Here is a 144,179-nt window from a genome sequence, read left to right on the forward strand (position 1 = left end):
AGACCCAGAATCTCCTACCAGACGGCAGCAACACCCATAGTCTCGCGGCCTCAGGCAGACCCAGAATCTCCTACCAGACGGCAGCCTTAGCACGAGCTCATCCTATTGTTACCGTAGTACATGACAGGGGAATCGGGATTACCATATATCAGATCACACAAAGACTATTAGTTGAGCACAACCTGTTCTCTAGTTCGAGGGGCTCGTTTTCCCCCTCATCCAGTTACCACTTACCTGACCAGGATTAACCTCTGTTCATGTTGAGTTAACTCTGACTAAAAGAATAGGCTATCCTCCTATACAAAAATACACAACACATGCTAACTCACGACAAGCTAAATACTTTATTTAAATGCCACATGCACATTCGCGGAATACATCATATATATATATATAACCTGCAAGGAAAGTGAAGGGTTAAGTTATACACTTCAAAGAAAAAGGGGTCGACATCACCTGGATTGTATGTAGTCTGTGCTCAATGGTCATCTAGGTTCCCTTCTCCCTCTGTGCCTCGGCTTCGCCTGGAAGTCACACCTCCGCAGTCGCGGATCTACTCCCTTCTCCCTCTCCGAGTCACTGGAACCTCTTCCTCATCGGCTACTTTCTCCTCTTTAGATTCAAGTTCGTCATCTGTCTTCCCTGGAATAAGTAGTAGCTTTTTCCTGCTAACGGCCAGATGCCGCCTATGGTCTAGAAGCAAGCGCCCATATCTAACTCAGACTTTCACTAATATAGAGGTGCATTCTCTCATGGAAATTTCCAGCTCGAAACCTGCCGCCCACCAAATTCCTGTACCTCCCCGTGCCAAGGACACGTTCCCAGCCGGCCGGCCTGATGTAGTGTCTTCGGCAGGGGAAAAAATACATTCCTTCGATAAGGGCCGGCCTGAACCGGTTCTCTCCGAGCGAATAACACCTCATAACTAAAACATCACCCTCCCTCTAGAAGTGTCCCAAGCTGCTGGAGCAGAAGGAAAGATGGAGTCTCTCCTGTCTGAGGCCTACCAGGCCTGAATTCAGCACGACTCCATGAAATACCCTCACTATAGGGCAAGTTATCCTCGATGCTAACGAATCTATCCCCTAGGCTATGTATGTAGGCCCTGATCTATGGGTAGGAGCACAGGATTATGTCAAAGTGTCTAATAGATAGGCCCTATTCACTACTCTAGTCCTTAGACTTGGATGGAAAGAGACTGAAGTCATATTGATCGCTCTATAACACCAGAAGGCCAGGAAAATCAAGCAGTACATTTCACCCTTGACTTCAGTCTATTATACATACATTTAAACAGAAGTCACATCGGTGGAAGAATAATATGAAACAAAACTAACCGATCTATGTCTAGTACCAGATGTGCAGAATTGAAGCAGTGAAGGGATACATTGAATAAAACAACAGATAGAAATCAAAACAGCAATAGCAATCAAAATGCCACCTAATATGTAGCGTAGCATATGCATGTCCGGTAACCAATTAAAGAGCCAGTCAAACCAGCCCTGATCAATGTGTTTTCTAACTTCATTGGTTAAGTCATGCAATTTATCTATGTGTGCACGAATGGATTGTGTATGATCAGATAAGTTAAAACAGCAGAGGCCTTCGAAATCTGAGCAACCATGTCCATGTTTAAGCAAAAGATAATCAATGGCTGCTCTATTTTGCAAAATGGCCCTACGTTCACCCTGGGCATCTAATAGCAAGTCAGACAAGACTGTAGAAGTATGATTAATAGATTTAACCATCCAGCAAGCCATTTTCCCAATGGATTTGGCATTGTAAACCGCCAAAGCAGGAACACCAATAATTGAAACAGCTAGGCTAAGGTATTCAGACTTGGAATATAAATGCAAAGATGAGTCACAATCCTCCTGTAACATCACTGTATCTCGAAGCACACGAGAGTTGGCATTTGGATGGGAGGAGAACATGAGTAAACTCAATCTAGTGATGGCACACGGGCCTCCGGAAATGTTTGCAGGGACATATGGCCAGGAAGTATTACCACATGAGAAAAGCCATCCGGCAGGTAGCAACATCGCACGATAGTGACTGGGAGTAACTACCAAACTATTGCAAGTCATATTGTTCTGGACTGAGACACATCTCGTCGGTGTCCTCTGGAAACACAGAGTTCGTTCATGAGGTGTAAAGGAAGTGGCGCCCCTTAACTTGAGGCGTAGGCATTCAGAAATTGCATTAGGATTACATGTAAGAAAGAAGCATAAGTCACCTTGTGTAATATTGTACGTAATTATTTGGGACTGGATGGGGAGTTGCTCGTTCGGCAGTTCAGTACACAAAGGACAATATACATGGGTAGCAAAATCACCCAGGATAATATTCGGACGAGCCTTCGAAATGTTAAAGATACTGATTAAAGTCTCCAGCGAGGCGGGGACAGCAACTAGGCAGGTCGCAAGAATATCGTGCACAGATCTCATCGGTGTCAAACAGAAGTGAGGGGCATCAGTTACTCTCTTGGCCAGTAGGGTCCAAAAGTTCGATGATGAATCCCACGCATTGAAGGAACGCAACATTCGGGTTCCCAGTTCATCCCGGGTTGATGGGATCCCTTCCCTCTCGCCGAAGTAGTCCGAAGGGGGTCCAATACCGGCACATCCTGCAGCAACAATCCAAAGAATGATCTGAAAAAGAACCAAATACAGGCATTAATCATTCTCGTAAATAACATTTATCAGCTGGGACAGCTTCCCAGCTATCTTTCCCTGGCCTCATGACCAAGATGGTATTATCCTGACCGGTGGCAATAACCTCTGCTTGTTCAGGGGGATTCTTAGGCGATTGCACCCAAACCTTGGCCCCAGGGTTATCCGTAGAGCCAAAGCCTTTCTGGCCACGTACAGTTAGCAAAGTTGGGGCAGTGCCTTTCATTATTTCACCACTGAAAACAGGCATAATGAGTAATTGAGCCACTCGGTCAGTACGATGTATCAGCAAGTCAATCTCACTGCTATTTAGCAGAAGTACCTTAATCTCTCCCTGATAGTCGCTGTCAATAACTCCTCCAAGCACCTGGATGCCTTTTACAGCCAGCCCCGATCTAGGGGCGATCAATCCAAAATTCCCCGGTGGTATATGAATACCAACACCGGTAGCAATGATGACCCGATTTTTACTTTCCAGAACGGTGTCATCCATAGCATGCAAGTCTAAACCTGCCGACCCTGGGGTCGCTCTGCATGGAGCCAGAGCTCCGGGAGTAATTTCCCAGTACATCACAGTTTCATTGATTACATTAGGCATAGTCTCAACATTTGGGGGAAACAAACGCATGAGCGGAGATTCAGCATTTAAAAAAGGACGATTATTCAGGATCAATAGTGCTTGGGGTAGAAAGTCTCGCCAATTTTTATACTTGTCATCTGTTAACTTTCGTAACTGATCCTTTAGCAGGCCATTCAATCTCTCCACCAGGCCTGAGGCCTGCGGGTAATAGGGTATGTGAAATATCCATTCAATGTTATTTTCCACACAGAATTCCTGTACCAATCTTCCACGAAAATGGGATGCATTATCAGATTGAATTTGGAATGGCACACCATAATACATCATAATCAATTCTAATGTTTTTATGGTATTCAATTGGGTGGCTTGCTTACATGGAAGAGCTACCAGCAAGCCACTATATGTATCGACAATTGTGCAAACATATTGACAATTTCTACTCATGGGAAGGGGCCCGATGTAATCAATCTGCCAAATTTGAGCGGGCAGTTTCCCGCGATGTAAATGGCCTCTAACAATTTGGGGTACCTTACGCTGTCTGATATGTTGACAGACGGGACAATGTAAGATAACATTTTTGATTAGATCCAGAGGAATATAAATTCCTCTATCAGCAGCCCACCTGCTAGTGGCCTTCTCCCCAAAGTGTCCTGCCTTCTGGTGTGCCCATTTCGCCAATCCCGCAATGTCAGGATCTTGTCTGTCCACCACTGCCTCAGCAATTTTAGATTTTTCATCTGCAATGTTATGAAAAAATTTGTCAAGGGAGTCTATTGGGGTGTGAGCATCCACATGGAAGATGGTAACAGTACTCTGTGGGAGCATCTCCCAAATCTCTTGCCATAACTCTTTTCCCCACAATTCTTTGGAGTGTAACCTCCAATTATGGGAATGCCAGGTCGGCAACCAAACAGCCAGTCCATTGGCAGTGGACCAGGAATCGGTGAAAATGTGGCATGTGCCGGGTAACTCTTGTTTCAAAACTTGGTAAACAGCGTAAAGCTCGGCAAATTGGCTACTCTTCCCTTCACCAGTTGTGCTCAATAGTCTCTGTGTGATCGGATTATAAGACACCGCCTTCCAGTGTCGTGTCATTCCAATAAACTTCGCCGACCCATCTGTAAACCAAACATGGTTTCTGTCCTCAGCGGACAAATCATCAAAAGGTCTACCCCACTTGACAGGGGACTCCTGTTCTAAAGGTACGGAACACTCACTCTCAGTCTCAGCCGATGGTGCTTGCGCCACTTGCTCATGTAAAAACGCAACTCCTTTCGGACCCACACGTGCCCTGTCTTGTATGTACCATTTCCATTTAATCACACTCGCCTCCTGAGCATGCCCAATTCGATGAGTTTTTGGTGAACTCAAAACCCACTGCATAATAGGAATTTCAGGACGCAAAAATATATCATGTCCCAAAGTCAATTGCTCGGTATCCACCAAAGCCCAATAACAAGCAAGTAGCTGTTTCTCAAAGGGTGTATAACGCTCACCAGCATCAGGTAGCTTTTTGGTCCAAAACCCTAATGGTACCTTACTCCTGCCTTGTTTCTGCCATAGACTCCAATTTGCATAAGGGCCTTGCACAGACACATTCAAATCCACATCACCATCACGTACAGGCCATAGATCCATAGCATGTTGAATTGCCTCTTTCGCCAGACTAAATGCATCTTGCTGTTGCTTACCCCATTCAAATGCATTCTTTTTACGTGTAATTCGGTACAAAGGGGCCAATGTTTGACTCAAATGAGGAATATGCTGGCGCCAAAAACCAAATAAGCCAATGAAGCTCTGGGCTTCCTTCCTATTCCTCGGAACCGAAAAATCAAGAATCTTCTGTTTAACTTGAGGGATCACCTCGCGGTGTCCCTCGTGCCAATTAATACCTAAAAATTTTACAGCTTGAGACGGACCTTGTAATTTATCCGGATTGATCTCCCAACCTTTCCCACGCAGACACTCAATGACTCTATCTAATTGTGTCTGAACATCCTCTTGTGTTTCGCCTTGGATCAAAACATCATCAATATAATGACATATCTGAATTTTGGGATGAACTGGTACTTCAGCCAAATGTTCTGCCACCAGCCGGTGACAAATCGTAGGACTATGCACATAGCCCTGAGGAAGACTTCTGAACGTCATCTGGCGCCCGTTCCACGTAAAACTGAACTGTTCCTGACACTCAGGGGCAATTGGAATAGAAAAGAAGGCATTAGCAATATCAATGGACGCATACCATGTACCCGGATGTTTTTGGATTCTTTCAATTAAAGTAATGACATCCGGTACTGCAACAGTCAAAGAGGGTGTGTGTTTGTTCAATTCTCGATAATCAACAGTCATGCGCCAAGAATTATCACTCTTACGCACCGGCCAAACAGGATTATTCCAAGCAGAAGTAACTGGAGTTATAACGCCTGCATCAACCAACTCCTGAATGGTGGTACTAATCTCTTCATGACCACCCGGAATGCGATACTGCTTCTGACAAACCACTTTGGTCGCCTGGGGAACTTGTATAGGGGGCATCCTTAAACGACCAACCCGTATAGGTCTGGACGAGATATAATGCGTCGTTCCAAATTGGTAACACCCATCATCAAGATGCAACGTCATTCCCTTCAAAATATCAATTCCAATTATGAATTCTAAGAGTGGCACCACTAATACAGAATATTCCTTTCTAGGGATTCTACCTATTCTCATTTCAAGCAAAGTTTGAACTGCAGGGGTTTCTTTTCCTCCTAATCCGGTAATAGTAAAAGGCTGCCCTGTAAATTTCTTTGATTTTCCATGAATAAGAGTGGCCTCCGCTCCTGTATCAACTAATGCTCGGGCCCTTTGGATATTACGATGTCTCCAATAAATATCAATATCTACATAGGGTCTACTATCTCTGTGAGCCCATCTGTGTACCGGAGCTTGACCTATTTCCTAGTCATTCTTACTGCATTCTGTGTACCAGGACAAATCAGGATAAAGGCTCTCACGTTTCTTAGGTATCGATACCTCCTGTTCATATCCATCTCTATTACGAAATGGATTCCTGTCCTCTGCATTGTACTGCGGGTTTCGATCGGCCAAACCGTGTCGATCCTCTCTCCTTCTCAACTCAGGGGATTGATCCCTATCATCTCTACGTCTGCTGTAAGCATGATCATTTCTCCCCCTTTCCTTTTCCCCCTCTCTCTCCCTGTCCCGCTCTCGACGGGGAGACAGATCACGTGCAGGACGCCGATCATCACGACGATCAGAGCGCCCACGGCGATCATCATCACTGCTACCATCAGAACAACCACGATCACACGCAGTCGTTCGAACACGCCGGGCACCCTCCTTCCGATCCAAGCCCCGTTTGCGAAACATCTCCCACAAACGAGCAGTAGTCTCACCATCAATGTCCTCCCGACGCACACCATCAGCCAAAAGACCAGTAAAGATATCACGTCTAGTAAATTTATATTCACCAGGAGTACGAGTGTCAGGCCGGGACTGACGTTCAGGTTTAAACCACTCACCCAACTCACCGAGTTGGCGTACCGATTCCAACACTGTAGACAGTACATTACCAGTCTGGTTAATCAACAAAGTCATCATGACCTGCTTGTAGGCAACAGGAGAAGAGCGAATGATACGATTTCGCACAGAAGAAGTCAACATCCCATCAAGCAACCTGTCAGCCGTGCCCAGAAAAATAGCCGTTTTCATCACTTCTTCCTTAAGACGTTGCGCAGCATCACGCAAGGTATACCATGGCTTGTCATTGACAGGCCAGTCAGATTCAGTAGGATACTTCAAATTACAACCCTCAGTCGCCAATTGGAGCAAAGAAATTTGACCACCACCATTATAGTTACGAAAATGATCTTGCACAGTAGAATCCAAACTCAAAGAACAAAATTTCAAACAATCGCCAGTATCCAACATAATACCAGCAGCGCCTAGTTCATAAAGGCGCACCATCCATGTGAGCAAAGCCTCACCAGCCCGCTGCCGAAAGCGCAGCAAAATGTCACTAATTTCTTGTTGGGTAAAATCTTCTAAACAGTCTAAAGAAATACCCTGCGGAGCATTGGGAGACTGCTGCAACTTCCGACGAAAAACCGGATGCGCAGAGACTACGGGACGAGCATCACAAGGAGCTCGAGCAGTACTAGTAGAGGGACAATCAGTGTAAGAAGCATCGATGCCGCCCGAAGAGCGAGCGTAATCACGGGGTGCACCATCAGAGGTGCGAGAAGCAGACTTACATTCATGACGGGAACGAGAAGACTCGTGCTTGACAGACTCCTCACCCGAGGAACAAGACGTAGTCGAGTCCCAGATATTACCATCCCATTCATCAGGGTTCCAATCTAGTCCAGCTTTCGCCACGACCAGACGCACCTTACGCGTCGAAACTCGACCACGCCTGTTCTTGTACTTATAACGAGCAATCTGCACAGCCGCCCTTTCGGCAACCGTTTGATAAGTGTCAAGTTTGTCAGAAAGCAACTTATTTTGACACCGCAATAAAGTATTAGAATTCTGAATCTCAACAAAGTGTGCCTCCACATCCTTAAGAGAGATCTGCAATTTCAACAATCTCTCATGCAGAATCCGATACGCAGACAGAATAACCCAACCTCTGCGCCCCAAAGCGGGAACCTCCTCACCCTTCAATACAGGTGCCGTCTGCAAACAAGTAATCACGTCAGCCGGTTCCGCTGACTCCAAAGAAGAGTTCCAATTTTCACTCAGACCAGTAGAGTCAGCCCACTCACGGGCTAAGGCTCCATAAGGCGTTGAATCCCATCCGGGAATATCAACGGACAATTTAAGAGTAGATTTAGATTTCTTAGAAAACATCGCGAAAAAGAAAGAAAAAGAAACGCAGAGAAAGAGAAGAAAGAGAAAAAAAAAAAAAAGGAAGAGAGAAAGAAAGAGAGAAAAAAAAACTATACACGCAAATATATAAAAAAAGAAAACCACGCACACGCTGAAAGCAAACACAAGACAAAGACAACGCACACAGGTTTCGTAAACAGTTCGTGACGCCAAATGTTCTGCTTGGGTTTTCGGATCGGGTGGAACCCGCTCTACAGAGCCCTCCTGACCCAAACCAGAACGTTACCCCCTCCCTAGGGCCTTTTTACACCTAAATAACCACATATATATGTACCACCTAAGGACAGGGAATTCCTATTATATATATATATATATATCAAGACCTCACAGCCTCGCAATCTCAGCAATCACAGTCTCGCGGCCTCAGGCAGACCCAGAATCTCCTACCAGACGGCAGCAACACCCATAGTCTCGCGGCCTCAGGCAGACCCAGAATCTCCTACCAGACGGCAGCAACACACATAGTCTCGCGGCCTCAGGCAGACCCAGAATCTCCTACCAGACGGCAGCAACACACATAGTCTCGCGGCCTCAGGCAGACCCAGAATCTCCTACCAGACGGCAGCAACACCCATAGTCTCGCGGCCTTAGGCAGACCCAGAATCTCCTACCAGACGGCAGCAACACCCATAGTCTCGCGGCCTTAGGCAGACCCAGAATCTCCTACCAGACGGCAGCAACACACATAGTCTCGCGGCCTCAGGCAGACCCAGAATCTCCTACCAGACGGCAGCAACACACATAGTCTCGCGGCCTCAGGCAGACCCAGAATCTCCTACCAGACGGCAGCAACACCCATAGTCTCGCGGCCTCAGGCAGACCCAGAGTCTCCTACCAGACGGCAGCAACACACATAGTCTCGCGGCCTCAGGCAGACCCAGAATCTCCTACCAGACGGCAGCAACACCCATAGTCTCGCGGCCTCAGGCAGACCCAGAATCTCCTACCAGACGGCAGCAACACCCATAGTCTCGCGGCCTCAGGCAGACCCAGAATCTCCTACCAGACGGCAGCAACACACATAGTCTCGCGGCCTCAGGCAGACCCAGAATCTCCTACCAGACGGCAGCAACACCCATAGTCTCGCGGCCTCAGGCAGACCCAGAATCTCCTACCAGACGGCAGCCTTAGCACGAGCTCATCCTATTGTTACCGTAGTACATGACAGGGGAATCGGGATTACCATATATCAGATCACACAAAGACTATTAGTTGAGCACAACCTGTTCTCTAGTTCGAGGGGCTCGTTTTCCCCCTCATCCAGTTACCACTTACCTGACCAGGATTAACCTCTGTTCATGTTGAGTTAACTCTGACTAAAAGAATAGGCTATCCTCCTATACAAAAATACACAACACATGCTAACTCACGACAAGCTAAATACTTTATTTAAATGCCACATGCACATTCGCGGAATACATCATATATATATATATAACCTGCAAGGAAAGTGAAGGGTTAAGTTATACACTTCAAAGAAAAAGGGGTCGACATCACCTGGATTGTATGTAGTCTGTGCTCAATGGTCATCTAGGTTCCCTTCTCCCTCTGTGCCTCGGCTTCGCCTGGAAGTCACACCTCCGCAGTCGCGGATCTACTCCCTTCTCCCTCTCCGAGTCACTGGAACCTCTTCCTCATCGGCTACTTTCTCCTCTTTAGATTCAAGTTCGTCATCTGTCTTCCCTGGAATAAGTAGTAGCTTTTTCCTGCTAACGGCCAGATGCCGCCTATGGTCTAGAAGCAAGCGCCCATATCTAACTCAGACTTTCACTAATATAGAGGTGCATTCTCTCATGGAAATTTCCAGCTCGAAACCTGCCGCCCACCAAATTCCTGTACCTCCCCGTGCCAAGGACACGTTCCCAGCCGGCCGGCCTGATGTAGTGTCTTCGGCAGGGGAAAAAATACATTCCTTCGATAAGGGCCGGCCTGAACCGGTTCTCTCCGAGCGAATAACACCTCATAACTAAAACATCACCCTCCCTCTAGAAGTGTCCCAAGCTGCTGGAGCAGAAGGAAAGATGGAGTCTCTCCTGTCTGAGGCCTACCAGGCCTGAATTCAGCACGACTCCATGAAATACCCTCACTATAGGGCAAGTTATCCTCGATGCTAACGAATCTATCCCCTAGGCTATGTATGTAGGCCCTGATCTATGGGTAGGAGCACAGGATTATGTCAAAGTGTCTAATAGATAGGCCCTATTCACTACTCTAGTCCTTAGACTTGGATGGAAAGAGACTGAAGTCATATTGATCGCTCTATAACACCAGAAGGCCAGGAAAATCAAGCAGTACAGCAGCGAACACTGGCTCAATGTAAATAGTGATGTCCAAAATGATGGTGACCGAACATTTAACCATAATTAGCAGAATTAATATACAGATCCTCTAATTAGAAAACAGTATAATATTCCAGCTCTGAGAGCACTGAGTTTACAGTTTCATCATCCCAATCATCAGAATGTAACCCAGGTACAATAACATCACTCATACAAACCCTAAATACATAAAATATTTGCAGTATTTCCATAGGACCAAATACATAATAGGGGACTTTAGTCCAAACAATTCTATCAATTACTGAAACAGCTGAAATGTTCATGAGGGACAAGTCTCTTCTCAGTTTATGTGAAGATGAATGAGGCGTCAACCAGTTCTCTGGAAGCATGTTCTGGAATGTAAAGGCCATTTATCAGCAAGAAGAAGAAAGTCACAAATCCAATCGAAAGAAATAGGAAAACTAAGAAAAGTGTTATCCAAACATATATCCAAGGAGGGACCAGATAAGTGTGTTTCAGCCGTGAAAAGAAAACACAGAAGTTAGTTGGTTGAGCATCTAAAACAGAGGAACTGTCAAAAGAATTGGATGAAATATCATCTGCTCCCACGTAATAAACAGAAGCAGTTCATTGAAAAACTTTAGCCACTGGTAAAGCTAAAGAACTGGTAGGGTCAAGGGGTGTATCAATGTAAACGACATTGGCTGCAGAAGATGCAGAAGAGAGGACAGTACTTAATTCACTTGTGCGGTTGGTGTTTGTAGCGGTATGAGAAATTAACTGAAGTTTATTCCCCACACAACTGGGGGAAAGAACTTCAGTGGTGCTAACAAGCAGCAGAGGAATTTCCTTTTTGGCAGCGAGAGGAGTTAGGGAACTACCAAGGACTCCTCGTGGCCTACTATTTAGAATCAGCCACATGATGTGACTTGATGTGATCAATGGAGACAAAACGATTGTCTTTGGAACCTGGAAGCGGTGGCAAGATTACAGTTCTTGTACCTTGAATGCCAAGGACTGGCACCAGAGCACGGTATGATGGGCCAAAGTCCTTCTACACCGCTATCCATTCAAGATCCCCAACTTGTAGAATACAGCTGGGATGTTCTGTCTTCTCCTTGATTCCTGCAGAGACAGAGATCTTCAACTGCTCGTTAGATTGACTTCTCTCACTGAAGTTTTATAGATCCTGTAAGACAGCATAGAGATCATTTGCATCAAAGGGTGAGGCTGCCACCCCAATGTCTGGACCATCAATGTGTGGAACATAAATTTTGATGCCAAAAAAGGACCTTATATGGGTTCCTGCCACACAGATATTTTTAGGGAAATTATTTAGTGCTCGTTGAACCCCATATAGGTAGAGGATCCAACTATGCCTTTTACCTTATAGCCTAGCTGTAAGGGACTGTTTTACATCACGGTTCATCCTCTCCACAACAGTATTGCCCTCAGGCCAACGTGGAGAAGATAATGCACTGCTACACCCAGAGAGGCTGTAGTATCGCTATATTCTTTTGAGGCAAAAGCAGGGCCCTGGTATGAATGGAATATAGTCCATGCATGTGTCCAAACACAGACATGCAATTCTGAAATAACAGTCTGAGCATCAGTCGAACATTGTGGCCACACCCAGAGGAACTTGGAATAAGAACCAACCGCAGTCAGTATACATTTGAACGCACCATCCTAATTAAGAGGACCGCAGTGATCCAAATAAATGCAGTTGAAAGGTTTGTTGGAAATCAACAGGTATGTCTGCGGTGGACAAGCCATGGGGTAAGCTTCAATTTTTTGACAAATGTCACAACAAAGGACATATTTTTTGGCCTGTACGAATAAGCCACACCACCAATAATGCTGCTGTAGCAACGAAATTGTGCCCGCCACACCTGCGTGTGCAGAACTAACACCTTTTTGAGCAGTAATCAGTGCGGTCTTGGCTGGGAATCAGACGATCTCCAACACCTAGATTTGTAGCAAAGGGAATGTTTTGTTCACTTAAATGATATGTTTATTTAGCTGGAATCCTTTTAGGTAAAAGGTTGCCCTTGCTTGTAGCATTCACGGCAGCCAGTATGCCATCATCTATCCTTGTTTTATAATAAGTAATCACACCAGCAGTTGCAGTAACCACCACAGATTTGGCCCCATTATCTGCCAAAGAATTCCCTACAATGTGTGTTCCCACACGTTGATGACTCAAGGTATGTATAAAATGTGTCATTGGCAACCTTTCTTTGAGGTCTGCCACTTTAACACAAAGTGTTTTATGCTTTATCATGCTGCCTTTAGAATCGTTGGATCTATTTTGGCACCAGTAGTGTAAGTTGTCACTGAAAGACTGAATACAGTAATACGAATCACATACAATCAGTATGGGTAAATCAGGATATATATGACTGTTGCCTTTAGAATCATTGGCTCTATTTTGGCACCCGTAGTGTAAGTTGTAACTAAAAGACTGGATACAGTAATACGAATCGCACACAATCAGTATGGGAAAATCAGGATATATATGTTCCAGTGCAAGAAGCAAAGCTTCGAGTTCAACCAACTGTGCAGTGCAGTCCCACAAGGACTGTGTGCAAGTTTGTTGTGGTTAGAATTTTCCATCCACCTTTACTCTAGCAACAGTGGCGCACGCTGCTGAATATTGGTGCCTGGTGCCTTTAGCAGGCTGGGATGAACCATCAGTATTAACAACATATTTATACTGTTCAAGAGGTAAAACAATGGTGGACATGGGATAAACATGCTTCTAATGAATAAATATGTGTGACTGTAAAGACGGGTCAAAGACGAAGTCTATATCCGTAGCTGTTAAGGATAGTACCCATTGGATCCATCTAGAATGGAGGGCTTTGGCATTTGGAATGCTGGCTTTTGTAACAGCCATTAAGGCTGGAATAGGAGAAAGAATAATAATGCTTTTCCCTTGTGCACGTGGCTGCTTCCTAAGTATAGCCATTTGCACTGCAGTCAGTATTTTCTCAATGGATGCAAAACGCATTTCCTCATCGAAATATAAATGCGATTTATATGCAATTGGCACTGTCTCACCTTAATTGAAGGCGATATAGTTAAACATAATGGCACCCGCAATTATGCGTATGACGAGGTTAGTCGTGTTCACACATTATTTATGTAAAGATCTGTGTGTGTCTGTATATGCTGATGTCCAAAGTAAACTGTAAAAATCAGGACAAATTAATTCATGCAGTGATTTTATGCATTGTGCATAATCAGGTATGTAAGTTCTGCCAAAATTCTGGAATCCTAACAAGGAGTCCAATTTTTAAGAGTGTTGGAAGGTTGCTGCTGAGTACACTTCTCCAAGAAATGTGGTGCAAGGCTTTTTCCCTCATGAGTAAGTTCATATCCCAAAAACAGGACACGTAAAAAAACTATATTAGATTTCTTAAAGTTGAACTTATAGCCAGACGCAGTGAAACGCAGAATTATGCGATCCACCCTGGCCAGGTGAATGTTTATTGTCCGTGAGGTAAATATCATCTACTTAGGACAGTCTGTCTGGATGAATATCATATAGAATTGACACTATACTGGCTGCAAACAGTCCTGGATTGTTCTTATAGCACATGGGCAAATGGGAGAAACAACGCTGAAAACAAAGCGCTGAGAAGGCAGTCCAATCCCTGCTTTCAGGTGCTATATTTTGGCAGAAAAAAACATTGGAAGTATCCAAGGTTTTGTATTTTTTATGGACTATATTATTTAAAAGTGACGTACTGTGCGTGTTTTGTATTGCAAAAGTGCATGTATGACTGTTTAAATGTCTGTAGCCTAAGACTATGCAATATGAATGATACGGTTTCCAGACAGGAAAAAGAGGATTATTCATTTGAGAGAAACAGGGTGCAACTACTCCCTGGTACTCCAATTGGGAGGGTATTTCTCTAACAGGTGCTTTAGCACCCTATTTTATGGGTTTTTGTGGTTGTACCTGTGGGCTGGATCTTATGGTTATTACATGATAAGGAGAGTCCTTATCCCAGCCAACATGATTGCGATATAAAGCGGAGGCTTGTGCAAGAGCCCATTCTGCAGCATGAGCTTGTTTAACTTCATCAGGGAGAAGCGCAGAAAATGAAGGAAGGATGACATCCTCACCTTGTGGGGATGTCTGGACAAACTATGGAGAGCCAATTGACCTCCGCTAAAAGGATGTCATATGATAAAATTTAATTTTCCCAGAAAATTACCCTAATGGTTTTCTGTATGTTACCCTCAATTTCTATATTTAGATTGTATAATCTATCTGGAGGGGCTACGTGCCTGTCTAGGGTGTCAACTGAATGTTATCCATAGCTGTCGCTGCCAAAAACTCTTGGAGATTCCAGCGCAATATAGTGACTTGTGCAGCACTGTTGAGGAGAGTCACCAACCACCTCCTGCTCAGGAGAGTTCACATTGTTTGTAGCATATTTTGCGGTTATAGCTGCAACTTTTTTTTTTTAAATTGGTGCTTAAATGGAGGCTGTTCTTTTCTCCTTAATCTTCACATCAGACGAGCATGGTGATTCCCTCTTTGGTTTCACATACTCTTTATCTGCGGTCCGATCGCCCTCCTCTGCCATAGTGCTTGTCAGATGAGTCCTGAAAGGAATGAGGGGAATGGGTATCAGCAAGCTGATACGGACCAGGCGCTTTTATTTGTGTGCCTCTCAGAGGGCTCCAATGGTGGGGAACCTCCTCGAGATTTAACTTTTTGTTTTGAATTAGGTTTGTCCTATTGTTTTTTAACAAACTACGAGTATTGCTTGGCAGTATCCTTGTCAGAACTAGGCTTGCCAAGTTGTGGTTTAGTAGGTCTGTTTCTCAAATTATTGTGTCCTAAAGAAGTGTTGGATAGTGTAGTTGTAAAAATACTATCCCCATGTACCCCAAAACCCATACCCACCCAAAAACTAAAAAATCCCCATTACTTACCTTATAATGCGTTGTAATGGCATGCGTTGTAATGGTATTCGGTGTAATGGCATGCGTTGTGGTAACATGCATTGTAATGGCATGCGTTGCAATGGCATACGATGTAAAGGCAGCTGCGTTGTAACAACTGCATTGTAAAGATAGTGTGTTGTAATGACTGCGTTGTAATGGTTGTTTCTCTATCTGCTGCTTGCTTCTGTTTCCTTCCACTGTGGATACTTTTTATCTCGCCTCCCTGTTGTGTGTATATTTTTTTTAAATTAATGAATTACTTTTTTTAATTTAATTTTTTTATGAGGGCCCAGCAGCTGCAAAGTACAACCCGGCCGCTTGTAAAATGTTTTTACTTTCACACTCCCTTTCTTTGCCTTCTTTTTTTCCTTTGCTTACTGTTCTATCCTGGCTGTCCTCCATTTTAGAGTTGGAAATTAAATATGGGCACCATGCATCACTCCACACAAGTATACAGCACTACTCACGCTTCATCAGGCAAGAGCACACAAAAGTGGCCATTTTAGATTTTTTTTAAATAGAGGACCCATTATAAAATCGCCGGGCAGGCATGTGCCTGCATCATGACGCATGAGAGTGGCACTAAAAAAGTATTAGCAAATGCTTCTGGTTTATAGACCCAAGACCTATTGGCTTTGGCAATGTATGTTAGTTTTGTACCTGGGCCGAAAATGTATGTTGCTTATCCATGGTATTGCTGTGATTACCACATCTGTAGATGTTTGTGAACCTCAACAGTCATAGTTTTCTTTTAAAAATTTCTAACAAATTATAGTTTCCTATAACCGCCATGGGTATTTGTGATCAATGTCATGAGTTGTGTGAAAGTTGCCATCATATTGAAATTCCTAAACACCGTGGAGCTCTTTCTATGTGCAACAATCCAATATTTTTGAGCATTTACAGTATCGTTAATAATAGTAGGGGGTCGCCTTGGGTTTGATCTGAATTTCAATTTGTTCATCAACAGTAAATCTGGAGAAATTTAAGTATATTTCTGATATACAGTCCAAGTTTAACACTACTGTTAGTGAATGTTTCCGTTATTTGCACGACCAAGTCTAGATTATTTCAGCAAACCTGTGTTTGCTACCTGGTCTGTAGACCGTCATGAAATAGTTCTCTGTTTTTTTAGGCAATGTATCCGTTGAGCACCTCTTTTCTTTACAACTACACAAGTTGTGGTGTATAGGATGGGTTATACACCACTGTGCTTTTCAAAAATCTGAAACGATGCAGAGGCAAGTTGAACGTGAACTCTTTTGATGAGTCCCTCTCAAAGCTAAAATCGGTATCAATCATATCAATATATAAGCTGCACCCACCATTCCTAGATATCTCAATCCCAGCCGGCCTAAAAATCGATCGCCCTGATGAAAAGACATCATGCAGCCGACAGAGTCCTCATCTGTTCCCCTGACCCATGCTTTGCTCCTGTTATAATATTTTTTAGTAAAACCTCAGCTTTGTGTGGGTTTAAGATCACTTATAAGGCTAATGTTAGGTATAACCACAACTATGAACGATGACTTCACTTTTTCGAGGATATTGGTTGCTCTCCATTGAAAAGACAGCCGCCATCTCTCTGCAGCAGCTTTGGTTGTGCCCTAGGGATTCTTACTGGTTTTGATTTTGAGAAGGGAATGGCTCATTCTCATAGGTCTTCCTATGGGGAATTTCAGGGTTGATATATTTATGAATAATGAAATCTTAGAGACTGACTTAGACTGATTCGTGACATACTGTAAAAGGAAGCAAGACAAAGGGGTTTGAGCCTTTACTGAATGGAAATCGAGTCTTGGCCACTTGAACCAAATATACTCACCACATCGTAGCACAGCTTGTTTCAGCTGCACATTGTTTGGATACGTTTGCTTTGTGTCAAATCTTGCTAATAGCTTGCAATCTAATGTTATCTACTTTTTCTGATGAACTGATAAAATTACTTATATTGATTAAGTCGACAAAGTGATTCTTAAATTTGTTTGCAAGATACTGTTTATGTAGATGTACTATCTCATTAAATTGTATTACCACTATCAGTAGGGGGGGCACTGCTCTTTTATATCCGTTAAGAGGAGGTGGATGTACAGTTCACCCTGTTTACAGTTTACATATGTCAATGCACATTATATAGGGATGAAGGGACACCCACCGCTTTTTGGATGATGTCATGTTTTTACCAAACTCTGAATCCGGCCAGGAGTTTGGTCGGTTTGGCCAGAATAGGGAAGTACACTAGCAATTTATCTGTTTATCCTATTCATACTAATTCTGTTACTCTTTTTTCTCAGATCTCTCTTATCTCCTAAATTGATAAGACAAAGGACGAGATGTTGCTAGATTTTGCTATCTGTTTTGTGAATGTATACTATTTGTTCTCCTTTATACCTAATTGTATGATGCATTCTCAAAATACACCCATGTGAATTTTGAGGGTGTTCTTTCGACAATGCAGATTTGTAGGTGTACATCAACTCTTGCTGGTAAACTCAGATAGGGCCACCCATTCCTCAACCTAAGTCACAAGTTGGCTCACACATAAAATCCAGTAAACTGGTGGAATTGCATTGTGAGTAAATTTACTTTACTGCACATTTTCATCATTCCTGGTTCTGTGACTCAGGAATGTTATTTTATCCTTGCAAATACACAGATTTGCAAATCTAAATTTTACTAACCTTTGAGAATTATGCCCATAATGCCATATTCTTAGCCCATTGCAAGCCTGCATGATCAAATATGAGAAAGGAAACATGGTTAATTTCTAGTTTTCTATGGTTGACCCAAATTTAACCAAGAATAACAAAAGTATATGGTTGACGCTTAAAAGAAGTAAATCTCCTTAAATCAGTGGTCACTCTGAAACTCAGCCTTCTTTCCATGAGATCCATTCAAGAATGTTGAAATCCAGTAGCGGCTCGTGGAGGCAGTTCGGTGGGGCAGTGAGGCGGGGCAGTGAGGCGGGGCGGGGGAGGGGCAGGGTGGGGAAATGTAAACACCGGAATATGGATGAACGGAGGTAAGTACACATGTAAATTAATAAAACGAATTCCTTTGTGGGGGCTGCATCGCATTTTGCGATGTAGGGCGCGCAACGAAATTTGTTTTATTAATCTGAGACCTCCTCGACAGTTCTTCACCGAAACATGGACCAACATCACCTCGGGACCGGACATTGCCATCACCATTCCCCAAGGATACAAGATCTTCAGAAAGTACCACCCCACCCACCCGGGAGGAGGAATCACCATTGTCCACAAATCCAACCTCCACCTGAGCACACTCCCTGACAAGCCAACAGACCTGATGGAAAACCCTTACTTCAAGATACTGGCCAGCCCTACCACCACCCTCCGAGGAACCCTCATCTACCGACCCCCTGGACCCCACTGACTTTTCACCAACTCCATCTCCATCAAGGACATCATCTCCCCGCATGCCATTGCGTCCACCAACTACACCCTACTGGGAGACCTCAACTTCCACCTCGACAACCAACTGGATCCCAGCATCACATCCCTCCTGGACAACCTCCACAACATTGGACTCCGCCAGTTTGTGACCGAACCCACGCACTCAGCAGGACACACCCTCGTCCCCCTCTTCACAACAGATAACTCCATCACCTTCAGCCACACCACCGAACTCCCATGGACTGACCATCGATGCGTCCACTTCACCCTCAGAACGCCCACCATCCATAGACACCTGATCCCACGAAAGAAACTGGACCAGAATCACCGACGACCAGCTAACCTCATCACTCAGCAACTCCTTCCCAACCATTGCGGAAAACGACAACCCCAACCCCGAGCCCGGACCCTGCACAGATGGATCTCCAACAACGCCAACATCATAGCCCCCCTCAAGAAAAACAACAACACCCACGCCAAGAAAGCCAGATGGTTTAACACTGAACTTCGAGAGTCCAGACACACTTGCCGCCACCTCGAAAAGGCCTGGAGGAACATCAAATCCACAGAAGCCTACAACCACTTCAGAGCCGCCACAAACATCCACCACCAACTCATCAGAAATACGAGGAATAAAGCGATTGACGACAGAATCTCCACTCACGCACACAACAGCAAAGAACTCAACATCATAAAGGAGTTTGCCCAACCCACCAGCGAGTCCACTGACATCCCTCCCTCACTAGCCCTTTGCGACAAACTCAGCACCTTTTTCCACCACAAAATTAAGAGCATCTATGACAACTTCAACGAAGACAACCAATACACTGAACCCTCACTAACCACCCCCGACACCCTGAAGCCAGCGATCGACAACTGGACAGCCCTGACCATCGAAGACACACTGAAGACGATGAAGTCAATCCAATCCAGGGACCCACGGACCCTTGCCCCCACCACATTTTTGACAGAGCCGCCGACACCATCGCACCGATGCTCTGCCACACCATCAACCGCTCCCTGGCAACAGCCACGTTCCCCGATGACTGGAAACATGCCGAGGTCAACCCCCTACGGAAGAAACCCTTGGCGGACCCCACTGACCTAAAAAACTACAGACCCATCTCCTTGCGCCTGTTTCCCAGCAAAAGTCATTGAGAAAGCCATCAACAGCCAACTCGCCACATTCATTGAAGAGCACTACATCCTCGACTCCTCCCAATCCGGCTTCAGAAAAAACCACAGTACGGAAACCGCCCTCCTCGCTGCAACTGACAACATACGCACCCTACTGGACAAAGGAGACACAGCAGCCCTCATCCTCCTAGACCTCTCAGCGGCGTTCGACACAGTCTCTCACCGCACCCTAATACGCAGACTCCACGACGCAGGGATCCAAGACAAGGCCCTCAACTGGATCTTCTCCTTCCTCTCTGGCAGAACGCAGCGGGTCAGACTCCCCTTTCCCTTTCTGACCCTACACCTACCACCTGCAGAGTCCACCAGGGGTCCTCCCTTAGTCATACACTCTTCAACGTCTACATGGCTCCGCTCACCCCCATCGTCAGAACCTACGGACTCAACATTGTGTCATACGCAGACGACACCCAACTCATCCTCTCCCTATCCAAAGAACCCAATACATCCAAACACAATTTTCGAGAAGGCATGGAAGCCGTCGCCAAATGGATGAAAAACAGCTGCGTACAAGTAAACACCAACAAAACAGAAGTGCTCATCATGGGCCCAAACCCTGATGCATGGAACGACACCTGGTGGCCCCCCGCCCTTGGAAGCCCGCCCACCCCCACGGACCATGCACGCAACCTGGGAATCATCCTGGACTCCGAGCTCAAAATGGACCGCCAGATCAACTCCGTCTCGTCCTCCTGCTTCCACACCCTCCGCCTCCTGCGTAAGATCTTCAAATGGATCCCCTCGAACACAGAAAGACCATCACTCATGCCCTCGTCACCAGCAGACTTGACTACGGCAACGCACTCTACGCTGGAAAAAACAAAAACCTCACCCGCAAGCTACAGAACATCCAGAACGCCGCCGCAAGACTGGTCCTCGACCTGTCAAGACACTGCCACATCTCCCAGCACCTGTGCACATTCCGCTGGCTCCCCATCGAAGCGAGCGTCACCTTCAAGATGCTCACTCACGCCCACAAGGCCCTCCACGACACCGGACCAGCATACCTGAACAGCCGACTCAAATTCCACGCACCCCAGAGGACCCTACTATCTGCCCAGCTCTCCTACGCTGTGGTCCCCTGCACCAGAAAGACCAGATCGGGAGGCCGCTCCTTCTCCTTCCTCGCGGCCCGAGCCTGGAATGCCCTGCCGCTCCACCTCAGACAGACAACATCGCTCCCCATCTTCGCAATAAACCTCAAAGCCTGGCTCTTCAACAAACCCCCCCCCCCCCTTGATGAACTGGAGCCTGCTAACCCCCCCCCCCCCCTCCCCCACCCCAGCCTTGAGACCCTTACGGGTGAGTAGTTGCGCTTAATAAACGCCTGATTGATTGTATGATTGATAATCGTGTTGTCTGCAGGGAAGAGCAGAGCAACAAATGTAACCCCAAATTAAGGCAACAGGTGTTGGAACAGGAATATCTCCTGCGTGGCATATGGGCAGGTTCATCTACATCGAGTGCTCAACTGCATGTACATCTGGTACCCTGACTTTTTATTTGATCTCTGACATCACAGTGATATAAGCATGTGTGCTGAGGTCACCTCTGACTATGTGAAGCCTTGGGCTAGTCCTGTGACCTGGATGTGCACACCAAGCATGCACTCATAGCAGCTAGAGAACTACTGTCCCTGTCCTGGGTATGTCACATAAAGCAGTGGTTGCAGCATATTGTGTTTTTAGAAACTGATAGGGTGACTAGACATTTTTACCAGTGTAACACAAAGTGTGGCTTACTGGCCTACATGGGTAAACTTCCACTGTTATGTGTATGGCCAGAACCTTACATTGGTATCTTGTGTGTATGTCGAGTGAGTGTGTGTTGTATATGTGTAGTGGTATTGCTCTGTGTGCGATTGAGCCTGAGGCCAGTAGGATCTAATTTGGATGCCCCTGGCTTGGGATAACAGAACATGGATAATGAGGACTGTTTCCCCAGAGAGTGGAATTGCATTGTTTGCATTCCTGTAGCTGGAGGGTAGAGATCCAGACATTGAAGTGAGAAGGATGGAGACAGAACAACCCTTAGAATTAGCAAGGATCTGTTTATTAGGTCTTCTTGAGCACTGTCATTTGGTTGATGTTTCTTATGTGCTACGTGTGAATGTTTCTAGGTCATGCTTATCTCTGAGAACGGTTTCAGGAAGGCTGATCACAACCAGGTGAAGAAACCTCACATTTCATTGTGCCTATGTGTTGGTGCTCCAGTCTGGAGGTCGTCCCTCTGCTACCTTTATGAGGAGCTTCAATCTACACAGCTGTGGCGGGAGAGAGGTCTGAAAATGACAGTTGAAAGAGAACCACGGCAAACTGGTTCTTTAGTTTTGGACAGTGAAACCACATCTCCTGTCTTGCATTTGTTTTTAAAAGTGGGACCCAAACCACCCTACTTTGTTCCAGTTCCAAGTACTTCAAGGTCTAGTAATGGAGTGCTCAGCACAGTTTGCAATAGATTGCTGTGAGACCGAGGCTAATGCCTAACTTAAAGCCAGTCTCCCAGAGGTGAAGGGACATCTCAGGAAATCTGCTGTTGTAGGGGGCTGAGGGTCTGCCTGAGGACACAGAAGCGTCCATGCTGCTCTGAGAGGAAAGAAGCCTGCCTGGCCCTGCCGGACAAGATTTTCTAGAAGGAGAAGCCTACCGTGTCAACAGGGCTGTCGGAGATCTCAAGGAAGGTGATTACTAGAGAGTGAGCTAGGAACAACAAGTGTGGCAAATAGTCCTTTTGTCCTCTTGAACATGGTTCCTGGCAGTACAGCTTGAAGAAATTGTCTGTTTCAGGTCGGGTGGAGCTGCAACAGCCATACTGACAACATTGGCCAGATTGGGGCTGCAACTGAGTGAATCGATCTGGCTGTAGCCGTACCTTCCATGTTGACCATGTTGCCCAATTTGGGCTATAACCACCTTTACCTGCTCAGCCATGGATCTACCGGAAGCGTGGATGACATTGCCCTAACTGTGTCTGCATCTGCTGGGGTGACTGGCATGGCCTCAGACTTGTCTGCTGGTAGAAGAGAGCTGCATCTACGCTCTACGTCCCAGGGCCGCTCCAAGCAGAGTTAAAGCCAGGCAGCTGCAAGCCTAGATACATGGCTGCACCTGGCCTATGCAGCATCCCCTGAGTCTAATTTCACTTGCCATGGACCCTCCTGCAAGAAGGAATAAGGGTAGTTCAATGACAACTGCATTACCCATTACAATATCAGCCAGCTTTAAGAGACTTTACACAAGGTGAAATTAGTGCACATTTGGCTTGTGGGGGACTTTCGAGACTGCATCTCTGCCTGGTTCATAATTTGCCCATAACTACTGTAGCTGCCAAGTCAGACTAGTTCCACCCAGTGTGGTTGCAGCACATGTGTAGGCCACAAGGTAGAAGTGTCAACAGAGACACTGGCTTGTGTCTTAATTTGAATTGTGTAGTAATTAGTACTGCTGTGTGATTAAAACGTGCTTTCTTTTCTTGCAAGAAAGGTAATGGGATGGACATTGAATTTATTACGTCTGTTAGTTGATTGTTGAATTTTGTGCTTATGCACCCCACATTACCCCCATGAGAAGCCTCTGACTTCTTACCTCAGCTACCCTGAGATTCATGTATGCATAGGGTCGTACTTGACCTAGTTTGCAGAGCTGTAGCAGAATGGGCCCCAGGACACTAGATGAAAACCCCCTCAAGTATGGCTGTGGCACAGAAGCCACTGCCTACCCCGCTCCATACACCCTCTTGCCCCGCCTCCCCTGCCAGAACGGGGTCTCAAAAACATGAGGGCGGGGTGGTGGGGGGTGGCGGTACTGTCAACCAAATAGGTACAGAATAGTCCTGCTTAGAAAAATAAATCCGAAGATAAAAAAGCGCAAATGTGGTCTGTGATTAAAATCATAAAATCAGCAAATACCTCAATTACAAAGCCAGCAATAAAATAATATCAAATACACACAGTCTTATTATATTTAATTCATAAGTATCAAAACAATGTTTTCTTTATAAACAAAATATTGTAGTAAAAGTACTTTTCATTCAAATATATTTATAAGACATTACTATATAAAATCACAAACAATAATAATCATATCCCCTTGAACGTACTGAGTCACACACTGCAATACAGACACTTGAAAATGGGACCCTGTTATAGGAGTAATCCTATACACTGAGTTATCCACTGCTGCAATGTTTAAATACACTATGGTCATGGCCAGGGCACCAATTAAAAGATGCCGAATAACATTTCAGTGGTTCAACAATAATTTAAACCACCTTCATCAGGACAACAATGGACAATGTTTCACATTTTCAAGAAGTTGGGATTTGGCTGTTAAGAAAAAATAAAAGTAATTCAGTACATTAACCAACCACCCCTTTCTTATATCATTTATGTGGTATGGCATATTGTTACGTTAAATATAAAAGGTTATATATTACGTTCACATAAGATATCATGTATTATTCATAGATTGATTCTTCATTGTTCAATAGAGTCACAGTGTCCTTGGGAATGAAAGATACAGCATTTGCATCAGTCTTGCTGCAGACTTGAGTAATGGTGCTATCGCCTCCCAGTTAAAATGCACAACTATTCTTCTTCACTGTGAAAAAATTAACTTAGGAAAATAGGTTGTGGGCATCGTCAAGATTTATCACGACACTTCCAATTTACAAAGAGCAGGGACGAAGAGGAAAGAAACGGAGAAAAACAGCAGATTCAAAATGCTTAAATATCTTTGCTGAGCTCTTTACAATAATGCAGGCAATATTAATTTCAACTATTCTGGGCTTTTAACGGGTGACCCCAGTACATCTTAGCAGAACATTATCACATTTTGCATCCTCCTACTGATGGGGTCTGTTCAAACTACATGGACCCGTCTCAGGTAAATTCGTAGATTGCAGAAATTATTCAGATATGTTCTCCAACTTGTCGATGTGGCAAACAATTGTATTCCCTTTAAGGGGGATATTCACAAGGAGCTATCGCCGATTTATCCCCACATTAATGCACCAAAAGTGGAGATAGAATTAACACCCCATTCACAATCCGGTGAAAACTGCAGACATCACCAGTATTCACGCGATAATTGCTCCAAAATTTAACACCATGGTGGACACCACCAACTAACACTGATGAGATGCAGAGTAGGCGTTCCCGTGCAAAAACACACAGAAAAACCACAACACCACTTTCACAACGAACTGCCAGATCCGCGATGCGAGTCAAAACCACGCGATAAGCTGCGTTAGCCGCAGGTATTTAACACCTGCCTCAAGCAGGTGTAAAGTCGGACGACTCCCTGCAGTAGGCAACGGAGCCCTGCACACAGCCACACCCGAAGAACAAACGACGCCACGGAGCTACTCATCTTGCAGCTCGGAGCCCCAACAGGGCCACAACACCCACCGCAACCACCCCCAGGACCTCCACCACCCCCTGGATCCGGACCCACCCTCCCTCCCCGGAATACCACAGAGGCAGCGCAGAGTAAGACAGCGGACCTACCGAAAACGCACCACTCTCATAGACCTAACGCCAGCAGAAGTCATTGCCCACTACAGGCTCAAAAGGGCAACCATCCTCTGCATCCTGACCCACATTGCCCACATGCTGACGGTACCAACACAGCGGACAACCAACATCCCTCCGCAGACAAAGCTGCTGGCTGTGCTACATCTTTTGGCCTCTGGTAACTTCCAACCAACAACTGCCAGAGTGGGAGGGGTCTCAAAGCCAACCCTATCAAAGTTTACCACACCTGTCCTGGATGCCATCCTCAGCTTCATACCCCAGTACCTTCACTTCCCCAACACTGCGCAGGAACTGCTGGAGACAAAGCAAGGCTTCTACGCCATAGCCGGATTCCCGGTCGTGTTGGAGGCAATCGACTGCACACATGTCCCATTTGTGCCCCCTGCGGATACTGCACACCACTAATGCAACAGAAAGCATCAGCATTCCATCAATGTGCAGGCAATAGTGGACCACCGGGGACTCTTCACCAATGTCGTCACCAACTACCTCGACAGTGTGCATGATTCCTTCATCTTCCGACAGTCCATCATCAACCAGCGCTTCCAGGATGGCACATATGGAATGGGACTGCTCGTTGGTAAGTGCCAAATCAACAAATCACACACCCCAAAGCCACCAACACACAACGCACAACTGTGGGAATGCACACGTGACCAAACCACATACAACACGTCAAACTACACGACCACCTACCAGACACGACAACACCACTCCTTGGTCATCCTGGGCTACCCCTGCACCCAATACAGACATTACATGGCACCACAGCCACACAACAGCTGAACATGTGGAAATGCAGAACGAAGCCATGTGCGAGGATGCATGTGACCCGTGAATGGGAAAGTACACAACGAGAAGTGAGGCGTGGATGTGCAGGACAGACATGGCTATTCAAACCACAGGCATGTCCATGCAGACCACTACTGCTGGTGACTGGAGAGTAGTGAACAGTGGCAGCAACAATGTCACCCCGGCCGTGGAACACTTAGCGGAAGTGTCGTACGCTGCGTCCCCCCGGTGTGCGTGAGCGTAGTAGGTTGGCCCTGAGTACGCCAGGGCTGCACTGGGGTGTGGTGACAAACCCCACTGCACAGGGTGTGGTCCACTCCCGGGAAGGCCAACATTACTGACAGTGCGGCGCCGCGCGGCCTGCAACGAGGCTGACGCCGTGAGCAGCGGTGCCTGCGACCCTGTGCGCCTGCTGCACCCCAGGACGCTGATGCACAGACCAGGCCTGCCCGCCCCAGCGCACCACGGTCGCACTGCTCAGCTGCCGACACCGTCGTGTGTCGAAGAGGGCCCAACACGTGCTAGTGCAAGCTCCAGGCCACAGTCACGCGAGCTCAGCAGCCTCCGCAGTCCATCGCTGGCCCCCCCCGATGCTGGCCCACATCACTCCTTACTTATTGACATGCTCCACCGGCGTCCTCTTTGGACCAGTAGGTCCCACATGTGGAACAGTGTCCTGAGTCCTGAATGGCAGTGGCCCCAAGTCCGTGGCAGCGGCCACAGCACAAGACTCCCTTCGATCAGTGAGGCATAATCCCATATCGCAGGCCTGCGACACGTTGTGCCACTAACCCTGTGTGCCATGAGTGACCGTCATCCGCCGGCAGAACATCGTTGGTGTCTGAGCCTGTGGCATGCAGGTTTTCATCAGCAACGGGCAGGTACGGAGTTGGTGTCGGGCCTGGGTCTGTGGCATTCGTCTGCGCCATGTTGCCGGACACAGCTGGCATGTGCCCTCTGCATCATGCCCTGGGGTAGGCCCCCCATTCTCCCCCGTGACACTCCGCGGAAGGCACATATGACATATACGAGACCCTGCTATGCCCTTATGCCCCTACCCCAGTCTCCTGCAGGTCAGCGTCCCGTGTCGGTGGGCCCGTGTCGGCTGCTGTGCATCTGGGGCCACTAGCTCTGTGCAACTCGAGTCATTTCCCCTTGTTGTACTGACATTGCATTACTGAGTGCCTGATGACTGTTGGAGTTGTTGCCAACACCAGCAACTCCCTGAGGGCTGACTTACACTCACCCCACATGCAGCCAGCACAGGCGTCACTGTATTGGTGGGCCTGCCATCACATCCTGCCGAACTAAGTATTGACTCTTTTCTCCCTGCACTGTCACAGGTGAGCAAGGATATGCACTCTGCCCTTTGATGATGACACCCCTACCGAGAACCGAACACACCCGCCCAGAGGCAGTACAATGTGGCCCACATACACACCAGGGGCGTCGTTGAACGCACATTTGGCGTATGGAAGTCACATTTCAGGTGCCTGGACGTCATAGGTGGAAAGCTCCTGTACAGCCCGGACATCGTGTGCAAGATGATCGTTGCATGTTGTGTGTTGCACAACGTCTGTGTTCGCACCAATGCCCCATGGATCCCAGTTCCAGAGGTACCGGACAATGATGGTGACGATGGGACAGGTGGCCCACATCCCACTGCAGCTGCGGCAGGAATGGCCCATAGGAACACCATCATTGGCACTTACTTCTCATGAGCATGTCACATTGTGGCCGTCCATGGAAATCATGGAACAATAGAAGATGTCCAATTGCACTGCATGTGTGATTAAAACATATTTGCAGGTTTCAGGTTGTACTTGTACATTGTCATGTTACATTTTCCGGCGGTTTCAGATGTGATTTGCCTGGTTGTGCACATTTACAGAACCAGTTGTGTCCTGTGTTCAGTTGTGGAGGGGTTGCTGTTTGTACCGGGATGTTGTCAATGTTGAGGTGCACTTCTGCTTAAGTTCGTATGCTGCACGGTGGGCGAGTTGCTCCTGCGGCTCTGATTTGTCTGCCACTGGTCTCTTTCATGCGGTGTGCCTGTTGGTTCTGTTCTTCCACGGTGCTTGGATGTTGTGGGGTACATGTTGTCCTCTGCAGTCGGTCAGGGTGCATCCGTGGTACTCCGCTGTTGATGTTTTTTTAGTGGCATTTTCCGTATGCTGTTCTTGTGCTTTTTCCCGCATTACGTGTGTGTATTTCTGCCCTCGCGCTGGTTGTCACTGTTTTCTTTTCACGCTTTGGCCCATCGCAGGTTTTTTGGTGTTGTGGTTTGTGTTTTTATCTCCATCGAGGTGGTTGTATCACAGACATTGTCCGCGGTTCTGGCAGACTATTGCATGGTACCGCCTTGTTGTGAATTCCACGTTGACACAGGGTTAGTTTCCCGCGATAGGCTGCGATGTGTAAAGTTGCGTTAACATTTTTGGGCGATGTTTAGCACACGTTCTTGTGAATATACCCCTAAGTTTTTTAAAGTTTTTTTTAAACAGAGGATTATGCACTACCTTTTGTTTGTGCCTTATGGGTGAGCAAAGGAGCACATATCCATGAGAGGGTAGAAAGCAGATGAGACTGATGGAAAGCAGAACGTGATCCTGAAATCTGTAAACCTGTGACTAAGCACAGTCACCAAATTATCAAAATTGCACCTCCAAAAAGCAGAAGAGAGGGTATGTAGACTGTAGAGAGAGGGCGCTCCTTCCATGGCTCCCACTCAGGAGTGGCACAGTACTGATAACAGTACACCTCCCTGGTAGCACACCTGTGACGATTTTGTAGAGAAAACCATACTGCCTTTGCACCAGAGGACTTTTCTAGAGAACATTGGAAGAGTGTGAGACTGAAGACCTCCTAAAAACAAGGCTTATTATCAGTGGTCAAGCAATGTGCCTGTGGGAACCTTCTCTATGTGGTACCGATGCTTCACAGTGGTTTGGCAATATTTGGGGAGACCTCTCTCAGCATTGCTGGTTCCCATTAGTGTAGCAAGATGGGGGTATCCTTTTGGGACCTCTGGATCTCCAGCTTTAGAGCCATAAAAATTCAAATGCTTTGATTTTCTGAAAGATATCAACGCAAGATAAGTGTGGCTATAGGAAAGTAACTTTTTTTACTATTAGTTTTTAGACAGCGTAGGAGATAACACTCTTTGCTACTAGAGAATCACCCTAGTTTGTAGATTGAGGGAGAAGTAGCTCTCTGCACTGCTGGTTCCCATTGGTTGTGCAGTGTGTGGAGAGGTGACATTGTCTTTGGGCATCACAGTGTCCCACTTGCTTAACAATATGGGGAAGAGTGGTCTCAGTTATGGCTGAGTCAAACTGATAGACCACTGTGTGGGAAGGACTCTTCCATTAGTTATGGCTTTTCACTTTCTCCAAGGTGTAGTTATGACTAGTTGAGAAGGTGCTAGAGTTATGAAAGAAATTTTCCGCTTGTGGCATGCCCCACGTGGGCACATTAGATCTTCTTACCACTAGAGAAGGGAGCACTCATGGTTCTTTTCTGACCTTTTATGCTGTGGTCTTCAGGCAGCCCTAGCAGCTTCTTCAAAGATGACCTGTAGATTCTGCTGTGTCTCGTCAGAGCATTCCACATGCTTTACAGCTCCTGTGGAGAGAGGTGATGTAATGATTTGACATTCCTGTTTTATTTCATTTGTTATCATCTGAAAAAGTGATGCTGGCTATCAGAAGCCTTTATGTGCTACTAGTGATACCCTGTCATACAAGCAAGAGTTGCATACATTTCAGAGCCCCAGAGGTTGGTGGTAGCTACCAATAGTTACCAAAGTAGAGAGGGAGGCAGAGGTAGAGGCTAGGTTTATCCTCCTGACAGTTACGTAGTTAGACAAAAATCAAGTATAGCGAAGAAAACCTGCCCCTAGGGAATTAAATAGGATACAGCAAGAATCCGTTGTAATCCCTTGTCTAGAGACGCCTCACCCACAAGGGTTGTCCCTATGTAACATGCTTCATCATTGGGGTTCTTCTCAATACTCTATGGATTGAGGCGTGCTGCGACTTGCGAATTAGGCAGTAGCACTTTTTATTGTAGACTATGTGTAGTGCAGTGATGTGGAGTGTAAAGGGAGAATCTAAAAATACCTAACTAGTTACCCACTCTTTTATTCCCGCCTCTAGTTGGTTTGGTTAAAAATCAGGGGTCGTTTACTGAGAAGAAACCTGACCTTAATGGGTCTGGTTGTCTCAGTAATGTATTTTTGTCAACATGTTTTGAGCTGTTACCCTAATAGCTCTTCATCAGGACTCCAAGGGGTCCAGCCCCGTGTGTACCAATCCTAGTGAATCCTATAATATGGTTACAAACCATGCACACCCAATGCGAACTATATACATATGGTTCTAGTGATTAATCTGTGTTTCTGTAGATGCTATATTATTGCATCATGGTCAAAGCCAGGGGTAGAGGGGCTTGTAGTCACACTTTCGTAAAAGCCATCTCTGGTACAGTAACCAACTTTTCTCCATGGGGACCACATACCCCAGGTGGAAACAGTACTTTTGTGCAATAAATCACTATGGAATGACCATCACTAGATAAGTAAACCCCAATTCCATTCCACAGCAACCTGGATCATTCAGCATCAAATTGCTCCCATTCAAGAGCAGCCTGAACACAGGATGAATCACAGCAGCTGGAAAACCCTTCAGATAACAAGACAAGTTTGCCACTGAAGCACTGCATGCCCAGTGGAGGGAAATGTCCTTGCAGAGTAAGGAACCGCTATGATTGTTCGGGAAAATCATTTGATGTGGTATGAGGCATGCTATAAATAAGGCCTCTTTTTCCTGAACCTGCCAATCTTTTGTCCCTCAGACAGATTTAGTGTCTATGGTGTCTTTCCATAAGTCAAAGCCCTGTATAGACAGTTGGGAAATAAATGAAGCCAAGTATATCAACTTGGTGTTTGTAAACATATTTTTATTTGCAGGTGTAGATGCAAGCCTATAATAATATGAGTCTGGGTCTGATGTTTCAAAACCTGAAAAATAAGCAAACTTTTGTGCAAATGTCTTTGAACTACCTTTTCCGGCGGTGTTGGGCAGTGCTCCCATTGTGTGTAATTATAAACAGCGCACAGGACACTAGCTATGTGTAAAAAATGGTGACCATAATGCTGAAAACAGAACATATCTCCATAATTACTGATACCATCATACAATTCATCATTAGAAAATACAGCTGATTGCTCTACATCTGCAAGCAAATTATGTACAGTCTCAATGTCCCAATCATCAGAGAAAATACTTGAGGTGATGATGTCATTTAAAGAAATTCTGAACAAATAAAGAATTTGCAAAAGTTCAGTAGTACCATACACATCATACGATACCCTGTCCATACAATCCCTCAGGAACTAGAACGGCTGTAATGTTCACCAGGGACTGGTCCCTCAGTTCACAGTGTGATGATGCATGTGGTTTAATAACCAAGTTCACAAGTTGTACTGCGGAGCTTTCCGGGTGAAAGTGTCCATTCAGTTGTAGGACAAATACATTTGCCAAACCATTCCAAAGTACCAGGAAAAGTAATCCAATTGTAATCCAGAGATGTATCTAAGCATCAAAGCAAGCCTTTTTCAGCCAATGAAAGAGAGCATACATTTGTAGCTTGAAAGTGAGAGGCGTTGTCAGTTTAGTTTCACTTGGATCTGATGAGAAATCGTCATAATGCACGAAGTAGCCAGACACCATCCAGTCTATTCATGGCAGCTCAGCAGTTTTTTTAGAACTGGTAGATGACTCGGTCTGTGGCATGTTTACATAGAAGTCATCAAGTTTTCGAATTGAAATTTCTTTTCTCGTTGATTTTACAGTTGTAGTTGTTGCAGCAGGGAGAAGTATCATTTCTGTTTATAGCTTCTCATTGGAGAGTGGAGTCTTCAGTCATTATTAAAACTTCTATCTGAACTTCCTGTACAGTAGTGAAAGGAGTGCGCTGGCAGCCCAGGATTCCACGTGGCCTACTTTTGAGAATCGGCCACATAGTGTGGTTTGATCAGATGAATTGGGACAAACCTTTTGTCTCTGTGACCGGCAAGGGGCGGAAGAAGTACAGTTCTGGTACCTTCAACAGCCAGCACAGGTACAGGAGCTCTGTAAGATGGCCCAAATTATTTCTTCTCTACTATATTTTCTCTGACCAGGTCCCCAATCTTCGGGACCCAGACAGGTCTTGCTGGAACTACCTTCACTTCTCCAGTGGTGATGTGTTTTACTTGGACATTGCTTTGTAAAGCCTGGAGTTCATTGAGTTCCTGTAAAATAGCCAAACGTTCATTGACGTCAAATGGTGTTTAAGCTGCCACTGTGCTGACACTATCGAGGTCTGGTACCCACATTCTTACACCAAACAGGAGTTCATAAGGTGTACGACCCCCTAGGGATTTTCTTGGCATTTTTGTAAGTGCCCTCTGGACTCCATATAGGTGATTGACCAAATTGTCATCCAAGTCTAGTACCCCAGCTGTTAAGGATTGCTTTAAGTCACGGTTCTTCCCCTCAACAACCAAATTTACCTCAGGATTGTAGGGCGAGGAGTACCGCAAGGCCACATCCAAACTTCCCATGGCTTCTTTGTAAGCCAGAGAGCTAAATGCCGGACCCTGGTTGGAATGTAGTGTGCTAATTGCTTATGTCCCGATAAAGATTTGCAAATCCTTAACAAAAGTTCTAGCGTCAGCCGAGCACTGTGGCCAAACCCAGAGGAATATGGAGCATGAATCCACTGCCACCAAGATGCACTTGTAAGCTCCATCTGATTGGTACAAAAAGGGGTGGTGATGGACGGAGCATCAGAACCAATCAAACACTCACACCCAGTCAACAGATCTGGGTTTGATCCATCACCGTTCTTTAGCCCACTCTCCCACCCCAGTTCAGACATGGTCATATGCAAATCAGTCTGACCCTGTGCCTCATGGGAACAGTCCAGCCCGAACTGCCAAACCATGCCTTCCCTGGACCGGAAACAAGCTTCCTAGGACCGGTTTCTGGCATTTCAGCCGTCTTCAGCCAGGCTTGCTTGAATCCAGTGGCAAAGTGAGCAAGGGACTCACGTCTGAGCATACCCTGCCAACTTATGGCGAACAAAGCGGTACAAAAGGGGGTGGTGATGGACGGAGCATCAGAACCAATCAAACACTCACACCCAGTCAACAGATCTGGGTTTGATCCATCACCGTTCTTTAGCCCACTCTGCCACCCCAGTTCAGACATGGTCATATGCAAATCAATCTGACCCTGTGCCTCATGGGAACAGTCCAGCCCGAACTGCCAAACCATGCCTTCCCTGGACCGGAAACAAGCTTCCTAGGACCGGTTTCTGGCATTTCAGCCGTCTTCAGCCAGGCTTGCTTGAATACAGTGGCAAAGTGAGCAAGGGACTCACGTCTGAGCATACCCTGCCAACTTATGGCGAACAAAGCGGTACAAAAGGGGGTGGTGATGGACGGAGCATCAGAACCAATCAAACACTCACACCCAGTCAACAGATCTGGGTTTGATCCATCACCGTTCTTTAGTCCACTCTGCCACCCCAGTTCAGACATGATCATATGCAAATCAGTCTGACCCTGTGTCTCATGGGAACAGTCCAGCCCGAACTGCCAAACCATGCCTTCCCTGGACCGGAAACAAGCTTCCTAGGACCGGTTTCTGGCATTTCAGCCATCTTCAGCCAGGCTTGCTTGAATCCAGTGGCAAAGTGAGCAAGGGACTCACGTCTGAGCATACCCTGCCAACTTATGGCGAACAAAGCGGTACAAAAGGGGGTGGTGATGGACGGAGCATCAGAACCAATCAAACACTCACACCCAGTCAACAGATCTGGGTTTGATCCATCACCGTTCTTTAGCCCACTCTGCCACCCCAGTTCAGACATGGTCATATGCAAATCAGTCTGACCCTGTGCCTCATGGGAACAGTCCAGCCCGAACTGCCAAACCATGCCTTCCCTGGACCGGAAACAAGCTTCCTAGGACCGGTTTCTGGCATTTCAGCCGTCTTCAGCCAGGCTTGCTTGAATCCAGTGGCAAAGTGAGCAAGGGACTCACGTCTGAGCATACCCTGCCAACTTATGGCGAACAAAGCGGTACAAAAGGTGTGGTGATGGACAGAGCATCAGAACCAATCAAGCACTCACACCCAGTCAACAGATCTGGGTTTGATCCATCACCGTTCTTTAGCCCACTCTCCCACCCCAGTTCAGACATGGTCATATGCAAATCAGTCTGACCCTGTGCCTCATGGGAACAGTCCAGCCCGAACTGCCAAACCATGCCTTCCCTGGACCGGAAACAAGCTTCCTAGGACCGGTTTCTGGCATTTCAGCCGTCTTCAGCCAGGCTTGCTTGAATCCAGTGGCAAAGTGAGCAAGAGACTCACGTCTGAGCATACCCTGCCAACTTATGGCGAACAAAGCGGTACAAAATGGGGTGGTGATGGACGGAGCATCAGAACCAATCAAACACTCACACCCAGTCAACAGATCTGGGTTTGATCCATCACCGTTCTTTAGCCCACTCTGCCACCCCAGTTCAGACATGGTCATATGCAAATCAGTCTGACCCTGTGCCTCATGGGAACAGTCCAGCCCGAACTGCCAAACCATGCCTTCCCTGGACCGGAAACAAGCTTCCTAGGACCGGTTTCTGGCATTTCAGCCGTCTTCAGTGTGTGTTTTGCTGTTCACCCTATGTGGGAAGGGTATGCCCAGACGTGGGTCCCGTGCTCACTACGCCACTGGAGTCAAGCTATCCTGGCTGATGATGGCTGATAGCCAGAAACCGGTCCTAGGATGCTTGATTCCGGTCCAGGGAAGACATGGCTTGGCAGTTTGGGCTGGACTGTTCCCATGAGGCACAGGGTCAAGACTGATTTGCATATGGCCATGTCTGAACTGGGGTGGTGTGGTGAGCAAAATAAAGATGGATTAAACCCAGATCTGTGACTGGGGGTGAATGTTTTGCCATTGTGCAACATTCCGTCCATCATCTTGTGTGTTTTGCAGCTCCATCTGATTGTAAGGGGCCACAGTGGTCCAAATAAACACAAGCCAAAGACTTGTCTGAGATCAGTAGAGGTGTCTGTGCTGGAATGATAAGGTGAAGCCTTTCATCTGCTGGCAGATGTCACATTTAAGGGCAAAGTCCTTGGTCTGTTTTGATAGACGTGGCCACCAATAGCGGTGCTTCACTAATGAAACTATAGCGATAATCCCAGCGTGAGCAAAACCCAGACCCTCATGTGCAACTAGCATCAGTCCTAATCTGTGATCACTGTTTGGTATAACTCTATCCCCCACCGCTGGAATTTGAGCATACGGAATATTTTGTGCATCTAACTTGTAGGAGTACTTGAGTGGAAAGCCCTTGGGGGGCTGTTCTGTTGCGCATGGCATTAACTGCCACCATAGTTGTTCTGTCTATCCTTGTGTTTGAGCGAGTTGTTGCAGCAGCGGCAGCAATATTAACTGTCACCTTGGCGGCTTGATCCGCCATCAAATTCTCTTCAACGTGAATGCCAACACATTGACGACTCGATGTATGAATGACATGAGCCTGTGGCAGTCCTTTTTTCAACTTTGCCACCTGTTCCCAAAGCATCTTGTGCTTTACAGTGCAACCTATGGAATGTTATTCTGGACCCAGTTATGTAAATATTCATTATAGGACTGGACACAGTAAAATGAATTGCACACAATTAGTGTGGAAAATTCATGATCCGTATTTTTAAGTGCCAGTATCAGAGCTTTTAGTTCAGCCAGCTGCGCCGTACAGTCCCCTAGGGACTGAGTGTGTGTTTTACCAGGACAAAACTTTCAGTTATGCAAGCGCCGTTTTATAATTGCGCATGCCGCCAAATATTGCTGTTTCGTTCCTACGGCTGGCTGGGCAGAACCATCATTATAAATGATGCATTCTTATCAATCGAGAGGCATAATTTCATTTGGCAGAGGATATTCTTGTTCGTACGGCAGAAATGCTTGTGTGTGTAATGTAGAGTCAAATCAGTAATCTGCACATGTTGCAGTGAGAGAGTTAGCCCATTGAATCCATTGTGGATGTAATGCTTTAGCATTTGGGATGCTTGCTTTTGTAATGGCCTCTAGGGTCGGTGCTGGGGTCACGACAATTATGCGTGTCCCCTGCGCTAGCGCTCTCTCCCTCACTACAGCAGTCTGTATGGCTGTGAGTATCTTCTCCGTTGTTGCAAAACTCATTTCAGCGTTCCTGAACAAATGTGATTTGTATGCAATAGGGTCTGTATCGTCTTCATTGAAAGTGATATATGAGTACCCAGTTGGTCCAACAACTACGCGGATCACCAGGTTAGTTGTGTTAATGTGTCTATGTAATAAGTCTGGGCAGTGAACTCCGCTCCGCTCGCGGAGTTTGCGGAGTTTTCCGCACTCCGCGGAGCTCACAGAGTTCTAAAAAACTCCGCTTCACGTTGCGGAGCCGAGTTTTTTCCCTCACTCGCATTCATCAACATCAGTTGATGAGCGCGAGTGTGGAAAATCAACCTCCCGGCGAGATTTCTCAACGCGGCCGGTCTAATTTCTCATTGCGAGTGGTCGCGTTTGCTCACGACTGCTCGCGTAGAGAAACCGTCCATTCGCGTTGAGAAAGCTGCCGCTCAAGTAAAAATCTACTCGAGCAGCAGAAAGGAAGCAACGCCTGCTTGCACTGTGCATCGTGCAGTTCGTGATGATTGCACAGTGCGGACAAGCACCTGTCACTGAAAATCACTGCAAACAGCATTTATCTAATGCACTCTGCTGCTCGCAGAGCTGCGCGTAGCACGGCGGAGTTTTTTTTGCAGTTCGTGGAGTTCGGCATAGTGGACCTCCGCAAACTATGCCCAGGCTTATTACGTTATGTTATGTTAGGACATTTTTAAAGCGCGCAAATACCAAACGTAAATGTTAAGAAGCTATCATGTCAGCTTGCACGAAACGTAGAATGTCTGTCTGTTCTTGTGTCTAATGATGCACTGAAAAATCTGGTCTAATTAAGTCGTAGAAAGGTTTCCCCCTTTCTATGCGATTCAAAATGTATATCCTGCCAAAATTCTAAAATCCTAAACAGAATTGCAGTCTCTTCAAAGTCGTTGGAGGTTGGACCCATGCACATTTTTATAAAAACTGTGCAAACAGGCTTTTTCCTTCACTTGACAACTTGTACCCTAGAAATAGGACACTGAGGAGGGCAGTTGATGATTTTTCATAAATTTAATATGTAGTCCAGGTGAGCAAACCCAAGGATTATGTGGTTCACTCTAGCCAAGTGTCCCATTAATTCATCGTCTGTCAGTTAGTTGTCATCTACAAAAGACAATGCCTCCTCATCAAAATTTTTAAATAACTCTGTTACCCTGGCTGAAAACAACCTGGTGGCACTATGTGCATTTTGTACTGCAAATGAGTGTGTGGAACCATTCAAATGTCTATAGTCTAAGACATGACAATATGAATTATCAGGTTTCATTACCAGAAACAAGGGATTATTCATAGGTGAGGTGCATTTGTCTATCACACCCTGGTACTCAATTTGATATGTATCCCCTGACTTGTTTATTTGCTTCATGCTTTATTGAGTATTGTCTTCTTGGTTGAGGAATCGATTTTAATGGGATTTCGTGATGAGGTGACGCATCATCCCACCCAACATGATTGCGGTAAACTGCAGGAGCTAGTGCTAATGCTCACTCCTGCATGAATTTTTAACAGATTCTGGTACGAGGTCAGAGAAAGCAGGCAAAATAACTTCTTCCCCCATTGGGCAACCCACTACGAAATCAGGTGGCCAGTCCCTTTCAGCCAAATGAATGTTGTACCCATAGGTCAGGTTTTCCTAAAAGAGACCCTTTACTTGCCTGGGTATGTTGCCCTCGGTTTGGAACGCTATTTCGTATAAACGATGTGGGACACTTACCCTTGTATCGGGTGTTTCCACCGTAATATGCTCACTCAGCGCTACTGCCGCCAGATAATCCATCAAGTTCTGGCGAGCTATTGTGACTTCTGCTGCGCTGTCTAGTATCATCACTGGCCATTCCCCATTCAGAAGTAGAGTTCTCAGTAGCCTGGGCATTTCTAATCTTAATCCCGGCTACCTTCTTCTTTTTAAATTGAGGTTTAGAAGTCTTTTATTTGTCTTTTCTTTTAAATAAACTGCACCTTTCCCTGTGGGCAGTTCAGGGCCTACCCTAGGGGTGTCTGATAACATGTATTAAAAAGCAAGGTTTGGACCTGGAAAAAGGTTTATTTTACCAGGTTGTGATTGCAGTTTAAATGAGCATACACAGGCTGCAATTACAGACCTTAGACATATTCAAATGGTTACTTAAGTGGGTGTCACAATTAGTGCTGCAGGCCTACTAGTAGCATTTGATTTACAGACCCTGGGCACATGTAGTACCACTTTACTATGGACTTATAAGTAAATTAAATATGTCAAATGGGGATAAGTCAATGTGACCATGTTTTAAAGAGTGAGCACTTTAGCACTGATTAGCAGTGAGAAAGTGCGCAGAGTCCTAAGGCCGGTAAAAATGAGATCAGCAAAAATGGGAGGAAGGCAAAAAGTTGAGGTTTAGAAGTCTTTTATTTGTCTTTTCTTTTAAATAAACTGCACCTTTCCCTGTGGGCAGTTCAGGGCCTACCCTAGGGGTGTCTGATAACATGTATTAAAAAGCAAGGTTTGGACCTGGAAAAAGGTTTATTTTACCAGGTTGTGATTGCAGTTTAAATGAGCATACACAGGCTGCAATTACAGACCTTAGACATATTCAAATGGTTACTTAAGTGGGTGTCACAATTAGTGCTGCAGGCCTACTAGTAGCATTTGATTTACAGACCCTGGGCACATGTAGTACCACTTTACTATGGACTTATAAGTAAATTAAATATGTCAAATGGGGATAAGTCAATGTGACCATGTTTTAAAGAGTGAGCACTTTAGCACTGATTAGCAGTGAGAAAGTGCGCAGAGTCCTAAGGCCGGTAAAAATGAGATCAGCAAAAATGGGAGGAAGGCAAAAAGTTTGGAGGAAGACCAGTTGACGGCTGACAAGCTTAACAAGTACTCAAGAGGTAACCTAGGGTCGATGTTTAATGGTAGATGGGGTCGGTGGGGTAGATGTTTGACCCATTTACCATTTAGGGTAGATGTTTGATGTTTACAAACCAAGACATATGTATGCTTCATAAGAATGTCAGATGCATCTGTCTGAGTCATTATTAGGATGCACTTACTAAAACGAGGATCATCACAAAATAGTAGTAACCTACTGAGTTGTCTACATAAATGCAAATCTCTTACACTTGCATGTTGCACAATGTGCTTCGCGACAGGTGTATTAACCCTTAAAATAAGTTTATTGTTCATTTAACATGAAAAATACAATGAATACACAAAATTGCGTTTAGGTCACAATTCGGTATACAACGGAGCATACTTATTAATGTGTAAATACCTTGCGGGGGTCATGCCCTCTGCTGGTAGTGTGGGGGCCAGACTGGTTAGAAGTTGATGTTATTTAATGATAAATGAAACCTATAACTAGATTATACACAGATCTGTTTAGCAAGTGCATTAACCTTCATAGTTATCTCACTAATGTTAAACCTGGAAATTTGCTTACACAGTGATCTCCACAGTAAATGTCTTTTAAAATGTAGACTGTCTGTGACTAAAAAAGTACACATTTATTGTCATATGTCAATTTTTTTGATCGGATTTTAAATTATATATGTGTGTTGAATATCAGCCCGTGCTCCTCTCATCTCTGCCGCTTGTAACTCCAGCATTACTGCCAAGTTTCCCAGATCCAAGCATGATGTGCTACTCCAGTTCATGGTTTTCTTAGAATTCTAACATTTGTAGTCCTGTTTTGGAATGGAATAAACAAGACTACAAGTCCCAGAATTCAAAGAAAAAACCTGGACTGGGTAAATGGGAAACTTGGCAGTGCTCTTCCAGCCAGTTCATCTGCCACAATGTCAGCCACAATTTATGGGATCCTTTAGTCATTTTTTTCCACATCCAGCACTGGTTAAAAGAAAAGCCACAATGCAACTTGTTGCAGGTTAAATTAGAGGTGGGTAAGTCGCAGGAAGCTTGAGCCAGGCTCAAGCCTTAAACCTGGCTATGGCACAGCTCGAGGTCCTATTAGAACTGTAAACCTATAACAACCTGAGCTTTCACATGGCTTCTGCCTGCTACCCTTTGCTGAGCCCAGGATGTGGCGCTACGGCTAGAGCTGTCAATTTTAGAACTGGGTAACCAGGTTCAAGTCTCAACATTGGCTCAACATTCTGGGCAAATCACTTAACCTACCCATGACAAACAAAATATGACCTTGTGTAATTTAACAGATGCTGATGTAAAGTGGTCGAAAGTTTGAGGGTCGGGTTACGCTACATAAAGACTGCAGACAAATGCAGAGAGATCCAAACAAAGCCTTAACATAAAAAGGAAACAAATAGATAGGGACCGATCACGACTTTGCAGTGCGATGCAAGGTCCGCTCTGCCACCGCACTTCCAAATCCGTGGTCAGACCGCCTGGCAGATTAGGAGTTTCCCCCTGTCTGGCGGGCTGGTTTTTGGCATTCCCACAGCGATGCCTCATAAAATCAGAACCGCAATGGTAATGCCTAAAAGAATTCCAGCATGGCATTTACTGAAAAGGCCAAGACGTGCAGGAACTGGGGTTGATGCACACAGGGGGGCACATCTTGTGCTCCCATGCATGCATCCCCATGCGGAGGAGGTGCAGGGGGTCCTGCAGAACCCCCTTTGTTTTCTCTCCGCCACAGTGTTCATGGAGTAGGAACCTCCATGATACCTTCCTAATATGCTTGGCGGGACAATGGTGGTCCTGCCAAGCATATTGTGGCCTCTGACCTCCGCGGCACTGCCACAGAACAGCGGTTCCCTGGCAGCTGCGGCGGGCTGTGGTGGTCCGACGGCCCGAATATTAATAGGGCGGTCGTGAGACCGCCATCCCCGTGCCCCCACGAGTCTGGCGGTCCTTAGACCCATTTAATGGATGCTTTTTACAAAGTGAAACCCGAAAGTCTAGATAAATCACGGCTTTCCTGCATAAATTATGTGATCTTAAGTGGATATTTTATTTCACTAAAACTCAATTTTCTTCATAATTACATATTATTGTACTTTCAAAAACGTGAGTCCAGAATATCAGCTCTACAAAATCTACTGTGTTTGATTTAATAGACTATAATGTTGCTCGATAATGATCTGGGATCCATACAGGGTTTACATGTCAACTGTCTTGCCTCTTAGTCCTCTAATGGCACTGCCACCAGTGTGGAGGCAGGGGCAGGAACAGTTTTATAGCCATGTTTAAAAACGATCACTTTTACTGAGTACTTATCAGTGCAGCGCTATAATTTGACGTTTTAAGTCAAAGCTTCCTTTCCCCGTGTTAAAAAAATACACTTCTTTGAATTTTGATCAGACTTTATCATATATTACACAATGTTTGTTGTATGATTTTTATCAGCTCTGTGTTCAATAGGGAGCCAGAGTCATATGAGATACCACCACAAGGCACGTCCGCATGCAAATATGGAAGGCCCTTGCTGCTTCTGTCCCTGTAGTATCTCTAAAGATTTGAATACATTTTTTTTATTAAAAAAACAAAACGTTTTCTTTCACCATTTTCCTCTCATGTTTTCTCTCTTGTTCTTTTTCACTCCTGTAAATATCCCTCGTTTCCCTCTTTTTTTGCAATTTTTCTTTGCTTTTTCTTTTACTGTGAAATTGCCCCTCCCTTTTTAGTCGCTTTTCCTCATGTTAATTTTGTTCCATTTCCTTAAACTAATCTTTTTGTTTCGCATTGGAGATCTCAGTTTATTTTTCTCCTTTATTTTACATTTAATTAATATTTGAGGCTGTCAGCTAAAATTGTCAGAGGTTACGGCAGGATAAACAAACGGAACAGTTAAGCTCTTTATTTGACCCTTTCTGAGTGTCTCCTTCAGCAGAGCGATGGGTGCATTTCTAGCAGGAGCTCTGCTTAGAGCGCTGCTGCTTCTGCCTGCTAAAGCCAAGGCCCGCCTCTCCTGAGGTGGGCAGGGCTGCTGTGGACCCGTCCGAGGTGTCCAGCAGGCAAGACCTCCGAACTCTGCCGAAGAGCAGGGGACACACAATCCCAAGGGGGATACCAAATATTACACAACACCGTTTCTGCATGTTACTGGCAGCTTTATCTTGTGGGCAGGAAGGGGTCTATTAGGCAAAAGGGTATGGGAAGGATGAAGAATGAGAGAAAATGAAGAGTGAGGGGTAAGGAAAGGAAAGGTGAACAAGTGGTGTGGTGCAGCAGCCAGAGCGACTGACTCCGGAGAACGGAGCTCGCGGTTGATCCCCGGCACCGGCGCAGCTCAGTACCCTGTGACTCTAGGCAATAATTCACTTAATCTCCCGACTGCCCCCAGCGCCTTGAGACCCCGAGGGGTGATTAGTTTGCGCTTTACAAATACCCGATACATAGAAAGGGATGAAAGAGAACGGACATAGAGGAAGGGGCAGGAAGAATTGGTGTTGATGGAGAGAGAGAAGCGAGAGGACGGAAGAGAGCTTAAGAAAAGAAAGATGAAGATGAAAGACAGAAGGGCATAAGATGTAAGAAGGATGTGCTGTTATTTGTAACACAGGCAATAGATTCAGTGACTATAAACTAGTTTATTTGTCGTATTATCAACAACCAGGCTGAATCGTAAAAGAGCCGGTGAAACATAAATTCTTGTGAGCCTACGGCCACCTCTGTGGAGTGCAAGCAGGAACCCCTTTTCTGCTGGCCGGCTTCGCCTATGACTTGTAGCTCATGTGCTCAAAGGGCGCACACACTGGAAGTGTTGGGAGGAAAGGATCTCACTACTCCGCTTGCTTCAAGAGAAAAAGGGCACTTTATTTAAGGGAAGCAGAGTTCCTAGCCCTTCGGCTAAGCCACGCAAACTACCCTGCCAACTGAACTCTCCTACTTAATTCCCACTTCCACATCCCACTTCTGAAGCTGCACCCAGTCTGTAACCATGCTATGAGTCCTTGTGGTCCTCACTCCGGAATCCACAGCATCCTTGCTGAGCCAATTTGCCTGTGGAACCAGGACCCCCTCCTTACCCCAATCTTGCCATAGTTGTCCTTTTCCTCCCCCTTACACCTTCAGCTTCCATCTAATCAGGCCCAGAGATTTGCCTTCCTCCGCCACCAGAAAAACCCTCCCTAGCAGTGTCATTTCTGTTCCCCAGTTCCGAACCTTTTACACTCTTTAGCCCACTCCTCCAGCGCCCTTGTCAGCTCCTCCAGATTTAAATTGCTCCCCAGCTAAGACAGATGAACCCCGTTATGGTGGAACAAGGACGGAGACTCGAACATGATATCCTTGCGCAACATAATTCGAGTGCCCTTTACCTTGCAGAAACTGGTGATCTCCCAGATCAACTGCTTTCTGGCCTCGTCAATTGTACCCCTCTCCACACCCTCCTGGGTAGCAGCCCTGTCCAGGACACCTGTTTCACCTAGCTGACCTTCTGCATCTTCCAATCCTGCTTCATGGGCTTTATCAGCTCCAGACCTGTAGACCGCACCAAATCACCACCACATGGGGCTTTCGCATTGCACTTCCACACAACCGGCACCAATTGCCCATAATGCATGCCACCAAACCCAGACCAGTACACTTTAGCTTTTACCCTTATCCAACACCAGTTGCAGTTGGCTATCCCCAAACTGCCATTCGGCTTGCTCCCTGGCCCACTTCACCAAAGAGTGCCAGCAAATCCAGAGGTGAAAATCCGTGAAAGGAGAACCTGCCAAGCAAAGTATATCTCTGTTAGTCCAGACCATACTGAACGTAACACCACACACATCTGCTCTTCCACCTCCCCAGGCCCTCCAGCCTGTCTTCCCCCTTCCCCAACCTGAAACCTTTCAAGGCGGCACCTATATGGAAGGAATGAGTGCAAAACTCTATTACGAGGAGACCCGCTGCCCTCAGGCATCTGCTGCAGGATTCCAAAACCTGTCCTGCACTTACTGCTGATCCATCCTCGTGCCAGAAAATCATCCTTCCATTATGTCCCCTCAACTCCAGCAACCCTTGCAGCTGCACCCACAGGCATACCTCCTCCTCGTTTGAACACCTCAAGTGCACCACAGGCAGATCTTCTGGTCTGTCTTGGACTTCCCCAGCCATAGTGCCATAACCCCTGATCCCCACCTAATGTCTTCCATCGCCATTTCCAATCAACCTATTCCCCTAACCATTTCTGCAATCCTAAAGGTCTTGAAAAAATTGACACAAACGGCACTCTGAATAATTGCACCTTCCAGGTGAACAAGCACACATCTCTCACCTGCCGCAACAATACCCTGGGGATTCCAGAGAGATCAGTCTCCTGATGCTGGACGTCCTGCTATGCACTCTTGACCAGCTGCCAGCAGCCATCTGCCCAGCTCGCCTCCACAAGAGTCAAATCCCCACCTCATCTTCCCATAGAAGTCAATTCCTGCCTATTTCCCTCCAAATGTCACAGAGGATAAAGCCCTCTCTACCTGACCCACAACAACTCCACCATGTCTTCCCTCCTCCCCACCAAGCCGTCCCTGTCATTCCGTCATCACTTGGCTTTAGACGCCAGGTACTCTTTGCAACCCTGCCAGTACTCCTTTCTTGTAGAATACGCTACAGAATGTTCCTCCAGTAAATAGGCCTTCACAACCCAGTGTCCCACAACTGTCCGGTATGCATAGGCACACTTTTGCCGCTCCTGGGGTCAAGCCATGGAACCTCACCCTCTGTGATTGAGAATGTGCCTAAGCCACCCCATTGTCCAGCCTTGCACTGGGTGAGCGGTGGTTGGTGCAGAAAGTGCTGGGACACTTGAACTTTGCATGCCAGGTGGTGGCACTAGGGCCACGTGGAACATGCCACACCTCTAAATACTTTTTTAGAGTTTGAGAATGTGAGTAAAAAATCCAAGAAACTAGAAAAACTATCCAGAACAGAACTGGCTAAATGATGGGAAAGCATGTCCCTACAAAAGTATCTAGTGGCGGGGCATGTTCCTCTTGGCCGTAAGATTCTAATAGCACCAAGTTATGAGAAGTCTGACCCGCAATTTGTCAAAGAATGGGCTGGGGCAGCACAGCTGAGGGGTGCCAATAATCATGATGGACGAACCCCCAGCAGCAAGTGCCCACACAGCATCAGCCAAGAGGAACCATCACTCAGGCCTCCATGACGGCACTGCCACCATTCAATGAACTTGTCGATCCGGCAACAGTGGGCCCCTGATGAAGGACGTGGGTTGAACGACTGAACAACTACTTCCGCGGCACACATGGAACAGGCAGCACGATAAAGCATTTTCTCCGCACTATGGAGGTGAAGAGATCTGCTCATGTTTGAAAACCTCCTAGGCACAGGGGCAGCACTAAACGTGTACTTCGATCCACAAACAAATCCAGACTAATCACATTTCAGGCTGTGTCAAGCACCCCATATCTGTGCTTTCCATGCAAGGCTGAGAAAGCTGGCCAGAACTTACATGGATGACGACCAGACTATGGAGGTTTGGGCTCAGATCATCCAAGGGTGCCAAATATCTGTTTCGAGGTGCCTGAGTATCAATCATGAAAACATTCTAGTACTGGCACGGCCGGACAAGTTCTTAAACAGCAGGACTGAAGAAATGGGGCTGGCACTGGTGAAGGTATCAACGCAAGCAATATCCAGCAGAAGGGTCCAGATCAATGAAGAGCCAGCAAAAACACAGCCCACTGGGTAGGGCAAATACTGGAACTGTGGCCTAGATGTGTGCCCGGCTCAGTGCAAATCATTTTCACATTGTGGGAAGGCCAACCACTGTTCCCTGGTCTACCAAAGCAGCGACAGAGCGCAAAAGACCCAATTCAACCTACCATCGACAAATATGCACTGGATGACGTGGCCACCGCAAGGAGGGCAGTATCTGATGCAAGGGGCAGTGATGATGATGATGACGAGGTATTCATCATCTTATTTGCAGGCCAGACTGGCTCCAGGAAGACACAACCACCAATGTGCTCCATCGCCATCGGAGGAATGGAGGAGTTATATCTGATCGACTCAGGGCTGTTGGTTAATGTCATAGAAATGCGCCTGTTCAGAGAATTGAAGCCTAGTCCGCTCCCAGTACCAACAGCAACAAAGACCTACCCATATGGAGGTCGTAACCCACTGCCCTTAGCAGGGGTTATTGAATTTTGGGGGCAAAACAGGTGCACGGCCAAGACTATGAAATTCCATGTGATCCTGGAAGGTACCGGGGTATTTATAGAGTGCCACACTGCTGAGGACTTGGGCCTAGTTTTTTTGCCAAACACATACACAAGGCTCAAGCAGATGTGATACTGAAAGAATTTCACCAGCTCTTCAAGAGCCTGGAGTGTCTGAAGAACACATAAGTCAAACCGTACACTGACCAGACAGTGAGGCCCAGAGCACTGTGGCACTGGAGTGTGCCATTCCTCCTGAGTCTGTAGGTGGAAGGGTAACTGTATACACTGGAGCAACAAGGGGTGATAGAGAAAGTGGCAGGCCCTACACCATGGGTGTCGCCATTGCCTGTAGACCCAAAACCAAAATAGTCAAGGCCTATCCGCCAGTGCATGGATAAGAGGCTGCCCAACAAGGTGATCCGCCGGGAAAGGTACGTAACACCAATAATGGATGATATAATAGTGCAGCTCAATGGGACTCAGTAGTTGACAAACTTCCACCCCCACTGAAACACCGAGCACATCATAGATGCCAGTCCTGTGGAGCTGGGAGCGGTACTCATTCAAGAAAATCACCATCACATGTGTGTTTCCATTGCTTATGCCAACAGAGCACTGATTGCCACTGAATTTCTCCAGGCGCATATAGAAAGAGAGGCCGTTTACATCCAGTCATCACTTCCACCTCTATCTATGCTGCTGGCAATTCTGGGTGATCACAGCCCACAACCTGTTAGTCTTGCTCTTTGCTAGCATGTCAAGACATCTCCCACTGAGGATTCAGAAGTGAGCCATCCAGATTAATCTTTACACCTTTGACATGGCATAAAGACCCGGGGTTGGCAATCCTGCAGCTAGTCCTGTCAGCCTTAGAGTGGTCTTCCCCCAAATGTTTTACCTTACTTCTCTACTTTTGCTGAACACATTTTTATTGACCTTTAGGACTCTGCACACTGTACCGCTGGTAATCAGTGCTAAAGTGTTTGTGCTCTCTCCTTTAAACATAGTCAAATTGGCTTACGCTAAATTGGCACATTTAATTTACTTTTAAGTCCCTTGTACAGTGGTCCTACATGTACCCAGGTCCTGTAAATTAAATGCTACTAGTGGGCCTGCAGCACTGATTGTGCCATTGCAGCCTGTGTGTGCAGTTTTAAATTGCCATTTCAACCTGTCAAAATAAACCTTTTGCCAAGCCACACCTTCTGTTTTAATACATATAAATCACACTTGGGGCAGGCCCTACATAGCCTTCAGACAAGGTGCAGTGTGTTTAAAAAGTTGGGCATGTACTTTTAACTTTTACATGTCCTGGTAGTGAAAAACTCTTAGATTCCTTTTTCACTATTGCAAGGCCTGCCTCTCTCATGGGATAACATTTGGTTACATTATTACATTTAATAAGTGATAACATTGAATTGGGAGCAGGTAGGGATATCGAGCTTGGTGTGGCTGGGGCCTGGGCAGGAAATTCCAAACACCTGTGGGGGTAGAAACCTCCAGAACCTTCTCCTACAGCAAAGCTGCCACCAAGTATAAATATTGGACCCTCAGACCCAACTATTCAGTACACCTCTGGACCAGTGGATCCTACGGAAGAAGGGCTGCTGTGCTGCTCTGCTGCCAGAGGGACTGCTACCCTGCTGCCCTGCTGCCTGCTACCTACTTGCTGAGAAGGAAGACTGTGCCTGCACCCTTCATCCCAGACTGAAGGGACTCCAAGGGGCAGCTGACTGACCTGTTCTGAGCTATAGGGACATAACAAGCTCCAGAGGCCTCCTGAACGTCCCAGATGACCTGCTGCCTGTACCTGCAACTGGACCTGCCTGAGCTCTGCAAGCCTCTGCTTGAGTGAGTTCCTGATCCCCTACAAGGTGCCTTTGAGGTTCTGGTCCCTTGGTGTGGCATCAGTTGAGCTCTCCCTTTAAAGAAAGGAGAATCCTGAAGTTGTGGGCTCTTCACGACCAAGAACAGGCCTGTTTGTGCCAAGATCTTGCTGCCCACACTGACCGCCAATGTGAAGCTCCTGTGTGATCGACTCTTCATGCCACAGCGACTGCCAGTGACCCCCAGCACCGGGAGATCTTCACTTTGAGCTCCATCATTGACACCCAGTGGTGACTGCCAATGTGAAGCTCCAAAAATGATTGTCTGAGACTTTTGCACAACAGTGATGACCATCCGTAAAAAAGCTCTACTGCCCCGTGCCCTTCTCCTCACCACAAATAGAAATCTCTTCGCACTGGGCTTTTGAAGGTTACTCTTTCAGCGGGTCCTGGTCCCTGTGTCGGGCCTGTGCTCCATCTCAGTTAGCCAGAACATGTTAGTTTCACTTTCACCCAGTCGTGCATGACAGGATAACCGCGAGTGGCACTTTGTGCTTTTAGACACTATACTTACCTTAAATCTTTGAAATGACATATCTCTGGTTCTAGTGATTAGATATTTGGTGCTGTTTATTAAATTTTACTCTGTTTTTCTAACTTGGTGTGGGATTTTTCTTGTGTTGTGTTTCCACTTTATAACTGTTTGAACTGGTACATAAATACTTCAAACAGTGCCTCTAAGTTAAGTTAAGCCTCACTGCTTTGTGCCAAGCAACCAGATGGTAGAGCACTTGTTAACTTGGGGTTTGCTTTTGTTTCACCCTTACATATATTGTGGTTGCTGCTTGAGTAGAATTCCATTCCCCTCAACCAGTAACCCAATTTCCTACACCCACGACTACCTGTCCCGACAGCACACCCCCCGATCTCAGCATTCGCGTGCCTGGTGGTCCTAGAAGTGTGTCCGAAAACTATGACAGTAGAGGAATTTCAAGCTCCAACAGTCAAATACGGACACCTGCAAAAGGTGTTTGTAGCATTACACCACCAGAAATGGAAGCATTTCCTGGAGAAAGCCAAGACCTGGAAACCCCCAGAGGAATTGGTGATGACCCATTTGTGAGGGAGGGCTCCTACTTTGTGGCCGACAAATTGTGGTGCTCCAAGCACTGTGAAGTCTAATGGTTGATTTGGCAGAACAGGGCCATCAGAGAGCTGCAGAGACCAAGGCATAGCTCAGGAGCAAAATGGGGTTTCCTGGGATGGACAGCCTGAAGGATGAAGAGGTACAGGGCTGCATACCAAGCATTATAACGGGAAGAAGAGTGTGTCCAGTGCCAGTGATGACCAAAAAACCATGCTTAGACTCCTGCACCCATGTGTGTATGGACTTTGGGAGCTTTCTAGATGGAAGGATGTTGTAACTTACGTTTATCTGCTGCGCAGCCAGAATGAGTGTGGCGTGGAATGTTGGATGGATGGAATGTTGGATGTCTGTGAGTGTCAGTTGGGTATGGGGCTGAGCAGCAGGACAGTTGCTCCTGGTGGGGTTTCCCTTGTTTCCTCTTTTATACATGTAACAACTTAATAAAAGAACTTAACTAATCTACGCTAGAAGTACGGACCTTCATTTGGATTACAACAAAGGACAACTGTGCTCATGATGGACAGTCATTCCAAACACCCAGTGGTAGAACTGAGGTTGTTGACAGCTTTTCACAAAGTAAAACTTATCCTGAAGAAGGTGTTTGCGACTTTCAGCCTGCTGGAGGAAATAAAAACAGACAATGGACTGCCCTTTCAGGGACAAGAGTTCAAAGAGTACATGGACTCCTTTGTGATTTGCTACCGAAGAATCACATCCCAGTGGCCTTAGGCCAATTACAAAGTTGATCGCTTAATTTACATGTTAAGCAAGACGCTCAGGATTGTGGTCCACCAGGGAGAAGAAAACCTCGAGTGTTTCCTGTATCGGTTCTTGTGGGCATACGAGCAGACTCCACATAGCTTCACAGTGTGTTCCTCCATGGAGCTCATGTTTCTGCCACCCACCCGAGACAGTATCACTGCAGGGAACACATGGTTGCCGGCCACATTGGGTGTGACGGCAGCATAAGTGAAGCAGAGAGTACTATACAACCGGGCCAGTTGGCAAGGCGGTCTGAAGTGCTAACGGTGAAGGTTGGAGACTGAGTAGTGATCAGAGACCGAGACCCTGGATGGAAATTCGGGACACCATTTGAGAAGCAGCGCTGGCCAGATACCAGCATCCAAGAGACCATAGTCACTGCCACCAAAGGGGCGACTGTAATGACCTGAAACATATCCTGGTTCAAGAAGGTGAGCAAGGAGTACCAGCCAAGTGGATAAGAGAAAGACCACCTAAATGACTGGAAGTACGGATATAATACTCAAATGACCCGTGCCCAAGACCATTCTGACGGAGTCACACTGGGAGCCCGTTTCCTGGGACATGAGACCCAGATAACCGCCGACAGTGCAAGGACCATGAAAGGGCGTACCCAGGTACTCCGAAGGGAAAGAGAGGAAGTGCAGTCAAGAAGCCAGAAATGCCATCTCCGGACAAAACCTGCCCCCTAACAGTGACTTAAAAAATATGTTTGGAGATTTACAACCATCGACCTACTGACACAATGAACTGAGTTTGGTTGGTCACTAACAAGGGAAGAGATGTAAAGACCCACCCGGCCTCTTTGATACATGGTTCACTGACATTGAATATATATATATATATATATATTCACTGAAAAAACCATAGGTTTCACACACGTTATAGTTAGGAATTAGCATTTAAAAAACCTTAGAAATTCAGTGAAAAAACCATAGGTTTCACACATGTTATAGTTAGCTGGACATTTTACTCGTAAAAAACCAATGAAATTGCCCCGTTATAGTTAGTTCAGCTAACTATAACTCGCGCGCCCGCAATGCACTGCTGATGACGTCACATATTACATCACTCATGACATGGTCAGTGACATCACTCATGACATCACTGATGACATCTCAAATGACATCACTGATGACATCACTGATGACATCATCCTTGTGATAGAGTGGCAGACCTCCTCTCACCTTAATATAAGCTTTGATACACACATTCAAAAATAGAGACTAAAAATTTCAAAACAATGGACATACCAATACCAGTTACAACAACCTCTTCAGTAATTCTAAGATCCACATACACATCCACTCATTCACCAACAGTCCTATACAGTCACTCATACATGTACTCACTCATCATATGTACTCATACATCTATACATCCTGTTACACAATGCCACTCATCCATAGAGTTACTCACACACATAGTCACTCATGCTAATAAAGAATCAAACATACATTTACTTGCATATACAGTTATACACACACCACCACACTTACTTCTACGGAAACTTACACATACTTAGTCTTTTAAACAATCACTTATAGAAACACATACTTATTCATACAGGAACTCTTTCAATCTCTCACTTTCACATATACTCACATATATACACCAATAGTCACATATACTAGTTTAAAACGTATGTAGTTACTCCTGAAGACACTATTGAGACAGTCATTCACTCACTAACACACCCATACACACACTCATCCACCCATACAGTCCTGCACACATGCTGTGTTCAACACATACAAACAGTGAGTCACTCATTCATGCACCGATGCACTACGTAATACCCCCCACCGAACCATGCAGACACTCAGACTGATACTCAAAAAAACAACTAATAACCTAAATAGGCACCCATGTAGCTACTCACCAACCCATGCAGCCACTTATACACAAAGTGAGAGACTGATACAGATATTTACATATTTAAACATTATTCACTAAGCCATGTATTCACTATGATACACTTAATCAGTCAGTTACACAATCAATTTTTCAAAAACAAATCATCCATTTAGACACTTATATACCCATTTATTCTTCCATCGACCATGAGATATACATATATAAAACATATTTAATTTTCAGAATAACACACATTCACTAGATGATGTCATCAGTGATGTCATCAGTGATGTCATTTGAGATGTCATCAGTGATGTCATGAGTGATGTCACTGACCATGTCATGAGTGATGTAATATGTGACGTCATCAGCAGTGCATTGCGGGCGCGCGAGTTATAGTTAGCTGAACTAACTATAACGGGGCAATTTCATTGGTTTTTTACGAGTAAAATGTCCAGCTAACTATAACATGTGTGAAACCTATGGTTTTTTCACTGAATTTCTAAGGTTTTTTAAATGCTAATTCCTAACTATAACGTGTGTGAAACCTATGGTTTTTTCAGTGAATTTCTAAGGTTTTTTAAATGCTAATTCCTAACTATAACGTGTGTGAAACCCATGGTTTTTTCATTGAATTTGCAAGGTTTTTTAAATGCTAATTCCTAACTATAACGTGTGTGAAACCCATGGTTTTTTCAGTGAATTTGCAAGGTTTTTTAAATGCTATTTTTTTTTTATATTCTTCATTTTTTTCAAACATATTTTTATTTTAATTTTCTTATCTTTTATAAAGACTATGCTTTAATTTTTAAAATCCTTAAATATTTTTTTTATATATATTTTTTAAAATAAACATGTAAAATTTATTTCCAGATTTTTTTTTTTTTTTTTTTATAGTACGCGTACCGTAAGCTCACGGTAAGCGTACGGTTTACGCAACGTCCGTAATCTATCTACGCTGCTTGCGTATAGTTACGCACTTTGCGTAGCCGCGCGTACTGCGCGTGGGACGCGTGCGCGCTTACGCAACACGCGCACGTTACGCGGAAGTGCCGGGAAATGACTGTTATGCGCATGTGCGCAAGCGCGTGTCTTTTTTACGCGCACGCGTACTTTTTGCCGTAAGCGCACCGTAAGCGTACCGTAAGCGTACGGTAGGTCATGTGATCTTGAAACACAACTTTTGATTGGTTGAAACTACTTTCAGTTCTAGAACTCTCCTACACCACACCCATTCCCCTCATTTCTGCTTGTGATCCCTTGGGAGAAGGAGCTGGTTTGTCTTTGGGATACGATGGCAGAACAGCAGAGCTCTTCTGAGAGTGAGGCTAGCACCAGCAGCACTGTCTTGAGGCAGAGAGCGAGGAAAGTAAAACCTTCTTATGTTTGGGATTATTTTACTTTTCCAGAAGGCCAGCAAAAGGTGAATGCACCCTTAGTTACTTGCAAGCTGTGTCAGCGTGTACTTTCTAGAGGTAATCCTGACAGGAAGTATTCCTTTGGGAATCACACCATGATGAGGCACCTCAAGGATGTACACAAAAGGACACATGCTCAACTTTTTGGAGGTAACTCTTCAGAAAGACGAGCCAGTACATCCACAGCAGCTCAGCCTGGACCATCACCTGCAGAGCTTACTCCTTCTTCTGCAGCTCAGGTGAGCCCTTCATCTGTGGGGGGAGAATCTCCTTTTGCTGGCCCTCTGGAAATGAACCCTCGATTTCGGAAGGTTGATATTCATTGCACATTTTGTAAAGCTCTAATTTGTTATAGGGAGACCAGTGTTTCCCTAGTGAATAACAAAATAGATCAGCACATTTGTAGCTTTGAATGATTTTCCCATGGTTCCTTTCCTCTGTCCCTGCATGAACACAACGGTTCTTTTAAGAGCCAACCTTATCTTTCATCTTTTTTTTACATTTTTTTTAAAAAACTTTTTTTTTTTACCGTACGCGTACGGTAAGCGTACCTTTTTTTTTATTTTTTAAAAAAAACACTAAAAATCATTTTTCACATTACAAGGTCCTTGAAAGACTACAATTATTACTATTGACTTACCATACTCACTGAAAAAAATATTTATTCATTTGTTTTTTTAAAAAATAGTTTTTAAAATGGTTGTAGTTTACGAAAATTTTCTATATCGATCTGAAAAAAAAGAAAAAAGTATTAATATTTTTAAAACATTTTATAATACAGTACACATATTTACATTTTTTCCCAAAAAATATTTTTGCCTTATTTTTGCTGTTTTCAGAATATATTGCATTTCACTATAAATTGTGAAAGCAATTGCATTCATCATTTTACAGCGGGCAAAAAAAAATAACAATCTCAAAGATTGTATTAAAAAAGCCCAGAATCTCTTCTCACTTAAACTTATCATTACAGAAATGCATATTATTCTTAAAAAATGTCATCTAAAAACAATACTTTTTTCTTTAAAATACCGTCTGATATTTTTGTTTCAGAAGTACATTCACAATAATATATCTCAAATAACTCCAAAATACATCTGATTTTATTTCCTTTAGGCCAAATAGTATTTTTTATTCTTTCCCTGGAATAAATTTCCAAGGGAAAACCATTAAAATTCTAAAGTTTAATCTGTCCAGATCTCACCGATTCTCTGTAACATTTTGGTTCACGAAAATTTTTCGAATAATTTATTTAGTCCACAATAGAATTGCTTACTTTTCCACATGGCCAAATAGTAATTTTTGAAATTATTTTTGAAAAAATTTCCAGTGGCAGTCCAATAACATTCCAAAATTTAAAATGTGCAGAAGTTACCGATAATCTCTAAATTATTGGTTTTTCAAAATTGCATTAAAAATTTAAAAAGTCCACATTACAATTGGTTATCTTTCCTTTAGGCCAAATGATAATTTTAAAAATCTTTTTTCTACAAAATTGCAATGGTAATCCTGTAAAATGGTAAAATTATTTTGTCCAGATCTTGCCAAGTCTCTCTAAAATTTAGGTTTCAGGAAGATTAGATAGGAATTTGCTAAATCAAAAGGCAAACGTTGTTTGAAAATCAATTGGGAATCATTACACAGTGTCCATCCTTTTTCACATTTTAGATAAACTGTGTAATGTCCAGAAGTAACAGTAGGTCCATCATGGAAAATTATTGCAACAGTTACAAAAGTTTTTCCTGAAATTGATAATTGCTGTCCTGTAAACTTCTTTATTAAAGTATCCAATTTTGATCCATCAGCTCTACATCGTTGCATCATTAAAATTACATACTGTCCGTATTCCCTTAAAATTAATGTTGATAACATGTCAGAATTACACTCACCACATTTCATGCTATGATTAGCATCTTTAACTAAGTTTGCAAAAGTGACTGTTTTACTCTCTGGCAATGTCAAATAAATAAACCTTTCATTATCAACAATAGAACCACTTATATTATAACAATTATCACAACTATGTTCCCATTTATAAGAGAGACCAAAAAAAATGTCAATGGGAACTCCTTCTTCTTCCACTACCTGAAGAAAATACATCAAAAATTCGTGAGCATCTTGCTGTTCATTTTGAGAAAACTGTGTTCGTCCTGAACATACATCTAAAAGTTTTCTAATATCAGTAGCACTTTCTATTTGAGTTTTATCTTTACTCAGCTTTTGAAAAAGGAGACTGAGCTCTGAACAGAATCTTTTTCCCTGATTTATTATTATCTGCTCTTGCAAACTTTCCAGATAAAAAGCAACATTCAGCACTACATTTGCGTAGCAGTTGACACCAGAGCTATTTTCAAAATGACATCCTACAACCTGTTCTTCATTTTCCTTATTCTTTTTGCTTGCAATTACATCACTCCTCTTTTTTTTCCTCTTCTCTACATCTTCATTACAGATATTCTCATTTCTCCTTTTACGAGAAACTACACGTTTCTCCAACACAGGATACTGACCTAAATGAGGAGCATAGCTTCTTCTTAATCTATTATACTCCTTTACACAGTTTGTATCAGCACTAACTTTTGAGTCATCGAAGTCTATCATGAATAAACCTGATAATGTTTTGACTCGTGACAAAGCAACATATGCCATACCTTCTTTGAACACACTAGATCCAATGTTCACAAATGCACAATCTACAGTCAATCCTTGAGACTTGTGAATAGTTACAGCATATGCTAGAGAAAACGGAAACTGCTTCCTACGTACATATAAGTCTTTCACAAGCATGAAACGAACTGAACAACGACAAATGTCTTTAACTTCCTCTATCTGATCAAATTTTATTTTTAACCATTCAATTCCATCTTTTTTCTGATAATTAATAAAACCCACAACTCTTCCCATCGCTCCATTTACTAAGCCTTTTTCAACATCCAAATTTCTCCTTAAAAACACTCTACAGTTCATGCAAACATATAGATTTTTTTCTAATCCTGCTGTTTTGGAGATGTTCTTCTCTAGTGAGTCCAATTTATTTTTCAGTTTGCCTGTTACTGTGACAGTAATTCTTCCATCCTCAATTTTGTCCACTGCTTCCAATTTCATGATCTCTTCCTTTTCCAATTTCAAAAGCTCCTCATTGAATATTGAGCATTCACGTAGAGTTGGCATTAAGCAGATGACACTTTTGTTTTCTGCAATGTTCTTGTATATCTTCTCTGCAACTATTTCTTCCTTTGGAAATAAATTATGTAGCAGCCGAGTCTGTAATGCTTTTTTGCCAGCTTCTGTGAGTAGTCCAATCCTGATATCTTTCAGAATACTTCCATATTCTTCATCGTTTGCTTGCCTCATATTAGTTGTAAGTTCCTTGTACTCAAAGAAGGACCAAATATTTGTATTACCGATGCTTCCCAATGACTTCTTCGTGTCTTCATGTGTCACAGTATTAAACACTGGTTGTCCTTTAACCGGAGTAAGTTGCAAAAGATCCCCAAAAACGATGACGTGTTTTCCACCAAATAACACGTCATAGTCTGTCTTCAAAATTTGCTGCATTCTTAAATGCACAAAGGCAAGCATTAAGTTTGATACCATGCTCACCTCATCAATAATGAGAACTTGCATCTTCTTCAATACTCTTGAAACTTCCAAGCATGCTTCTCCAGTTAGCTTGTTGAATTGTATTTTGTTCTCATGCTCCACTGGTAACATTAGCAAACGATGTAAGGTGATTCCTTTTATGTTATATGCTGCTAACCCAGTTGGAGCAGTAACCACACAAGACAAAGTAGAATCTGTTTTTTGTTTTAGGTAGCTTCTGATGACTTTAATTAGGAAACTTTTTCCAGTGCCAGCTTGTCCGCTTACATACATCCTGATTGGATGAAATGATGTGCATGAGCACTCTTTTTTTTCATGTAGAAATCCGTGTTCAATTTTGTTTTTGATCTCTTCATAAATTTGTTGCTGCTCTTGATTCAGTTGTCTTTCCAAATTTTCTAAGTCTATAAATTCTTCTTGAGCTTGATTCATAGCCGTTTCCACTTCATTCATGGCTATTGATGCTTCATTTTCAACGATTGGTTGTCCTAGGGGATCTTGACTGTATGTTCCTGAACTTTGGCTGTCCTGAGAACTGTCTCTAGCAATTTCTGCTGCAATTGTAGTTTCCTGTTCAATTTCTTCATTTAACATTTGCAGATAAGTTGAGAATGTACTGCATTGTATGCTGTCTTTGCAAGCATTAAAAGAATCTTCATAGCTCTGGAATTCTCCCAGTAGTTCATCCTCTGAACGCCATGGTTTAAACAACTGTAAAAGAGCCAAGTAGTAAAATTCTTTCTTGTCGGTAGTGTCGCAACTCAGCTTCCGGTGATTTATCAAACTTCCTTTGGTTTGCTTCACCAAACATCCTTCTTCACCAACGACTTTATATTTTCCATTATTGATGTCTTCTGCAGCTTTCCGTGAATAAATGTAGTTCTGCAGCACTTCATAGAGACACATGTTCTCCAGATGATGACTTCTCTTGGGATAATATGTGTCCAACATGTTTGTTTTCAATATATCTGTACTTTCAGGTTCGAACTGTGCCAAATATTCAATTTCTCCAACAGATTTCAGTACCCGATTTCTCATTGCTGCAAGGCCTAAACTTGCCCAAATTATTCTTCTTGACTTCGAGTAGAGACTTGCAGAAGATAATCTATCTGAACATTCGTAGGATCCAATTTCTCGATGCGATAACATCTTCAAACTGAAACTGTACAGCTTCTTACTGACAGTCTTCTCGTGAGAAATCTCTTCCCACATTTCCTTCAATTCTGTTTTTTCTGATTTCGTAATGTAAGACGTTACATATCGAGCAACAGCAATGGAATTGTCAGCAACATACTGTATATCCATGTTAGCGTTCCACATGGATAAAATGACTGGGTTGTAGTCATTTATATTTTTTGATTCTTCTTTTCTTTTAAGGTTGTAGGTATTCTTAGGTGATTTTCTTGTGATAGTATGTCTCACAGCTGACATAAAACTGTTGACTCTTCCATTTGTAAGAACAGGTCTAGGAAATCCAAATCGACATTTAGTGTAGTATTTTTCTTTGCTCTTGTATTTCCGTCGACAGTATTTTCCACACCGATGACTTTGGAAACGTAGAACTTGCTCCTTTAACTTGTACTCTTCTGTGCTTTTAGGTATAGCACATGTTGCATATTCTTCAATGTAAGATAACACTGCTTCATCAGTATCTGTTCCAAACTTTGGGGCATCCTTGATCCACAGCAGCATATGAATATGAGGAGCACCTCTTGCCTGGTACTCTTTTCTCCAAAAGAAATCCACTACTTCTCCAAGGGGTGGATTTTTTTTATTGCAGATGAAGGACATCATAGCCTCAAATCTATGATTGAAATATCTGCAAACATTAACCGGATCCAATGAGCACAGTTCTCCTGCTGTCTTGTATTCGATGTTTTCAATGTTTGAATTGGCCTCTCGTAGAAAATCCAGTAAATCATCCCAAGCGTACTCGGCGCAGCTTAGGGTAAGGAACCATGTTGGTGTTCCTAAATTGCGTAACATGCATTTTAGTTCACCATGGCGTCGGTACCAATATTCATTTGTCCCACGCTGACAAGCCATCAGATTGATCAGTTGTGTTTCCAAATGATCATCTCGGTGCTGCACTTTCTCCATAAAATCCTTAGCAGACACATTTTGTAAATGTACTCCACTTTTTAAAATGTGATTTACTGCATAAGACAGTGCAGACAAGTCGCTTTCAAATAAAAGATGGAACAAATAAGGGATACTTTGTCGAAATCTGGGATCTTCAGCATATAGTCTTGTAGTCCGATACTCAGAAGCTGGAATCTGTTCCGGACGTTCATCGTATCGTCCTCCTTTTCCTTTAGGAAACAGCTGGGGAAAACATCGAGCTTCCAAGCTCTCCTCCCATACACTCACGGGATTTCCTTTTGCTTTCTTCATCTGAAAGAGATCAATATTGTCTCCCATAACTTCTTTCGAATGGAGAGGATGTATGCTAAAATGTTCATAAATTTCTTCTTCCTTTGACTTGTCCACTTTTTCAATTTGTCCACTTGGTGTTTCTGTATCTCCTTGTAAATCTTCTTCTTCTTCTTCTTCTACTATATAAATTGATTCATACCATTTGTTATTTTTTTTCAAATACAAATTTGCTCTTTGTACTTTCCGCACATCTACCAGCTCCTGCCAAATCTTCTTATTCTTTGTAGGTACACCATTAACCAGAATAATTAATGGTTCAGTTTCCAAAGTATCCGCATCAATAGTTTCCATATTTTTTTTCAAATCCAAGGGCAAATACACCACTCTACCTTTTAAACCTCTCACTAAATCTGAAGGAGGTAATTTACCAGTTTTGGGCTCCATACGTACTATGGTCTGGAACGGATGAACACATTGAATGAGTATAGACTCATATGTATTTAATTCAGAAAGTTCAGCAGGAATAGCATCCAATTCTAAATTATTATGTACAGCTCTGGTCGGCATTCTATTTTCCTCTAACTTGTTGTAGCAGTATTTACAAATACGCTGATCTTCACCCAATTCAAAACAATTTTCAAGAAATATATATGTTGCAAAATCCATCCACTTATAATTATCTTCATTTTCACTCTTTCTGTAGAGATCAACATTCCTAGTTTGTTTTCTATAATGAGTTCTGCGGCAACAAATACAAGTAACATTTGGTCTTTCATTAGAGACTATTGCAAATTTTGTTATGTGATCATTAAATGTCTTACTTACACAAGGTTCTACATTCTCTTCCACTTCTGCCTCATTTACTGTGTCCTTCTCTGCACTGTTTTGTTCAGGACCAAAGTAACAAAACTGAATTTCATCAACAACCTTCTCTACATCTGATACCGTTCCTCGGAACAGAGCCCTATTCAATTCATTTAACTTTATTGCTGGACTTTTGGCAAAATACAACCGTCTCACAAACTTTCTCATTTCAGTATGATGAACAGCCAGCATCCTAAAATGATGGAAAACACTATTGCACACTTTTCTAGATAGACAAGCAAGAGAATGACCCTGCAAACCAGTATTCTCTCTCACTCTGCATGGATCCAGACTTTGAAGCACCTTAATCTTTTGTTTTACACTTTTTTTACTATATTCTCTTAGAAACTCTCGAAATCTGTCAATAGATTCCTGACGCACAGTGCAAATACTACTACAATTCCAAGTGTACACTGGGGCTTTAGGACGTCTCCCCATTGCCTCATCTGCCATCACTTGTACCTCATCTCTTGGAACCATTATCTCCTTCTCCATTATGCAACCATTTTTTACTTCGTATGAACGACCTCTGGTGTCAACTGCATGCAGCAAACTATTACTTTGAAAATAGCTCTCTTCATTAAAAAAAGGTTCACTACTTGAGCTATGCATCCACTTTCCTAAAAACACTTTACAAAAATTTGTTCTGTTCACTACTCTTTTGCTTTTGCTTTGTGATTTCAGTACATTAACCATTTTATCTAATGTACGCATCCTATTCAAAATTAATATGAATAGTTTCCTTTTTAATTCTAATGCCTTTGCTGCAATGGCTTCAATTTCTTTTTTTCTCTTATAATATTTAGCCTTTTGCTTATATTTCTTTATATCCTTTATCAAATTGGACATAACTCTTCTCTGAAACATTTTTCTACGTATCTCTTTAAATGCTGTTTTTCTGTTTATGTTAAACTTTTCAATTGCAGAAGGTATATTTGCATTAACTAAATCCTCAATTTTTTGCTGTTCTGTAGGTTTTGTTACATTTTTCCGAGAACAGACATTTTGTACATTTTTGTTTGTTTTCAATATTTTGTTTAGGAATTGTCTTTTTTGCTTACCAGAAGATTTTTTCTTTTTCCCAACATCAGCATCTTCTACTAACTTTGGTCCTCCAGTTGTCCTCAAATATAGTTTTTTTTTTAGCGTTTTTTGAACTCGAGATTTTGTAGGCATCTTAAATTTTGTTCACTGTTCTTCAGCAATACCTGCAAAAAAACTAAAAAAAAAATTCTTTATTGAATTTAAATATATTACTACATTTCTTTTCACAATAGTCACAAAACGAAATTTCTTTGCCAATTTGAATGCACACAAACTCCTCTTTTTTTTTGGGCAAGTGAAAATCTGTATAACAAACTGTCACATTATGAAACCAAGCTGTTTTTTTTTCAGACCACCACCGTGTGTATTCTCTGTGACTGCCTACACTCCAGCAGGGGCAACCAGCCTTAGTGATGCTGAATGTATTTGCATTACAGACTTAAACCTGAAAACCCCACTCGCTTCTAATTACTGTGCATGACTATACATGGCAAGCACATGGGTGTGTGCTAAACCTCTGCTTCTTCCCCCAAAAATTCGCTCCTCTTTTCCATCTACTGCAACTGTGAAATCACCAGAGCAAGACGCAATACATTTCTGCCTATAATTCTTCTATGCACACAGAGTCATGTTTTCACATTAGTGCCAAAACGAAATTTCTTTGCCAATTTGAAAGCACACTTACTGCTCTTTTTTTTTCGGGCCAAGTGAAAATCTCTTTTTACACTTTGAAATCACTTTTACAGACTGACACATTCTGAAACCTTTTTTTTTAAATTTATTTAAATGCACATGTCCAAGCTGTTTTTTTTTCAGACCACCACCGTGTGTATTCTCTGTGACTGCCTACACTCCAGCAGGGGCAACCAGCCTTAGTGATGCTGAATGTATTTGCATTACAGACTTAAACCTGAAAACCCCACTCGCTTCTAATTACTGTGCATGACTATACATGGCAAGCACATGGGTGTGTGCTAAACCTCTGCTTCTTCCCCCAAAAATTCGCTCCTCTTTTCCATCTACTGCAACTGTGAAATCACCAGAGCAAGACGCAATACATTTCTGCCTATAATTCTTCTATGCACACAGAGTCATGTTTTCACATTAGTGCCAAAACGAAATTTCTTTGCCAATTTGAAAGCACACTTACTGCTCTTTTTTTTTCGGGGGCAAGTGTATATCTCTTTTTTCAATTTGAAATCACTTTTACAGACTGACACATTCTGAAACCTTTTTTTTTAATTTATTTAAATGCACATGTCCAAGCAGTTTTTTTTTCAGACCACCACCGTGTGCATTCTCTGTGACTGCCTACACTCCAGCAGGGGCAACCAGCCTTAGTGATGCTGAATGTATTTGCATTACAGACTTAAACCTGAAAACCCCACTCGCTTCTAATTACTGTGCATGACTATACATGGCAAGCACATGGGTGTGTGCTAAACCTCTGCTTCTTCCCCCAAAAATTCGCTCCTCTTTTCCATCTACTGCAACTGTGAAATCACCAGAGCAAGACGCAATACATTTCTGCCTATAATTCTTCTATGCACACAGAGTCATGTTTTCACATTAGTGCCAAAACGAAATTTCTTTGCCAATTTGAAAGCACACTTACTGCTCTTTTTTTTTCGGGGCCAAGTGAAAATCTCTTTTTACACTTTGAAATCACTTTTACAGACTGACACATTCTGAAACCTTTTTTTTTAATTTATTTAAATGCACATGTCCAAGCAGTTTTTTTTTCAGACCACCACCGTGTGCATTCTCTGTGACTGCCTACACTCCAGCAGGGGCAAACAGCCTTAGTGATGCTGAATGTATTTGCATTACAGACTTAAACCTGAAAACCCCACTCGCTTCTAATTACTGTGCATGACTATACATGGCAAGCACATGGGTGTGTGCTAAACCTCTGCTTCTTCCCCCAAAAATTCGCTCCTCTTTTCCATCTACTGCAACTGTGAAATCACCAGAGCAAGACGCAATACATTTCTGCCTATAATTCTTCTATGCACACAGAGTCATGTTTTCACATTAGTCCCAAAACGAAATTTCTTTGCCAATTTGAAAGCACACTTACTGCTCTTTTTTTTTCGGGGGCAAGTGTATATCTCTTTTTTCAATTTGAAATCACTTTTACAGACTGACACATTCTGAAACCTTTTTTTTAAAATTTATTTAAATGCACATGTCCAAGCTGTTTTTTTTTCAGACCACCACCGTGTGTATTCTCTGTGACTGCCTACACTCCAGCAGGGGCAACCAGCCTTAGTGATGCTGAATGTATTTGCATTACAGACTTAAACCTGAAAACCCCACTCGCTTCTAATTACTGTGCATGACTATACATGGCAAGCACATGGGTGTGTGCTAAACCTCTGCTTCTTCCCCCAAAAATTCGCTCCTCTTTTCCATCTACTGCAACTGTGAAATCACCAGAGCAAGACGCAATACATTTCTGCCTATAATTCTTCTATGCACACAGAGTCATGTTTTCACATTAGTGCCAAAACGAAATTTCTTTGCCAATTTGAAAGCACACTTACTGCTCTTTTTTTTTCGGGCCAAGTGAAAATCTCTTTTTACACTTTGAAATCACTTTTACAGACTGACACATTCTGAAACCTTTTTTTTAAATTTATTTAAATGCACATGTCCAAGCTGTTTTTTTTTCAGACCACCACCGTGTGTATTCTCTGTGACTGCCTACACTCCAGCAGGGGCAACCAGCCTTAGTGATGCTGAATGTATTTGCATTACAGACTTAAACCTGAAAACCCCACTCGCTTCTAATTACTGTGCATGACTATACATGGCAAGCACATGGGTGTGTGCTAAACCTCTGCTTCTTCCCCCAAAAATTCGCTCCTCTTTTCCATCTACTGCAACTGTGAAATCACCAGAGCAAGACGCAATACATTTCTGCCTATAATTCTTCTATGCACACAGAGTCATGTTTTCACATTAGTGCCAAAACGAAATTTCTTTGCCAATTTGAAAGCACACTTACTGCTCTTTTTTTTTCGGGCCAAGTGAAAATCTCTTTTTACACTTTGAAATCACTTTTACAGACTGACACATTCTGAAACCTTTTTTTTAAATTTATTTAAATGCACATGTCCAAGCTGTTTTTTTTTCAGACCACCACCGTGTGTATTCTCTGTGACTGCCTACACTCCAGCAGGGGCAACCAGCCTTAGTGATGCTGAATGTATTTGCATTACAGACTTAAACCTGAAAACCCCACTCGCTTCTAATTACTGTGCATGACTATACATGGCAAGCACATGGGTGTGTGCTAAACCTCTGCTTCTTCCCCCAAAAATTCGCTCCACTTTTCCATCTACTGCAACTGTGAAATCACCAGAGCAAGACGCAATACATTTCTGCCTATAATTCTTCTATGCACACAGAGTCATGTTTTCACATTAGTGCCAAAACGAAATTTCTTTGCCAATTTGAAAGCACACTTACTGCTCTTTTTTTTTCGGGCCAAGTGAAAATCTCTTTTTACACTTTGAAATCACTTTTACAGACTGACACATTCTGAAACCTTTTTTTTAAAATTTATTTAAATGCACATGTCCAAGCTGTTTTTTTTTCAGACCACCACCGTGTGTATTCTCTGTGACTGCCTACACTCCAGCAGGGGCAACCAGCCTTAGTGATGCTGAATGTATTTGCATTACAGACTTAAACCTGAAAACCCCACTCGCTTCTAATTACTGTGCATGACTATACATGGCAAGCACATGGGTGTGTGCTAAACCTCTGCTTCTTCCCCCAAAAATTCGCTCCTCTTTTCCATCTACTGCAACTGTGAAATCACCAGAGCAAGACGCAATACATTTCTGCCTATAATTCTTCTATGCACACAGAGTCATGTTTTCACATTAGTGCCAAAACGAAATTTCTTTGCCAATTTGAAAGCACACTTACTGCTCTTTTTTTTTCGGGCCAAGTGAAAATCTCTTTTTACACTTTGAAATCACTTTTACAGACTGACACATTCTGAAACCTTTTTTTTTAAATTTATTTAAATGCACATGTCCAAGCTGTTTTTTTTTCAGACCACCACCGTGTGCATTCTCTGTGACTGCCTACACTCCAGCAGGGGCAACCAGCCTTAGTGATGCTGAATGTATTTGCATTACAGACTTAAACCTGAAAACCCCACTCGCTTCTAATTACTGTGCATGACTATACATGGCAAGCACATGGGTGTGTGCTAAACCTCTGCTTCTTCCCCCAAAAATTCGCTCCTCTTTTCCATCTACTGCAACTGTGAAATCACCAGAGCAAGACGCAATACATTTCTGCCTATAATTCTTCTATGCACACACAGTCATGTTTTCACATTAGTGCCAAAACGAAATTTCTTTGCCAATTTGAAAGCACACTTACTGCTCTTTTTTTTTCGGGCCAAGTGAAAATCTCTTTTACAGACTGACACATTATGAATCCACCATGTGTAACTACAACAAAAACAATTCCCATTTCTATTATTCATTTCTTAAGTTACCACATACATCCCCTCTCAAACTGTAAACTCACCTTTAAAATTAGTTAGTTGTGAAAGAAATGTGTCACTCAAACAGCAGATTATCAGAGCCAGGATCTCTGTTCTGTACACCTCTCTCCTCTCAGCAGAACCAGATAATGGCAAACTTTCCCTCTATTTTTCCACACATATACATGTAAGTTTCAAATCTCAGTGCTTCCCCCTTTTTTTCAAATGTAATGACACATTTCTATTGGTTGAAAACCAACCCTTTTCCAAAAGTACCCTGCCCCCAACTTGACTTCTGCCTAGTACCCTTCCCCCAACTTGACTTCTGCCTGCTACCATAGCAACAGCTCATGGAACACTGCTGTGTGCAGTTAGGTCAGAAGTTCGACACACAATGTTTCAATTCCACAGAGCAAGAGTGCTTGACTTTTCAAACCTAACTGCAAATCCATAGTACTGTTCTTTGGTTACACATTTTTTTGTACCAATACAAAACATGCTTCTATTAATTTTCACATACAGCCTAGTTTTTTTTCTAGAATGGTATGAAACAGCCAATCAGTTCTTTTTGTTTTGTAAAAAATATGTATGCCTCCATTTCCAAACTGTCTTTCTTTTCATATTGCCATTCTACTGAAAGACACCTCCTGAGTGCATCCAGTTCTCCTTTGAAGATGTTCACAGTGTGGATTGTAGGGCACAGCTATGTCTTCTGGAGTGAAAAGTTTGCAGAGAAAACAGATATGGTGAGAGACCTTGCTTTGCCAAATGTAGACATTAAATGGATTGGTCAGAGAGGGTTAAAGTGGCACCAATTGATGCCATTGGTGAAATCCTTCATGCAAATCCAACACCCTGACCTCATAATAGTGCACTGTGGTGGCAATGACCTAGGCACTTTGACTGGGGTAGGTCTGGAAATGCTTATGAAGGACACCTTTGCACAACTGTTTACACTTTTCCCTAAAACTGCCTTTGTGTTTTCCAACATATGCCAAAGGCAAAAATGGAACTGGTCCAATCATTTCTGTCCACAGATTGACAAAGCAAGAAAGCACGTCAACAAATCTGTTTCTGCTTTCCTCCGTGACTATGGTATGGGTGCCATTTACCACAACAACTTGCGTTACGACATGCAAGACATTTATAGAGGAGATGGTGTGCACTTCAATGATGAAGGGAACAGAGTCTTCCTCTTGAACCTTAGACTCTGCATCGGTACTTACTTGTAGGTACCACTAAAAAAATGACTCCATAAACACAACAGCTCTTTTTAGAGCTCCCTAATTTCTAAACTCTTAAATCTGATTTTCATTTATTTATTTTTATTTTTTTTACCGTACGCTTACCGTGAGCTTACCGTACGCGTACCCCGTGATTTTTTTTAAAATCAATAAATGTTTTTTTTGTACTTTTCTGTCCTTCTTTGACCCCCTTACAATTGTTAGGGGGTCTGTAACTCTCCTCATTGCCCCCTTTCCTTGTTTTCACTCTTTTTTTTCAGAGTGAAATACACAAAATGGCGGCCGCCGCTTCCTGGTTTCGGCCGATTCGAATGTTTACTAAGATCTAAGAGCCAATCAGAATCGCGCTCGCGCACGCCACCGTACGCTTACCGTAAGCGTACGGTAAGCGTACCGTAAGCTGGCTCAGATATATATATTGATTTAAAGGCTATTTTCTCAAAATCAACTGAACTGATTTACACCAAACCTACAAAAGGCACTTCCTTGACCTACGGACTACCTCTCTGCCAAATTTCTAGTAATTCTGTTCAGCCGTTCGGGCTGTAGCCCTGTCTAAAGGTCCTATGGAAAAATGCATGGGAAAAACGCGTTTTGGGACCCCCCTTTTATCTCAGCCCCCGCTTGACGGATCCCCCCGAGACTTTCAGGGTAGGAGCGGAGCGTAGCGCCCCACCTATTTTGAGAAATTCGCGAGGATTCGTCGACCGGCGCCAAAGTTATTCAAAATAGAATGTTGAGGTTTTCCTATGGAAACGTGGTCCTAACTATAACTACCTACTGGCGACCGCCAGTAGGTAATATATATATATATATATATATATATATATATATATATATATATATATATATATATATATATATATATATATATATTCACTTAAAAAACCATAGGTTTCACACATGTTATAGTTAGGAATTAGCATTTAAAAAACCTTGCAAATTCACTTAAAAAACCATAGGTTTCACACATGTTATAGTTAGCTGGACATTTCCCTCGTAAAAAACCAATGAAATGCCCCCGTTAAAGTTAGTGCAGGCAACTATAACTCACGCGACCGCAATCCTCTGCTGATGACGTCAGATATTACATCACTGTATGTAGACACCTATTTACCCATGTCTTCTTCCATTAATCTTTAGCTATACATATATTACAAATATTTATTTTTCAGAAAGACACATATGTAATCAGTGATGTAATATCTGACGTCATCAGCAGAGGATTGCGGTCGCGTGAGTTATAGTTGCCTGCACTAACTATAACGGGGGAATTTCATTGGTTTTTTACAAGGGAAATGTCCAGCTAACTATAACATGTGTGAAACCTATGGTTTTTTAAGTGAATTTGCAAGGTTTTTTAAATGCTAATTCCTAACTATAACGTATGTGAAACCTATGTTTTTTTAAGTGAATTTGTACGGTTTTTTAAATGCTAAGTTATGTATTTATTAATATTTATTTTTTTTCAGGTTTTTCACCATGCGCGCGCTCGATGCGTTGTTCGTGCCATGCGCGCTCGGTGCGCGCACCCCGCGCTTTTTCGAAAGAATAATAAATGTTTTTTTCACCCTTGGGGGTCCGTCAGTGACCCCCTGACAAAGGCTAGGGGGTCAGGAACTGTCCACCCTGCCCCCTTTTCACGTTCTCCCCCTTTGTTTTTCACTGCCTCAGACTGCGAGAGACAAAATGGCGGCCGACACTTCCTGATTTCGACCGATTCGAATGTTTACTAACATCTAACAACCAATCAGAATTGCGCTCGCGCACGTCACCGTGCGCGCACGGTGCGCGCCTATAGATATATATGTACTTTTAACTGCAATTTTCACAGGAACTACTGAACAGATTGACTCCAGATATGCAAAAGGCACATCCCCGACCTGAGGACTACCTCTCTGCCAAATTTCAAGTAATTCTGTTCAGCCGTGCGGGCTGTACCTTGGACTAAAGGTCCCTATGGAAAAATGCATGGGGAAAATGCGTTTTGGGACCCCCCTTTTTTCTCCGCCCCCGCTTGACGAATCCCCCGAGACTTTCAGGGTAGGAGCGGAGCGGAGCGCACCATCTATTTTGAAAATTTCGCGAGGATTCGTCAATCGGCGCCAAAGTTATTCCAAATAGAATTTTCAGATTTCCTATAGAAACACGGTCCTAACTATAACTATCTACTGGCGACCGCCAGTAGATTTTATATATATATATATTACCTACTGGCGGTCGCCAGTAGGTAGTTATAGTTAGGACCACGTTTCCATAGGAAAACCTCAACATTCTATTTTGAATAACTTTGGCGCCGGTCGACGAATCCTCGCGAATTTCTCAAAATAGGTGGGGCGCTACGCTCCGCTCCTACCCTGAAAGTCTCGGGGGGATCCGTCAAGCGGGGGCTGAGATAAAAGGGGGGTCCCAAAACGCGTTTTTCCCATGCATTTTTCCATAGGACCTTTAGACAGGGCTACAGCCCGAACGGCTGAACAGAATTACTAGAAATTTGGCAGAGAGGTAGTCCGTAGGTCAAGGAAGTGCCTTTTGTAGGTTTGGTGTAAATCAGTTCAGTTGATTTTGAGAAAATAGCCTTTAAATCAATATATATATCTGAGCCAGCTTACGGTACGCTTACCGTACGCTTACGGTAAGCGTACGGTGGCGTGCGCGAGCGCGATTCTGATTGGCTCTTAGATCTTAGTAAACATTCGAATCGGCCGAAACCAGGAAGCGGCGGCCGCCATTTTGTGTATTTCACTCTGAAAAAAAAGAGTGAAAACAAGGAAAGGGGGCAATGAGGAGAGTTACAGACCCCCTAACAATTGTAAGGGGGTCAAAGAAGGACAGAAAAGTACAAAAAAAACATTTATTGATTTTAAAAAAAATCACGGGGTACGCGTACGGTAAGCTCACGGTAAGCGTACGGTAAAAAAAATAAAAATAAATAAATGAAAATCAGATTTAAGAGTTTAGAAATTAGGGAGCTCTAAAAAGAGCTGTTGTGTTTATGGAGTCATTTTTTTAGTGGTACCTACAAGTAAGTACCGATGCAGAGTCTAAGGTTCAAGAGGAAGACTCTGTTCCCTTCATCATTGAAGTGCACACCATCTCCTCTATAAATGTCTTGCATGTCGTAACGCAAGTTGTTGTGGTAAATGGCACCCATACCATAGTCACGGAGGAAAGCAGAAACAGATTTGTTGACGTGCTTTCTTGCTTTGTCAATCTGTGGACAGAAATGATTGGACCAGTTCCATTTTTGCCTTTGGCATATGTTGGAAAACACAAAGGCAGTTTTAGGGAAAAGTGTAAACAGTTGTGCAAAGGTGTCCTTCATAAGCATTTCCAGACCTACCCCAGTCAAAGTGCCTAGGTCATTGCCACCACAGTGCACTATTATGAGGTCAGGGTGTTGGATTTGCATGAAGGATTTCACCAATGGCATCAATTGGTGCCACTTTAACCCTCTCTGACCAATCCATTTAATGTCTACATTTGGCAAAGCAAGGTCTCTCACCATATCTGTTTTCTCTGCAAACTTTTCACTCCAGAAGACATAGCTGTGCCCTACAATCCACACTGTGAACATCTTCAAAGGAGAACTGGATGCACTCAGGAGGTGTCTTTCAGTAGAATGGCAATATGAAAAGAAAGACAGTTTGGAAATGGAGGCATACATATTTTTTACAAAACAAAAAGAACTGATTGGCTGTTTCATACCATTCTAGAAAAAAAACTAGGCTGTATGTGAAAATTAATAGAAGCATGTTTTGTATTGGTACAAAAAAATGTGTAACCAAAGAACAGTACTATGGATTTGCAGTTAGGTTTGAAAAGTCAAGCACTCTTGCTCTGTGGAATTGAAACATTGTGTGTCGAACTTCTGACCTAACTGCACACAGCAGTGTTCCATGAGCTGTTGCTATGGTAGCAGGCAGAAGTCAAGTTGGGGGAAGGGTACTAGGCAGAAGTCAAGTTGGGGGCAGGGTACTTTTGGAAAAGGGTTGGTTTTCAACCAATAGAAATGTGTCATTACATTTGAAAAAAAGGGGGAAGCACTGAGATTTGAAACTTACATGTATATGTGTGGAAAAATAGAGGGAAAGTTTGCCATTATCTGGTTCTGCTGAGAGGAGAGAGGTGTACAGAACAGAGATCCTGGCTCTGATAATCTGCTGTTTGAGTGACACATTTCTTTCACAACTAACTAATTTTAAAGGTGAGTTTACAGTTTGAGAGGGGATGTATGTGGTAACTTAAGAAATGAATAATAGAAATGGGAATTGTTTTTGTTGTAGTTACACATGGTGGATTCATAATGTGTCAGTCTGTAAAAGAGATTTTCACTTGGCCCGAAAAAAAAAGAGCAGTAAGTGTGCTTTCAAATTGGCAAAGAAATTTCGTTTTGGCACTAATGTGAAAACATGACTGTGTGTGCATAGAAGAATTATAGGCAGAAATGTATTGCGTCTTGCTCTGGTGATTTCACAGTTGCAGTAGATGGAAAAGAGGAGCGAATTTTTGGGGGAAGAAGCAGAGGTTTAGCACACACCCATGTGCTTGCCATGTATAGTCATGCACAGTAATTAGAAGCGAGTGGGGTTTTCAGGTTTAAGTCTGTAATGCAAATACATTCAGCATCACTAAGGCTGGTTGCCCCTGCTGGAGTGTAGGCAGTCACAGAGAATGCACACGGTGGTGGTCTGAAAAAAAAACAGCTTGGACATGTGCATTTAAATAAATTTAAAAAAAAAGGTTTCAGAATGTGTCAGTCTGTAAAAGTGATTTCAAAGTGTAAAAAGAGATTTTCACTTGGCCCGAAAAAAAAGAGCAGTAAGTGTGCTTTCAAATTGGCAAAGAAATTTCGTTTTGGCACTAATGTGAAAACATGACTCTGTGTGCATAGAAGAATTATAGGCAGAAATGTATTGCGTCTTGCTCTGGTGATTTTACAGTTGCAGTAGATGGAAAAGAGGAGCGAATTTTTGGGGGAAGAAGCAGAGGTTTAGCACACACCCATGTGCTTGCCATGTATAGTCATGCACAGTAATTAGAAGCGAGTGGGGTTTTCAGGTTTAAGTCTGTAATGCAAATACATTCAGCATCACTAAGGCTGGTTGCCCCTGCTGGAGTGTAGGCAGTCACAGAGAATACACACGGTGGTGGTCTGAAAAAAAAACAGCTTGGACATGTGCATTTAAATAAATTTAAAAAAAAAGGTTTCAGAATGTGTCAGTCTGTAAAAGTGATTTCAAAGTGTAAAAAGAGATTTTCACTTGGCCCGAAAAAAAAAGAGCAGTAAGTGTGCTTTCAAATTGGCAAAGAAATTTCGTTTTGGCACTAATGTGAAAACATGACTCTGTGTGCATAGAAGAATTATAGGCAGAAATGTATTGCGTCTTGCTCTGGTGATTTCACAGTTGCAGTAGATGGAAAAGTGGAGCGAATTTTTGGGGGAAGAAGCAGAGGTTTAGCACACACCCATGTGCTTGCCATGTATAGTCATGCACAGTAATTAGAAGCGAGTGGGGTTTTCAGGTTTAAGTCTGTAATGCAAATACATTCAGCATCACTAAGGCTGGTTGCCCCTGCTGGAGTGTAGGCAGTCACAGAGAATACACACGGTGGTGGTCTGAAAAAAAAACAGCTTGGACATGTGCATTTAAATAAATTTAAAAAAAAGGTTTCAGAATGTGTCAGTCTGTAAAAGTGATTTCAAAGTGTAAAAAGAGATTTTCACTTGGCCCGAAAAAAAAAGAGCAGTAAGTGTGCTTTCAAATTGGCAAAGAAATTTCGTTTTGGCACTAATGTGAAAACATGACTCTGTGTGCATAGAAGAATTATAGGCAGAAATGTATTGCGTCTTGCTCTGGTGATTTCACAGTTGCAGTAGATGGAAAAGAGGAGCGAATTTTTGGGGGAAGAAGCAGAGGTTTAGCACACACCCATGTGCTTGCCATGTATAGTCATGCACAGTAATTAGAAGCGAGTGGGGTTTTCAGGTTTAAGTCTGTAATGCAAATACATTCAGCATCACTAAGGCTGGTTGCCCCTGCTGGAGTGTAGGCAGTCACAGAGAATACACACGGTGGTGGTCTGAAAAAAAAACAGCTTGGACATGTGCATTTAAATAAATTTAAAAAAAAGGTTTCAGAATGTGTCAGTCTGTAAAAGTGATTTCAAAGTGTAAAAAGAGATTTTCACTTGGCCCGAAAAAAAAAGAGCAGTAAGTGTGCTTTCAAATTGGCAAAGAAATTTCGTTTTGGCACTAATGTGAAAACATGACTCTGTGTGCATAGAAGAATTATAGGCAGAAATGTATTGCGTCTTGCTCTGGTGATTTCACAGTTGCAGTAGATGGAAAAGAGGAGCGAATTTTTGGGGGAAGAAGCAGAGGTTTAGCACACACCCATGTGCTTGCCATGTATAGTCATGCACAGTAATTAGAAGCGAGTGGGGTTTTCAGGTTTAAGTCTGTAATGCAAATACATTCAGCATCACTAAGGCTGGTTGCCCCTGCTGGAGTGTAGGCAGTCACAGAGAATACACACGGTGGTGGTCTGAAAAAAAAACAGCTTGGACATGTGCATTTAAATAAATTTAAAAAAAAAGGTTTCAGAATGTGTCAGTCTGTAAAAGTGATTTCAAATTGAAAAAAGAGATATACACTTGCCCCCGAAAAAAAAAGAGCAGTAAGTGTGCTTTCAAATTGGCAAAGAAATTTCGTTTTGGGACTAATGTGAAAACATGACTCTGTGTGCATAGAAGAATTATAGGCAGAAATGTATTGCGTCTTGCTCTGGTGATTTCACAGTTGCAGTAGATGGAAAAGAGGAGCGAATTTTTGGGGGAAGAAGCAGAGGTTTAGCACACACCCATGTGCTTGCCATGTATAGTCATGCACAGTAATTAGAAGCGAGTGGGGTTTTCAGGTTTAAGTCTGTAATGCAAATACATTCAGCATCACTAAGGCTGTTTGCCCCTGCTGGAGTGTAGGCAGTCACAGAGAATGCACACGGTGGTGGTCTGAAAAAAAAACTGCTTGGACATGTGCATTTAAATAAATTAAAAAAAAAGGTTTCAGAATGTGTCAGTCTGTAAAAGTGATTTCAAAGTGTAAAAAGAGATTTTCACTTGGCCCCGAAAAAAAAAGAGCAGTAAGTGTGCTTTCAAATTGGCAAAGAAATTTCGTTTTGGCACTAATGTGAAAACATGACTCTGTGTGCATAGAAGAATTATAGGCAGAAATGTATTGCGTCTTGCTCTGGTGATTTCACAGTTGCAGTAGATGGAAAAGAGGAGCGAATTTTTGGGGGAAGAAGCAGAGGTTTAGCACACACCCATGTGCTTGCCATGTATAGTCATGCACAGTAATTAGAAGCGAGTGGGGTTTTCAGGTTTAAGTCTGTAATGCAAATACATTCAGCATCACTAAGGCTGGTTGCCCCTGCTGGAGTGTAGGCAGTCACAGAGAATGCACACGGTGGTGGTCTGAAAAAAAAACTGCTTGGACATGTGCATTTAAATAAATTAAAAAAAAAGGTTTCAGAATGTGTCAGTCTGTAAAAGTGATTTCAAATTGAAAAAAGAGATATACACTTGCCCCCGAAAAAAAAAGAGCAGTAAGTGTGCTTTCAAATTGGCAAAGAAATTTCGTTTTGGCACTAATGTGAAAACATGACTCTGTGTGCATAGAAGAATTATAGGCAGAAATGTATTGCGTCTTGCTCTGGTGATTTCACAGTTGCAGTAGATGGAAAAGAGGAGCGAATTTTTGGGGGAAGAAGCAGAGGTTTAGCACACACCCATGTGCTTGCCATGTATAGTCATGCACAGTAATTAGAAGCGAGTGGGGTTTTCAGGTTTAAGTCTGTAATGCAAATACATTCAGCATCACTAAGGCTGGTTGCCCCTGCTGGAGTGTAGGCAGTCACAGAGAATACACACGGTGGTGGTCTGAAAAAAAAACAGCTTGGACATGTGCATTTAAATAAATTTAAAAAAAAAGGTTTCAGAATGTGTCAGTCTGTAAAAGTGATTTCAAAGTGTAAAAAGAGATTTTCACTTGGCCCGAAAAAAAAAGAGCAGTAAGTGTGCTTTCAAATTGGCAAAGAAATTTCGTTTTGGCACTAATGTGAAAACATGACTCTGTGTGCATAGAAGAATTATAGGCAGAAATGTATTGCGTCTTGCTCTGGTGATTTCACAGTTGCAGTAGATGGAAAAGAGGAGCGAATTTTTGGGGGAAGAAGCAGAGGTTTAGCACACACCCATGTGCTTGCCATGTATAGTCATGCACAGTAATTAGAAGCGAGTGGGGTTTTCAGGTTTAAGTCTGTAATGCAAATACATTCAGCATCACTAAGGCTGGTTGCCCCTGCTGGAGTGTAGGCAGTCACAGAGAATACACACGGTGGTGGTCTGAAAAAAAAACAGCTTGGTTTCATAATGTGACAGTTTGTTATACAGATTTTCACTTGCCCAAAAAAAAAGAGGAGTTTGTGTGCATTCAAATTGGCAAAGAAATTTCGTTTTGTGACTATTGTGAAAAGAAATGTAGTAATATATTTAAATTCAATAAAGAATTTTTTTTTTAGTTTTTTTGCAGGTATTGCTGAAGAACAGTGAACAAAATTTAAGATGCCTACAAAATCTCGAGTTCAAAAAACGCTAAAAAAAAAACTATATTTGAGGACAACTGGAGGACCAAAGTTAGTAGAAGATGCTGATGTTGGGAAAAAGAAAAAATCTTCTGGTAAGCAAAAAAGACAATTCCTAAACAAAATATTGAAAACAAACAAAAATGTACAAAATGTCTGTTCTCGGAAAAATGTAACAAAACCTACAGAACAGCAAAAAATTGAGGATTTAGTTAATGCAAATATACCTTCTGCAATTGAAAAGTTTAACATAAACAGAAAAACAGCATTTAAAGAGATACGTAGAAAAATGTTTCAGAGAAGAGTTATGTCCAATTTGATAAAGGATATAAAGAAATATAAGCAAAAGGCTAAATATTATAAGAGAAAAAAAGAAATTGAAGCCATTGCAGCAAAGGCATTAGAATTAAAAAGGAAACTATTCATATTAATTTTGAATAGGATGCGTACATTAGATAAAATGGTTAATGTACTGAAATCACAAAGCAAAAGCAAAAGAGTAGTGAACAGAACAAATTTTTGTAAAGTGTTTTTAGGAAAGTGGATGCATAGCTCAAGTAGTGAACCTTTTTTTAATGAAGAGAGCTATTTTCAAAGTAATAGTTTGCTGCATGCAGTTGACACCAGAGGTCGTTCATACGAAGTAAAAAATGGTTGCATAATGGAGAAGGAGATAATGGTTCCAAGAGATGAGGTACAAGTGATGGCAGATGAGGCAATGGGGAGACGTCCTAAAGCCCCAGTGTACACTTGGAATTGTAGTAGTATTTGCACTGTGCGTCAGGAATCTATTGACAGATTTCGAGAGTTTCTAAGAGAATATAGTAAAAAAAGTGTAAAACAAAAGATTAAGGTGCTTCAAAGTCTGGATCCATGCAGAGTGAGAGAGAATACTGGTTTGCAGGGTCATTCTCTTGCTTGTCTATCTAGAAAAGTGTGCAATAGTGTTTTCCATCATTTTAGGATGCTGGCTGTTCATCATACTGAAATGAGAAAGTTTGTGAGACGGTTGTATTTTGCCAAAAGTCCAGCAATAAAGTTAAATGAATTGAATAGGGCTCTGTTCCGAGGAACGGTATCAGATGTAGAGAAGGTTGTTGATGAAATTCAGTTTTGTTACTTTGGTCCTGAACAAAACAGTGCAGAGAAGGACACAGTAAATGAGGCAGAAGTGGAAGAGAATGTAGAACCTTGTGTAAGTAAGACATTTAATGATCACATAACAAAATTTGCAATAGTCTCTAATGAAAGACCAAATGTTACTTGTATTTGTTGCCGCAGAACTCATTATAGAAAACAAACTAGGAATGTTGATCTCTACAGAAAGAGTGAAAATGAAGATAATTATAAGTGGATGGATTTTGCAACATATATATTTCTTGAAAATTGTTTTGAATTGGGTGAAGATCAGCGTATTTGTAAATACTGCTACAACAAGTTAGAGGAAAATAGAATGCCGACCAGAGCTGTACATAATAATTTAGAATTGGATGCTATTCCTGCTGAACTTTCTGAATTAAATACATATGAGTCTATACTCATTCAATGTGTTCATCCGTTCCAGACCATAGTACGTATGGAGCCCAAAACTGGTAAATTACCTCCTTCAGATTTAGTGAGAGGTTTAAAAGGTAGAGTGGTGTATTTGCCCTTGGATTTGAAAAAAAATATGGAAACTATTGATGCGGATACTTTGGAAACTGAACCATTAATTATTCTGGTTAATGGTGTACCTACAAAGAATAAGAAGATTTGGCAGGAGCTGGTAGATGTGCGGAAAGTACAAAGAGCAAATTTGTATTTGAAAAAAAATAACAAATGGTATGAATCAATTTATATAGTAGAAGAAGAAGAAGAAGAAGATTTACAAGGAGATACAGAAACACCAAGTGGACAAATTGAAAAAGTGGACAAGTCAAAGGAAGAAGAAATTTATGAACATTTTAGCATACATCCTCTCCATTCGAAAGAAGTTATGGGAGACAATATTGATCTCTTTCAGATGAAGAAAGCAAAAGGAAATCCCGTGAGTGTATGGGAGGAGAGCTTGGAAGCTCGATGTTTTCCCCAGCTGTTTCCTAAAGGAAAAGGAGGACGATACGATGAACGTCCGGAACAGATTCCAGCTTCTGAGTATCGGACTACAAGACTATATGCTGAAGATCCCAGATTTCGACAAAGTATCCCTTATTTGTTCCATCTTTTATTTGAAAGCGACTTGTCTGCACTGTCTTATGCAGTAAATCACATTTTAAAAAGTGGAGTACATTTACAAAATGTGTCTGCTAAGGATTTTATGGAGAAAGTGCAGCACCGAGATGATCATTTGGAAACACAACTGATCAATCTGATGGCTTGTCAGCGTGGGACAAATGAATATTGGTACCGACGCCATGGTGAACTAAAATGCATGTTACGCAATTTAGGAACACCAACATGGTTCCTTACCCTAAGCTGCGCCGAGTACGCTTGGGATGATTTACTGGATTTTCTACGAGAGGCCAATTCAAACATTGAAAACATCGAATACAAGACAGCAGGAGAACTGTGCTCATTGGATCCGGTTAATGTTTGCAGATATTTCAATCATAGATTTGAGGCTATGATGTCCTTCATCTGCAATAAAAAAAATCCACCCCTTGGAGAAGTAGTGGATTTCTTTTGGAGAAAAGAGTACCAGGCAAGAGGTGCTCCTCATATTCATATGCTGCTGTGGATCAAGGATGCCCCAAAGTTTGGAACAGATACTGATGAAGCAGTGTTATCTTACATTGAAGAATATGCAACATGTGCTATACCTAAAAGCACAGAAGAGTACAAGTTAAAGGAGCAAGTTCTACGTTTCCAAAGTCATCGGTGTGGAAAATACTGTCGACGGAAATACAAGAGCAAAGAAAAATACTACACTAAATGTCGATTTGGATTTCCTAGACCTGTTCTTACAAATGGAAGAGTCAACAGTTTTATGTCAGCTGTGAGACATACTATCACAAGAAAATCACCTAAGAATACCTACAACCTTAAAAGAAAAGAAGAATCAAAAAATATAAATGACTACAACCCAGTCATTTTATCCATGTGGAACGCTAACATGGATATACAGTATGTTGCTGACAATTCCATTGCTGTTGCTCGATATGTAACGTCTTACATTACGAAATCAGAAAAAACAGAATTGAAGGAAATGTGGGAAGAGATTTCTCACGAGAAGACTGTCAGTAAGAAGCTGTACAGTTTCAGTTTGAAGATGTTATCGCATCGAGAAATTGGATCCTACGAATGTTCAGATAGATTATCTTCTGCAAGTCTCTACTCGAAGTCAAGAAGAATAATTTGGGCAAGTTTAGGCCTTGCAGCAATGAGAAATCGGGTACTGAAATCTGTTGGAGAAATTGAATATTTGGCACAGTTCGAACCTGAAAGTACAGATATATTGAAAACAAACATGTTGGACACATATTATCCCAAGAGAAGTCATCATCTGGAGAACATGTGTCTCTATGAAGTGCTGCAGAACTACATTTATTCACGGAAAGCTGCAGAAGACATCAATAATGGAAAATATAAAGTCGTTGGTGAAGAAGGATGTTTGGTGAAGCAAACCAAAGGAAGTTTGATAAATCACCGGAAGCTGAGTTGCGACACTACCGACAAGAAAGAATTTTACTACTTGGCTCTTTTACAGTTGTTTAAACCATGGCGTTCAGAGGATGAACTACTGGGAGAATTCCAGAGCTATGAAGATTCTTTTAATGCTTGCAAAGACAGCATACAATGCAGTACATTCTCAACTTATCTGCAAATGTTAAATGAAGAAATTGAACAGGAAACTACAATTGCAGCAGAAATTGCTAGAGACAGTTCTCAGGACAGCCAAAGTTCAGGAACATACAGTCAAGATCCCCTAGGACAACCAATCGTTGAAAATGAAGCATCAATAGCCATGAATGAAGTGGAAACGGCTATGAATCAAGCTCAAGAAGAATTTATAGACTTAGAAAATTTGGAAAGACAACTGAATCAAGAGCAGCAACAAATTTATGAAGAGATCAAAAACAAAATTGAACACGGATTTCTACATGAAAAAAAAGAGTGCTCATGCACATCATTTCATCCAATCAGGATGTATGTAAGCGGACAAGCTGGCACTGGAAAAAGTTTCCTAATTAAAGTCATCAGAAGCTACCTAAAACAAAAAACAGATTCTACTTTGTCTTGTGTGGTTACTGCTCCAACTGGGTTAGCAGCATATAACATAAAAGGAATCACCTTACATCGTTTGCTAATGTTACCAGTGGAGCATGAGAACAAAATACAATTCAACAAGCTAACTGGAGAAGCATGCTTGGAAGTTTCAAGAGTATTGAAGAAGATGCAAGTTCTCATTATTGATGAGGTGAGCATGGTATCAAACTTAATGCTTGCCTTTGTGCATTTAAGAATGCAGCAAATTTTGAAGACAGACTATGACGTGTTATTTGGTGGAAAACACGTCATCGTTTTTGGGGATCTTTTGCAACTTACTCCGGTTAAAGGACAACCAGTGTTTAATACTGTGACACATGAAGACACGAAGAAGTCATTGGGAAGCATCGGTAATACAAATATTTGGTCCTTCTTTGAGTACAAGGAACTTACAACTAATATGAGGCAAGCAAACGATGAAGAATATGGAAGTATTCTGAAAGATATCAGGATTGGACTACTCACAGAAGCTGGCAAAAAAGCATTACAGACTCGGCTGCTACATAATTTATTTCCAAAGGAAGAAATAGTTGCAGAGAAGATATACAAGAACATTGCAGAAAACAAAAGTGTCATCTGCTTAATGCCAACTCTACGTGAATGCTCAATATTCAATGAGGAGCTTTTGAAATTGGAAAAGGAAGAGATCATGAAATTGGAAGCAGTGGACAAAATTGAGGATGGAAGAATTACTGTCACAGTAACAGGCAAACTGAAAAATAAATTGGACTCACTAGAGAAGAACATCTCCAAAACAGCAGGATTAGAAAAAAATCTATATGTTTGCATGAACTGTAGAGTGTTTTTAAGGAGAAATTTGGATGTTGAAAAAGGCTTAGTAAATGGAGCGATGGGAAGAGTTGTGGGTTTTATTAATTATCAGAAAAAAGATGGAATTGAATGGTTAAAAATAAAATTTGATCAGATAGAGGAAGTTAAAGACATTTGTCGTTGTTCAGTTCGTTTCATGCTTGTGAAAGACTTATATGTACGTAGGAAGCAGTTTCCGTTTTCTCTAGCATATGCTGTAACTATTCACAAGTCTCAAGGATTGACTGTAGATTGTGCATTTGTGAACATTGGATCTAGTGTGTTCAAAGAAGGTATGGCATATGTTGCTTTGTCACGAGTCAAAACATTATCAGGTTTATTCATGATAGACTTCGATGACTCAAAAGTTAGTGCTGATACAAACTGTGTAAAGGAGTATAATAGATTAAGAAGAAGCTATGCTCCTCATTTAGGTCAGTATCCTGTGTTGGAGAAACGTGTAGTTTCTCGTAAAAGGAGAAATGAGAATATCTGTAATGAAGATGTAGAGAAGAGGAAAAAAAAGAGGAGTGATGTAATTGCAAGCAAAAAGAATAAGGAAAATGAAGAACAGGTTGTAGGATGTCATTTTGAAAATAGCTCTGGTGTCAACTGCTACGCAAATGTAGTGCTGAATGTTGCTTTTTATCTGGAAAGTTTGCAAGAGCAGATAATAATAAATCAGGGAAAAAGATTCTGTTCAGAGCTCAGTCTCCTTTTTCAAAAGCTGAGTAAAGATAAAACTCAAATAGAAAGTGCTACTGATATTAGAAAACTTTTAGATGTATGTTCAGGACGAACACAGTTTTCTCAAAATGAACAGCAAGATGCTCACGAATTTTTGATGTATTTTCTTCAGGTAGTGGAAGAAGAAGGAGTTCCCATTGACATTTTTTTTGGTCTCTCTTATAAATGGGAACATAGTTGTGATAATTGTTATAATATAAGTGGTTCTATTGTTGATAATGAAAGGTTTATTTATTTGACATTGCCAGAGAGTAAAACAGTCACTTTTGCAAACTTAGTTAAAGATGCTAATCATAGCATGAAATGTGGTGAGTGTAATTCTGACATGTTATCAACATTAATTTTAAGGGAATACGGACAGTATGTAATTTTAATGATGCAACGATGTAGAGCTGATGGATCAAAATTGGATACTTTAATAAAGAAGTTTACAGGACAGCAATTATCAATTTCAGGAAAAACTTTTGTAACTGTTGCAATAATTTTCCATGATGGACCTACTGTTACTTCTGGACATTACACAGTTTATCTAAAATGTGAAAAAGGATGGACACTGTGTAATGATTCCCAATTGATTTTCAAACAACGTTTGCCTTTTGATTTAGCAAATTCCTATCTAATCTTCCTGAAACCTAAATTTTAGAGAGACTTGGCAAGATCTGGACAAAATAATTTTACCATTTTACAGGATTACCATTGCAATTTTGTAGAAAAAAGATTTTTAAAATTATCATTTGGCCTAAAGGAAAGATAACCAATTGTAATGTGGACTTTTTAAATTTTTAATGCAATTTTGAAAAACCAATAATTTAGAGATTATCGGTAACTTCTGCACATTTTAAATTTTGGAATGTTATTGGACTGCCACTGGAAATTTTTTCAAAAATAATTTCAAAAATTACTATTTGGCCATGTGGAAAAGTAAGCAATTCTATTGTGGACTAAATAAATTATTCGAAAAATTTTCGTGAACCAAAATGTTACAGAGAATCGGTGAGATCTGGACAGATTAAACTTTAGAATTTTAATGGTTTTCCCTTGGAAATTTATTCCAGGGAAAGAATAAAAAATACTATTTGGCCTAAAGGAAATAAAATCAGATGTATTTTGGAGTTATTTGAGATATATTATTGTGAATGTACTTCTGAAACAAAAATATCAGACGGTATTTTAAAGAAAAAAGTATTGTTTTTAGATGACATTTTTTAAGAATAATATGCATTTCTGTAATGATAAGTTTAAGTGAGAAGAGATTCTGGGCTTTTTTAATACAATCTTTGAGATTGTTATTTTTTTTTGCCCGCTGTAAAATGATGAATGCAATTGCTTTCACAATTTATAGTGAAATGCAATATATTCTGAAAACAGCAAAAATAAGGCAAAAATATTTTTTGGGAAAAAATGTAAATATGTGTACTGTATTATAAAATGTTTTAAAAATATTAATACTTTTTTCTTTTTTTTCAGATCGATATAGAAAATTTTCGTAAACTACAACCATTTTAAAAACTATTTTTTAAAAAAACAAATGAATAAATATTTTTTTCAGTGAGTATGGTAAGTCAATAGTAATAATTGTAGTCTTTCAAGGACCTTGTAATGTGAAAAATGATTTTTAGTGTTTTTTTTAAAAAATAAAAAAAAAGGTACGCTTACCGTACGCGTACGGTAAAAAAAAAAAGTTTTTTAAAAAAAATGTAAAAAAAAGATGAAAGATAAGGTTGGCTCTTAAAAGAACCGTTGTGTTCATGCAGGGACAGAGGAAAGGAACCATGGGAAAATCATTCAAAGCTACAAATGTGCTGATCTATTTTGTTATTCACTAGGGAAACACTGGTCTCCCTATAACAAATTAGAGCTTTACAAAATGTGCAATGAATATCAACCTTCCGAAATCGAGGGTTCATTTCCAGAGGGCCAGCAAAAGGAGATTCTCCCCCCACAGATGAAGGGCTCACCTGAGCTGCAGAAGAAGGAGTAAGCTCTGCAGGTGATGGTCCAGGCTGAGCTGCTGTGGATGTACTGGCTCGTCTTTCTGAAGAGTTACCTCCAAAAAGTTGAGCATGTGTCCTTTTGTGTACATCCTTGAGGTGCCTCATCATGGTGTGATTCCCAAAGGAATACTTCCTGTCAGGATTACCTCTAGAAAGTACACGCTGACACAGCTTGCAAGTAACTAAGGGTGCATTCACCTTTTGCTGGCCTTCTGGAAAAGTAAAATAATCCCAAACATAAGAAGGTTTTACTTTCCTCGCTCTCTGCCTCAAGACAGTGCTGCTGGTGCTAGCCTCACTCTCAGAAGAGCTCTGCTGTTCTGCCATCGTATCCCAAAGACAAACCAGCTCCTTCTCCCAAGGGATCACAAGCAGAAATGAGGGGAATGGGTGTGGTGTAGGAGAGTTCTAGAACTGAAAGTAGTTTCAACCAATCAAAAGTTGTGTTTCAAGATCACATGACCTACCGTACGCTTACGGTACGCTTACGGTGCGCTTACGGCAAAAAGTACGCGTGCGCGTAAAAAAGACACGCGCTTGCGCACATGCGCATAACAGTCATTTCCCGGCACTTCCGCGTAACGTGCGCGTGTTGCGTAAGCGCGCACGCGTCCCACGCGCAGTACGCGCGGCTACGCAAAGTGCGTAACTATACGCAAGCAGCGTAGATAGATTACGGACGTTGCGTAAACCGTACGCTTACCGTGAGCTTACGGTACGCGTACTATAAAAAAAAAAAAAAAAAAATCTGGAAATAAATTTTACATGTTTATTTTAAAAAATATATATAAAAAAAATATTTAAGGATTTTAAAAATTAAAGCATAGTCTTTATAAAAGATAAGAAAATTAAAATAAAAATATGTTTGAAAAAAATGAAGAATATAAAAAAAAAATAGCATTTAAAAAACCTTGCAAATTCACTGAAAAAACCATGGGTTTCACACACGTTATAGTTAGGAATTAGCATTTAAAAAACCTTGCAAATTCAATGAAAAAACCATGGGTTTCACACACGTTATAGTTAGGAATTAGCATTTAAAAAACCTTAGAAATTCACTGAAAAAACCATAGGTTTCACACACGTTATAGTTAGGAATTAGCATTTAAAAAACCTTAGAAATTCAGTGAAAAAACCATAGGTTTCACACATGTTATAGTTAGCTGGACATTTTACTCGTAAAAAACCAATGAAATTGCCCCGTTATAGTTAGTTCAGCTAACTATAACTCGCGCGCCCGCAATGCACTGCTGATGACGTCACATATTACATCACTCATGACATGGTCAGTGACATCACTCATGACATCACTGATGACATCTCAAATGACATCACTGATGACATCACTGATGACATCATCTAGTGAATGTGTGTTATTCTGAAAATTAAATATGTTTTATATATGTATATCTCATGGTCGATGGAAGAATAAATGGGTATATAAGTGTCTAAATGGATGATTTGTTTTTGAAAAATTGATTGTGTAACTGACTGATTAAGTGTATCATAGTGAATACATGGCTTAGTGAATAATGTTTAAATATGTAAATATCTGTATCAGTCTCTCACTTTGTGTATAAGTGGCTGCATGGGTTGGTGAGTAGCTACATGGGTGCCTATTTAGGTTATTAGTTGTTTTTTTGAGTATCAGTCTGAGTGTCTGCATGGTTCGGTGGGGGGTATTACGTAGTGCATCGGTGCATGAATGAGTGACTCACTGTTTGTATGTGTTGAACACAGCATGTGTGCAGGACTGTATGGGTGGATGAGTGTGTGTATGGGTGTGTTAGTGAGTGAATGACTGTCTCAATAGTGTCTTCAGGAGTAACTACATACGTTTTAAACTAGTATATGTGACTATTGGTGTATATATGTGAGTATATGTGAAAGTGAGAGATTGAAAGAGTTCCTGTATGAATAAGTATGTGTTTCTATAAGTGATTGTTTAAAAGACTAAGTATGTGTAAGTTTCCGTAGAAGTAAGTGTGGTGGTGTGTGTATAACTGTATATGCAAGTAAATGTATGTTTGATTCTTTATTAGCATGAGTGACTATGTGTGTGAGTAACTCTATGGATGAGTGGCATTGTGTAACAGGATGTATAGATGTATGAGTACATATGATGAGTGAGTACATGTATGAGTGACTGTATAGGACTGTTGGTGAATGAGTGGATGTGTATGTGGATCTTAGAATTACTGAAGAGGTTGTTGTAACTGGTATTGGTATGTCCATTGTTTTGAAATTTTTAGTCTCTATTTTTGAATGTGTGTATCAAAGCTTATATTAAGGTGAGAGGAGGTCTGCCACTCTATCACAAGGATGATGTCATCAGTGATGTCATCAGTGATGTCATTTGAGATGTCATCAGTGATGTCATGAGTGATGTCACTGACCATGTCATGAGTGATGTAATATGTGACGTCATCAGCAGTGCATTGCGGGCGCGCGAGTTATAGTTAGCTGAACTAACTATAACGGGGCAATTTCATTGGTTTTTTACGAGTAAAATGTCCAGCTAACTATAACATGTGTGAAACCTATGGTTTTTTCACTGAATTTCTAAGGTTTTTTAAATGCTAATTCCTAACTATAACGTGTGTGAAACCTATGGTTTTTTCAGTGAATATATATATATATATATATATATAACAGTTTCCAAATGTCAGTAAATACTCGCTCTCAGAAGTCCATATCAGGATATTTATTTAGAGGTTCGGGTTAAGCGTTTCGGAAGGAATGCTTCCTTGATCACACCAAGAACCGGGTGCCAAAACACACATTACATAGTTACAGTACTAGTCATAGAAAGAGGACAGCGTTTTTTGCAGTATTCCTTCACTCTGGAAAGTGTCGGCCATCTTGTAATATCAAATGGTATATACATTTGTAAGCATTAGTTTGGCATTATACAGTAATAAAGGCACAATGCATCAAAAGTTAAAAGCAAAGAAAGGGTACTAAATTTACACCGTTTGTACAAAACGCATTTCTATTACTTCATGGAATAGAATATGTGAAAGGCTAGAAGATACCAACCAGGTGGTTATTTAGTCTGCCTTTTTACATATCCAATACTATACTATACTCAATGAAAGAATATCAAAAACCAGTGAAAAATAGGCATCAGTGCTGTAAGCCTTTGCAAGCGCCAAGTGGCGTATTGCTTCAAATGTAAGAAACGCTGTCCCAATGTTTTTTCTCTTTTTACTTTCTTATGGAATATAAGTTAAGTATTTTTGCCCAGTGGCTTGAAAAAACCACAACTTTACATAGTACTGTCATAAAACAAACAACAACAGAAAAGTGTCTATTAGTGAACTATCTAATAAAAAGTGAATAGAATATTATCTATAATTGGTGATAATCTCTTCAAGAAACGGTGAAGAAAAGGGTAGGTGGCCCATGAAGTGCTCGCAAATATTCGATGGGCCCCTTCCTTTCCTCCTGTGAAAGAAGAGAAAGAAAAAAAAATATTTTTGGATTAAAATAGATAAAGATAAAAGATAAAATTACAGTTGACTTATACATGTATAATAATCTGAAAATTCATAATAAACATGTATCATACAGACATTACATTTTTTAGACATCATGAACATTCTGAAAACTAACAGAACTAAAAGAAGTACTCAACTATCATTCCTCAATGAGATGTGTCGCTAACTCTTCATCCACATAATGTCCCTTCGGGTACCTTGTCTCGAGATTTAAAATCCACTTGGATTCTCTCTTTCTGAGTACAAGCTCCCTATTTCCACCTCTTGGGTTTCCCAGTACTTGTTCAATAACAAAATATTTAAGTAATGAACTATTAGAGATATGGTACTCTGCAAAATGTCTTGCAACTGGATTGTGGGAGTCTTTGTTGTTGATGGCCCTGAGATGTTCTAGGACCCTCTTCTTAGCCATATGCGTTGTGCTGCCCACATACCATTTCTGGCATGGGCACACCAACACATATATGGCATAGGTGGTACTACATGTGAGGAATTGTGAGATGGTGTTCTTCTTTTTAGTATGTGATACACTGAATTCTTTGACCATATGACTTGCTTTACAGGCCTTACAGTGACCACACGGATAGAAACCTTTCAAATTGTGCATAGATGTGTTCTGTCGGTCAGTAATATCGCTGTGCATTAAGATATTTCTAAGGCTGCGTCCTTTCCGATATGTGATTTTAGGTCTGTTACCCATAGTAGGACCTACTATGTGATCACTTTTTCGGATATTCCAGTTGTCGTTAAGAATTTTTTGTACTTTGTTAGAGCTGTTGTTGTATGTGAGAATAGACGAAAACACAGGATACAGAAACGAAGTAAAGCCAATGGGAACCAGACGTGGGGGCTCACAAAAGAAGATGTAAATATGTGGGACGATACCATGGTAAACAAAACTATTGTTAATCTCACAAGCCGTACCCTTTCCTGTTTAGAAAAGAAAACGCTATGTTTAGGTTTAACCTTTTGCCCTACTGCAATCTTTGATTATTCCAATACGAGAATAGACATTTTTAAATTTGTCAGAAAGTTAAAATTAAAACTATTCATAGTTTCATGCGAAACACTCGCATGAATCTTCAAAGGTTATAGACTGTGGTGCCGATTCCGATCAGGTAAAAAAATTTACAGTCCGACTCGTATCCGTATTTTTTTACGTACGAATCGTACAAGTACCGTACAAACTGCGAAGTACGATTCGTACGTGAAAAATACATACGAATTGCGTCAGGAAAATGGTCCGAGAGGGAGCCGTAAATGTTTACGTCCGAATAGCGTCGGGAAAAGTGTCCGACAGGGACCCGGACATTTTTACGAGCAAATCGTAAAACAGATATCCAAGCGCGCAAGTACGATCCATACCGCCCATCAGAATACACAACCACATGTAAAATGCCACGTACGGAGCGAACGCTGTAGCCTACATGTACATGGGAAACTTGTGCCCGGATACGGGTCGTACAGCCCCCCTCACCCTGCACATGTCAGCACCGTACCCCCGTATGTCAGCACTGTACCCCCCCTCCGCACCGTTCCACAACACCGTAGCACAGCCCCGCACCTGCACGTGCTGCACCCCAGGCCCGTCTCCCAGCCTCGCACCTGTACGCCCGTACCCCAGGACCGTACCCCAGCCCCCCACCTGTACGCGCAGCACCCCAGGCCCGTCTCCCAGCCCCGTACCTGAACGTACCGTACCCCAACACCGTAGCCCAGCCCCGTAGCTGTACGCACCGTACCCCAACACCGTAGCCCAGCCCCACACCTGTACGCACCGTACCCCAACACCCTAGGACATCCCCGCACCTGTACGCACCATACCCTAACACCGTAGCACAGCCCCGCACCAGTACGCGCCGTACCCCAACACCGTAGCACATCCCCGCACCTGTACGCACCATACCCCAACTCCGTAGCACAGCCCCGTACCTGTACGCACTGTACCCCAACACCGTAGCACAGCCCCGCACCTGTACACACCGTACCCCAACACCGTAGCCCAGCCCCGTACCTGTACGCACCGTACCCCAACACCTTAGCCCAGCCCCGTACCTGTACGCACCGTACCCCAACACCGTAGCACAGCCCCGCACCTGTACGCACCGTACCCCAACACCGTAGCACAGCCCCGCACCTGTACGCACCATACCGCAACACCTTAGCACAGCTCCCCACCTGTACGCGACGCACCACCAGGCACGTACCCCAGGCCCTTACCTGTACGCACTGTACCCAAAAAACCCTTCCCCAGCACCCTCACCCAGCATCGCGTATGTACGGACCTTACCTACGCAAAAAAGACTCGTACAGAACAAGGACACTGTAAAACAGCACAAGGAAGGTCAATTCGACTCGCACAACACCACAAAACACGTCAACATGACAAAATACATCTCTATGACTGACCTGGCACATCCAAACAGGCAAACAGAGGCCCTAAATCACAACCACCTCTTATAACACACCCACCACAAATTCAAACCCAGCCACACCCACAAATGGACCAATAAAAAGGGCCCGCACACACAACCCATGAGCCTTTGCAACAGACTCACTGCTGCCAGACCCCACAGACACCCAACTGCACCTTACTTACACCTTAACTACACCTTTACTTACACACCTTCACACAACCTCATTCAAAACACCCCCTCTTCACATTCACACACACACCTACACCTTCACACCCACACACCCACAACCATCCACACCCACACCCCACACCATGCCCACAGACAAGAATCCAAAGTTCACAAGGGCGGAGCTGGACCTCCTCGTCAACGAAGTCATCAGAGTCGAGCCACAGCTGTTTGGAACATTGGTCAGACAGACCAGCATAGCCCAAAAAACAAGCCTGTGGCAGAGGATCGTCGACAAGGTGAATGCTGTTGCGCCCATTTGAAGGACCAGGCATGAATGCCAAGCCAGGTGGTACGATCTGCGCAGGGCAGTCAAGAGGAAGATGAACGAGGAATACGCCCAGAGTAACATCACTGGAGGCGGGCTGCCCCGCAGACCCGTACATTACCATCCCTGGGATGAGTAGGTGATGGCCATGCTTCCGCCGGTGGGAGTCGAAGGAGTCGCAGAGCCTGGTGAGTACACAAACAACTCACGTAACATGGGGGGAATGCCATCCACATCACAAATACACCAAATGCATGCAACTTCCCCCAAGCCCTCACCGCACACAACCACACTCAAAAACTACGCTCATGCCACTAACGTCTCCATGCCCCATTCACAAATAAAGGCAATGCCATGTCCCAGGCCACACCAACCACAAACCCGAGACTGGATGTCCGAGATGCTGGGAGGGTGGGGCTCACACAACACATTGTGCAACTCCGAAGCTGACACCAATGCCCTCAGCCCACATGGCCTAGGTACATACCCATGCACCATGCCCAATGCACAGGGACTGGCAAAGTACTGACAAGGTAGCTGACACTTGGCCCTGCTGTATGCAGCACAAGGCCCTTCTGTGACCACTGTACACTCAAACACCAACTACACAAGCTCAGATAACTAGCACAGGCATTCAAACTCACTGTCATGCCAGCATGCACCATGAGGGGACAGACACATCACCTGGGAGACCCAATGACAAATCACACTACACCCAACAGCAGGCCCGGTCACACACCCCCCCTCACACAAGCACACACCCCCGGGGCAGGCAACGGATTTACCCACTCTCACAATGGACATGTGACACAACAAGACCAATCCATCGCCAAATAAGCATCCGAGCCAAAATTCTACTGGTCAAACACTCAGGAGAACATACCAAACTGTCCCCCGCAACATACCCATCCCCAAGTGGACATTGAGAGGAATGCTAGGCACATCCAACTACCTGGAGGATCTGTGACAACTTGAATATTTATGAAACATGGATGTGGCATGAAACAGCATTAACATTGTCTCTCTCTCACACACAGGGTAATGTCATTGACCTCCCCCCAACAACGGAGGGGAACAATCACAGTCCCAGGCTCAGCGTGAAGATGATCCCACCGGCAGCGACGACTCTTACCACTCCGTGGATGACCCGACCAACCTGGCCCCTCTGGTGCCCAAGCACCTGCAGCACCTGCGTCAGGTACATCTGTGCCAACCACCACCCCCATTCCTGCCACATCCCAGGAGACACCCAGGAGCCCTGCTCGCACTGAACAACACAGCCAGTCTGACCAGGAGGGACAAGGTTCTCCGGGCACCCAGGAGGAGGCAGACAACTCCGATAATGCCATCCCTCAGGGGTCCCGTAGACCCGATGTGCCCACAACGGCACGCCAGGCTCGTGTGGGCAGGGGTGGTGGGAGTGGAGGCAGGCGGAGGCGCGAACCTGACCAGCCAGCTGAGGGAACCGGTATGTCACATATACGCCACATCCTAGACACATACTGGCGTGACACCAGGGGCATCAGCCAGGTAGTGTCGAGCCTCACAGAGTTGAAGGGGACCCTCTACGAGATGAAGAACCTGCAGGCCGAGCAACATGCCAGTCAACAACAACAGCAAGGACGGATGGAGGCAAGACTGGCTGAGCTCCTGGCGGTGCAAACGGACATGAGCCGTTCACTCCGTCGGATTGCCAACAACATGGGCAATCCTCCCTGTGACACCAGGCGAAGACCAGCACCAGCCACAGGAAGGGAGGAGGAGGAGGAGGATTCGTCCGACGGAGCATCACAGACATCGTCAAGTCCTGCATCTGAGGGTCCCCGGAGGAAGGTAGGTCGTCCACGGAAAAGACCGTGAGAGTCAGTGGACCATCCACATCTCCCAGGTCACCTGGCCTGGCACCTGGCCCTCTGGCGCAACAGCACCACCCCACCCAATGACATTTTCTGCCACATGGACTTGCTCGTCACAGTCCGACCAATGATGACCAACACTGTTGTCTGGACTCTGATGACTCCAACTGACAAGGATGCCATCTCCCCCTGTGAACTTTGGATTCTATGCACCCGGTAGAGCACCTTACTTCATCCACCAAAAGACTTACCCCACCAAAAATAAATACTTTATTTTGTCATGAGTTGTTGTTGTCATTTTGCATTATTCCCCAACATATGTGTGTGTAAATGTCAAACTATGCCTGAGTGTTGAACTAACTCCACTCATCCATACCCTGGGATAGGAGTCTGGTACAGGACACACATGGGTCACAATGTATCATTCAATGCAGACATGGAGCACAATACTCACCTGTGATGGCCTCAAGCTGCTGAGGGGGTGCATGCAATACTGTGCCGACAGACCGATGTGGAAGAGTACCATCAAGGCATAGAGGTCATGCCTCATTCGGAGGTTCTTGGGGAGGGAGTCCCAGGTATGTGTTTCCAGGTGGGAGAACTATGTCCTGCATGCTGGAGTACGGTGGATCTGAAGAATGGTGGCCAGGTCAAGGTTGGATGCACGGAGATGGCACTACGGGGTCTCGGATGACAGTGGCACAAGGTTGGTGTTGGATCGGGGTTGTGGCCTGACTCCTGAGTGTGGGTGGGGAGTCTGAAGGTCATCCTGCAGCACACAGCGATCCATTGCAGTTATCTCTGCTGGACGGTGATGTGGCTGGGGCGCAGGATGTTGCAGCTGAGGTGTGCAGATGCAGCCTGGATGTGGACAAGTGTCCTGGGAGGTTGGATGTGGCTGCCCCGTAGAGGGCAGGGCAGTATTTGACACAGATGTTGTCGTGGACCTGGGGGATGGTCCGTCTTTCCTTGGAGTAGATCTATCTGGAGATCATGTGCATAATGCAGAGGGTGTTGCAGTCTGCGGCACAGATGCTGGTGATTACCATGGCAAATGTGAGCAAGCAATCCATGATGCACACCATCTTGTGTGCATGGACACTGGGTGCTTGTGCGGGGCTTCTGCGGGTGGGACACAAGCAGTTGACCCAGCTGTAAGGGGACAATCCTCAGATGTTGACCTCAGTCCTGTACAAGTCCAGCCTCAGGTGGCTGCTGTTCTGCAATTCATCTATGGATCTCATGCAATCTAGAATATAGGATCTGGCAATGTCTGCGCCCTTGGTGAGGGTGAGGAGCACCTGGCTGTCAATGGCATACGAGTTGATGATGAGGTTGTGTGCGCATGTGATGGCGGAGAGGGGAGTCCTGGAAACATTGTATTTTGACACGCTGACAGATGATACCTGTGCCATGTGCCTCACAACAACAGCATACTACTTTTTCTGAAGCTTCACTGGAGGTTTTAAGGGTCGCGGACTGCAGCAGAGACAGGGGCTCAACAGAGGGGGATCTGCAACTTCTATTAGCCAGGTAAAAAAGAGAAAAAAAAAAAAGTTTTGGGTGTAGCTTCTGAATGTGGGCAGGGTCGACATTTCCCCTCTTTAGGGCAGCCGGGGCATTAACACAGTTTAGACGTGCACAGTGTTATTATCAAGCACAACTCTCTAGCTGTCTCACTTTGGGAGCGTTAGGAGTGTTATGTCTACCCCCTGAAAAGCTGTCCCAAGTACAAAGAGATAGAGGTAGAGGCACAGCTCACTTCGAGAACTGCCTGTGTGAGTTTCATTCTCCATGCAAACATCGCAAGCCTTACACTATATTCTCCGACGTAGATAAACTAGGTACTGAGGATACTTACTACCACATGGAGGTAGATAACTTACAGTCTGAACAACCTGAGCAGAATCTGGCTTTATCGGTAAGGGGAGGGCAACAGCCGAATAAAGGGATAGAGCCAAATACACTCAAACAGCCACCTAACACTGCCTCTATTCAAGGACGGAGGTACAAATTAAGATCACGGAACTTTCTTGGGATAGAATCCATTGTACAAAAGCCAGCGCAGGTAATACAGTGTATACAGCCTACGCAGCCGCCTATGCCCACGGAGGCCTCAATAAGTGGTCATAAGAGTAAGAAGCCGACCTCTAAGACAGGGAAACCTGTTCTCGTGAAGGGCAGGAAGAGAGAGAAAATCCAACCCCTTACAAAAATAACGCCTTCTTTAAAGGCTTACTTTATGTCCAATCCACAAAGGAAAAGGGACTTGAGTAAGGTGGCTTCACCGACAGACTCGGCTTTAGCGCCCGTCCCTTTATCAAATAGATATTCTGCACTAGATAAGTCTAATGGTACATTCTCTGCTTCAATGGAAGATGGGTATGCGAATCAACCTGACTTGGGGGATGAGAGGGTGGAAAACATAGAACCGAATTTGGAAGCCCAGAGGCAGAGTGTGGAAGGGGTCGAAGAGGTCGAGTTAAGCCCTGCTAGAGACTCAATACAAGAGATGCTAAGACAAATATCTGCAGATATGAGCACACGATTCTCAACCTCGGAGGCTAACCAGAGGAAGATACAGGACACATGCACCAGTCTAGAAGAGAATTTAGATGCATTAACACATAGACTGGAGGCATTGGAAAATAAGGTGGAAGAACTTGGTCAGGAGGTTAAGGATAATGCCCGCGAAACCCTCAGGCTAAAAGAGAGAGAGCGGGATGCCGATGAGAGGCTGGAGAGACTTGAAAATATATCTAGAAGAAATAACCTAAGAATACTAGACTTGAAAGAAGGACTGGAAGGGGACAATTTGAGAGCATTTGTAATAGATATCCTTGTTAAAGCATTTCCCCAAATTGCCTCAGCATCAGTATGGGAGAAAGAAATACAACGCGTACATAGAGACCCCTTCAGGCTCAACCCTGCAAGAAAGAAGCCCAGGAAGATCTTAATATGCATCCAATCCTATTTGCTAAAAGAGCAGTTATTAGGGGTAGCCCTTAAACTTAAATCCATTGAGGTTAGTGACATCTCCTTTAAGATTAGGTCTGATATCTCCAAGGTAACGGAAGATAGGAGATGGGAATTAGGGAAACGAATGGATGCATTAAGAGAATTGGGGGCTCAGGTGCAGCTAAGATTCCCTGCTTTTTTGAAGGTCGTATGGGCTAACAAGACGTATAACTTCAGGTTCCCAGAAGAGGTAGACACTCTTCTAGAACAGGCCAAAGCTGGAATTTAGTTGGTACCATATATAATCTTATATTTCACTTCTTTTTTCTTTTTGGTGGGAGACGGGAGAGCTACGACTCATATGGCAATGTTTATTGCCAGGATTAGACAGGGAGGGTTCCCGGGGGGGGGGTACACCAGTAGACAGGGGGAGGGGTTGGTGTAGGGGCGGTTTACACACATGTTGGTGGGGAGCATTGGGAAAAAATAAAAAAATAAACCTGATAAACTTTTTTGATATAATAACTCTGAGTATCCTTAGCAGGGGAGGTGAGCTGGACCAAGATAATGATGGGGGATAGACCTCTACAGGGATCAAGCCGGAACTTGGATTTCCTATGTTGGAATGTTAATGGGTTGAGAATTAAGAGAAGACAGCGTCTGATCCTACAGTATTTAAAAAATAGTTTGGCCACAATCTGCATGATCCAGAAAACCCACCTTTTACAATCAGAGTTTAAGGCATTATTCGGCAAGGAAAGATGGGTAGATAAAATTATAGCTTCAGACCAACAGTGCTGTTCGAAAGGGGCAGCTATTATATTGAAACAAAACTCGGGGACTGAACTTATTAGATTTCAGGCAGATATAATGGGGCGTTGGGTCATAGCTGAAATAAAATCTCAGATGTCTAAATATACTATAGTTAGTTACTACGGCCCAAATGAGGATGATATTGATCCACTACATAATCTTTGTTTTGCCCTGGCCGACTTTGACTCCCCACTTATATGGGGTGGAGATTTTAATGTCCTTATGGATAATAGACTGGACAGATCCACCTTTCGGAAACAGATTGCGGTTCCCCGTGTTAAAGCCTATCTTAGGACCACTCTCAAAAATCTAAATTTATGTGATGTATGGCGGAAAAAAAATGGTGAGGCAAGAGAGTACTCCTTTTTTAGTAAAAAGAATCTACACTTTTCCAGGCTAGATTATATCTTCATGGAGCGCTCGGAGGTAGATAAAGTCAGTCATATAGAGTATTTGCCGATTCATATCTCTGATCATGGGGCAATAGCCTTTAATTTGGAGCTCCCTCATAATACTCCTACGAGGAGATGGACTCTAAATAGGAGATTTTTACTGCAACCTTCCACCCCTGACCTTTTGAAATCTAAAACTGCCTGTTTTCTACAAGACAACCTAGGATCAACCTCCTTGTATAATGTTTGGGATACCTAAGCTTGGCTAAGGGGATCTCTAAAGGGGGCGGTTGCGGGCTGGTCAAGGATGGAGAAGACTGAGTTATCTGGCCTAGAGTCACAATTAAAAAAAATAGAAGCAAAGCTTAAACACAGGAGTATACAGGTCGAAGAGAGAGAAGAATTAGCTAGGAGACTTGAGGAAGTTCAGTTGAACTTTAGGCTTAAATCTGAGGAGATTATTCTTCAAAAATGGGAAGCCAGTAAGATGTCTGATTTTGAGCAGGGAGAGAACTGTGGAAAACTATTGGCAATAAAGAGTCGAATTGACAAATCCTACAACTACATCAGTAGGATAAAACATCAAGCACTCATCACTGAGGATAAAGATGAGATAGAACAGTCTTTTGTGCAGTTCTTTCAAGAGCTATATAAGGAGGACTCTTATACAGCGGAAGAACATATAGATTTGTGGCTTAATGAGAAACTGCTTCCGAAATTATCCGAGGATAGTCGGAATTTTTTAAAGTCCAAAATAATTGGAAGTGAGATTCTGGCTATTCTGGATAAGTCTAAGAGAGGAAAGGCCCCCGGCCCAGACTCAATCCCAATTGAAGTTTACTCCATATTAAGAGATCAGATTATTCCAGTTTGGTTGGATTTATTTAATGATATTTTAGGTGGTCTTTCCCCCTTGCCAGACTCTTGGAACGGAGCACTCATATCTCTCATCTTGAAACCAGGGAAGGACCCGACTCTATGTCAGTTGTATAGGCCGATATCCTTACTAAATACAGACTATAAGGTATTTGCAGGAATATTGAATAATCGCCTGTCAAAAATTATTGGCCCCATTATACATCAAGATCAAAAGGGTTTCATTCCAGGCCGGCAAATGTCAGAACTAGTTTATACGCTAATTGGGGCAGCGGATTTGGCAGTGGCACAGAGTATGCCTCTTTCCATCATTACTGTGGACGCTGCCAAAGCTTTTGATCGTGTAAATTGGCACTTTCTGGATAGGGTCTTGAAGGTTTTTGGACTCGGAGATGAGTTTAGGGGTGTACTCAAAAAAATCTATAGGTCACCTTATGCCCAGATTCTAGTTAATGGAAGTCCCTCACCAACTGTACAAATAAGTAGGGGAACCAGGCAGGGCTGCCCTTTGTCGCCTATTTTGTTTGACTTATATATTGAGCCTCTCGCCCAAAGTCTTCGCCATAACCAGAAGATAATTCCCTTTTCCATCAACGAATTTGAGAGGAAAGTTGCCCTTTATGCAGATGACCTGGTGCTAATGTCTCCTAATCTCACTACTGCACTCCCTGAGCTTATGGCTAAAGCACAGGCGTTTGGGAAACTTTCAGGGTATGAAGTGAATGTAGATAAGACCGAGGTTATGGCGTGGAACATCCCAGATCATGAGAGCAAGTCAGTTAAGGAGTTCAGATACTTAGGAATTACAATCACCCATGATTTGGGGAAACTCCCAAAAATAAATTTAGAAAGGGTGTCTAAGGAGGTCGATGTCTTGTTGAAAAGGTGGCAGAGTTTACCTCTCTCACATTATGGGAGGGTGAACCTAATAAAAATGTCCATATTGCCAAAATTTACCTATTTGTTTAATAATATCCCTTTAGCATTTGCAAAAGCCGATCTGCTTAAAATCCAGGGAAAAATGTCATCTTTTATATGGGCTAGCAAGGGCGTCCGTTTATCCTGGAAGAAATTAAGACGTAAACTGAACCAAGGAGGTATGGGTCTACCTGATTTACAATTATACTGCTGGGCGTATCAGATAAAGAACTGTAGGATGCTACTGCTCTCCCCAGACAAATCACTAATTGGGAGTATGTTCTCAGCCATGTTAAACGGCATAGATTCATCTGGATTTATGTACAAATTTGGTTCTTTCAAATTTTTCAAAAAAGTACGTCTGAAGACCTTACAAATGGCGGCAAAGCTATGGGCAAGCTGTCGTGACTGCCTCGGCCTTTCGTACTATAGTGAGTGGGCCCCTGTGTGGGGGTCTCCAGGAACACCGGAGTGCTTCCAAGATGCTTTAGCTCGTCCTTTGCTTGAGGCTGGTGTCACGTCCTGGAAGGACATTGTCTTAAATAATGAATGCTTCTCATTGGAGTATTGGAATTCTATAACTAAAGGTACTTTATCCAGATTTAAATACTATCAGATTGTTTCTTGGTGCAAGAACCAATCCTGGCCGCCCTACGAGGAGTGTCAAATGGAGAATGATCTACAAGATGTGGCTCCCAGGAAAAAGGAAGTGGCTCTTTGGTATGGGCATCTTCTAACTGCAGCCGACAGGAAGATTGATAAACCAAGACGAGTCTGGGAAAACTACTTGCCACAGGAGGAGTTAGATAAATTATGGCAAGTATCAATAGATACTCTTTATTCGACGGTTAAATCTGCTCCACTCAGAAAGAACCATTTTTTTACAATCCCCAGGCTGTATTGGTCACCCCTGAAAATTTCAAAAATGAGAGGCGGAGGAGAAGCAAAATGCATTAGGTGTGATTCTCTGAATGCGGATGATGTTCATATATTTGCCACCTGCCCTAAGTTACAGGAATACTAGGAAAACGTGGGTAAGAGTATTTCGAAGGTGCTTGGTTCAGATGTAGAGGTAAGCCCATCTCTTATACTTTTTGGGATAACTTTTGAACTCGGGGGGAGGCAAGATATGAACGTACTGCAATATAAGTTGGTGTTTTTTATGATCCTCCTGGCTAGGAGAGAGATCTGTAAACTTTGGCGTCAGGTGGCACCACCGTCTTGGAGTGCCTGGTGGAATTCAGTTATTTATTTTAGAGCTTTGGATCAAAGGGTGAATATTTATAGAGGTAGGCCTGCTACGGGGTTATTCTGGAGTCTGTTGGATGGAAATGTGATGGATAGCAGATTAGAGTAGGCTAAGGTTAAATACCAATGATTAAAAACCTCTTGATCAGCTCAAGATGTGTACTTTGGGCGGTTCCCAAAAAGAGGAAACAACAGCTGAGACTGAAACCATCAAGTCATTTGCACCAGTGGTGGACCAGGTCGAGAGGTTGCTATGGCTACTGAGGTTATATGAGGTAAAAAAACAAAAAAACAAAAAAAAACATATGTGTGTGTAAATGTCAAACTATGCCTGAGTGTTGAACTAACTCCACACATCCATACCCTGGGATAGGAGTCTGGTACAGGACACACATGGGTCACAATGTATCATTCAATGCAGACATGGAGCACAATACTCACCTGTGATGGCCTCAAGCTGCTGAGGGGGTGCATGCAATACTGTGCCGACAGACCGATTTGGAAGAGTACCATCAAGGCATAGAGGTCATGCCTCATTCGGAGGTTCTTGGGGAGGGAGTCCCAGGTATGTGTTTCCAGGTGGGAGAACTATGTCCTGCATGCTGGAGTACGGTGGATCTGAAGAATGGTGGCCAGGTCAAGGTTGGATGCACGGAGATGGCACTACGGGGTCTCGGATGACAGTGGCACAAGGTTGGTGTTGGATCGGGGTTGTGGCCTGACTCCTGAGTGTGGGTGGGGAGTCTGAAGGTCATCCTGCAGCACACAGCGATCCATTGCAGCTATCTCTGCTGGACGGTGATGTGGCTGGGGCGCAGGATGTTGCAGCTGAGGTGTGCAGATGCAGCCTGGATGTGGACAAGTGTCCTGGGAGTTTGGATGTGGCTGCCCCGTAGAGGGCAGGGCAGTATTTGACACGGATGTTGTCATGGACCTGGGGGATGGTCCGTCTTTCCTTGGAGTAGATCTATCTGGAGATCATGTGCATAATGCAGAGGGTGTTGCAGTCTGCGGCACAGATGCTGGTGATTACCATGGCAAATGTGAGCAAGCAATCCATGATGCACACCATCTTGTGTGCATGGACACTGGGTGCTTGTGCGGGGCTTCTGCGGGTGGGACACAAGCAGTTGACCCAGCTGTAAGGGGACAATCCTCAGATGTTGACCTCAGTCCTGTACAAGTCCAGCCTCAGGTGGCTGCTGTTCTGCCATTCATCAATGGATCTCATGCAATCTAGAATATAGGATCTGGCAATGTCTGCGCCCTTGGTGAGGGTGAGGAGCACCTGGCTGTCAATGGCATACGAGTTGATGATGAGGTTGTGTGCGCATGTGATGGTGGAGAGGGGGGTCCTGGAAACATTGTATTTTGACACGCTGACAGATGATACCTGTGCCATGTGCCTCACAACAACAGCATACTACATGCAGAAGCCTTGAGTCCCACTTCCATGTCCTTGCCACGGTACAGAGCCGGTGGGGAGTAGGAGGGACATGACCTGGTGGGTGTGACAGGGCCTGGAAGGCATGGCAGCACTGTGTAGGCAGTCGGAGTTGCACACTCATCATGCAAAGGTGTTGTGTGTGCGCTTAGTGCATGCCTGAGAGCTGGCGGCAGATGTGTGGATGGACATTGCTTGGAGGGTGGCTGCAACATCAGACTGTAGTGTGATATGGGTCATGCAAGGACATGAGGCTCGTGCAATGTGCACGTTGCATGTGCAGACGGTCCAGCCTGTGGGACGGCGTGGCCGCAACTGTGGCACAGACAAGCTGATGACAGCCAAATGAATGGGTTGATGGAGGAAGGGAGGAGCATCTTTGATGTGTGTGTGTGTTGCCAAATCAGGAAACTTCGTGTGCCCTTGCTGTAGTGGCTGCAACAGCAGGCGGCATGTCCTGGGAACTATGCCACAATTTCCACACAAAGACTAGGATGTCAGAAAGGACTACTGCAACAGGTGTATGTCAAGGAAGGAGTGACCGGTTTTCAATGGCACACCCAAGACAAAGAATGCACAATCCCCAAAGATAACTGACACTGGATCATGAAACTGAAGGCCAAGCTGCGCACAGGAAACACACCCCAGAAGGTGTTGACGGCCCGTTGTGGGGACCAACATACCAAAACACATACACAGCCATGGACGTCATGCCCAATAGAGAATCAAATACATGTAGAACAGCATGCAGGTTGCTAATCTACACATAGACTCATATGCACAATCCTTTACAACCATGCCAGAGATGGCGCATGCACAGTGGCAAGAGACCTGCATTGACAGAGATGAGGCACCTTGGAGGCTGAGGAACACCTTTATTACTCAGGCTCACACCTATGGAAATGCATCAATATTAACAGACTCACATGGTCTTTTGGATTAACATGTGGGACCTACACTGGACACCCCCTTCGCACCACAGATGCTGTCAATCCATGGGAGTGGCACACAAGTGAAGGGGGTGAGCCAAACATCCCCTGCTGCACACGGAGAGGCTGCAATTCCCCATTGAGCCTTTCATGGGGATGTCCCGCAATATGTCCACCCGTAGCCTCCCGTATGTTTCCGAGGGAAGTTGTACACACATAGATGCCTTCATCAAAATCAACAATCCCATAACAGATGACTGTCACGAAGTGTGACTATCAATTCATGTGAGTCATGCTACATGTTATGTGCCCCATGGTGAGTCGACATGTATGCATAGTAACAATACCTGCACAGGAGCAGTGCCCACACATTACAAATAACTACCACACCCAAAAAGCCTTGCCACAATCCTTACCCAAAGGAGACTTCTCACCATGTCCGTGCATGTAACGCTGATTCAGCACACGTTGCATTACTCATGAGGAATAGCAGGAGCACAACGATGCCACGAGCAGACAGCATGCGCAAATACCTGGGGATGAGAGACACACAAGAAGTCAGGAAACACATAGTCATCCCCATGCATGGTCATGTACTCTACATGAATAAGGTTGACACCATGCTAGTTGTCAATTGAGTGTGTCAGCTAAAATGTGTGGTATGACATCAGCACTCGAGTGACACATCAGCACACACCGCAAAGTCACTTCGCATACAGTCAGCTGGACACACACATTGCAACACATGCCACACAAGGCTCCAAGCGTGCACACTCAGACCCAGGGACTCACCATTATGAGAAGAAGTTGCGTATGAGCTGACTCCGGATGTCCTCCTCCTCCTCCTCCTCCTCCTCACTTGCCTCATGACCAAGGCCGTCATCCTCCACGGGTGGATGTTCCTGCTCATCGGAATCCAGGATGAGTGGCACAGCTTTCTCCACTGCCATGTTGTGCAGCATGCAGCACACGAGGAAGATTTTGCAGACCTTCACCGGTGCATATGGGAGGGACCCGCCGGTCTTGTGGAGGCAACGGAATCGGCTCTTCAGGATGCCAAACGTCCTCTCAATCACTCGCCTGGTCTGCCCATGGGCGTTGTTGTAACAGTGATCTACAGCTGTTCTCGGGTTGCGGAGAGGCGTCACCAGCCATGGCCTGTTGGGATAGCCAGAGTCCCCTACCTGGAAACATCATGTAAAGAAGTGGGTCAGGAGATGCCGTCACATACTAAGATACCGCTGAATACTGGACAAATAGAGTCTACCCACCAACAATACATGCTCGTTCGTTGTGCAGCTGCAGCATCATTTCTGGCACCCTGCTACACCTCATGATGTAGGCATCGTGTGCTGACCCTGGAAAACGTGCACAGACATGGGAAATCACCATGTTAGCAAGACACACCACAAGGGCATTAATGGAGTGGTAATGTTTACGGTTACGAAAGGCTACCTCCTGTGCCTGTGATGGTACCAAAGCCACATGTGTCCCATCAATGGACCCAATAACATGGGGCATCCCTCCCAGGGCATAGAACTCACCCTTGATACCTGTCAACTGCCCAGGAGTTGGAAAATGGATGAATTCATCCAGGTGCTCCAACATGGCTTCTAAAACATCATGTAGGACACGGCTGAACATGGTCTGGGACATGCCACCCACATCAGCTATGGTCAATTGAAACATACCGGTGGCAAAGAAATGTAGGGCTGACATCACCTTCATCTTGGGGGTCAGCGCAGTCGGATAACTGTGTCGCGGTTGGAGGTGTGGGGCCAGCCTGTTTGTCAGGTCCACAATTAACCGTTGGGGGAATCTGTAGCGGCGTATGCAGTTGCGTTCCCTCATGGCCGCCAAGTCTGGCATTGGTCGGGGGAGAGGCGGTGCCCTGCAGAAATTTGGAAGGAATAACGATGATTGGATTGAGTACATTACTACACCAATGTCAAAGAACTGAGCACATGTTCAACAGCTAATACACTTATGCTACATACAGAGTCTGGTCTGTGCAATACATCCTGCACACGTATGCCAGCCAGGTGCTACTCCTAACAAGAGGCAGCTACAAACGTGGATTGTCAAGGTCTACATGACATGCCATGAAAGTAGCTGTGGGCCAGTGTGAGTGAACAGCCAGACACATTACAGGAGTGACATACATCCACATATGTGCATTTGAAGGATGTTATCTCATACAGACAGCTGCCGGCAAGCTAGACGCACAGGTCACATGTCATGGAAAAAGGACAGACCACACACCTTGCCATGAAGGGGTACGTGTCAAAAATTATCACACAGACATTGAGACTACGCTGATATGTCCTAAGCTCGCAAGTCCCTGTTCGATGCATACAGACACACGTTACGTGTTATTCCACATGTGTCCTGGTGTGCGTAATAGTGTGACGTGGGCATCTACACACAGACACATGTTGGATGAAGCTACAGCAGATGCCGTTGACGGAAGACCAACAGCAAGATCATGGAAACACATGACACACACATGACATAGTCACATCGGGGCACGCTGGTAGTGAGATGTCAGGTGTCATCATCCGTGTACCTGGCATCAGGGGACAGTTGCGGGTGTTGGTGACTGTGCCATGCCAGTGATACAGTGCTTGACAAGTTTGAACTACATGCACACATGTAAAAGGTGTGAAGGGGAAGTGTGCCACATAGTGCCCCATCACACATGACATGTGTACAGAGTTCTTCACACAACTATTGGGTTAAAACATAAGGAGACATGTGCCAGCTCACTGCCTGACACACCTAGGCCCTACACATGAAGCACTGCACTGACAATGACTTGATGTCCATCCTTGTGCGAGTCTGACACCTCCATTGCTTCCCTGTGCGCCTCCTATCACCAGTGTGAGCTGTGAAACGCACCGTACACACGCTCTGAGGGCATGTGTACGGTCCTATCACTATATGGGGTTTGGGTAGGAGTACACGTGTGTGTACGGACCGTACACACGTACGTGTACACACTGGTCCAATCCCTATGGGAGTGTCGCCGTAGGCGTACCCCATAGAGATACGGCTCGTACACGCGTGTGTAGGGCCCAAAGCACGATGGCGTACGCCTACGGCAACACCACCATAGTGCTACGGCTCGTACCCGCGTGTGTAGGGCCCGTAGCACTATGGCAGTGTTGCCGTAGGCGTACGCCACAGTGCTACGGGCCGTACCCGCGTGTGTAGGGCCCGTAGCACGATGGCAGTGTTGCCGTAGGCGTACACCACAGTGCTACGGGCCGTACCCGTGTGTGTATGGCCCGTAGCACAATGGCGTACGCCTACTGTTAGAAATGGGATTTCTGGTTGGCTAAGGCTTGCGCCAAAGTCAGGCAGAAACCACCACTCTAGTCAAGGCAAGGAAGTTACACGCCAAAGATAACCCCTGCTCACCCCCTTGGTAGCTTGGCACGAGCAGTCAGGCTTATCTCTGAGGCAATGTGTAAAGCGTTTGCGCGCGCACCCAGCAACAACACCCAAGGCCCACCACAAAAGAAACTCCACACAAGGTATTGTATAACAATAACCTTTGTATTACCAAAACACATTAGATAAAACACACACTTTACAATGTGCCAACAGGCACGGGCAGAATTTACAAGGGATTATATGTACAGGGGACAGGGCCACATGGACCACTGTCAGGAATTAGCACTTTGTAGAAATTAGCACTTAGAACATAGGAATAATACTTTAGAACATAGCACATACAATCACTGTAGCACTAAAATAGAACATGTAGCACACAACCAGTAACTACTGGTAACAGGTAAGTACCACCTACGCAACCCTAATCACCTTAGGAAAATATCACGCAGGGAATCAGGACCTCACTAGCACCACCTGTACTAGGGAGAAAACCACCACCTAAGTATCACAATACCTGTAGGGGTAAACGCACATTACACATGATGCATCACATTCAGAGGTGTAGGAAAGGAAAACACATGATGCATAAAATACATTCAGAGGTGCAGGACAAGAATAGCGCCAAACTCACATTAGCCACCACTGTGGCAGTCCCTAGGCCAACTGGCCTTGAAGGGGCAAGGACGCCCTGTGTCCAGAAAAGTCAGGGCGCGCCGGCGCAGGCGGTGCAAACCAGGGCGCACAACCTAAACGTGGCAGCTGCCCACTAAGTGCTGGGCAGCTGTAGGGACTGAGGCCTGGGCACCTCTGGGCCCTTAGGACAACTAGGGCCTACGTGGCAGCCTCGCAGGGCTCTTCAAACAAATCAGTTTGCCCCCCAACGTTGGAGCGTGCAATGCGCTCAGGGAATGCTGCCCCCGGGGTTGGAGTTCCACTGAGGGGAACTCGTGAGCCTCACAGGCTCGTGGAACAATGTGCCCCCTTCGTTGGAGCGTGCAACGCTCTAAAACAAATTATGCCCCCAAAATGGTGGAGCGGCCCGCTGCCTTCCGGGGCCGCTCTTTTCACAACAGGCAACAACCCCCGCCGTTGGAGCCTCACGGGGCTCGGAAAGGAAGGTTGTCCTCCTCGGGGGAGTCCCGCTTGGGGGACTCGTTAACGAATAATGCCCCCGAATGCGTGGGAACCTAATTGGAGCACACCCGCGCTCGGTAGCAAATCAGGCTGCCCCGTGCACCCTCTCCTTACCAGGGTTTCCTCCGCGCCGGCTCTGCTCATGGATGTCAAGTCTCTCCGCTCCGGTGCTGGGTCAGTCACGGCGCTGCTTCTTCTTCCAGGCAGGGTGCCCCGGGGCGCAGGGTAGGCTCCTGCCGGCTCTGGGGCTCAGAGCCGCCGCGAAGCTTCGGTGGGAGGCGGGGTAGGCTCCCGCCCTCCTATTTCAAGTTCCGGTTGTCCCAGAGGCCCGCCCTCAGCCTGCCTGACTTCCGGATCGGCCGAACGGGGCCGCAGCGGTGATTTTCACGGCAGTAAAAACCCTTTGTTCTTGGTTCAGGGTGAGGGGGAAAACCAGTCGCAGCTGGTTGGGGAGCACCCTTGATGTGCTCAGCCCCTCACTCTATTCACTGGCAGGGCTAGGGTCGTCAGTCGCACCACAGGGGGCGGAGCCAGCATTGTGTGGGGAAAGCCCTGCCCTATTCAGTTCCAAGGTGCACTCCTCCCCAGCCATCAGCATGCTAATCTCCTTATTCACCACCGGGTGACTCCTCCTGACTCTGGGGAATCCCTAGCCCGTCACATGACCTCCGCCAGCCAATCACGCGACAAGGCACACATTTTACACTGCACACCGAAGTGCCCACTTCTAGAAGTGGCACTTCCATACTAGCTACACGCACGCCGCACGCATCATTGTGCAGCATTTAACCACACGAATCTGTACATACCAGACTCGACCATGCACACCCCACGCATCAGGAACTACTAGGGACACATACATTCCCCATGCATTCCTGGGACACAGGGAAAGTGCGCAGAAACCAAAAACCACTATCACCAAGTCACCAATAAAAGCAAAAAAGTTCAGGGGTGAACCTGCCAGAAGGGCCAAGTCCAACACCTACGGCAACACCACCACAGTGATACGGACCCTACACACGTGTGTACGGACCGTATCACTGTGGTAAATATTTAAATTACCTGTACTATTTTTTATGCGGTAAAATACAATGAGAATAACTCAGTAAAATAAGAGGCAGAATCCGTGGTATTCGAGGGTATAATAGGGTATTTATTCCTTACAAAGGAATGATGGTTCGAACCAGGCAATCGAGTTCCGTCACCACGAAGGTTCAGGAAGGGATCAGCAATACATTATAGACAAGTAATAATATATATATGAAATGCATTACAGTAAGACAGATGCAGGAGGCGTAACAGCTGATAATACAGATAAGAATACACATACGTAATGAAAAAGGCGTAATAATAGGCGTGCATAGAGGCGTATACTAGAAACGTCATTATGATGGTGACACAAATGGGTGGATCCATAAGAGAATCCTGCAATGTCAGCAAAAATGCATGGCAGAGATGCGCGCGCAGCCGCATGACGTGTGATTGACGTGTAACTAGAGGGTGAAGGGAACTTGACATTTAGCCCTACATGAGGAGACAGAAGTCTGGGGTGTCGGGACAACCTAGTCCTAAATCATATCTAATATCTTGTGTTTAAAGAACTATATTATCTAGAAGGAAAGGTCTTCTCGGACAAATCCTATTCTATACTGACTGCTAGTGCGTGTACAAGCGTCTAAGTGTCTACATGAGATGCGAGGGGGCATGGGCCTTCCATGGTAACAGGGGCTATGAATTACTTGCATAAAGACAGTGAGGCCGGGCCCTTTGCTCGGTAGCTGGAAGGATGTTTACCTAAACTACTAGACAGGAATGGATTGGATGAGGAGCGGAGCAGATAACTTGAAGGCTGAATACAGTTTTTGGCAGGCAACAGGCCGCGTCAGGCACCGTTAGCCGCGCAGGGAGTGAGACAAAGTTCATGGATACAGATGCAGGTCCAGGCTGGAGCATTCAGAGGCAGAAGCAGGAAAAAGCTCGATGGCAGAATTTAGGGCCTACCTTGCCAGAACTGGAAAACGTGAAAAGTATACCATATAAAGACGGTGGCAAGGCATACTTAGGAACGGAATATCTGGCCCATTCATGGCAGATACGAAAGAGTACATATTAACGTTGGACACAATTGTATTTGCGTCTTCATAGCTTGAAGTGGAGGGAACATACATGTACTTGTAGCATGTACATGGAGCCGTTGGGGTCTAGATAGGGGACACAATTGACCATAAAAATTCATATTTCCTCATTCCCTCCTTGTCCCCTACGGACCCTCATGAAATATCGATCTTCAGGAATCCATTAATCTGTTCATGTAACATCATTTGCTCTTCTTTCTTCTTCCGGGATCTTGAATGAAAACTTGAACGTGGAATACACGATGTGGCGCACAGGCCGCAAATCGCTGGTCCACATTGTAGACATAGGCAGCAACTGAATACTATGAGAAGGCCAATACCTAGGAAGGATAGGACTTTCCATCCCCAGGCTGACAACACGCTCCAGAACCAACCGGACCATGTCCAAGTGCCTGCATTCTGATGTATCTGGTTTGCAATCTTGTGAAGACGAGTTATGGCTTTATATACGTATGGCGCGTTTTCTGGGATGAAAACACAGCAACTTGATCCGATGACCCTACAAGCTCCACCCCTATCTGCTAGGATGACGTCAAGGACAAGACGATTTTGAAGAACAACAATCCGCATCGCAGACTGCTCCTCTGTTAAGTTGCCTAGGGCAGAGGTAGTTTCATTCACTACTGCTTCAAGGGTTCTGGTTAATCTACGTATTAGTTTACTGTTTGAGACAACACCTATGTAAGGAAAGAGACCTTTATTGAAGTTGGTATATTGTTCCCATGCTGTTTCGGTGTAGTCAACAATCGGGGTATCTCTCTGGGGTCTATGGTGTACTAGATTGCTATTTCTATGATAATCAGGAGGGGCTAGGAAAACAGGTGGCAGAAGGAATGCAATGTAACAGGTACCATCCCAATCTAGGGGTAGGCGTATATATGCGGTGTGACCACAGATGAAGTAAGAGTGACGGGAAGCTCTAAATGTAGACTTGCCTTTATCACTGAATTCGATCACAGTAGTACATTTACTATGACCCAGGTGTACTGAACCATTCTTTCTTACACAGAATTCACCTTTGACTGGTAATACGGACATAGCAGGCAAGACTAGTGTAGCTTCGGATTCAACATTTAGAATCATGAGGTTAAGTGTAAAATTACCTAATCCATATACTTCATTTTCTAGGTCAGTTCCTGTTCTTTTGGGAAGTCCCTCCTTGTTAGGATAACAGGCTTTAAGCAAAACTAAGTTCAGGTTTCCCCATACCCAGTTGCTCTGGTATACTACAGTGTTTGAATCTAAAGAATTAATTAAACTAAACCATGCTCCACAGGAACCATTGTGTGTGAATGGATACGGAAAGAGAGGCAGAACTCCTTTGTATTTCTGATAGGGAGGGAGTCGGCCACATATCCAACAATTTGTAGCGTTACTGGTCTGATGGGAATGATGTAACATACTAATGAATGTGTTGTTGCGCAGCGCAAATCTATAGGACAACTCATGTGGAGGTAGTTCACTAAAAGAATGTTCGGCTGTAACATTGTAAGCACGCTTGAAAATAGGGTAATACATATGTAACAGTATGCTTGCAACGATAATCAGGATGCTTAGAAAAAACATAATTAATAATGTCACTATGCAGTGACTACGAAGTGATTTACAGTACGCATGTTTCTTGAGCTGTTTCTGTCTGTTTCTCTCTCTATTTCGGTCTAGAGGATACATGTCAGAGACAAATTCAACCGATTCACCTTGGAGAGGACTTAAACAATCAAATTGTCTGACTTGCTAGACCTTAGTTTCAGTTTATAGTTCTCTTTTTCTGACTTTTCAACCAGGGGGAGTTTTGAGTCCGTCGGTGAGGGAATGCAGGGCTGAACGTTTAAATCCGATGGTAGTCCATGAAATTTCTTGATATGGCTCGAGTGCAGCCACCCTTTGCGACCCTCAATCTTCACGGCTGTCCTCGTGGTCAGTAAAACGAGTTTCGGTTGTTGCCAGCGAGGCTCCAACGGGCTCCTCCTGTCGAAGTTTCTCACAAGCACCAGGTCACCTGGAACCACTTCATGAGGCTTTACCTCGGTGTTGTCGGGAAAGGCTGCAGCTACCTGTGAACGGCAAGATTGTAGTGCAGACATCAAGGAAGCAAGGTAATCTGTCAGCATATTACAATCAACATCAGTGATTTTACGAGGTATAGGCGTCCCCCACATATTTGGTGGCCTACCGAAGATCACCTCATACGGGGATAGCCCTGTTCGAGAATGTGCTACCATTCTCATGTAAAAGAGCGCAACTGGTAAGGCTACTATCCAGTCGACACCTTTGTCTCTACAGATTTTGGACAATCTAATTTTCAGAGTTTGATTATGACGCTCCACGAGACCTGCTGCCTCGGGATGTCGGACACAGTGGAATTTCCATTGATAGCCTAACAGAAGTGAAACGTGTTTCATTAGCTCGGATGAGAACGGCTGGCCATTATCTGAGTACACGACTCGGGGCATACCATACCGTGGGAAGAATTCACGAACTAATTGTTTGCAGTAGTCGGGGCAGTGTAATCTGAGACGGGGTACGCCTCTGTCCAACGGGAAAGAGCGCATACAACTACGAGGACATATTTGAATCCTCGACATCGTTCCATCTGGATATAATCCATCTGGAGGACTTCAAAAGGGTGATCGGGAGGTTGAAATCCACCCTGCTCTACAGGTACGCCTTTACCTGGATTGAACTGACAACAAATCATACAAGTTCGGACTTTCTGTTTGGCTGCAGCTCGTAAGTGTTTGTTAAACCAAATGTGTTGAATACTGTCTAACATGGCTTTTTCTCCTAGATGTGCTGGACTATGTATTGTGTTAATGATAACTTGAACCATTGAGTCGGGGAGAAACCATATAGATTTTCCCTTCGTCATCCATCCCTGATCGGTTTGGATCCCTCCTAATTCAGTCCATTTCTTTATTTCCTCTGGTGTAGCATGTGTCTGTATGTCAATTACATCAAGAGCGGGATCCTTAACTGTCATGCAGTGTGTCGGCGTTGGAACTATTGTCTTTGTCAAGTCAGTTGCAGGAGTCTGATTCTGTGCTGTTTGCTTAGCTGTTCGGTCTGCTAGGTCGTTACCCTGGGAAATAATATCGGTAATTTTTGTATGGGCTTTGCACTTCATGATAGATATTGAAGTAGGTAGATGTATTGCATCTAATAGGGCTTGAATGAGGGGGCCGTGTTGAATGTTGGCACCGTGAGAAGTCAAATAACCTCTCTCTCGCCAAAGGACTCCGAAGTCGTGTACGACTCCGAAAGCATAACGTGAATCTGTGTATATGTTGACTTTCTTATTTTTGGCTTGAATACAGGCTTGTGTCAGAGCAATAAGCTCTGCTGCTTGAGCTGATAATGTGTCGATACAATTTGTTTCAATGACTTCGGTGTCTGTCGTGACTGCATAAGCGGCCACTAACTTTCCTGTACTTGTTCTCATACATGAACCATCTACATAAAGTGTCAGGTCTGGATCTGGTAATGGGACATCTGTCAAGTCTTGTCTGGGTTTCGTCGTAATAGTAATGACTTCGATGCAATCATGTGCCAATGGGTCTGTTCCACTTAAAGGCAAAAGTGTGGCAGGATTTAATGTACTACAACGTCTGATTTCTATGTGTGGCTGAAACAATGTAAGTTCGTAACCAGTCAGTCGTGCTATAGTCAAGTGTCGTGTTTGTGTCCGGTTCAAGAGAACCTCTACTGCGTGTGGTACTTGTACTGTCAATTGATGTCCTAATACTATGGAATCGCTTTGTCTAATCGCTAGAGCTGTCGCTGCAACTGATTTCAGACACGCAGGAAGAGCTTGAGCTACGGGATCTAACGTGCTAGAAAAGTAAGCACATGGCTTGTGTGATCCTGCTTGTTCCTGCGTGAGTACTGACAAGGCAGTACCTTCACGTTCTGTAACAAAGAGTGTAAAAGGCTTACTGTAACATGGTGTCGCTAAAACAGGTGCTTGGCATAAAGCTTTCTTTAAGTCTTCAAAAGCTTGTGTATGTTCTGGAGTCCAAGGGAGGACAGTCGATGTCGCTGCCTCCTGGGTTGTCAACTGAATGAGTGGTTTAGCTAAAAATGCATATTGGGGGATCCACTGCCTACAGTATGAAGTGAGGCCTATGAAGGCCCGTACCTCCTTTTGTGTCTTGGGTGGTGGCATGTTTACAATTAACTGGATACGGTCAGGTGTGAGCTGTCTCCCCCATTTGGACAGCAAGTGCCCTAGGTACACAACTTGCTGGGCACAAAATTGCAGCTTTGAAGGGGACACCTTGTGCCCCTTGTCGGCTAGGAAATGTAAAACCGTCAGTGATGCTTTTTCACATTCGGGTTCGCTTCGGGCGGTGATCAGCAGATCATCGACATACTGAAGCAGTGCAGTGTTAGCAGGCATGTGGATACTGTCAAGTTGTCTTTTCAGTGCTTGGCTGTAGATGCTAGGACTTTCTGTAAATCCTTGAGGTGCGCGTGCGAATTTAAAACTTCGTCCATTTAAACTGAATCCGAACAAATATTGGCTTTCCGGATCAATTGGGACGCTGAAGAAGGCGTTCTTGAGGTCAATTACAGTAAAGAACGTTGCCTCTGAATCAATAGCTGTCAGTAATGAAGAGATATCTGGGACCACGGGGTATTGTGGTACAATGCATTTATTTAATTCTCGCAGATCAATAACTAATCGATATACTGGGGGTGCTTTTGGATCAGTTCGTTTAAGAATCGGAATAATCGGAGAATTACATACATTGGAGTCAGTTTCTACAACCACTCCTTGTGCAATGAGCTCGTCAACGATTTGCAGTAAAGCCATTACAGCATCTGGCGGTAACTTGTATTGTCGCATTCGTGGTAGTACCACTCCTGTTTTGAGTGTGACTCGATATGGTGTAATGTGCATACAACCTACATCAGTGGGGCCTTGCGCCCATAAATGTGCAGGTAGATTCTGTAACCTGTGATCCATGTCTCTAGACACGTAGTGACCTTTAAAGTCACGCAAAAATAGTCGTACTCCGTCCGGAGAACAACATATTATAGCTCCTAGAGCTTTCAATGTTTTTATACCTAACAAGTTTTCTGGGCATGATTTCGTAAGCAATAGATCTGTAGTCCGTGTTAATGGACCGACTGTAAATGCAAGTGGTTGCGATACTTCGTTAATAGTAGGCTTTCCTGAAAATCCAAGGGAAATATTTTGTGAGCCTGAGAGGGGTGCCCCTGGAACTTCATCGTGACTTATAGTTGTTCTGCTTGCCCCTGTGTCGAGTAGAAACTTTCTGTCTTTCCCTAATACTTGACTCTGTACATAAGGACCCTCTTGATCTACAGGGACCTCAATAAGGGGTAAGCCAACTTCCCTCTCTAGGCTATTTCATGTGTAGCGCTGATACTCTGGATAGTCATTTTGTGCATACTGGTACATTTGTTGTGTCGTGTTTTGTGTTGCAGCAATAGGCTGTGGCTGTGGTTGTGGTACGGTCTGTTGTGCAGCTTGCATAGGCTGTATATTCTGAGGTACTTGTTGTTGGATCTGATCCTGTCTAGGCGGACGTGGTCTCTCCTTGGTTTTACCCGTGGAGATATTATGTTTTAGAACTGCACAATCGTTTATATAATGACCTGGCTGTTTACAATAGTTGCATGTCCCTTTAACGGGAACCGCTGAGTTACTTGCCGTACCCTTTTTATGACCGTCAGCTGGAACTGACTGAGCGACGAGCATTTTCATTTTCGTGTCTTTCATACGCCTTGTTTCGTGTTCTTGTTCTTCTCTAATTCTATTCTGGTGATACTGTAACATTTGTAACATTTGTGAAGGAGTGTTAGCTTGCCAAGTGCTCTCAACTTTCAATACTCTGTTTTTAACCTGCGGCAGGGAATTCTCGACTAGTTTTGTTACAAAAAGATGTGGATATTTGCTTTCAGGCCGCTATTAATACCAAAACATTTTTCAAATCGGGAATAAAAATCACTAGTGTCTTCATCGGGTTTCTGTTTACAAGCTGAGATTGCTCCCCAATCTTCCTTTTTCGTAGTTAATAAACGTGGCAATACTTGCACTAATAGACCTGGCAATGCTTTTGTTTTGTCCCCAAGCCCTACGCCTGCAGTTCGGTTATTTTCTTCAGTTTCCAATGCGGTCCAATCAATCTTTTGGTCTCCCACCTCCCATTCTTTTTCCTTGAGTTTCTCATAAATACCGGCAGGCAATAATACTTTCAATATTTTCATAATGTCTGGATAGGTATAATCACCCATGAGTAACATGTCCTTTAGTTCACGGTGAAAACCTGCTGGATCTTTGTCATGGCTGGGCACTAATTTTTTCATTTCCAATAGTTCTATTTTGGTTATGGGCGTGTACACAAACACGCGTCTAAACGTATTGTCATCATTTCTGACTGGGTGTACTTCGCGTAATGGGTTCTGTCTGTCTATGTGATACATTTTTCTTTCCACGGTGGGAACTGAAACATGTTCTGGGCATACGAAGACAATGTACTGGTGCCGATATTCTAGAATTTCTTTAATTAAAACAGTACCTGAACCTCTCCATTTATTCAGGAGTAATTCCATCAGTATATCAGGTAGGGGACCAGGATCGGAGTGTTGGCTTCTATACAATATAAGGAGGTGTTGTATCATGTATATACCAGCTAGACGCTGTTCGTCTGGGGTAAGATTCAGAAACGTGTGTGCTAGCGCATCATCACTGTATTTTTCAGAACTGTCAGCCCATTGTATTGCTGACCTGGCTAATTCTTGTTCATCCATAGAATCGAGCATATGATACCCCCTTCGGTCTCGGAGTAATTTATCAGCAGCCTGGAATAGGTGTTCAGGGGATCTTGTATTTAACATAGGGGCTTGAAAATGTCTGTTACATTCTGGACGTATCGGACGTATTGGATCATTAGAGTATCTGGTATTGTTAAAAGATCTTCCCCTACCTACATAAGCTATCGTTTCTAATTGTCCCGTGGACATTTCTGATTCTTCCTCCTCCTCTCCCTCTGATTCAGTTTTGTCTGCCTCTAATCTGATTTTATGTATTCGTTCTACTTCTTTGCGGATCTTTCGGCACATAGCTACTATACACTTCTGTTTATCATGTTTCCCTTCTGATATATTCTGACCCCATCTGGTAAGCACTTGCATTTCATCCTGATCTACCTCAGGCCTATCTCTGTTTCTGATCAAGCAGTTTATGAAGAAGCTTAACAGTAGTTTCTGTATATCTACTTTCTGGTATTCCATGGCCTTGTCAATACTTTCAGGGCCTTGCCCTGATTGGACAAAGTGATATATATTGTCCAGATGAGCAACCATTCCTGGTAGTGTCATTAAATATGTGGACGCTCGTCGTATACGTAGTGATGACAGCAGCATTCTGTCATTTTTACCGGGCACTGGATCATATCTACAATCCACAAGATGTTCCTTAAACCTATCGGATCTTGCTGTTTGAGGTGTATGTTGGTATGCTAAATCTCTAAAGGACAATTTATTTCCTTGCGGTGGCGTGGAAAAAATCGCTGTCGCACCTCCTGTTGCACCTTCTGAGGTGCTAGGCGCGAAAGGATTTGTTGAATGTAAGGTAGAGACGGTAGATGTAGGAAAAGTGGTAGAAACAGATGAAACTGTTAGAATGTGAGGGGGAGTTTGTTGTTGCGGAGTTGGGGGCGGATGATCTTGGGGTTGAGCACCATCGACAGGTGGTGTGTGTGGTGGAACATTAACATATTCCGGAGCTACATCGTCTAAATAGGAAGAAAGGAAAATATCTTTTGCGGTCTTGGGATGTACTTTAATCGGGAGTAATGGAGGTGGCAGATCTTTTGGTACCTCCAAAGTGGCCTTAGGCAAACCCTCGGCCAGAAGAGGATACATACCATTCATAAGAGTGTTTCGTTGTCTGTCTACTTGTTCTGATTTTACTCGGGTACCTTCCTCAACTAATACGTTTTCTCGGGCTTTGTCTGAATCTTCCCTACTTTTCTCTTCCTTTCTGAGCGCTTTCTCTGTGCGCCTATGCGATTCCTTACGCCATAGTTCAATGGCATCTTTCTGTGACTGTCTGGCTTTCTTTTTCCATAACGCTTCTTCTATTCTCATGATGCAATCTGCATCCCATGTTCCGGCAGCGGGCCATCTCTGACTCTCTGCTAAATCCTTGGTGTAGTCCACCCATAGATCAAGATATAATACGGCATCTAGGCCATGTTTATGGTACATAAAGTACCCTGGAGTGTCCCTAGGTGGGATAGGTACAGCTTCCTCGAGTATCCCTTTTCTAGTTTTTATCTGTCTTAATTTTGAAAATAACGGCATCTTAAACCTTGTTACTTAATTCTTACTCGGTTCTTGAACACAATGATTACAATAAACACAATAATGAAGATCGAACAATCACTAATACCACGACATTTAAAACATATTAAAACATTTTAGAACGAACAATAACAATTAGAATAAAACTAGTTAACTGCATAATACTAAATATACTATATGTACTGCTAAACAGTACAGATACACTGCTAAAACAGTGCAGACCAGGTCTGTGTACCCAGACCCGTCTTGACCGGCACAAACTAATGTGCACGTCTAGATGCGTCCTCAGCAACGGTACTCACCGGGAAGCACGGAACGGAAGGCCTCGGAAGTCTGGACTGGACTAGACCAAACTGGACTGGACTTGACTCGTGACTTGGATACTTCGGAACTTCGGAATCTGGTGGGCCTCTGTATACCTCGGATCTTGCTCTCTCAGCTAGGCTCTGGTCGGGATTCTCCGCACTCCTCACCGCCTCGTCTGGGTGTTGATCGCAGCCTCAGTCGCCCCCGTTGGCCTGAGGGAGATACAGGAAATCCTGCGGGTACGCGTAATTGTCCGTCCGGCCGTGGCAGGAGACCGGGTCTGCAACGCACCTCCGGCACGTGGGGTGTGAGAGGTGTCCCTGTTCGGGCGCCAATTTATGTGGTAAATATTTAAATTACCTGTACTATTTTTTATGCGGTAAAATACAATGAGAATAACTCAGTAAAATAAGAGGCAGAATCCGTGGTATTCGAGGGTATAATAGGGTATTTATTCCTTACAAAGGAATGATGGTTCGAACCAGGCAATCGAGTTCCGTCACCACGAAGGTTCAGGAAGGGATCAGCAATACATTATAGACAAGTAATAATATATATATGAAATGCATTACAGTAAGACAGATGCAGGAGGCGTAACAGCTGATAATACAGATAAGAATACACATACGTAATGAAAAAGGCGTAATAATAGGCGTGCATAGAGGCGTATACTAGAAACGTCATTATGATGGTGACACAAATGGGTGGATCCATAAGAGAATCCTGCAATGTCAGCAAAAATGCATGGCAGAGATGCGCGCGCAGCCGCATGACGTGTGATTGACGTGTAACTAGAGGGTGAAGGGAACTTGACATTTAGCCCTACATGAGGAGACAGAAGTCTGGGGTGTCGGGACAACCTAGTCCTAAATCATATCTAATATCTTGTGTTTAAAGAACTATATTATCTAGAAGGAAAGGTCTTCTCGGACAAATCCTATTCTATACTGACTGCTAGTGCGTGTACAAGCGTCTAAGTGTCTACATGAGATGCGAGGGGGCATGGGCCTTCCATGGTAACAGGGGCTATGAATTACTTGCATAAAGACAGTGAGGCCGGGCCCTTTGCTCGGTAGCTGGAAGGATGTTTACCTAAACTACTAGACAGGAATGCATTGGATGAGGAGCGGAGCAGATAACTTGAAGGCTGAATACAGTTTTTGGCAGGCAACAGGCCGCGTCAGGCACCGTTAGCCGCGCAGGGAGTGAGACAAAGTTCATGGATACAGATGCAGGTCCAGGCTGGAGCATTCAGAGGCAGAAGCAGGAAAAAGCTCGATGGCAGAATTTAGGGCCTACCTTGCCAGAACTGGAAAACGTGAAAAGTATACCATATAAAGACGGTGGCAAGGCATACTTAGGAACGGAATATCTGGCCCATTCATGGCAGATACGAAAGAGTACATATTAACGTTGGACACAATTGTATTTGCGTCTTCATAGCTTGAAGTGGAGGGAACATACATGTACTTGTAGCATGTACATGGAGCCGTTGGGGTCTAGATAGGGGACACAATTGACCATAAAAATTCATATTTCCTCATCACTATGGCGTACGCCTACGGCAACACCACCAGAGTGCTACGGCTCGTACCCGCGTGTGTAGGGCCCGTAGCACTATGGCAGTGTTGCCGTACGCATACGCCACAGTGCTACGGGCCGTACCCACGTGTGTACGGCCCATAGCACGATGGCGTACGCCTACGGCAACACCACCATAGTGATACGGACCCTACACACGCATGTACGGACCGTATCACTATGGCGTACGCCTACGGCAACACTACCATAGTGATGTGGACCCTACACACGCGAGTACGGACCTTATCACTGGAGTAGTGGTGCCCTAGGGGTACGTGTGGAACGCACCGTACCTGTGTGTGGATAGTGAAATAACATAGGGGACAAATGAGGGACAAGTATAAGGGCCTAAATGCATGCTGGTTGTCATGGAGACCGAGTTTCCAGTTCAAAATTTGTCATCAGGTGGCCAGCAAAAGTCGGTTGGAGACAATATACTATGTTGCAAAGTGGTTGTTGACTTGACATCATGCTCAAATTTTGAACCATGCAAAGGCCCTCACTGGGGTAGGTTTAAAGGGATTGGAGGAAACGTAGGATGCAAATGAGATTGACCAATCACTCTGTACTCCTGTAAATGAAACAGCCCAGCAAGGCAGATATAAGGCAGCCAGGACCCATGAGAGAGCATTTGCCTGCACAACCTTTCATTCCACACCACTGCTGCTGCTTGTGATTCCTCTGGCACCATGGCCAGGTCTGTGGAGAGGGCCCAGCCTTTCACCCAAGAGGAGAATGAGGCGTTGCTGGACGTCATCCTCCCACAGTACCCCTGCCTGTATGGGAGACCAGGGGAGCAGGTGAGTGCTGACTCCACGAGCTTTGACTGTGCCCATTTTTTGTGTCTGTCACTTCTGGCATTGTGTCCAGGTGTGACAGACATGCAATGTTGTTCATGGTGGGTCCCAGAGGGGGGAATGCCTTATGTCTCCCATGCAGAGCATGATGTGGTTCATATATGCACTCCTCACTTGCATTGTGCTTACTGTGACTATCACTGCATGGTGCATGCCACATTCAGCCTGGCTAATCCTCTTGGGAATGTTGTTTCTATAGTCCTGATGTGATTCTGTGGTCCCCCCAGTGTGACAGGTGACTGTACCCACAGATGTGTGTGAGTTGAGTGTTCCTGTGGTGAGAGTGTCCAAATGATGTGTACGGGCCCTGGACATTGGTGTGTGTGTAAGTCCCCTATCATGTGGGTGAGTGTCTATGTGGAGTGTTGCACCCCAGCTGCATGGAGGATGCATATGCCCTACCCATCTGATGTGAGATGGGAGCCGTGCTGTGTGTCTGACGTGCGAGCTAGCCCCATACCTGTGACACCCCCCAGTCAAGTGGCACATGTGCAGAGTGAGGTTTTTACCTGCAGTTGCCAATGGCAGATGATTGGCCTGTGCCTGTGTGTGTCAGTGTACTCCGCTGAGGTTGCGTGGGTGGCCTGGGGCATGTGACTGCTTTGAGGTGCTGTCCATAATCCTGGTGTTGCTTGTGATGCACAGTGTGAGCCATGATCAGTGATTGTGTCACACCCCTCATGCCACCTGTGTACTTTCAATGCCACGTAGTGCTTTTGGCCTTCCCCAGAGGATAATGTCCCTATGACAAAGGTGCAATGAGTTGGCTGCATACTATGCCCTGTTCAAACAAGCCAAATTGTTCTAATGTGTGTCTCTGTGACATGGAGCAGGTGTATTGATGTTGTCTCACTTTGTCATCCTCACAGGTAGCCGCCTACGCCAAGGGGGAGATATGGAAGCGGGCCGTCAGGGCCGTGAGGTCGGTGGAGGGTCGCAGTCGGCGCCTGGCCCAGGTGAGGAAACGCTGGCAGGACATCCGGTGCTGGACCAGGAGGATCGCCCGGGTCCTGCTGGGGGACTCACCACCACGCAAACATGGCGGGCGCCGGCGCCTGACCCACCAAATGAAGCGTGTCCTGGCGGTGGTCTTCCCTGACATGGATAGGCGGCTACAGGAGAAGCAGCAGCAGCAAGGGGGTAGGTACATGTGTGTTTGTTGTGTGCCACCAGCTTTTGGAAGTGCTCAGTCGCCTGGATACACTGCCAGAGTTTAAATGTGCAGTGCATATCCTGTTCCCCCAAGACACCCGGTGCTGTTCTTCCTCCCTTCCCCTCCTTGACATGTGTTCCCTGGTCTGTGTGTAGTCACTCTTGCACAAGGTAATCTTGGCTGCCAGTTAATCCAAGTGGCCAAAGCTTGCAGCATCATGTGTGGGGGTGGTCTGTGACATGTGTTGGGACCTTGCCTCTGCCCTGTCCAGTTCAGTCATATTGGGGTCCATGATTGTTGGCACTGATGCTGAGTCTCAACATAGGAGTGTGAGGCTTGAAATGAACAGACTTGCAGCATGTATGACCGATGTTGTGGCCTCAGACATGATGTGCATGAGGGGGAGATATGCATAGTGCGGGGACGGTTGCTCCTGTTGCAGTCAGATTTATCCAGGACCATGGAGCAGTGTGGCCACTACAGTCCCCTGAGACACCTTTTCCTAGGAATCATGTGTGTCATCCAACACTGTGGACATTCTCTGTGTCTTCAGCATAGGTTGGGCTCTGTGGCATTTTACCCTGGCCTCATTTGTATTTACGTAAAGTGTGCTACATGTGTCCACTGTACAGGGTGACCCAATGTGGTTTGTGCATACTCACTGTGGCCAGTGCCTGTGTGTACAACTATCTGATGATGGTTGTTTGTCAATAATATGTGTGGTCAGCCCCACGAGGGGTAGTTAGAGTGCACTTTGGATTACATGAAGCCCATTTTTGTGATCCCAGATGAAGAGGTGTAAGTCCTTCCTCTGTCTCAATCTCATAGTCTCAGGTAGGGGGGTTTTGTGTGGCCAAGGCCTACATGTCCAAACCTTATGTCTCCTTTCCAGGTCTGGCCTGTGTGTGATGACAGTCTGAACAGACACTCAACAAGTATTGACCCAGTCATGTTGTGCAGGCTTTAATGTTTGCGTTTTGCAGCATGTGTCTAAAGTTTAAAGACATGGTTCCTGCTCATTCTTTTTTGGCAACGGTGTGTGGTCCAGATGCTGTGCTCGACTGTCCACAGACACTTGCTTCTCTGTATAATTCGATATCAAGTTATTTGCTGTTGTGTTATGCTCTCCATTGTTTATAAGTGGCATGGTGGGTCAACCAACTGTGTAGTGCAGGGCCTACATATGTGCGTAGTATTGTAGATGTAACTCATGATGCTTTTCATGCTATGCACTGTGACCTATGTAGTTTGGACTCATGTGTCATATGTATACAGATGTCTGATTATTTCCTGTCTCTTCACCTTGCCCACAGCATCGTCGGGGGACACCGAGGGAGACACCGGCACGGACGTGGAGGAGGGATCCAGCACCGGTGCCACCAGTGCTGGGGAGTCTGGCGCAGCAAGTGGCACGGAGGGCGAGGGGAGTCAGGCGGAGGACCTGTCCAGTCCCAACACCGACTATGACGCTGACGGGTCCGAGGCTGAGCTCCCAGAGGGGCGGAGGCTGCTCCCACAGCTGAAAGCAGAACTCCAACTCTCGCCGCCCCCTCCATTCCCATCACCGCCCTCCCACTTGCTCGGGTCCCTTCTGTACGTGCTAGGCGACAACATGTCTGCTTCGTGCCAGGCACCGCACCCCCTTCCCTGTCTCCCCTGCTGCCGTCAATGCCGAGTCTGTGGACATCCTGCGGCAGTTGCAGGTTGGTCAGACATCACTGCTTAATGTCCTCCATGGCCACATCAGACTGCTGACACAGATGGTGTCGTACATGGAGGGCATGTCAGCAGCGATGTCTGACCAACGGATGATACTGAGGTCCATGGACTCGTCACTGACGGCATCAGTGGGTCTCCTGCAGCGCTCCGTCCCCCCCCTACCCCTGCACCATCCACACTTCCCACTCCCATGCCTGTCCCAAGCACACCCAGACATCCCCATGCACGCACCCCACCAGACACAGGCAGCGCACCAACAGGGAAGGCCAAGCGCACACCTCCTGTCATGCACACACAGGGGGAAGTAGGCACACCCACTGGGTCAGGGGGGAAACGGAAGACACGCAGCCACAGTGGGAGTCCGCAGTCCTCATGACCCACTTCCTCCAAAACCACTCCCCTTAGCTCCCCTGCCCAACAGTCAGACAAAGAGTCCTTCATGGCTAGTCTGTCCCTCAGCCCCAGTGTGACACCACCCCACAAGTGGTCGAGGAAGTCCCCGGGCAGGGGAGTTAAGTCCCCCCCTGTCCACACCCTCCCCCAGTAGCGCTGCAACCCATCCCTCCGACCCCCCCCCCTCCTTGGGGCCTGTGGTTCCTTCGGGTGCAGGGGAGACGTTGGAAGACCTTGGAACCGTGTGCAGCGCCATCCTAACCACCACCTTTGGTGCTGCCCCACCCCCTGTGGTGGAGTTGTCCGTCCCTGCACCCACAACACCTACCCTTGCCCCTCCTGTCCCTGCGGTGCCTGGTCCTTCCACCCCACATGATGCCTCACCCCCTGTGGATGAAAAGGAACTCTGAACTGTGCAGGCAAGCTAGGGGAGACGCGTCCCAATGTGTCCCCCCCCCCACGAGTTCACATATGGACTGGCCTCTGGGCCTTGTATATAGTGTACATTTCAATTCAAATATTATTTTTATGCTGAATAAAGCATTTTTTTTTCATTTGCACACTAATGCTTTTCTGGTGTTGCTGTTGGTGCTGCTGCTCCATGAGTTGGGGTGGTGATAATGTGTTAGGTGTCTGGGAAATGTTGTAGTGTGCTGGTCATGGGGTGGACCCTGGTATCTGCGTGCCATCACAAGGTCTCTGCAAATAATCTTTGGTCATGTAAGCTCTTACTGTATGGTGACATTGTCCCAAGGAGTGTTCCTTCCTCTGTGGCACCTGACATCTTCCCTGCAGGGTGTTTCCCAATTGTTGTGCTGACCTGTGTCTACATTTCCTTGGTGTGTGACGGATCCCTTCAACTTTGGCCATGCCTGCTGAGCAATGTCTCCGCCTGCATCGTCTGTGCCATCCTTGGTAGTCACTGTACTTGTGTATTGAGTATGTTGCCATGGCTTCATGTGGACATGGTCCCTTTTCCGCACTATGCATGTGTGTACTCCCAGCCTATCACACATGTGTTACTTGTTCGGCAGGGTATTTGGGCACCTGACTGACAATTGTGGGCATTGTATCTGTGGGTACTCCACCCTTTTCCTTCCATGGGAGGCAACAACTTGTTGGCTGCCCCAGCACCTGTACATTCCTATCAGTCCTGGAATGTGCGTGACAGTGTGTGTTCCCTTAGGCTCTCTTAGTTTAGTAGGGTTTAACATGAGTATACAGTCTTGTTGCATGATCTCAGTGTGTGTATTGTGCTGCCACCGCCAGGGGTGGGTATGCATGTGTAATTTGTCATCACACCCACATGTGGTGTGTCATGCAGTGGGGGAAGGACATCCATCCTCACGGGAGTGGGACACTGCTGTCAGTGATGTGTTGTCATGGCACTCTCAACATAGTCGCGCATTGTGGATGCTTTCATGCACCCATGGAGTTTTTGTCATCGGAGGAGGATGTACACACCCCCATGTCTCTGTCCACTGCTGGGAGTCCTCTGCACCCACCCCTCATGTGTCTGGGCACTGCTGGGAGTGATAGGAACCCACCCCTCATATGTCTGGGCACTGCTGGGAGTGATAGGCACCCACCCCTCATATATCTGGGCACTGCTGGGAGTCCTCTGCACCCACCCCTCATATGTCTGGGCACTGATGGGAGTGATAGGCACCCATCCCTCATATGTCTGGGCACTGCTGGGAGTGATAGGCACCCACCCCTCATATGTCTGGGCACTGCTGGGAGTGATAGGCACCCACCCCTCACATGTCTCTGTCCACTGCTGGGAGTCCTGGGCACCCACCCCTCATATGTCTGGGCACTGCTGGGAGTGATAGGCACCCACCCCTCATATGTCTGGGCACTGCTGGGAGTCCTCAGCACCCACCCCTCATATGTCTGGGCACAGCTGGGAGTGATAGGCACCCACCCCTCATATGTCTGGGCACTGCTGGGAGTGATAGGCACCCGCCCCTATGTCTCTGTCCACTGATGTGGATCGTAGCACGACACCCACCCACCCGCCTGCACCCTTGGTGCAGTACACTGCTCACCAGGCCATACACCCCCCCCCCAATATACTGGTCAGATTCTGCACCAGGGCCTATCCCATCATTCGTGGCGTGTGTACCCCTTGTGTCAATGATGTGCTGGTGCCCAAGGGCTACGCGTGATGCGCTCCGTACTCACGCTCTGAGAACGTGTGTACGGGTCGTACCACACGTACCCCTACGTCACCCCAAGAATGGTGGTACGGCCCGTACCCAGTCCTTTATAACGTGGGTACGGGCCGTACCGCCTTTGTTGGGGTGACGTAGGGGTACGCGGGGTGCGACCTGTACCCACGCTCTAAAGGCCTGGGTACGGGCCGTACCCCCAATGTTGGGGTGCCGTAGGGGTACGGCCCGTACCCAGGCCTTTAGAACGTGGGTACGGGCCGTACCGCCATTGTTGTGGTGATGGAACGCGTCCACGTCCACTTCCGTTGTGGCTGGATGCAGGCCTTGGTGGACACGCCCCCACCCTCCCGAAGTGACCAGACCCTGGAGGTAAGGTATGTACAGGGCATGTTTACTTGTTAACTTGGGTGGGGGTTATATTTACTGCCCCTGCCCCCCACCTTGGCCCCTGGGTGTTGTTCTGAGCTTCTGCGGCGTCTGCGTCGGTTCCTGTGCACCAGGTCGTAGGCTATGAGGGCCGGGATGACACGTAGGATGGGGTCCATGGCTGTCCGTCGCGTACAGGTGCTCCTTCTTCGCATCGTCCTCAATTTCCCGACAGTTTTTGGCTCCCGTAAAAAATGCTACGTGCGGAGTGACGTAGGCACGAATCGTACTTGCTGGTTCGTAAAACGCTGCCTGACTCCGTCCGGACATCACGTACGCGATGTCCCGGATCGGAATTGTGGGTATTTTTTGGCCGGTCGGTGTTTTGTACGACTCGTACGGAAATGGCATTTCTGTACGAATCGTACTTGTGGGTTTGTAAGGTGGTTTTCCCGGGTACGAGTCGGACGGAGAATACGCTCCGTACGACCATTCGTACCCGGGTTTTACAGGATCGGAATCGGCACCTTAGTGTCAAGTAGTTTATGGGCTGAGTGCTATATATACATCTGTGTGCCAAGTTGTGATGCTATGACGAGTAGCAAATCAGACGAAGAATAAAATGCCTATAGTCTAATTGTCAATGCTCTAAGTGATCAATTCATACATTCATATTTTCTCTAAACATAATTCAAGTATATAGCCATGAAATCATATCTAATAAGTATTAGATTAAGAGTTTGTTCACAATGATATTCAGTCTTTCTACAAATGTACATAAAGTTCCTCATCTCCATTTAGCCCCCACCGGGGTCCGTGTCTTAAAACGAATTATTAATTTAGACTCCAAACGTCTGAAATTTGAGTTCTGTTTCCTCCTCTTTCATGTTCCGTGATGCAGGCTATGCCTGAATATGTAATGTCTTTCAACGTTTTTCCATTGTGGCTCTGTAGGTGCTTGGTTATTGCATAGGTTGTGTCTCCATTCTGAATTGCGCGTATACGTTCTAATATGCGCTTTTTCAATGGGCAGATTGTTGAGCCTATATGTTTGCCACAAAAGCACTCAATCAGATAGATTACAAATTGCGTTTCACATGTAATTGTGTTCTGAATTTCAAATATTCGACCTTGCGAATCTTTGATAATTTTGAGATTTTTTCCAATTTTGCATGCTTTGCATGTCATACACTTTGTAAAGCCTTGTTGTCGCTTTTCAAGCCAAGTTTTAGTCCTTTTGTTTTCAAAGTGACTGTTAACCAAAGTATCACGGAGTGATGGTGCCTTCCTATATGAGATCAGGGTGTTGGTTTCCTATTATAGGTCCAATATCAGGATCTTTCTTTATGACGTTCCAGTACTTCATTAAGATTTTCCGAATTTGAAAGCTTTTCTTGGAGTATGTCAGGATTAATCGTGGTGTTTCATCAGTTGTTGTCAAATCATCATGCTTGTTTTTAATTTTTTCAGTCAGAGTTTGAACTCTCGTTTTCTGTCTGGCTTTATTTTCTCCACGCAGGATATCGCCATGTTTGTATCCGCGTGACGTGAACCTTTTTTTTGTGTCCTGAAATTTCTTTTCCATTTCTTCTGGCTCAGTGCAATTCCTTCGTAGGAATTCTCCATACGGGATACTTTGTTTTAAAGATCGCGGGTGAAAGCTTGTTCCATGGAGGACACTGTTTGTTGATGTTTTTTTATGATAGACTGTTGTGTGTATTTTATTGGATTTGATATATATTTTTGTGTCCAAAAATTCTATCTCACTTGATTGTGTGTTGAAGGTGAACTTTAGGCCTACATCATTACAATTGAGTATTGTGATATACTCCACCAATTTTTCTTTTGACCCCCTCCATAATAGGAAGAGATCATCAATGAAGCGCAGCCATAACACCACATCTGTGGTGTATGGGTCGTTTTCTTCTCTCCAAGCTACATGCTTCTCCCACCAACCCATGGTGAGATTGGCATAGCTTGGAGAGAAGGAAACTCCCATGGCAGTACCGCACTTCTGAGAATACATTTGTTTGTTAAACAGAAACACATTATTCATTAGACAAATTTGCATCATTTCCATCAGCATATTAGTGTGTTGAAGTTCCCCAATTGGTCTTTGTTTGAGGAAGTATGCTGTGGCTGCCAGTCCTATGTCGTGGTTGATTGATGTATGTAAAGAAACAACATCAATCGTTGCCAATAGATAATCAGATTGCCATTCTGTTTCCTTTAGAATTCTCAAAAAATCACCAGTATCTTTGATGAAGGAACTTAAAGTTGGAACAATTTGTGCTAAAAAATAATCAGCATAATCAGCTATATTTTCATAGAGAGATCCACAGCTTGAAATTATGGGGCGGCCTGGGGGTTTGTGTAAAGTTTTGTGGACTTTGGCTAAAAGTAGATCGTTGGTGTGACTGGATTATTTACTGTTAAAAAGTTTTTTTCATCTGAATTTAGCAGTCCATTCTCATACCACTTGTTTATTCGATTGTGTATGTCTATGGTCATTGTTGGAATGGGATTTGAGTTTAACAGTGTATAGTTGGTTTCATTGCTGAGTTGACGATGTGCTTCCTCCAGATACGCTTGTTTATCAAGGATGACAATATTGCCACCCTTGTCAGCAGGTATGATTTCTATTGTGTTGTTAGTCTTCAATGCTTGCAATGCTTTGCGCTCCAGTAGTGACAGATTTTCTTTTTTGCAATTTATTGTATTTTCCAGGACTTCTAGTTCTGCCACAACTAGGTCCTGGAATGTGTCAACTCGGTTTCCTGGATGCAATGATGGACAAAATTTTGATTTATTCTTGAAGTTAGTACGTGGATGATTAAAAGTTTGTATGCCCATTTCTTCTAAAACTTGTACATCTGTTATATCTGTCTCAGCAACTTCATGAGCAAGTTCATACGCAGTTCTCAGAGCAGTTATTTCACCAATATTGTATCCTTCTGCTATCAAAGATGGATTTGGATCTGTTCTTATTACGCCCTGTATTGGTTTCGGAGGCATCTTTGCAAAAAAATGTGTGAGTTTTAGTTTGCGAATGTATTTGTACATATCGATCCTAGTCTCTACTGCATCTTGGTGTCTTTCAGGACAGAATGTTAATCCTTTGTTGAGTAAAGTCCGCTCTGCTTGGGATAGATTATAGTGAGACAAATATATATATATATATATATATATAAGGAAAACAGATCTGGGTCCTTATTTACATACCGGCAGGAGCCCCAAGCCGGTATGTAATTAATCCAAAGGTTTACTCGAAGTAACGTGTGATCAAGACACTTCTCGTGTCGAAAAGCGTAGCGGTTTACAGGAATAAACCCTTGTGGTTAGCAATGGACTTCTGAGTGTGCATCTTTACTTCGAGTAAACTTTTAAATATATATACATCTATATATCCTTTGCCACGTTGCTTAGAACAACCACCGCAAACTCCAGATCAGCGGGTGCGTCGTCAGGCGAACCTCCAAGCTCGGTCCGCTAAATATACACAGCACTCCTCTCACAACAAAAGGACACGACGCTGTGTCTTTGACAATTCCAGCCAGGGTTTATTCAGTGGCTCTGTCGGACGCGTTTCGCCTGAACCAGCAGGCTTGTTCACCAACAAAGTTTTGCCAAACAATTTCCACCATTTATGCTGTGCACGTGATACGATCATGTGAGGACTACAAGTTGAGTGTACAAGAAAAAAGACTCGTAGTTTTTAGCCGTTACGATTGATAAAACGAAAACAGGATGCATACAACTTTAAGTAAAGTATAACACATTCAAATATGACCCACATTAATAGATCTCTATTTACAATTATATTTTAACATTTTTATAGAACACGGTCCATTTTCTAAAAAGCGCCATGAATCCAATGGCAATTCCAGAAAGCCCATCTACCCGTGTGGTTTTGCCATATTGTTTTGACACTTTCCTCTAATTCAGCCCCAGTGGGCATACCTAATTTTTCTGGCTCATCTGATTACTAGAGACCTCACATGCATCAAAATTAAAGTGATATAAATCAGCTAGTTGATTCCTACTTAACAAAACTAATACTCCATACATTTATAATTAATACACTATAATATTCAAAATTAATTAAAAACGGAAAATCCAGAAAGGGTATTGCAAGCTCTGTAAAGGCCCTATAAGTGTGTATACAAATCTTCTTCGATGTTAAGGCCCATTGGTGCTTTACTATTTAGTTCCACAATATAACGTGATTCTAGTTTTCTTAAAGCTTTCTGTCTATCACCACCTCTCACATTGGGTGGAATCGCATCAATGACAAAGTACGATAAGCCTGTCACATTACTATCATGGCAAATCGCGAAGTGGCGTGCTACCGGGTATGTTTTGTCCACATTTTTGATGGCCCTTAGATGCTGCAGTATTCTTTTGTGAACAGGGAGAATTGTACTGCCCACGTACCGAAGATTGCATGGGCAACTCAGCACGTAGACGGCAAAATCCGTTTTACAGTCAAACTGCCCTCTGATGTTTTTCTCAATTTTTGAGCAGCCTGTTGTAAACTTCCTAGTGTTCACACCATGCTGACATGCCTTGCACTTCACACATCTAAGAAATCCATCTTGGCGTCTTAACCATGAAGTCTTAGGGGGTTGTTTGCAAGATTTCGGTGCCATATTACTCACTAGCATTTGTTTGAATGATTTGGCTCTTCTGAACGTTATTAGGGGTTTGTTTGATACAATTTTGCCTAAAATAGGGTCATTGCGTATCAAATGCCAATGTTTCGACAAAATATTGCGTACTTGCCCATGTTGTTTATTGAATGAAGTCACCAATCTACACTCATTTGAGTCTTTTGATTGTTTCTGTTTGCGTTTATTTGTTTCTGAGGGCTCAAATAAAATTTCTTCTCTTGTTTTGAGTTTGACCTTGTGAATTGCACTCTGAATGCACTCAGCGCCATACCCTCTAGATTTAAAACGGGAGCGTAAGGTCTGGAGTTCTTTTTCCCTAGTGTCAGCTTCACTACAGTTACGCATTGTTCTTAAACATTCCCCATAGGGGATGCTCTTGATGAGATTACTGGGATGGAAACTTGTTGCATGTAGCAACGTGTTTCCTGCTGTTGGTTTTCGAAATATCTGTATCTGTAAATGACCATTCTTCACATAGACTGTGAGATCTAAAAAAATCACTTCATTCTTACTTATGGTGCTAGTAAACTTTAGATTAAGATTGTTGATCTGAAGTTTTTTAACAAAATCATTGGCTGATGTTTCTGTTCCCCTCCAAATAATAAACAAATCATCAATAAAACGACTCCAATGGAGAATATTATTGTCCCACTCCTCATGACACTGCTGACGGACCACCTGCTCCTCCCACCAGCCCATGTGTAGATTGGCATAACTGGGGGCGAAGCAGGTGCCCATCGCAGTGCCGCAGAGTTGGTGGAACAATTCCCCATTGAAGAGAAAGAAATTATTCTTCAGGCAATATTCTACCATGGAACATAACATTTGACTATGAGCCCAAAGTGAAATAGGTCTTGTTCCTAGATAGTGTTTTATGGCATTTAGGCCATCTTGAGGTTTAATACTCGTATAGAGTGTGGTGACATCAATAGTCATTAACAACATGTCATTTTCCCATGGTACATCATAAATGCTTTTCAAAAAATCGCCTGTGTCTTGAATAAATGAAGGGAGTAGTTTTACCATGGGGCATAAAAATGAATCGACAAATCTGGACGTGTTCTCCAAACTACTACCAATGGCCGAAATGATCGGTCTTCCTGGGGGATTATTGAGATCTTTATGTACTTTTGCTATGAGATAAAAGACTGGAGTCACTGGATTTTTAATCTCTAAATATCGAAGTTCGTCATGTGATAACAAACTTTGATCGTACCACTGCTGCAGTTTGGTATTAAACTCTGAATTGCTGTTTTGCATCATAATAGGTGAAATTCTTACATAGTTGTTTCTGTTGTTAAGTTGTTTGTATGCTTCATCAAGGTATTTCTGTCTACCCCATAAAACTATGTTACCGCCCTTATCAGCATTCTGAACAATACAATCGTTATTTAAAATAGTTTCTTAATAAGATCCATGCAATTTTTTTGTTGCTGTGACCATTTTTTATGCAAGGAACCTGTACATTTCTCCAAGTTCTTTAAATCATTAGTCACCAATTCGTGAAAAATGTCTACTGAATCCTTTGCAGTAGTGGGAATAACTTTGGACCGAGGTCTGAAACCTGTCGACCCACTTTCCCCAATCACCAAACCCTGTTCCGATGCAGTTGACTCTGCATGCTGGAATGGTACTTCTGTAGTATCTGCCTGTTCAAGCTCTTCTTCATTGCCCATTTGTCCTAGTTCCAATATTAAGTTCATATCATTGACCTGTAGATTCCGAAGGTCATTCTGAAGCCCAGTGCCCCTTTGAACTGCTGGTACTTTGTATTTGCTAGGATACATTGCGAAATGTTTTTTTAATTTCAACATTCTGGTGTATTTGAATGTATCAATTCTGGTGGAAACATAATTGAATTCCGCAGGAGGGCAAAATGAGAGACCAAGTTGGAGTATTTCTTCTTCTTTGGCTGATAATGGAATTGTGGTTAGATTAATGACTGCAGTGGTATTTTTGGAAAGGATTGTATCATTTACTTTCTCTTGTTCTTCCCACTGCTGGTACCGCTGTTTGGCCCCTTTGTGCCTTTGTTTCCTCTCCTTCTTCCCTTTCCGGGTCCTGCATAGCTGGTTGTAGTTCTTGGGCGGAGATTGAATCTCCGTTCTTCTTGTAAAAAACCGAATTCGTCTAATACTGAAGGGATTTGATTGCTAGTGGCATTGCTGGGACCTTCATCTGCAGATGTCTCAATCTCGGAGCTTAATAAGCTGCCAAGTTCTGCCTGGGCTCCTCCTGTTTGTTGCATCCCGGGGTTCATTTTCTGTGTGCGGACATTTTCGAATTTCTTAGCGAATGTGTATATTTGTCCTCGTTCATAATCCCCCTTGTCTCGCATAAATTTAATTGCTTTTCTCTCTTTGATTGAGACCTCTAATTTGTGCAGACGGTCTGTCATGTCTTTTTTGTATTTTCTGATCACATCTTGATCCTCTTCTTTTTCCAACATCTCCGTAATTTGGCCAATTTCTTCCAATATCTTGGTTCTATCAATGTCAGCGTATTTGATTAAAATGGCAAGCATTCTACGTGAGGACTCTTGATTATTGTCAGCCCATTCGCGTAGCATGTTAGGGTTGGGATCCTCATAAGTGGGGGCTACCAAAATTCGCAAGCCCCTCGGAATTCTCTTAACTTCTAGGTAGCGTTGTAGGGACTTCGCTTCCCACCACTTCGACGGTTTGCTACGTTTTAATTTCTCCAATATTTTGAGTCTGACTAGCACATCAGATACCTTGTCATTGGGCGTTGTGCTGGCTGTACTTCCCGCACCTTTCTTTACGACCTGTTGGTTGTCGTCGAAAATCAATAGAGCTGCCTCTTCCCTTTCTTTCATTTCCGCAGCCGACATCTTAAACCCTGTATTTATTCTCGTCAAGAACCGCCAACTGCTGCTCTCCAAACTGGAGGCTGCTATCACAATCAACTGTTGGCTTCCCCGCTTCCCCTCACGCCCACTCGATGTAGCTCACCTGAGAAACGGAGTTTCCGCGGGTCCTCCGACTCACCGGACCACCGTAACTCACTCCGGTTGCTTTGCCGAGGAATTCTTTGTCCGTTTTCTTGCGTGAGGGGGGGGGGCGGCGGCAACAAAATCCTTTGCCACGTTGCTTAGAACAACCACCGCAAACTCCAGATCAGCGGGTGCGTCGTCAGGCGAACCTCCAAGCTCGGTCCGCTAAATATACACAGCACTCCTCTCACAACAAAAGGACACGACGCTGTGTCTTTGACAATTCCAGCCAGGGTTTATTCAGTGGCTCTGTCGGACGCGTTTCGCCTGAACCAGCAGGCTTGTTCACCAACAAAGTTTTGCCAAACAATTTCCACCATTTATGCTGTGCACGTGATACGATCATGTGAGGACTACAAGTTGAGTGTACAAGAAAAAAGACTCGTAGTTTTTACCCGTTACGATTGATAAAACGAAAACAGGATGCATACAACTTTAAGTAAAGTATAACACATTCAAATATGACCCACATTAATAGATCTCTATTTACAATTATATTTTAACATTTTTATAGAACACGGTCCATTTTCTAAAAAGCGTCATGAATCCGATGGCAATTCCAGAAAGCCCATCTACCCGTGTGGGTTTGCCAAATTTAAAATATCATTTAAAAAATATATAACAATACACTTAAGATATTAAATAATAAATAAAATAATTAGTAATAAATGAATAATTAACTGTTTATTTTTACTTACATAACTTCACACCCTATCCTCATACACACCTAATATATAACATAATTTTTTTTTATTAATTTACATAATTAGAAATAAATTACAGATCTTAATTAAAATTAATAATTAATTAAGATGTAATATTTACTTAATTAACTTCCCACCCTATATCCCTACAGACCCAACACCCAAAATATAACTTGCAAAAGTAACTTACAAAATGTACATAATTATCAACTAAATAATTTATTGATAAGTAATCATTAATTAATTAATATGACATTAACTTCCCACCCAATACCCCTACAAACCCAACAACCTGCACCTAAAATATATCTTAAAAAATAATCATTACACAATTTACATAATTATCAATGAAATAATAATGAACTATTTATAAATTAGTACCTAATTAACTTCGCATCCTATACCTCTACAAACCCAACAACCTGCACCTAATATATAACTTTAAAAAATAATATTTACGCAATCTACTTAATTTTCAATTAAATAATTAATATTATTTAACAATTAGTTAAATAGTTATACTTAATTAACTTCCGACCCTGCACCCCTATAAACCTCACAACCTGCTATTACACTATAAATTACTATTAACAATTACATTAAAATGATGAATAATTCAAAAATGACAAACAATATTTAAAAACCTTAACAATTAGACTAACAATATTTAACATATACAATTAAATATTATTTAAAACACTTAAAGATAATTAAAAAACGATATTTTTTACAACTCTATAATTGTAAATGATATTAACAATGATATTCTTAAAAACTATATTACTTACCTTAAAAAATCGATATTGTTGTCAACGATATTCCTGCATCACGATATTACTGTGACACGATATTAAAAACTCGATGTAAGTGTCCCTCAGTATTCATTACTCGATATTTTGTCCAAATATCTCGATACTTGTATGAGAATTACACTCAACCCTGGGTCAGAGTCAGCCGAGGGGTTAAATACAAGGGATGAGGCCCCTTGAGGTCACTCCCGTAACTTGCTTCATGGAATCTATGAGTCTTTGTAAACTCAGGGCGATCCCCTTTAGAGCGAGGCCTGTGCCTCATTATACTTACTAGAAGTAAGAGTTGGCACCTGCTCTTGGTGGTTCTTTCCAGTCATACTTCTCTGAATATCTGTGGCAGGGCTTTAAGTGGGCCGGGTCTCACCGGTGCTGGGTACCGGCAGTTTTTAAAAGGGGGCCTCGAAACCGGTCTCTATCGGGCTCTGTTTTGTGCCCTGGCACACGCGGTCCGTTCTTTTCCAGACCGTAGTGACCTCTGGCACATCCCTGTGCATGTGCTCACACTGCTCACTTCTCACTAGTGGAGAAGTTACGGCATGACGTCATGCCAGGTGAACGTGTAGGGGAAGGGAAATCCTTTAAAGAGAGTAATTTGCTCTACGGATTTCTCTTTTTGAAACTCAGGAGCAACAACATTGTCGTGGTGTCACCAGAGCTTTAAGTGGAAGCTTTTCCCATATTATATGCAACAAGCCATAGCTGCTGCTTGTGTTTTTTTATGTAACCAACAACCATTGACAAAGCTAATAGACCTGACTTGTTGTAAGTATGATGTTGCTTGGTGTATCATATATCTGGATGCCATGACAGAAACAGCAAAATACAAGTCGGGCGGCACGCTACGCTAAGCACAGATTTTTAGCTTGCATGTTTTTAAGCCACGCCCTTAATTACAGTGACCACGCCCCTATGAGAGACCCCCCAGTTTTTTCATCCCACTTAAAGCCCTGATCTGTGGATTTAAGAATGCCAGGAAATAATGTAAGTTGGAGATCTCCGCTTGTACTTTTCGGATTTTCTTGTAAATCTGGCCCTGTCTCTATCTATTTTGGGTGAGTTTGAACAAGGCTAGTTTTAGAACAGGTCAGCGGAGAAAACCGATGCCCGTTTTACTATTCTTCTCTCAACCTGGTATTATTACGTCTATTGCCTAGTTATTTTCAGAAACGGATGAACTAGACTTTGGTGATTAAAACGAAACGGCTGTTAGGTTGACTGACGTGTTCTCGGAAGGTAAGTGATCGCCCCCCTGCAGTTCAGAGACTGGCCACTGGGAGGCGTGCGTTCCATTGCTAACCCAGACTGAAGACTGGGAGAAGGGACATGGGTTTGCTGCTGTGGTTCAATTAGCCCCTGCCTGCTCCTATTGAAACGGCAAAACATAATTGAAAAATATCTTTTCTTAATCATAAAGACATTTTAAGAAGCGGATAATTGCGGCAGCAAGGAGAGTAATTTGCACATTCCAACCATACCCGCGCCTCCTAATTTAAGGCTTAATAATGTGTAGCAATGCCAGACTCCATTAGATGCATCTGAGACAATTCAGAAAATTATAGGTAAGCTCTTGGAATTTGTAATAATTAGAGGCATTCATACGTTTTTTTAATAGAAGCACACTTCGTCTGATTAGGCTTCCAGCAGGTCACAACGTCATCATTCCGACGTATGAATGCTCGATCGTTCAGCACGTGCTGCCTGCTTAGGTTGCTATCATAGGCTCACATTCTAGTATAGTAGCCCAGCAGGTAATTGCGCCTGCTGCTCCTGAGACCTGTGTGTGGCATACTGCTTCCAATCCCAGTATGGAGTCCCCGTGGGTAAATGTTGTGTGCAGGTCATGCCTTCCAAACCAAGTGGCATAGCTCAGAGTGCTGCTGCGCCTGCTGTAGTGGTCTGTGTGTATCACACGGATCCTTATACTAGTAGAGAATGTGAGTGGGTTTATACTTCAGGGGTTAGTGTTCCCGTTGCAAACATCTGTGTATAACATTCAGGCTTATTATGCAGTGTTTATGAAGCACTCATCTGCCAATCACTTGCTCCCTTAGCGCTTTTCACTGCAGACATACCTGTTTAGGGTTGTAGGTTTGCCCACGGACGGTTGTCATTGACAAACCATGCCCAATAAAAAGAGTTGCATTGTGTTGCGTGGTGGGTTTTCGCTGCAGTTGAGTTTCTGATGGGAGGGCATATCATTGTGATCTGCAGGCCAAACACTTGTGAGGGTAAGGTAGATTTTTTATTATTTATATTATCATTAAAAAAGAACACGTTATACAATAACGTACATAGAGAAAGATTGTCACAATCATGACGTTGTGTCTTATAGTGGGCGATCCGACCAAACATATTGGGCCCGATTACAAGTTTGGCGGTGTGGGAGCAGTCAGCCATGCCGGCAGCCCGCTCCTGCATCACCAATCCATGGTCGGGCCGCCTGCCGATTACGAGTCTCCTCATGTTTGGCAGGCTTTTTTTGGCGTTCCCACGGGAGTGCCTCTGAAAATGGGCACCGTCAAAAACTGTTTCTGCATGGCATGGACTGTAAAGTCCATGCCGTGCGGAAACTGTGGTGATTACACACGGGGGAATAGTGCCCCCCTGCATGCACCTCAGGGCCCAGAGGTACAAGGGGCCCCTGTAGGTCCCCCTTTGTTTCCTCTCTGCCACGGTTTTCATGAAGGAGGAACCAATGTGAAAACCGTGGCAGAGAGGAAACTTGTAATATGCCTTGCGTGACCATGGCAGTTCCGCCAAGCATATAGCTTCCTCTACACCGCCGGGGAATGGTGGTTCCCTGGGGGCAACCACGCAGCAATGGTGACTGTACTAGGGCATCCGGAGTGCTGGTGCAGTGGTGGCTGGAGCGCCACCTCCGCAAGTCTGGCAGTCCTCGGACTGCCAGACTCGTAATTGGGCCCATTATAGGCACACAGTTTCCCAACTGAATGTTACTACTAAGGGGGTATAGATGTTTTATGGGTAACCAGTCCGTTCCCAATAAGGTTTTTATACCATCTAATAGCCAGCATGAGAGCCAGTGCGGACGGTGTAGGGGACAGAGCAGAGCTGACTCCTTAGGACCCGGTTACGGCTTCCATCTGGGATTTTTAGTAAACAAAATAAAGCCTTAGTCGGAGCCTACACAGAAGCTCCAGTCCCTTGGGGTGATGATCAATATGTATCAAACATCATCAGACAAACCTATCGATTACGAGACTGTTGGGCATCATGATCTCCTGCATTTTATTAATCCTGCACATGCATCAATTTTTTATTTTTTTTTAAATATTTTTTTTATTTTATCGATTCAGCGAGGAAGCATTACATATTGCAACAAAGAGAAAAAAAAAAAAAACACACAGCACATAGAGAATAATAAATGAATAAAAGTAATACAAAAACATCATTATTGTACCCAGTTTCTTATCGGCTCCCATAGCAAGGCCCCCAATTTTTTCTTGGACATACCTTTCAGTTTATACAATGCCGATTCCGTGTTGTTTATTGAAATGATCTTAGCCCTCCAGTTAAGAAAAGACGGGGGGTCCGGGTCGAGCCACTGTGACGTTATACATAACCTCAGAACCGACATGCAGATAAACTTAAAACCTCTATGAGGTGCCACTCGCCTACCCAAATCTGGACCAGATTCTATACCAAACAAAACCAGGGTTGCTGTTATACATATCGGAATTCCCAAAGATTGCAACATAAAGCGCTCAATATCCAGCAAGAGTGGCTGAAGTGCAGGGCATGAAAAAAACATATGAATTGAGTCTGCTGCATAAAGGCCACATCTTGCACATTTATCCCCCCTCCCCACCTTTCATTTTGCAATCTTTGCAGGCGTATAATACAAATTAAACAAAGCCATATATGACTGACTCTTAAGACTACCAGACAGCAAAATAGAACCAGCAATTTGCGTTACCAGCTGTAGCTCCAGATTAGTTACCGACAATTTCTCCTCCCATATTACTTCCTGTCTGGCCATATCATCCAGTTGTATACACATAATTTCCATATATATTTGCCCTATTTTAGAATTCCCTTTTATTAGATCCAGAATTCGAATCTGTCGGGCCTGACATCTACCCCCCGTAACTGCGCCCTGCAGAAAACTTCTCAACTGCAAATATTTAAAAAGTCAGCATTTCCGACCCTGAATCTCCCTTGCAATGCTACAAACGAGACCATCTCTCCCTGCTCCAAAAAGTCCCAAATTAATTTAATGCCATGCTGAGCCCACCTCCGCATAATCGAATCCTGAAATACAGCAGGTAATATGACAGTCGAATCCAATGGAGTATACCATATAATACTAGGGATATGAAACTGCTTACATAACCCCTTCCAAACTGAGTGTGCTGCCTGGATAATTTTAAACTTAGTTTTTTTGTAGTAGCTTGGCTCCAAAACTTTCAGAAGTAACCCTTACGCTGATTCACCGAGACACCATTCATATATTGAAGGTGAAAAAGCAGAATCCAAAACCGCCATCCTACCACAGACCAGAACTCCCATAAATTGAAGTAGCGTGGCGCAATAATATAAATAAAAATTTGGAAGAGCCAAGCCTCCCCGTTCCCTTGGCAAATAGAGCCATTTATTTGCTCTTCTAGATCGGCGGTAACCCCACAAAAATCGTGAGCACATTCGTTCTATTTTAGTAAATATAGATTTAGGAAAAAGAATTGGAATAGCCCGACAGAGATATAGAAACTTCGGAAAGATCGACATTTTCAAAACATTACCCCTTCCATATAAAGACAAGTGCAACCGGTTTAATCGTTCCAAAGTTTTGTTCGCGGATGTGAGCATCGGCTCCACATTTATCTTTGGGATATTTTGAGTTTGAGGTGAGATAATTATACCTAAATACGTTGCCTCTGTAACTACCTCCATCTCAGATGATAATCCACATTCTGTATGTAACACTTGTGTTTTCCTTAAATTTAGTTTATAGCCAGACACTGCTCCGAACTTTTTAGTAATAACCTCAATTCTCTGCAGTGCCTTATTCATATCAATAGACAACACTGCCAAGTCGTCGGCATATGCTAAGACTTTAACTGAGTATGAGTGCGCCATTACCGGTCTAATTTCCATATCGGCCTCTAGTCTGGAGATAAGAGGATCAATAAATAAGGCAAAAAGAAGTGGAGAACAGGGACAGCCCTGCCGGGGGCCCCTGTTTATCGAAAACCTCTGTGACTCCTCTCCCGACAACCGTACTATTGCACCCGGGGTGGAATACATTGACTGTATCGCCCGTATAAAACCATTGGGAAATGACTTCCACCTCATCACTGCCCATAGATACTCCCAGGAGACCCTGTCGAACGCCTTGCATCAATTTTAATGGAAACAGATCTAAGTGGAACCAATTTATGGCAAACTAAAGGATATAATTGTTTTTTCATCCAGTGTAGGTTAGCTCGTTGCACTGGTTAAAGATTCCTCTGCAGTTCCTAAAAGTCAAATCATTTCGGAAATGTTGGCCACAAGTGATACTTGTGGCAGACTTCTCTCATAGGCTGGTGTGCTCAGCTCTATGATCCATCATAGAGTGTGCCTTGGTCTCTCTAGGACAAACTCCACTTCAGGCTATGGGAAAAGAGAGCCTTTCAACTGCATTAAATACATTATTGCTGTATGTTAAAGGACCTATGGTTTAAGTCTCAATTGACAGCATACCAACCATGATTTTTACAAGCCAGCTTCCGATGTAGGGCAAAAGCAACTTTACAAGGAGGCTAGCCTCCTTTGGAACTGGGACTCAGACAGAGAGGCTTTCAGAAGTTCACATCGCAAGAAAGGACTAACAATCACATCCCCATTAGTTTTTGTGTCTTTTTCTGTGAAAAACAGAATATGCATCCTGTTGGTGGGAAATAATGCCTGTTTATCCAGAGGGTGGACCGGTTTCAGATTCCTCACCTTCTGAATATTCTGCAGGTGTCAGACTAGATTCACAAGGTGCGGAACCTGTGGTTAGAGTATCCACCAGAAAGATTGTTACTGAAGCTAAGTAACTTGTTACTTTCTTCTAAAACCCTCCCCCTTTTCTGGGTGTTTGAGAGCTATGGCATTTTCTCTTTTTATGGTCCTGGTACCGGGGAACCCATGTCTTTTGGACTGTTGAGGTGTTAGAGGGTATAGAGGGCACTCTGGACAAGCTTGGCAGCACCCTGATGAGGAAGGCGGGGCCAGCATCGGCCCTGCCGCCATTATGGGGGTCGGTCGTGCCCCCCGGAATCGAGCCCCAACCATGGACCCCGCCTGAGCTGGGGGACATGCCCCGGAAGTGATTGAATCACTTCCGGGTCATGGGAGGCTCCCCCGCGCCCCGGAAGTGATCTGATCACTTCCGGGGGCGTGGGCGACCCTCAGGGACCCTTAAAGCCGGGGGGAGCACAAGAGACGATCTCTTTCTCCCCTCGGCAGCACATCCGTTGCATGTGCCACCCCTCCCTCGGGAGGATCTTTAATTGTTTTTCCTCTTTGTGTTTCCAGGTTTTGTGCGGTCCTGCTCCGGAATCGTAACGTCGACGGCGCGGGCGTGGGGAACGCAGGAGGTCTCGCGTAAGTTTTGCTCCAGCTGGAGGTTCCCTCGGTGACGAGCTGCGGGCATCGGAATTGAGGCCGGGGACGAAGAGTGCGGATCTTGCTGCTCTTCGAACGGGCAGACTCGTGGTGGGGGACGCGGGCAGTGCTGCGCGATTCGCTTCCTCTCAGGCTACTTCCGTTGACGTAGGTAAGGTGTCGGGAGCTTGGGCGGTGTTCGTGCGTCCTTCGAGGGTCGACGCGTGTGGCTGTTTGTGGTATTTCAGGTGCGGGTAGCGTGGCCGGCCCCCGGAAGCTGCCCAGAGCCGCTCTCGGCTTCTCGGCCCAGGCTGGGGACATCGCGGGTGAAGGGGAGATTGTGAAGCGTTTTGTGCAGCCCTTCAGGCAGAGCGTTTCATAACGCGGGGTTTCGTTTTCAAGGCAGCAGTAAGGCGAAACGGTCATCAGGGGACAGCGCGTCTGGGGGGGGGGATTTTGAAGCGTTTTTGTGCCAGCCCGTCGGCCAGATCGTGTATAACGTGGGGATTGTCTAAAGGCTGCAGGGAGATAACACGGTCATCAGGGGACCTCGCGTGTGGGAAACAATATTTTACCAGCATTGTTGCCCGTCCATCGGGTGATTGTCTACAATTTTGCATCTTGTTTTCCCAGCTGCTGGGACACGAAGTGTGTCATCAGGTCGCCTAATATTTGATTTGCACAGAAGAGGCATTTTATTAATCACTATTTTGTTGTTTGCATAACAGGAAGGCGGTGACTGTATCACAGCTTTGGTTAAAGATACTACGCGGATCGTGGAAAGCAGCTCCAAGTGCTTACAGGTGCCTTCTCACCGGTGTGACGCGGCGGTGACCAGCGGCGGTGCACAAGGACGTGGGGACCTGCGCAGAGGGTGCCTGAGGACACGGTCAGGGGTCTGCATCCCGGCGCTGCTGGGAGCCAAGCGGGTTGGAGCCTATTGCCCACCTGCCTTGCTGGGCTAGCCAGTAGTGAGGCTCCGGTAGCGGGGGTGAAGTGGCCCGCGTGTTTCCTCCATCAAAACATTGGTAAAAGTTGGTACAGGTAGCAGGGTAGTCATGCCCCCTAAAGCTAAGCGTGGTGAGCGGCGCCCGGGTATAGCGACTGTTTTAGACGCGCTCATGAGAAAGATTGGGGAGATGGATAGTACCATGGCGCAGCTGGCAGAGAGGCTGGATGCGCAGGAAGGGCCATCTGGGAGGTCGCGCAGGGACGCTTTACCACCAAGGGAGGCTTTTCCCCCCTTGCCGAGGAAGAGTAGGGCAAAGAAAGGCCCGCAGGTTGTCCCTGGGAATGGTGGGGCCCCAATTTTGCCTATACTTCCCGCATTACCTAATGCACCGGGGGGCGAGCCTTCTCCTGTCGACCCAGTGGGGGGGGGTCTGTTCCTTTGCTCCCCGCGACACCCGTTATACCGCCGCCAGCACCTGCGCACCCTGTCCCTACTCCCGCACCAGCAGTGCCAGTACCAGCAGTTCCAGTGCCAGCGGTGCCTGATCTTTTTTTACCTGTTCCCCCTGCACCTGCAAATCCTACCCCTGCACCAGCACTGCCAGTGCCGGCAATGCCTGCACTTTCGGTACCTCTTCCCCCCGCACCCGGGGGGGTGCCAACACTTCCTCCCGATTTTGTTTCCAGTTTAGCAGCTGTGCTTCCCTGGCTGGGGGGCATGGGTTTGAACGTGAGTGCGGCGGGTGTTGTCGGGGCGGACGCATTGGAAAGGGCGAAGCAGCTTATCGATCTAGCCAAGCCTAAGGACGTGCCGGCGGTCGGGGCCCCCAAGGAAACCCCGGGACCTTCGCAGGGTAAGCCACAGATGTTGCCATTATTGGGCATGGGTGAGGCACGCACGTCGTACGAATCTCTCTCACGCCACCTGTCGCAGGAGGTTAAGGAGAGAATTTGGAAAGGGACATATATCGATATTTTTTCACTCTTGATAGATGAGGTTGAGAGGCAAGAAATGAAGAGGAAGAAGGATTATATGCCTGCGCGTGAGTGGGCGAATGAAATGTTGAAATACAGGGTTGAGGAGAACATCAGGCATTGGATGCTGGCCGACAACATTTACATGGCAGTGATGACAGAGCGTTTCCCTGAGGAGGCACCTGCGATGGCTTGCTATATGTCTAGGATCAGCATGGCGCAGGCGACAAAAGGGGGCTCGGGTGGTTGGAATATGACAAGAAGTTTAGGCGCATCAGGGCATCTGATCCTACGTTAAAGTGGAATCAGGTGGAGGGAATCTCATGGTTGGATCATGTGGGCGGCCTTTCAACTGAGGCTGCCAGTGACCCGCCGAAACCTCAGCCCTTTTGGGCGTTCCCCCCAGCTGCGCAGGGCGGGGGGGGGGCGGAAAGAAGGGATGTTGCTGGGATTACAACAGGCGCTCCTGCGTTAGGGCACCAGGGACATGCAGATTTAGACATGCGTGCAGTTTCTGTGGCAACTCAGGGCATGGTGAGGCAAAGTGCCTTAAAAAACAGAAGGATAGGGGGGGGAAGAAACCAGATGGAAGGGGTTTCCACCAGAGCTAGGTCACCCATCCTCCTCCACGCCATGATGCCCTGGTAAAATAGATATAGGTGCGCGACCTCAGCAAAAACTTTAATTGGGGGTTTCAGAGACGGTTTTAGAATTCCCGTGGAGAATTTTGTGGGTCCCTCGTTCTGCAGGAATCAAGTGTCGGTCACCCAGAATGCTGGGGTGGCAGCAGCCAAGATCGAAAAAGAATGTAGATTGGGTAGAGTGGCGGGTCCCTTTGACAAAATACCTGCGCATAACTTTGTTTGTTCCCCCCTAGGGGTAGTCCCAAAAAAGGAACCTGGAGAGTTTAGGCTGATTCACAACTTGTCGGCGCCAAGGGGGCAGTCTGTGAATGACTCCATTGATGATGATTGCTGCACTGTGCGTTATGCATCTATTGATCAGGCTATTGAAATGTTGAGGGGTTTGGGGCCGGGGGCAATGATGGCAAAATCAGACATAGAGTCTGCCTTCAGGCTCCTACCCGTCCACCCGAGCGATTTTCACCTCCTGGGATTCCAATTTGAGGGCAAGTTTTTCATGGACATGTGCATGCCAATGGGGTGTTCGGTGTCGTGCGCCTACTTTGAAATGTCTAGTACGTTTTTGGAGTGGGTTTTCAGACAAGTGACAGGGCATAGGCATGTGCTGCATTACCTTGATGACTTTCTCTTCTTGGGGCCACCAGGGGGCGCGGGGTGTGGGCAGG

General features: G+C 44.3%; 1 protein-coding gene across 1 annotated transcript; it reads right to left on the reverse strand.

Annotated features, from left to right (window-relative positions):
* Positions 1 to 14,917: 14,917 nt before the first annotated feature.
* LOC146833508 (uncharacterized) lies at positions 14,918 to 66,225 on the reverse strand. Its single transcript, XM_085599904.1, has 3 exons — positions 66,116 to 66,225; positions 58,446 to 61,736; positions 14,918 to 15,047 (listed from the first exon to the last, which is right to left on the reverse strand). Exons 2-3 carry the CDS (start codon positions 61,691 to 61,693, stop codon positions 14,918 to 14,920), a joined length of 3,378 nt encoding a protein of 1,125 aa, XP_085456030.1. The 5' UTR covers positions 61,694 to 61,736; positions 66,116 to 66,225.
* Between the last annotated feature and the right edge of the window lie 77,954 nt (positions 66,226 to 144,179).

The sequence above is a fragment of the Triturus cristatus genome, chromosome 4_2 (genome assembly GCF_964204655.1).
Source record: "Triturus cristatus chromosome 4_2, aTriCri1.1, whole genome shotgun sequence".
Taxonomy (NCBI): domain Eukaryota; kingdom Metazoa; phylum Chordata; class Amphibia; order Caudata; family Salamandridae; genus Triturus; species Triturus cristatus.

Excerpts from the sequence above, each read along its gene's own strand:
- LOC146833508 (XM_085599904.1), bottom strand. The coding sequence starts at position 61,693 with ATGCCTACAAAATCTCGAGTTCAAAAAACGCTAAAAAAAAAACTATAT. Across the intron at positions 15,048-58,445 it reads AAGACTGTCAGTAAGAAGCT|GACTCATCTGACAAGCACTA; the intron begins GTACAGTTTCAG and ends CATTCCTTTCAG.